The sequence below is a fragment of the Peromyscus leucopus genome, chromosome 6 (genome assembly GCF_004664715.2).
Source record: "Peromyscus leucopus breed LL Stock chromosome 6, UCI_PerLeu_2.1, whole genome shotgun sequence".
NCBI classification, from domain to species: Eukaryota; Metazoa; Chordata; class Mammalia; order Rodentia; family Cricetidae; genus Peromyscus; species Peromyscus leucopus.
The window spans coordinates 79,270,023-79,414,201 of NC_051068.1; the positions used below are offsets into that span (position 1 = coordinate 79,270,023).

At 45.8% G+C, this 144,179-nt stretch overlaps 1 protein-coding gene across 1 annotated transcript; it reads right to left on the minus strand.

Annotated features, from left to right (window-relative positions):
* Nucleotides 1-25,346: 25,346 nt before the first annotated feature.
* On the minus strand, nt 25,347-74,944 carry Cttnbp2nl (CTTNBP2 N-terminal like). The gene is made up of 6 exons (XM_028889919.2): nt 74,891-74,944; nt 59,268-59,389; nt 54,767-54,874; nt 35,368-35,598; nt 31,083-31,190; nt 25,347-29,645 (listed from the first exon to the last, which is right to left on the minus strand). The coding sequence occupies exons 3-6, from the start codon at nt 54,863-54,865 to the stop codon at nt 28,164-28,166; spliced, it is 1,920 nt and encodes a 639-aa protein (XP_028745752.1). The 5' UTR covers nt 54,866-54,874; nt 59,268-59,389; nt 74,891-74,944; the 3' UTR covers nt 25,347-28,163.
* Between the last annotated feature and the right edge of the window lie 69,235 nt (nt 74,945-144,179).

The following is a 144,179-nucleotide window of genomic DNA, read 5'->3' on the forward strand; positions in this document are numbered from 1 at the left end:
TGTGAGCCTGAATGGCTTTTACTTTGTTGCTGGCCTTTGGATGGAAGTAGAGATGAGCTAAGGGGAGTTGGGCGTGGGTGAACAGCTCTGAGTCCACCCCTGGCTTATCTTCCAGAAAAGCCCCCTTTCCCTGGGCCCTGGTTGGCGATGACCTTCTCTTTCCTGGTGGGTGGGAGGTGGTGTGGATGGTAATGAGCAGAGAGAGAAAGGCCAAGAAGGGGCTGGGGGGTGGGCTGGATGAAAGTCAAGGAATTCCTGAGCTTGCTACTTACACAAGGGGCCCCCAGATGCCTTTCCTGAGATTTCTTTGCAGACTAAGGCAGGTCTCGTTTGAATTGAAGCCAGGTTCAGAGCAGCCCTGGTGTCCACCTCCTGCCCCGCTAACCACTGCACCCTGCAGGTATCTGGGCACACAGAGGAGCCTGAGGGGAACCCGGGGACTTTAAAGGGGGATGCTGTGGGAGCTAGGCTTATTCCACAGCCTCGCTGGCCTCTGTTCGGTATTTATGAGCTTCCAGGCAAGACATGGAACGTGTCTCAAAGAGGCTAGGCCAGTCAGGCTTTGGGGGGCCATGGGAGGAAGGAACACCCAGCCCCAGATCAGGGGGCTGGGTGGCACAGCATCCCTATCCTCCCAGTTAGAAAGTGGCTAACCAGAGCAAACATGTCCCCAGAAGACCAAGAAGGGAGGGAATTAAGGGAGAAGGGACAGAGGAAAGGAGGACAAGGGAAATGGGACCTTGGGGGTAGGCTGGGTGGCCTGGAGTCTCAGCACTTGAGACTGGAGCCAGGCAGTGGGCGGGCTGAGGGCCATCCTGGGCAGGTGGCCCAGGTTCTGGGAGAGAACAGTGGATGTGCTACTGAGATCCTGGACGGTCACTGACCAGCCTCTCCTCAGAGGAAGGTTCCCATTTTGCTTTCAACCCCTTTCCCAAAGTGCCTGTATCCCTCCTGTAAGCTGGGCACCAAACTCTCTCTCTTGCTCTCTGCCTGCCCTGGGTCCCAGAGGGATCTGGATGTTCGATTTGCTCTCAGTGAGCTAAAATCTGCAGTGACTGTCACCTCCCCACATCGCCTCCCTCAGTTCTCACGCTGTCCTGCATCTCTTTTCTAGGGTGCTGCGCTCTTGGGCCTGCATGTCTTTGTCCAGTCCTCTCCCCCCACTCCCGCCCCCTGCTAGGTCTGTTTCCCTGTCTTCTTTCGCCTGTCTTTTCTTCCTTTTTCTCTTCTTTCCTCCTCCTCCTCCTCCTTGATTTCTTGAGACCGGGTTTCTCTGTGCGACAGTCCTGGCTGTCCTGGAACTCGATCTGTAGCCCAGGCTGGCCTTGAACTCACAGAGATCTGCCTGCCTCTGCCTCCCGAGTGCTGGGACTAAGGGTGTGCGTCAACATGCCTGGTGTGTCTGTCTTTTCTTTCTGTTCACATACTTTGTCTCTCTTTCTCGACCCTGTCACCTGACTGTCTCTGGGTTGCCCTCTGTCTGTTGTCTCCCCCCAACCCTGTGGTGTGTGTGTGTGTGTGTGTGTGTGTGTGTGTGTGCATGCACTTGAGCACACATACAACTGTGGGCCTTGTCTTTCTCTTTTTTCTTCTCTCTCTCCCTCATCTGTTTTTCCATGTCTTTTAAAAACCAAACAATCACAATCAGCCGGGCGGCGGCGGCGGTGCATGCCTTTAATCCCAGCACTAGGGAGGCAAAGGCAGGCAGATCTCTGTGAGTTCAAGGCCAGCCTGGGCTACAAAGTAAGTTCCAGGAAAGGTGCAGAGCTACACAGAGAAACCCTGTCTCGAAAAACAAAAACAAAACAAAACCAAAAACCAAACAATCAAACAAACAAAACTCTGGCTTTCCAAATCCCTCTGGGTACCTACCTACCTACCTGCCTCTGTACGTTCTCTGACTTTGTTTCTCTTTCATCTACCCTCTGTTCCTCTTCAGCTCCTGCAATACGCGGGCCAGAAAAGATCAAAGACCACTTTCTCCTTTCAACACAGTAGTTGCGCACTAAGACTGCAGTCCCTTTCCCATCTGGGGCCTCAGTTTCTCCACTGCTGGGACAAGGAGAGTGGATGGAGACCTGGTTTCTTCTGTGGAGCGTCCTCTGTCTCCATCTCTTCTTTCTTGTCGCACACCCCATCCTGTTATGCCCAAGGCCTCTGCCTCTCTGCTTCCTAAATCTGACTCTGAAGCCTAGTGTTTCAGGGACACCAGTGGGGAGAGGTCTCTGCGATTGTCAGCCAGCAAGGCCTTCAAAGGAAGATTCTTCACTTCTCCACCCCCTTAAACACCCGTGGAGACAGGGTCCCTTTCTGGGGCCATGTCTGGGATACAAACCAGATTAGGTCATCTCTCTAATCCTCTTTGTGCTGGGGTCTCTGCCAGGCAGGGACACCCACATCGCAGTGAGTGAGTGAGTGAGTGTGTGTGTGTGTGTGTGTGTGTGTGTGTGTGTGTGTGTGTGTGTGTAAATTCTTGGAGAGGCAAGACACACAAAGTTCTCTCCTCTAGTACCCTCTCCTGCCTGTAAAGGTCAAATCGGCAACCCTCCCTGTGTGAAAAACGTCTGAGGCTTGAGCCAAGCTAGCCTGCCACCTCCACTCCAGTATCTGTTGCAGCCTCTCCAGGACTGAATTAGGCATTTCAGTCATCCCCCTGTTCCTGAACAGCCCGGTTTAACGCATCCACCCCTCTTTAACGCATATCCCACAGCCTAATTGTGTGCATTCTGCAGTCGTCTTAGAAGGACTTGTCAATTCCTCCTTGAGAAGCCCTGAACTTCCAGAAGGACATAGGGAACGTGGGGAGGGGAGGGGAAATCGGGCTGGCCTTCGGCTTTGCACTCCAAATTGGAAGCCCCCAGCCTGTCCCTGGAGTTTCCTTGGAGAGATCTCTCTGAGCTGATAAGATCAAAGCATTCCCTCTGCCAAATCATTACCTTATTTTCGAGGCAATTACTGAACTTATTGTATCAATTAGCCAGGCCTCCAGCTGCAGCTTTTTCTTGCTGGCTTTTGGTGCGCTGGCAAAGGGGTCTGCCCAGCCCAGAAAGCCGCGACTGAGAGACAGAAGGGCGGGGTCTGGGCCGGGATGGGCGGCGCAGGGCAGGAGGGCGCAGAGGGGAGTGGAGCCCGCCGACCACTCTGGCCGCGATCGCTCCGTGCCGGGCGCCACACCGCGCGGACGTGGCCCGGAGAGACGCTCCAGACCCTGGGGTGAGGCAGGCCGCCGGGGCAGGGGCTAGAAGGGGGCAAGGCTGGGCGAGCACAGACGCCCAGCCCTCTGCGACGTGCGCGGCAGGCTGGACGGCACCCCGTGGGCAGGGCGCCCCACCGTGGTGGTTTCTGGAAGGACAAGGAGGACTGAACTTGGGGATCCCTGGGATTCAGATGGGGTGGACGTGGAAAAAGGAGAGTGAGAGTGTGGTGCTCAGGGATTCCGCCAGGACGCACCTGGAGCCAGATTGGGTAAGGGATCTCTGGAGGTTCTCGGATTTGGGGTCTTAGAAACACAAACATTACGAGATTCTCCCAAAGAGCTTTTGTTTATATGGGTTATATTCACCCATGTTAGATTAGCACGAACACTGGGACCAACTGTTAAGTTCCTGATGGATGAGGCTAGACCACGAGCAACAAAATAAAAACAGTTCTGGATAGTAAGCCAAAGAATAAAACAAATATCCTTGGGTCTGAACTAATATAAATAAACAACTGAACAAATAAATAAGTCAACGGGGAAAGGACAGATCTCCCATGTAGAAAGACTTCCAAATAATTTATGTAGACATTGCACCTTCAACGACAGGGAGTATAATTCTAATCCTTAGTTGTGGGCTGTGCATTCTGACATCTTTCCATAAATACAAGACAGCTGTGAAGTGTGGCCGGGGAAGGGAATTTTACCACGAAGGAAACTGAACAAATACTTCAGCGGGGTATCAGGCTCAACATGACTAGTGTCAGGGCGATAGTTTTTGCCCGGTGACAAAAATAACACTTGTCACTATAGAGCAACAGGACCACATTTGTTGCTGGAAGATGGTAAAACGGCCCAGTGACTTGGGGAGGCAGTTTAGAAACTTCACAGGAAACGTTATATAGTCCTACTAGGCAATTCAAGCAATCGCACTCATTGGGACGTACACACATACACACGCACGCGCACGCACGCACGCACACAAACAACAACCAACAGACCAAACAAAAAACCCTGTACACAGATGTTGATAGCCACTTTCTGAGTAACTGACAAGATTGGGAAGCAACTAACTAACATGCGCTTCAGGGATGAACGGATACAAGAGCGGTGCATGCGGAGAATGGAATGTTTTTTAGTGATAAAAGAAAATGAGCTACGAACACAGACATGGAGGAGCCTCCAATGTATATTACTAGCAGAAAGAAATGGATAAGAAGGGTTGTGATTCCAACTGTGCATTTCTGACAAAAGGTAAAACTACAGAAACAATAGTGTCAGGATTTCCTCCTCTGTGGCCTCTTCCATAATCCTAGTGTCATGAGAAATCATGAGAAAAATATCAGACAAATTCCATTCCAGGAATTTTTTTTTTTTTTTTTGAGACAGATTCTTGTGCGGTCCAGGCTGGCCTTGAACTCTCAACCCTTCTGCCTCAGCCTCCCACGTGCTAGGGTTATTGGTGTGCAACATTACACCCTGCTCACAATACATTCTCTTCTGTTTCCTTTTGTAATATTGCTGGGGATATTATTTCCAGGTTGGAGCCTGGAAAAGAATGAGGATCTTAGGAGGAAATAGAGGAAATCTGGTTATGAAAACATTCTTTTTGATTTCTTTGAAATTAGCAAGTTAGTAAGACTGCTCGACAAGTAAAGGTGTCTGCCACCAACCCATATGGTAGAGGGAGAGAACTGACTCTCAAAAGTTGTTCTTTGACTGCTACATGCATACCATGGCACAGGTGCAAAACACACACACATACACACAGAGAATGGATAGATACATTAGACAGATAGATTAATAGATAGAGAGATAGAGATAGATAGATAGATAGATAGTGATAACAAAAGTAACAATAATAAGCCTGCCTTGAAGCTGGTGTGTGGTGTATGCCTTCAATTCCAGCACTCTGGAGGCAGAGACAAGTGGAGTATTGTGAGTTCAAGGCCAGTCTGGTCTACATAGTGAGTTCCAGGACAGCCAGGGTACTGCAGAGAGACCCTATCTCAAAAGAACAAAAAATAAAAAATAAGAACAAACCTGTTTTGATGTTGATTTCCTATAATCCTAGCACTGGAGAGGTAGAGGTGGGAGGGTCAGGTATTCACAGTCATCCTCAGCTACACAGTGATTTCAAGTCCAGCTGGGTTATATGACATCCTGTACCAAAAAACAAACAAAAAATTTAGCAATGATAAACTCATTAATATTAATGTCCTATTGTTATAGAAAATAAATATAATTTATAAAACAAGAGTAAGTTATCACTATTCATTTTTGTAGTTGCCATAATTTCCCAGTTGTCCAAATATCATAATTTACTATTCTATTGATGAATGTCTAGGTTTACCATCGATATTGATATTGCATAATATGTCTTTGGGGAAATAATTTAATGGATTTCTAGAAATGATTCTGTTAGGTCCAAGGGCATGCATATCCTAAATTTTGGTACCTATTACGAAACGATTCTCTGAAATGATTGTACCACTTTGCACTTTTCATTAGCCTATATGCCCATCACTTGTTGAATGGACAATGAAAATTACCCTTTCAGCTGTTAAAAGCCATTTCAGGGTCACAGCAGAACTGAGCACATATATAAATGTTAGAAGCTAGGATCAAAAGAAGGAGGAGGAGGGGGGAGAAGAGGAAGAGGAGGAAAAGGAGGAGAAGAAGAAGAGGAGGAGGAGAAGGAGGAGGAGAGGGAGAAGAGGAGAAGAAGAGAAGAGAAGGAGGAGGAAGAGGAGGAGGATGAACAGCAGCAGCAGCTAGGATCAACATACTAGAGAGGATGGGAGACCCTTTTCTTTCTGAGCCTGGGGAAGCTCACTTAACATAGCATCTCCTGTTCCACCCATTTCCCTGAAGCTTTCAGTTTTCTTTACTGCAGATGTTGATGGAGATGATAAGACAACCACGAAAAATTCATACCGATGATGACTTTAAAATGAAGACCTGCTTTCAACTACATCCTCCTCAGGAAAATCAAATGGAATCTTTTCCTTGTTTTTTGAAAAAAGAAAAAGAAAGGAAGTTCATTTATTCATTTTGTTTCTTGACAGCAAAACCAAACGTCAAGGAAGCTTCTGTCCACGGCCAGAGTCTGTGTGTATTGGTTGGTGGTCCTGTCCCCTGTGGTCAGGCTCTGCATCAGTTTTACAGTGTAAATACTTGTACCACCTTAATGATAAGGAGGCACTTAGTGGACTCCTTAAAGTTCCATTTGCTAATGATTAATGCACTGTTTGCGCTGGCCACTCTTCCATGCACAGAGCTTGACAACTGAGCACAGTCAGGCATCTGTATTAAAGTATTTAAAAATGGGAAAACAAAGTCGAAGAGTATTCGGATAGGGTCAGCTTGTTGGTATAAATCGTCAATAGCCCACTTTCCTGAAAACAAACATATTAAAAACGTGTTTCCCTCAGGATGGTGTGCAGAAAAAGGAGGAAAGGATAAACCAGTATGTGGGTTTAGTGCTGCACTGGACCACAGTGAGAGACTGTCAGGCTCTCATCAGTCACACACGGCTTTAATAAGAAGTTTCCATCAAGGGAGCATCTGCAGACTCTGGTTTTGACGCTTTTCAAAGCATCCCTCAGGGTTGGCTGAGCAGGCTGTGGCTGTGGACTTCAGCAGAACCGTCAACGCTGCTGCACAAGAAATTACATCCATTCCGAGTTGTAAATGCTAATCTTTCCCCCCAATAAAAAGACCATTAACTTAAAAAAAAAAAAAAGCGTCATGGTTTAAACCATCGAGGGCTGCCACTGCAGAGCTTGGGATTGCCACAGCCTCTTGCCAGGCTGATGCTGTAGCGGCAGGCACTTCCGAGTCTAATAAACCACAAGGACCCCTGGCCTGTGGAAGGGGAGGGAGGAAAGACTCATGATCCAAGAGGTCTCTACATCCACTGGGAGGCAGAACAGATACATCTCTTCTTTTTCTTTTCTTTCTTCCTTTCTTCCTTCCTTCCCTCCTTCCTTCCTTCCTTCCTTTCTTTCTTTTTCTTTTTCTTTCTTTCTTTTTTTTTTTTTGGTTTTTCGAGGACAGGGTTTCTCTGTGTAGCTTTGCGCCTTTCCTGGATCTTGCTCTGTAGCCCAGGCTGGCCTCGAACTCACAGAGATCCACCTGGCTCTGCCTCCTGAGTGCTGGGATTAAAGGCATGAGCCACCACCGCCCAGCCAGTTTTTAATTTTTTAAGTGTTTTTTGAGACAGGGTTTTTCTGTATAGCTCTGGCTGTCCTGGAACTCATTCTGTAGATCAGGCTGGCCTGGAACTCACAGAGATCCACCTGCCTGTCTCCCGAGTGCAGAAATTAAAGGTGTGTACCACCACCCAGCTGGTTTTTAATTTTTAAAAAATTATTTTTGTTTTAACTTACATGTATGTGGGTGTGTGTGCCCATGAGACCCTAAGAGGACCTTAGATCCCTGAGAGGACAGCTGTGAGCTGATGATGGACATGGGTGCTAGGAACTGAACTCTGGTTCTCTGGGAGAGAGCAGTATGTGCCGTTAACCACTGGACTATCTTCTCTCCAGCCCCCAGTTTTTACTTTTTATTTTATGTGTATTAGTGTTTTGTTTACATGTATGGAAGTGTGGGTACCATGTGTGTGTGTGCCCATGGAGGGCAGAGGAGGACACTGGATTCCCTAGAACTAGAGATAGTTGTGAGCTGCCATGTGGGTTCTGGGAATCAAACCCAGGTCCTCTGGAAGAGTGGTATATGCTTTTAACCACTGAGCCATCTCTCCAGGCCCCCAAGGACAACTTGCAGGAGTGGGTGTTCTCTTTTTACCATGTAGATCCAAGGATTGAACTCAGATCATCAGGCTTAGCTGCAGGCTACCTTTACCTACTGCACCATCTACTAGCCCAACTACTGGCTTTATATGATGGTTTTTGTACCCAATCCTCAGCCTAACAGGCAATATGGAAAGCATCATAATTCCTCATTTAAAAATACATGACAGAGGTGGTGGCATGCCTTTAATTCCAGCAGCCAGGTATAGATGGATTTTTCTTTGGGCTACCAGCTAACAACAAAACAAAACATGGAGACTTATTATTAATTATAAAAGCTCAGCCCAGGCCGGGCGGTGGTGGCGCACGCCTTTAATCCCAGCACTCGGGAGGCAGAGGCAGGCGGATCTCTGTGAGTTCGAGGCCAGCCTGGGCTACCAAGTGAGCTCCAGGAAAGGCGCAAAACTACGCAGAGAAACCCTGTCTCGAAAAACCAAAAAAAAAAAAAAAAAGCTCAGCCCATAGTTTAGGCTTGTCTCATGAGCTCTTATAACTTAAAATAACCCATTTCTATTCATCTACATGTTGCCGTGTACCTCTCCTCCTGAATGTCTTGCATTTGGCTGGCAACTCCCAGAGCTTTCTCTGTCCAGAAGTCCCTCGTATATCTCCTGCCTATCTATTGTCCATTTAGTTTTTTATTAAAACAATCACAGTGACATATCTTTACACAGTGTAATCAAATCTCACTCACAACCTTTGGGAAGCAAAGGTAGGCAGATCTCTGTGAATCCAAGCCAGCCTGGTCTACAGAGCAAGTTCCAAGACAGCCAAAGATACACAAAGAAACCCTATCTCAGCTAGAGAGATGGCTCAGGTGTTAAGAGCACTGGCTGCTCTTCCAGAGGTCCTGAGTTCAATCCCCAGCAACCACATGGTGGCTCACAAACATCTATAATGGGATCTAATACCCTCTTCTGGTGTGTAGGCATACATGCAGACAGAGCACTCATACATTAATTTATTTATATGTATGTGTGTGTGTGTGTGTGTGAAAGAAACCCTGTCTTGAAAAACCAAATAACCAAATAAATTAATAAATAGCATGACAGAAAAGAAGAATGAATTTAAAAAAAAAACCATGACAGAGCCAATAGTAACAAAAACAGCACATTTACTGACACAAAAACAGGCACATAGACCACTGTAATGAAACCCAGAACCAAGACTTGGACCGTCTGATTTGTGGCAGTTACCAACGACAGTCGAAGAAGCGTCTTTGACAAAAGGGACGGTAAGAAAAGTGGACAACCACATGTCAAAGTCGACACTGAATCTATGCCTCTCACACTGTAAAATCAACTAAGAGTGGATCAAAGGCATTAATATAAAACACGAAGCTTTGGAACTGGTAGAGGAAAGTGCGGAGAGGCACTTCAAGATCTAGGCAGTGACTCTGAACACCACACCAATAGCTCAGGAAGTCAGAGCAAAGGCTGACTCACAGAGCTGTGTCAGATTAAAAAGCCTCCGAAAGCACAGAAGAACAAACGCTCTCTAGAGTAAAGAGAAGCCTGCAGGATGGGAAAGAATCTGCTAAATATTTAGTCCACAGTGGATTAGTACCACTGTGGATTAGTGAGATGCTCAGCAGGTAAAAGCACTGATGACCTAAGTTTGATTTCTTGAACCTACAGTGGAGGAAAAGAACTCATCCTTGAAGGCGTTCTCTGGTCTTCACATGTGCACCATGACAGCCATACAACTGCGCGCGCGTGTGTGTACACACACATAATAATAAATAAATATAACAAGTTGTTTTTTTAAATCAAACATATATCCAGGCATTTGTGGTGCATGCCTTTAATCCCAGCACTTGGGGGGCAGAAACACGAGGGTCCCTGAGTTTAGGGCCAGCCTGATCTAAAGAGTGAGTTCTAGGGCAGCCAGGGCCACACAGAGAAACCCTGCCTCATAACACCAAAAACAAATGAACAAACAAACAAAGCACATATAAAGAACTCAGAAAAGTTAAACAACAAAAGAGCAAATCACCCAGTCAATAAGAGGGCAAATAAATCAGACAGTTCTCCAGAGAAGCACAAATGGCCAGTAAGCACATGAAAATACTTTCAATATTTGGAGCCATCTGGAAAATACAAAACAAAACTAATACAGGACGTGGCTGTAGCTCGGTTTAGTGTTTGCCTAGCAGGTGCCCGCCCTGGGTTCAATCCCCAGCACTGTAAAAGGCAACAACAACAAAAGAATCCATTCCCCACTCCTAAACCCTATATTGATATTTCATCCTACCCGGTCCCAAAGGCCGTCATCAAACAAAGAACAAGGGCTGGAGAGACAGCTCAGTGGTTAGGGCACCGACTGTTTTTGCAGAGGACTGGGTTCAGTTCTCCTCACCCGCATAGCAGCTCACAACTGCCTGTAACTCCAGTTCCAGGGGATCCAATGCATTCTTTTGTCCTCTGTGGGCATCAGACACACAAGTGGTGCACAGTATACATGCAGGCAAACCGCTCATGCACATAAAATAAATCTCAAAGACTTTTTTTTTTTTAAAAAAAAAGAAAGCAAACAATAAATGTCAGCCAGGATGCAAGGTGTGTGTGAGGGGTGAGGAGTCCCATTATCGCTGGTGAGATGTCAATCAGGCCAGCCACGATACCAGTGATCATGGAGGTGCCTCCAATGATGAAAACTGGGGCTTCCATATGATCCCTCCCTACCTCTTCTGTGTACATACCATCAAGAAATAAAAGATAGCTCTCTGCAGAGATACCTATACACCCACGTTTATCGTACAATATTCTAGATAGCCAACTTATGGATTAGCTTTGGTATCCATCAACAGATTAATAACTAAATAAAATGTGATATATATAATACACAATAATGTTTAACTCAAATACAAAGAAGAGGGAAATCTTGTCTTTTTTAAATGAAATTCATGAAACTGGAGATCATATTAGCTGCATAAGCCAGGCTTTTTCTAAATATTGGTGGGTGTCGCAAAAGTTGAAAAGTGTGCCAGTTAGTTTATGTCAACTTGACACAAAGTAGGGTGCCCTGGGAAGAGGGAACCTCAGCTGAGAAAATGTCTCCATCAGACTGTCTTTAGGTGAACGCCTGTGGGGCATTTTCTTAATTAATGATTGATGTGGGAGGGTCCAGCCCACTGTGAGTGATGCCACCCCGGGCAGATGGTCCTAAAAAACAAATGAACCAAAACAAAGCAAAACACCACGCTGAGCAAACTGTGGAGAACAAACCAGTATCCAGTATTTAGTTTGCACATATATGTGTGCCTGGTGCCTGACAAGATCAGAAGAAAGCACTGGATCCCCTGCAGTTACAGGTAGTTGTGAGCCGCCATGTGGACGCTGGGAACTGAACCTGGTCCTCTGGAAGAGCAGCCAGTGCTCTTAACCGCTGAGCCCTCTCTCCGGCTTTCATTCTATTTTTTAAGACAGAGTCTGTGAGTGAGCCTGGAACTCACCTGTTCTAGTCAGCAAGAGGATTTACCATGGAGGCTGGAGAGATGGCTCAGAGGTTAAGAGTTCACATGCCCTTGCAGAGGATCTGAGTTCAGTTCCCAGCACCCACGATGTCTAGCTCATAACTTACTTCTAACTCCTCTAGAGGATCTGACACTCTTGTGGACCCCGGGGGCACTTTTACACACAGTCACATGCATATATACATGTAATTAAAAATAAAAAGACAACAATAAACTTTAAAAAAGAAAAACTTTACCATGAATGGATTTGGCTTCTGTCAAATGTTTTTTTCTGTACCTCATTCATTCATTCATTCATTTGGTTTTTCAAGGCAGTTTCTCTGTGTTACAGCTCTGGCTGTCCTGGAACTCACTCTGTAGACCAGGCTGGCCTCAAACACACAAAGATCCACCTGCCTCTGCTTCCTGAGTGCCAGCCACCACTGCCTGATAACTTTTTTTTTTTTTTTTTTTTGGTTTTTCTTGACACAGGGTTTCTCTGTGTAGCTTTGCACCTTTCCTGGAACTCACTCTGTAGCCCAGGCTGGCCTGGAGGTGGAGGTCTTAGTATGTTGTCGAGGCTGCTGTGGAGCTCCTGGGCTCATTCTTCCTGCTTCCGCTTTCCAAGGAGCTGAGAGTGTAGGCATGCACTGCTGCACAGAGCTTCTGTATCTGCTGACACAATGGGGCTGTGTTTTTGTCTTGAGCGTGTGTGTGTGTGTGTGTGTGTGTGTGTGTGTGTGTGTGTGTGTGTGTGTGATTTGTTTTATGAGCATTGGTGTGAAGGTGCCAGATCCCTTGGAACTGAGTTATAGATTACAGTTGTGAGCTGCCATGTGGGTGCTGAGAACTGAACCACTTTTTAAACTACTGAGCCATCTCTCCAGCCCCCAACCATTGTTTTTGTTTGTTTTTTCGAGACAGAGTTTCTCCGTGTAATAGCCCTGGCTGCTCTGGAACTGCTCTGTAGACCAGGCTGACCTTGAACTCACAGAGATCCCCCTGCCTCTGCCTCCTAAGTGCTGGGATTGAAGGTGTGCGACACCATTGCCTGGCTGTGTGTGAATTTGTAAAAATTTTTCAACTAGTTTAAGAGGTAGCAGGTTTCCTTAGGCTCTTTGGTACTTCCTTGGTGTGGCTGACCTCTCTACTTCTCACCCCCACATCTCTGCTCCCTCCCTCACCTGCGTGTTTCCACCCTCAACACTTCCCATGCGACTTCCATATCACACATGTTCTTCTGTAGCCCACACACCTTAAACTCCGCGTCACAGTCCCATTCTAGTTTTCTGTCCTCTACACATAGTCCCTCCCACATAAAGGCACACACATAAAACTTAGACGCTGGCATCTGCATGAGAGAGAATATTCAGAGTTTGTCTTTGTGAGCCTGACCACTCAGTGTGACATTTTCCAGTTTCATCCATTTCTCTGCAACTTTCCATTTCCATCTTTATGGCTGAATAAAATTCATATATATATATATATATATATATATATATATATATATATATATAGTCTTAGTTAGGGTTTCTGTTGCTGTAATAAAACACCATAACTAAAAGCAACTAAGGGGGCAAGGAGCTTATTCTGTCTTACAACTCTGAAGTTACACTTTGATACATGAAGGAAAGTCAGGCAAGAATCTGGAGGCTGGAACTGAAGTGGAAACCACAGAAGAGTGCTGCTTACTGGTGTGCTCGGCCTGTTTCCTTATACAACTCAGGGCCACCTGCCCAGCACTGCCCAGGGGCGGCAGGGTCCTCCCACATTAACCCCCGTTAACCAAGAAAATGCCTTACAGACTTGCCTACGGGCCAATCTGGAGCCGTTTTCTTAATGGAAGTTCCTCTTTCCAACTAACTTTAGCTTGTGTCAAGTTGGAAAAAAATAAAACCCAACCAGGATATAGATGTAACATATTTGTATTATCCATTCACCAACTGATGGACATCGAGGCTGGGTCCATATCCTAGCTATTGTGAATAGAAGAGCATGGATGGGCAAGCGTCTCTGTGGTAGGATACGGAGTTCTTTGGGTGTATGCCCAGGAACAGAATCGCTAGGTCTTAGCGGTAGTTCTAGTTTTAGCATTCTGAGAAACCTCCACAAGGATTTCCATGGTAGTTACAGCAGTTCACATTCACACCGGCAGTGAAGGAAGGTCCCCTCTGCTCCAGTCCTGGCCAGCACTCTTGTCTTGTTGCTAATCATTGTGACTGGGGTGGCACAGAACCTCAATGTAGTTTTAGTTGGCATTTCCCTGCTGACTAAGGATGTTGAACCATTTTAAAAACATTCATTGGTCATTTGTAATTTTTTTTTTTTTGAGAATTTGTTCTTCAATCAGGGATTGCAATATTTAGGTTTTTTTTTTAAGTATTCATTTGTATGTTTCTGTGTGAGTGTATGGGCATGTGAGTATACAGGTACACACCTGTGTGAGTATACAGGTACACACCTGTGTGAGTATACAGGTACACACCTGTGTGAGTATACAGGTACACACCTGCGTGCATTCAGGAAGGTCAGAGGACGGCACTGGCGTCCTCCTCTTTCACTCTCCGCCTATTCCTTTGAGGCAGGGTCTCTCCCTGATCCTGGGGCTCACGCTCAGGTAGGCTGGGAGCCACCAAGTCCCGGTGGTTCCCCTGTCTCTGAGCGCGGGTTACAGGCTTTTGTGTCGGAGCCTGGCTTGTGATGTGGCTGTCATGATCGCAGAGCAAGGGCTGTGAACTGCTGAGTCAGCGTGCTGGCTCTTTGGTTTTGTTTTCTTTGAGTTCAGTATACGTTCTACACATTAACCCGTGACAGCTATATAGTCGGCGAAGGTTGTCTCCTGATCTCTGTATCCATCAGCTAGTTCGTTGGCTGAACAGAGCTTTTTAATTTCATGAGTTGACGGTTGGCCTTATTTCCAGAGTGACTGACTAGGTCCTCTTCAGGGAGTCAGCACCTATGCCTGTGTCTTTGAGTGTTTTTTCTACCTTCTCCTCAGTTTCTGACTTGTAGGTCTTATGTGAAGGTCTTTAATCTAGAGGGATTTTTTTTTAAATTGGGCAAAGTGAAAGGTAAGGATCTAGTTTGACTCTTCTACGTATAAATATCCAGTTTCCCCAGCACCACCTTTAAAGACGCTGCTGTCTTTCTTCGGTGTGTGTTTGTCAAAAATCAAGCACCTGTAGCTGGGTGGGTTAATATCTGGGCTTTAGCCGATTCTGTTGATATATGTGTCTAATTTTGTGCCAGTATCATGATGTTTTTATTTGTTTGTTTTTTGGTTTTTCAAGACAGGGTTTCTCTATGTAGACCTGGTTGTCCTGGAACTCACTCTATAGACCAGGTTGGCTTCAGACTCACAGAGATCCACCTGCCTCTGCCTCCCAAGTGCTGGGATTAAAGGTGCGCGCTGCCGCCGCCGCCGCCGCCGCCGCCGCCACCACCACCACCACCTGGCTCTCTCTTTTTTTTTTTTTAATTTTTGAGAAAGGGTCTCATTGTGTATTCCTAGGAGGCCTGGGACTTGCTTTGTAAACCAGGTTTGGGCTGTCATACCTATAGTCTAAATAACACTGTATTTTATGTTTGTCTCACTCACCACCAGGATCTAAAAGCCCCAAAGGATGTAAGTTATTTATTCTTCCAAGTGCCTCTGCCAGTGCCTGGCACCTAGTAGCAACTGTGGCATGGATATCGGCTCGGATGGGTTTTTCTGTGTGTCTTCCAGAGTGCTGGCATTTGCCTGGCTTCTGAAAACTGGGCGTGGTGTTTTATGCTTTGTAACCCCAGCTCTTGGGAGGTGACACGGAAGGATCATTGCAAGGTCCAGGCCCGATTGGGCTACAGAGTGAGAACCTGTCTCATAAAACAAAAATTAGGCATGGTAGCACATGCCTGTAACCCCAGTTTGTAACCCCACATTTGGGAGCCTGCCACAGGAGGACTGTTATGCCTTTGAGTCCCGCTTGGGCTACAGAGCGAGAGCTAGGCTCCCAAAGAAACAAGCAATAAACAGAGTTAGGAATTCAGCGGTAGTGGTTAGTTCAGCCCCTAGCAGCAGAAACAAAACAAAATAAAACTCTCACTTCGCTGAGAGTTCTGTGTTAACACAGCACTCTGAGGCATCATGCAGTGTAACTGAGCGTCTAAGGCGTGGGTCACTATCCTAACACTCGGTGAGGGCTCACTGGGGCCAGGAACTAGCGTGCGCCACTACACCTACCTAGTTTCAATTCCTAAACATGCTCCTTTAAGACACAAAGCTTGCCAAAGCCCCTGGTGTAGGTGGGCCCTTATTCCCAGTTACTTGGAAGGCTGAGGCCAGAGGATCACAATTTCAAGGCCCAAACTTAATGAGAGTCTGTCTCGAATTTCAAAGTATATAAAACGCTTACACTTACAGGGTGAGTGTGAGATCCTAGGTTTAATCTCCAGCACTGCAAATACAAACTGTATTTGCAGTTTGTATACAGCAATCCTGCGAGGTGGTTCTATCATTACCACCCCTTCTATCCTCCAATTATTATTATTATTTTTAGGAACTGCTACCTAGCAACGGCGAGGGATTGGTCCCCAAGGAGGCTGTCGACTAAAGGGCACGGCTCTGGCTGCGGGCGGCTCTGATGTAGCGCCCCCTCCTGGCCGTTGCTCTGGGTGGCTGAGGTCGGTGACCAGGTTGCTCGCGGCCGGCACACCAGGGGGCGCAAGCAATTCAGCTTTTGGGAACAGGGTGAGGCTGCCAGGCCGGAGGAGCCCGCCTGAGCCCGGGAGTGGCGTCAGAATCAGCGTCCTCCAATCCAGACGAGTAAACTCGTCCTCCCTGCCCTGCAACTCCGATGGACAAGGAAATATAACCTACCGAGTGAGTAGCTGCTGTGTGCTAGGCAGAAAACCCCCACGGGAAAGAGTGCAAGGTACCCGACTCATGCCACGATAAGCTAGCCCAGGCTGTCACTTACCAGGCTCCCACAGAGAATGAGAACACTGTTGCTCTCAATGTCCCTTTTGGTCCAAATTCCTTTTGCCCTCCCTGGCTGTATACAGTATAGCGATGGATTGGCCGTGCAAACCAAGATCCCTCTCCCTCCTGTTTGTATTTACCCTTTCTTAAATTTCTAAGCCAGTGGTTCTCAACCTTTCTAATAGCTCACGTTGTGGTGACCCCCACCATAAAATTACTTTTGTTGCTACTTCATAACTGCAGTTTTGCTTCTGTTCTGAATCGTAATGTAAAGCTTTTGGAGACAGAGGTTTGTCGAGGGGGTAGTGACCCACAGGTTGAGAACAACCTCTGAGTCTTCTGATCCTGCTCCCCTTCCTCTGTGACTCTTGGATAGACCCCACCCGACCTATCTGAGACACCTACTGCGTCTTGACCTGGGTTACTTTGAGATGTCACTTCTGTGAGACTAACATCCCACTACTAAAATGTAAATTGTAGCTCTTAGCATTTAATAACCATGTGCTAAATAATCGAGAGGCAGACACAAAGTGGTGTGTGTGTGTGTGTGTGTGTGTGTGTGTTTCTAGCTCTAGCTCAGGGCTACACAAGAGCCAGTAACAACACACACCTGGGTTTCATCTGTATTTATTTACTTTAGACAGTATCTTGCTTTGTAGCCCAGGCTGACCTTCAACTTGGGATCACAGACATATTCCAGCATACCAACACATCCCCATTGGATATGCAAATGAGGATGCACTAATGTACCCTTTCTGTTTTGTTCTGCGTCCTGTAGGTCTACAGTCTGTGGGATTGCCCACTCCCAGCAAGCAAGCGTGAGGAATGTGGGCTGGTGTGGGTGCTGGGGGAACGTGAGGAGGCCAGGGGCAGGGAGCAGAGTTTTCCCATGGTGAGAATAAGGCCCACATAGAGGATGAGGGAGGGAGAGATGCCAAGATCTGAGTTATAGCAGAAGGAAGCTGAGCCCTGAATGGGAGCCTTGTGTGTGGCCCTGTGGTGCTGACTCACCAGGCTGAGGAGAGCGAAAACATGCTAGGGATGAAGAAGGGCCTGTGTGTGCCCTGCCACCACCTCCAAACCACCCTGCCACCCCAGGTCCCCTTTGGTCAGGGGCTTCCTGAGGACACCATCTGCTCTGAGGTACAAACAGTCCTGGAAGGCTGTGATAGAGATGGGACAGGCAGGGAGGGAACAGAACGATATTAGGAGATGGGGGTGAATGCAAAAGGCTGTCTGAGGGAAAGCTTCAGACCGAGTTCAGAGGGAGAAAGGGGGCCAGGAGGTGTCCCTTCCTTCCGCACAGGGAGGTGTGGCAAGTCAGAGATTGAGCAGGGAGGGGGACAGATGCTTATAGTCTCTGTGGCTTCCTGGCTCTCCCGAGGAGCAAGCCTGCCTTGTGAGTAAGTACTTCCCAGGCCTGAGGCCAGACAGAGAGGCCCAGCCTGGGAGCCAAAGCCATACCATGCTTCTCATTCCTACCCCTCCTTGGCTGTCAAACCTGTTCAGAGACAGGACAGGATTCTTGTGGCAATCTGGGTGGTGGGCAGCCTGAGGCTGAGGCAGCCCTGGTAAGCAAGATCAAGGCCAAGCATTGTGGAGAAGCAGGGGAGAGGGGAGAGGGAGGTCCTTCGGGAGTAGCTAGAGCCAGGCTGGGGAACCGATGGTTCCCAGGTCAGCCCAAAGCTGAGGCAGAAGTGGGGGCGGGGGGTGGGACTGCAGACTGTGTGGGCGCTGCCATGGACTGGCTGTGTGCACCTGACCTTTCTAGGACTCATTCCCATTTTTCATACAAGAGACCTACAACAGAGGTTCCTAAGTCTCTCTCCTGATTCCACTGAGTGGACAAATTGCCCTTGCCTTTCTCCTCATTAAAACCCAGTTTTCTTGTGTCCTGTTCTCAGCTGGAGAGCTTACAAGAAAAAGAGCCACGGACTCAGACTTCAGAATATGACCGACAATCAGCAATGTCCTAACTCCCCACATACACGGCTGATTTTGCATGTTTCTTGGTGCTGGGGATTTACTATCCCAGGGATTTCTTAGAGCTGAATGTGTTCTATCTTCGAGTTTCAGCCCTCTGACCTCTTTGGAAACGGTGGTGTGGCCAGTGGAAGGAAGGTAGCCTTGAAAACCAAATGGGTATGGGTTTGCATCCCACTGTAGGGATACGGATGCAGCTCAGGGGTGGAACAAGCACCTAGCATGTTGGTCCCTGGCACCACCCAGCACAACACAGCACTCAGCACGCAATGGTTAGTAGCGATTCTCAACCAGGAGTAATTCCACCCCTACGCCCACGCCCAAGACCTTGACTTGCAGCTGTGGCTTTCCATCTCAGCCCGGCTCTGCTGGAGGACCTCTGGGCAATGAATTTGTTTCTTGGTCACTGTATCTGTTAGGTAGGGTGATCCCTTTCATTAGCTACATAGATTAAAGGAAGTCACATAGTGGGCTACTCGACATTCTCAAAACTGTGTTCCCTGCCTGACAGGGCTTAATCGGAACCAGAAGGAAGATCGTGGGCTTGGCTAGAGATTAGCTGAGATTAGCTGGTTGGAGGCTAACCACATCCAGGAAGTGGAAAGGGAAGTGGAGCAGGGTGGCTAGAGGGAGAAGCGGAGGTGCTCTGTAATGTACCAGAAAGGCCACAGCCTGAGTGTCTTCCACGGTTGCACTGTTTATTGGCTTTTGAATGTGCACGAAGTATAGACTCCAGCGCCTCATAGATGCCAGGCCAAGCACTTTACCACCGAGCTATCTATGCCCCCAGCCCTCATGTGGCTTTAAAGCTACGACGACGACGACGACGACCCTTCTGAGTTCTCCCTATTTGGGACCAGGAGACAATGGTAAACGTGGTCCCATCACTTGGGGAGCTGAAGCAGGGAGATGGCTAGTTTGAGTCGAGTATGCGTGTGTATACGGTATGAATGTACAGAGATTACACACACACACACACAACACACACACACACACACACACACACACACACAGTCTTTGGAATGACCTGGGCATAAGAGAAAAGACCTTGGTCATTTTTTTTTTTGTTTTTTGTTTTCGTTCCCTAGTAAATGCAGCTCCTATGAGGGGCAACAGCCAAGCCAACGTTCCCTGTACTTAGGCACCGGGGTAGGATATTACACTTATTCATCACATCAAGTTAGTACAGTTCCAAGCCCAGCCTGCCAGACTCAGTAGGTGGCTCCCCAGGGTGAGGCCTATCTTAAACATTTCAAGGGGCTGCGTTAAGAATGCTCGCCACTCTTTCAGGTGGATTACAATGACCTGTATCTCCAGCTCTAGGGGACCCAACTCCCTCTATGGGCACCCTCACAGCTTCCCGCCCGTTCCAGTCTCATTGATGTGGACAGTGGCGCAGAAGGACAGGCTTCACTTTCCTGTCTTCCGAGACAATTGCAAGGTCCCAAGAGGGCTCATTTGATTCTTTACAAAGTCCGTTTTTCATTGCTCTTATTTTGCTTAGAGATTTAGAGAGTAAGGAGAGGAATGGGCAAAGAGAACACTTCTGGGCGATGTAGTTTTGCAAACCACAGCCCTTTCTCACCCTACCTTTTGCACAATCCCTACAAGACACTGGACAGTGCTGTGGACTTGAGTCTCTTAAACCAGTCCCAACCCTTGCAGAAACGACACACAGGTGCCTGCCATTCTTCCTCAAGTGAGCCTGGGCTCTTGGGGCCTTTTACCACCATCGGTTCTCATCCTTGGATCAAGGCAGTGAAACCAAAACCAGACACGAGGAGACAGGCAGAACCCCAGTCCACTGCTCTGGAGACAGGAGACACTGCTGGTCTCCTAGTTACCGCCCCCCCACCCCCAACCACAGAGCGTTGCTGGAGGACTGCACTAGAGGGAAGCCCTCCTACGGCAATAACAGTAACCTATGCCTTGTATCTCTTCTGTTAAAGGCAGATGATCACCTGTAGTCCAAACTGGCCTAGAACTCAAGATCTTCTTAGAATCAAGTCAATTTTGTGCGTGTTTCTTTCAGCTAAATCGAGAGTACCCCTGAGGGCGGGTAACAGGTTTAAACTTGTGTCTTTAATAGCTACCTTGGTTTCTGGCTCTCCTTGGATCCTTAAGAAGCCTGTTGTCTGAGGGGAGTTAATTAAGGCCTTTGTTTTTGTTTCCTTTATCTGGAAGTCTGCAGGCGCTGGCTAGGTCTGATAAGACACTCGAGTGGAGCCCAGCAGGGGTTTCTGACCTTGCTCACTCTGAATCACCCAGTTAGAGTCCCATCCTGGCTGACTTAATCAGCAGGGAGGCACCTGGGAACATGTCCGTTTCTTTTGTGAGGAGGGTGAGGGTTGGATTTTGCTGAGACAGAATCTGCCATGTACTCCACACCAGCTTTGAATCTGTGGCAATCCTCCTGCCCCAGTAAGGGTAACAGGCCACCACACCCTCACTTAGGAAGCAGGTACTCCAGGAGCAAAACATTTTGATAACTATTACAAGTGGCTGTTTTGGACTAGGTTCCTCAACCAGGTCCAAGAGCCCAGATTAGCATCTAAAGCACTCCCATTGCAGCTCACCACCAGGCTACCCTTATCTGACCTCCAGGGAAGCCGAGAGCAGCCCCAGCCTCCGTGTGTCTGAGCCTACGGGACTGGCTCTCGGCCTCAGGCAGACTGGATTTTGTTTTGCCTTAGTCCCCCTTACAAGGAAAGTAACTTTGAAATGACCAGTTGTCCCTCTCAACTCTGTAACCCCCCAGTCTTTGCTCAGTTCACTCCAACAACTTATTATTCTATTTTAGGCTCGATTCTACAACCACAAATGAGGCCAATGAAGATCTTTATGTTGTAATTTTCAAGTTTTGGGGGGCATGGTGCCAGGAATCAAATCTAAGAGCTCATGTATAATAAACATACTGCCTTCCACTGAGCTACATCCCCAGGCCTTTTTTTTTTTTTTTTTTAAATTTTTTTTTTTTCCTTTTCTTTCATTCATTCATGTTTGGTTTTTTGAAACAGTTCCTCTTCATAGCCACCTATCCTGGAACTCACTCTGTAGACCAGGCTGGCCTAGAACTCACCGAGATCCACCTGCCTCTGTCTCCCGAGTGCTGGACTAATGGCCACCACCGCCCGGCTTTTTATTTAGTTTATGTGCATTGGTATTTTGTCTGCATATGTCTGTGTGAGGGTGTTGGGTTCCCCTGGAACTGGACTTATGGACAGCTGTGAGTTCCCACGTGGGTGCTAGGAATTGAACTCACATCCTCTGGGAGAGCAGCCAGTGCTCTTAACTGCTAGCCATCATCTCTCCTGCTCCCCTCCGGCCCCTTTTAAGACAGGCTCTTGTTATGTAGCTGTGGTTGACCTGGAACTCACAATGTAGACCAGCCCAGGCCTTTTGAGTTAAACCCAAACTCCTGGGATTGAGCAAGCACTACAATAAGCAGGTTTACTGAGCTATTACAGATGCTGGCAGGAAAATAAAAGAACCAGGGTCTGGGATAAGTTCCCACAGCCAGCAGCAGCAGCAGCACTCCAGAGCAATAGGAATAATCAGACCCAGGGCTGAGGGGATTTTTACAGAGTATTCTTTTCAGTATGTTTTTTTTTTTTTTTTTGTGTGTGTGTGTGTGTGTGTGTGTGTGTGTGTGTGTATGTACACGCATGGGTGTCCTTAGAGGCCGACTGGATCCCTTGGAACTGGAGTTACAGGAAGATCTGGGCCTCTATAGGAGCAGTAAGCACTCCTAATCATTTCTTTTCCAGACAAGTTCTCAAAAAGCCCAGGCTAGCCTCAAACTCCGTCAGTAGCTGAGGTGACCTGGAAGTCTGGATCCTTCTCACCTCCCAAGTGCTGGACCTGCAGGTGTGTGCCTCATGCACAGAGTACTTTTATGAACAGTGCTTCCACTGACCCAGCACTGGCTGTTAAGAGGGTACAGATTATGTGAGGCAGGAACACTTTGTGGGAAGGCAGTCCATAGATGACACAGTTGGTTCTGACTTAACAGGTCCAAAAGTCTATGTAGAACAGGGTGTCAGCGTCCTGGTGGTGACCCATGAGACTTTAACATAGAAAAGAAAGTGTCGAGGCCAGTCTAGTCTACATAGTGAACTCCAGATCAGCTAAGTCTGTGTAGTGAGACCCTGTTTTCAGCCTGTCCAGGTTTCTGAGATTCTTTTTATGTGTATGAGTGTTTTGCCTGCATGTATATAAGCATATGAATGCAGCGCCTGCTCAGGCCAGGAGAGGGCACTGGATCCTTTGGAAATGGAGTTAAAGGTTTGTTAGCCACACCATGGTTGCTTGGAATGGAACCCGAGTCCTTTGCTCTTAGTCACGAGCCATTTCTCCAGCCAGGAGCTCCCAGTTTTAGAGTAACCTCTCCCGCGTCTCTCTGCCCAACGTCCTGCCTACCTGGTCATCGCGTTCACCCTAAGTTTTTCAGTCACAGGTCTGAAATCCTTGTTGTCACTTAGCCTAGCGTCTTTGAACAGACCTCTTGTCCTCAACTACCTCATCAGTTCACTACAGATAACAGGAGCACAGGAGGATCAGCAGAGTGGTAATGCATCACCATGGGGCTCGGTACCCAAACAGGATCAGCAGAGTGGTATGCACGTCAAAGCATCACCATGGGGCTCGGTACCCAAACAGGCTCTCCTCACTCTCAGCATCACTGGCATTCTGACAAGACTTCCAGAAGCTAAGATGTCTTCTTACACACTGGGCAAGTAAGTTTCAAGGGAAGGATATGAAGCATTATATAACCAAAATTCGGTCCTCAGAATTCGGTCCAACAATCATTTTTAGCAGGCTTCCCAGGTTACACACAAGCATAGTAAGATTGAGAAGCCTGTCCCAGCCTGCTTCCTCCTTTCAGTAATGATTTGTCCATTGACAGGTAAACACATAGACGGAAAGACTCAAATTTTCTCAGCTAGTTTCAGTATTAAAATTTAAAAACGACTCCCATGGAATACTGTTCACTGCCTGCCTCCGACTCACTGTTTTGGAAATGTATCTCATCTCACCCCAAAGCTGTGGACGGTACTCAGAGCCTAGCACGTGCAGGCAAGCATGCCACCCGAGTCACCCACCCCTAACCCAGAACCCCGTTCTGAAGCCGGCATCTCAAGACACCGGAAGTTGTGTTTCAAGGACTACCTATTCATCAGAGGCACTCTAAATTCTCTCTCTCTCTCTCTCTCTCTCTCTCTCTCTCTCTCTCTCTCTCTCTCTCACACACACACACACACACACACACACACACACACACACACACACACACACACACGGCAGCAGTCATGGGAAACTGGATATAGCTGGTGTTTGTTGAATGGATCACTAATGAGCTTACTTAAGATATGTAAACATCCACAGTTTGAACATCTTTTGTACATCAAAGGACTTTCAAGTACTTTCGTCTGGCTACAAGTTACAATTGCAGACATGGAGTAGCAGCAAAGGCATGGACTAGTAAACTTGAAGGGAAGCATTAGTCATTTGTGAAACGAGAGGGCAGGACAAGATCAGGCATTAAAGCTGGAACACATGAGTCACTGGTGGCTTCTGGTCTGGTGCCAGTGAAACCATCAACCGAATTTTGCATATAGGCATTCCTATTTTTCTGGGGATACATATATAGGTTTTCTAAGATTTTCAAAGGGCCCAGAGCCCTAAAAGGATTGAAGTTATTAGTAACTAACTGGTCTGGCAAGATATGCCCACGGGTATAATAGTGGCAAAAATGCTACAGCGATAACTACTGCTTTCTGATTGGATTTAAGACCTGTCTCACAGGAGGAAATGCATGCAAGGTACTGTAAATCTGGCCAAGAACCCATGGCTGGGGGGAGGGGAGGGGAGGGACGACGACAACTCATGGACCCAAGGGGTGAACTTACTCTTGTTTTGCTAAGTGGACAGAGTATCAACTTGCTCTCTAAACATGGATCTTCATATACATAGATGAGTGTGGCTTTCAGTCCTTATCAGAGAAGCTCACAGCTGGTGAAAGTACAGAGAATAAATCCAAGTGGAGTGCTCATCCACAAACGGGTCATCTGTATCACACTGTCTCCCAAGGCTCAGGGAACATCAGGAAAGATCCTAAGAGCCAGAGGTCAGGGAGAAGGGGACAAATCTGTTTTCCAGACATGACGTGCCCAGTGCGATCATGAGGTCACAGTAGCTGTGCCTGTCGGCACAAGATCAAGCCAGTCCAGTATGGGCTCATGTTCCTACCCCAGCAGAGTAGCTAATGGTGGCTGATGGCTACTAGAGAGGGAGTGACAGTTTTTCTTAGGGGTGTGGCCTCTGGCAGGTAGACCACACTCCAGTGGATGGCATATATGGATACATGCATACATGGATAGCATAAATTTGAACCAACAGGCCATTAAAAAAAAAGATGGGGGTGAGTGGGGTGGATCTGAGTGTAGTTAGGGGCATGGCCAGGGTAAAGATATCAAAATACATTATATGCATGTATGAGATTCCCTCAAAATACATTATATACATGTATGAGATTCTCAATGACTAAAAATATTATATATTAAAAGTTACTAAGGACTAGATTACTGGGAAATTATTCCCCTAGTTATATGCTTCACAAGAGAACTACTGTCTAATTTTTTGTGAGTTCTTTTTGGTTTTTTGAGACAAGGTTTCTCTGTGTACAGAACCTACTTTGTAGACCAGGCTGGCTTTGAACTCAGAGATCCACTTGCCTCTGTCTCTGTGCTGGGATTAAAGGCATGAGGTGCCATGCTTGGCAATTGTTTGTGAGTTCTAACCTGGATGCATCCATTGAATCGTTTGGTTTTTCAAACAGGATCAAGTGCTCTTTACATCATCCACTCCCCTTCCCAATAAAACAGGCCCCGATTGCACAACACTGTTTGTTTTTATAGACAAGACTTTTTCTCCAGGTAGTATGATTTAATTTGTTTTAATGTAGTCTGCTATAAAAATGAAGACTTCTGCATGGTACATTTGGCTTTACAAATGTTAATAACTAGTTAATGCATGTGTTACACCTTGCACATCATTAGAATCTGTTGACCAATAACAGCTTTTCTGACATGGGTTAATACCCAAATTGTGAATCGTGAAACTTTTACTTGGCATACACACACACACACACACACACACACACACACACACACACACACACACTCTACTGCAAACTTAAATACTAATCTATAATATCTAACTGAATTATTGGATCCATTTCAGGATTGTGCTTATTATCTCAGAAGATAGGCAACTAGCAAAAATACACATTTCTTTTGCATATCCCCACCCCCAAATTACACTGTAAAAAGAAATATTGTTCAGTGCACCTCCTAAGAAATAAACTTCCTTATAGCATTTCTCTCTATATATATCTCTATCTCCAAACAGAGGAAGAGCACAATGCAACTTTTAAGATTACCATTTAAAGCAAGCGAGGTAAGAACGTGCTGGCACTGGAGTCTCTCCTGATTAGAAGGGTCAGTGTCTGACCATCACTGCTCCGTTTCGGCTCTGCAACAGGAATAAAATCGATGCTGGACCACTTTGGGGAGTTTCTCATGCCTCCACTGTTTTTGGCAGACACCCTGGGACATCAGCAGCACTTTCATTTGTCATGCATTTACCTTAATCCTTCAGAAGATAAGCTGTAGAGTCAACAGTGTTCTCTGTTACTGATCTGCCCACCAATTTTCATCACCTGCCTCTCGCCCACTGACTCAATGGGTTAATAAAAATTAACTAAATTTTTGGAAGACTTTTTTCCCCCAGCTCTATGCTTCTCAAGAAAACCAACGTCTACCTCCTTGTGCGTTATCTAACTGGGATGGGTCCACTGAATCCTTTGGTTTTTCAAACACACAATCAAGAGTTCCCTATACCACCTAGTATATTTACCCCTTTCCAGTAAAAGGTTCCAGCAGGTCAGGGGCTTCTGGAGAGATGCTGGCTTACAGAATATATACAAAGACACCAAAGCCTTCCTCTTGCCCACTCTGGAGACAAAACTGTACAACCAGTGTCCCGAGCTGGCCTGTAAAAGAGTTCTGCTTGCCAAGAGGGAGGCTGTTCTGTTCTGCGGACTTGGTCAGCTGGAGCTGGCACAGAGCAGAAGCCTGGAGGCTTCTATACAAAGTCACTATAGGGAAACAGCAGACGTTCTAGGGTGAGGGGTTACAGCTTGGTAGGTTACAAGCTCCAGTCAGTGACAGCCATGTCTGTCTGATCAGCACTGTTTAAAAGCGTTCTGAATCAGTTCCTGGTGTTTTAAAAATGTAAATATTTTGAATGAGAATTTTCTTGTGGAAATTTGAATTACACGAAAGTCTGGAGAACTGATAACCTTGGTCTGGAATTTTTGCATGGCAGCCACTGGGGCTTAAAGGGATGGCTGTCACATGGGGCTGTGACACTGTGGTTTGCTACACCTCCCTCTGCTTCAAACTAGGGGACAGCACTCGAGTGTGCAGTCTCACTCACTCACATGGCCAGCTGAGTTCTGTGGCACCACGGTTAGCTTAGTTGTGCCTTTCTTTCTACAATGCTCACGATTTGGGCTTCATTTGGGATTGCTCCACTTCCTGGTGAAACGGATTCCTCTGCTGACTGGTTCCAAGCCACATGTAGTTGCTTTGGTAGGTAATCTTAACATGCGATTCTACTTATCCTTTATGCTATACTGCAAACTCCAAAGATACAATCACACTAATATTTATGTGCTTCAGTGTGTGAATGTTGAACACATAAAGGGGCATGTATCTGTACAGATCTATGTATACTTCCATTTGGGCAAGAGTTAATTTGGTTCCACAGACACAAGTGCTGGCGGCATGGAGAATAAATGTAACAATCTGTTAAAACCTGTGTAATTCTCACTTACAATATTACAAAGAGTGACTTAAGTTATTGCTTTTTGATTATAGAATAAAGAGCTCATTATGTCATTTCCTATTCAAGTAAAAGCAACCAGAATCAGAAGTTCCCAAAAGTCGATGCTTGAAGGTGGTTTGGAATGGAGATACTCTGTTCAAGAATTGATACAGGAAACTGAGGATGACTTAATTTTTCAAAAGTACAAGAAGATCAGCACCTCAACTACTTAGTGCTCGGGAGGGTTTCTTAAGGGCTTAATGAAGCGCAAAGCTCAGCTTGACAGAGAGTTCACGCCCCTTTAGAAGGATCCACTCCGCTTATGCAAACCTCGGTTCAGAACACAAAGCTGGTATTAAACAGAGAGGATGAAAAGCAGTGTTGGTTTTGACATTCAGATTCAGAGGATCTCATTTTCTGCAATAAATGCTCTGTCTTTGTTTCTGCCGCAGAATCACATTCATGTGGCAGTCTTATTTCAGGCACTTTGAAAGCATGTTCATCTGGAATAAAAAGCTGCATGAACTGATTCTGCCTAATTTGATGTGAGTGCTGAGTAATTCTAGCTCCCAGATTGACAGCAGCAGCTCACCGCCAATTAGCTTTCTCCATCACAACATGCCGGTGACTGCTGAGCTTGAGATGTCTGAGGTCCCCTTCTAGCTTAGTACAAAGAGGTGAGTCATAAAAATCCAAAGTACTCAGTTTCTACTTAAAAAAATACAAAAAGGTAAATACACTGAATGTATTATACAGATGGCTGCAGCTACTATCAAAATAAATAACATGATCTGACTCCACGGTTTAACTCTGAGCTCTTGGACGAAATCTGATGGAATGTCAAATGTGGAGACTCACTCCTAAGGACTAGCTGCTGGTAGGCGAAAGTATCTCAACATCCTTGCCGTTGGCCACCACGGCACTGGGAGAGCAGTTGCTGGCAAGGTCTTCTGTGGCGGTCAAGGAGGATGTCTGGGAATGAGTTTTGGTCACTGGAGTGGCGGCAGATTGGGATGGGGTGAGGCCAGGTTTTTTGGGTGGGATCGGCGGAGGGTTGCCTCTCTCGGCTCTGGGGATGGTTGGGGACTTGATTCCTGGAGACAGGGGGCTCAGAGGGCTGGACACTTTCCCTGGAGTAGGTGAATGGCTGGTGTCACCTCTCGGGTTGGCAGTGTTGGCCAGATTTCGGTAGTCTGTGCCGAAGGGAGAGCTGTTGGGAGAGACAGGCTTGATTGGCCCTTGGTTAGTGAATCTGGAGAGCACCTGTGTGACTGTGTTTCGGGCCAGCTGCTTGGCAGCAGAGTTATCTAAAAGGGTGGGAGACAGGTCCCTGGATGGAGGGCTCTGGAGACCACTGGCTTGCTGATCTTGATCTGCTTGGGACTGAAATCTGTGCCGAGCGGCGTGGAACCGCTGGTTGATTCCTACTTGGTAGGAAGACTGGTAGCCAGGGCTGCTGACGGATGACCCCAGGAGACGCTTGGTTAGAACCGGTGAAGAGCAGGGAGATGATGTCAGGGAGGAGGAGGCAGTGCTGCTGGGAGACAGTGAGCTGCCACTGGAAGGGAGGTGACTTGGCATGGTGACTGGAGTCTCAGTTCCTGCCGGACACCCACCATTCTCCATGGGCTTCTCCTGGGCCGACACCACAGATTTCTCTCGCGGAGGCCCTTGGTTTTCTCTGCTGCTGCCCGAGGTCACCTCCCTGGCAGTTTGTATGTCTGGGTCACAGTGGCCATTGGCTTTTGCATATGAGTAAGGAGGAGTGGTGGGGCCCGGAAGACCAGTGTCTGTCAGCTTGGCTAAGACGCTCCCGTGGCTTCTTTCCGGCTGAATGCTCTCCGTTTGGCAGAGCACAGACACCAGCACGGGGGCCTCTGTGGCGGTACCTCTGGACGTGGTTCCCGGCTCTCTGCACCGCTCGCTGGGGCCGCTGGGCCGCTGCTGGGCCGCCTCCAGGTCTCTCACAAGCTTCTTCAGGCTCTCCATCTCCTCCTTGAGGGCTCTGGTCCGGTTCTCCTCTCGGTTCAGCTTGGCTCTCAGCTGCTCCCTCTCGATATCAAACTCAGACAACTGCTTCTCCACTTGGGCCTCCATCTGCAGGCCTCGCTTCCTCTCAGCTGCCAACTCTTCCTCCAGTTTGCTCACCTGGCTCTTCTCCTTCTCCAGTTTCAGGCTCAGCTCGCCGGCCTTCTGGCCTTCCTCAGTTGCCTTGCTGGTGGCCTTCTTACACTCAAGCACCAGCATGGACGAGAGCTGCTTGTGGCGGGAACGCTCCTCTTCCAACTGGCTAGACAGCTTCTTTTGTTCCTTTTCGAACTTTTTCACTTGGGACTTCTCAAATTCCAACTAGGGGAAAAAAAAAAATGCCACCGCACATGTTGATTAGAGTAGGAACACAAAAGGACGGACCGAAAATTATGATCAAATGCCCTCGCTGCCTGCTCTCTGGTGCACGGTCTTAGGTTTTTAGGTCACGGTGTTTAGGTTAATTAGTATTTTTGAAGTATGAAAACATCCCACACAGAACCCCCACACACTATGATTTAATCTTTTCTTGATGACTTGGGAGGCATTTGAGTTCCTAACTGCCTGAGGGTGAACAGTGGGAATATGATGCACCATTGTGTTTTAGGTATGTGGAGAGAACATCGAATCAGCCAAAACAAATATCAGATCTGGAGATGGATGCCACTGAAAATCAAACCTAAAGTTCCAGCAGTCATCTTCTCTGAACTACAAGAAAAAAAAAAAAAAGAACCAAGCAGCTGCACTGAAATCCTCCTTTTGTTGCTGTTTTCATTAGAGAAGGTCTTACTCTGAGACTCGCTTTGGACCTGAAACCCTCCTTCCAACTGCTAGGATCAGAGGCATGCACCACCACCCTTGGATCCACATAAATGCACTTTGTCTAACACGATCACACGGACTCTGGATGAGAGGGAGCAGGGGGAATGAACCCTTCTAATCAGGGATTTCCAAAACAAGACACATTAATGGATGGGGAAACCAAATCGGTAAGCCATGATCACATTAAAAAAAAAAATTAAAGAGTGTGAGTTCAAGGCTAGGCTGATCTACATAGTGAGACCATGTTGAAATTGAAAACACCACTGCATACTACAGGAATAAAGGGTTGTTTCATGTCCTGCAATCTTTGCTTCAGGCATATGGATTGTGACAGGCCACACTGTTACTGTAGATGGTGCAACAACAACAAAGAGCTTGAAAACCAGAGACGTCTGAAATATGTGCTATGGATGACAGTTCCACCGAGTGATCTGTTTGTTTTTAAAACTGTATGCACTTGTGGGTGTAAGGGAGGGGCTATGTACGTACTATGTGGGTGTATGTGGGGGGCTATGTACGTACTATGTGGGTGTATGTGGGGGGCTATGTATATACTACGTGGGTGTATGTGGGGGGCTATGTATATACTACGTGGGTGTATGTGGGGGGGGCTGAGAGTGCCGGTGTCATTGCAGATGAGGGGAGGGCAGCAGACCCCCCAGAGCTGGAGTTACCGGGAGTTGTGAACCACCTGATGTGGCGGATGTGGGGAACCAAACTTAGGTCCTCTGCAAAAGCAGTGTGCTCTTAACCACTAAGCCATCTCTCCAACCCCGAGTAATCTATGCTTAAAAAGAGAAGACTTTGGAAACAGACATGACAAACACGAACATTCCACCTTCTTTTTGAAGACTTAGGATGTAATTCTGCACACTGACAATGAATAAGAAATGTCACTCCAGGAGAATGCCATCAAGACCTTTGTCCCCGAGTTACCTGTTGTGTCAGTCTCTCCCTCTCCTTCTCCAGCATGTAGGTGACATCATCTCCTTCAGCGGTGTCCTGAGCATGCCTCTGTCGTTCTTCTTCAAGGTCAAGGATCACCTGGAAAGGATTTTAAAACATTTACTTTCAAATATCAAGCAATCCCATTTATACCACCCAACACTTGAGGGTTCCAGATTAAATAAACAAACAAATGAAATCCAGCCGGGGCCGTCAAGGAGCATGCTGTCTAGCAGGGTGAAAGACACGGAAGTTACGTGCTAGAAAACAAGGTATTTACTCTGAAGTATGAGCGCAAGAACGCAAACAGAGGCAAGAGAGCAACCAGTGAGCAGTTCAGAAGGCAGAGGTTTGGGACATCACATGCAGTCTGGTATGACTAGGGACCTGCTGGGGTCAGTGTGTGTGTGTGTGTGTGTGTGTGTGTGTGTGTGTGTGTGTGTGTGTGTGTGTGTGTGGTGTGTGTGTGTGTCCGTGCAAGGATGAGGTGTTCCTCTCAAGGCTGTCACTGGAGGCACCAAGATGGGAATTTGAAATGAAACATCTCAAATGGGACACCCTGTGCCTTCCTTAACTAATCATACATATTTTTGTATAACCAGATAAGATAGGAAAGAAAGAGTCCTACTTCATCCTACGTGCAGAAGGCTCAATTATTGGGATCCTAAGTGGTGATTTTTCACAAAGCTCTTAATGACTTGCCCATTTATCCTGGTGCTGAAGGATCCAAACCAGTTTCAAGGAATTTTGCCCAAACCACACAGAGGTGGCTCAGCCCAGACTGCCAGGTCACAGCACTGTCAGCCACCTCAATGACCATTTCTCATAACTTTGTCTCATCAAAATTTTTAGGAATGAAGGAAGAAAAATTTCAATGACACGAAACCCTACTTTAAAATTAAAAATGAAAAACCAAGATTATATGGTGGCACATGCTATAATCTCAGTATTCAGAAGGCAGAGACAGGAGGATCGCTATGACTGTGAAGTCAGCCTGGTCTATAGAGTGAGTTCCAAGGCAGCTAGAGCTGTAGAGGGAGATCTGGCCTCAAAAATAAATAATTTAAAATTAAAATGAAAACATAGTAGCTTTTGAGCTTAAAAAAATCTAGTTTTTAAATTTAATAGAAAGGCTTTTGGTTAAATCTTTTTGGTAGCCATGTTTTACGTATTTTCTCTTTTGAGAGCCTTTTAAAATTACAGAAAGGAATAAAAAAAGTCTCAGAGGTGAGAGACTTTAGTCAGGGAGAAAGTTTTTTAAAATATTTATTTATTTAATTAATTAATTAATTAATTTATTTATTTATTTGTGTGTGAGAAAGTGTGTGTGTGCGTGTGTGTGCGTGCATGTGTATACCATGTGAGTGTGGCTGCCCACGGAGGCCAGGAGCACTGGAGTCTACGGAGCTGGAGTTACAGGTGGGCGTGAGTAACTGAACTTGGGCCCTTTGGAAGAAGCACCAGTGTTCTTCACTGCTCAGCCATTTCTCCAGGCCCAGACAAGAAGTTTTAATAACATTCTGAAGTGGGAAAGTCTGGGGAGAGGCAATCTTCATTAAGGAGGAGGGAGCCATTTTACCCCGCAGGCTCCCAAAGAACTGGAACCCGGCAAGTAGCAGGTGCTTCAGGGAGTCTGGTTCAGAGTCTGAATCTTCAGAAGATTAGATAAGACTCTTCCCTAAACTAGGTATGGGAAGCACATAAGGCCAGTGCTTGGGAGGTAGAGATGAAAGGTCATCTTCACCTAAGGGGCGAGTTCAAGCTTAGTAGGAACTACATGAACCCACAAGTCCATGGTTGAAAATAACAAAGACAGGGCTACCTTTGAGTGCTGGGGGCTGGGCAAGGGGAAGATGTGATCAAGGAACGCTCCTCCATCACAAGCAGCCTAACAACCTCATCTGCTGTCCAGCTCTCCCGAGAGGCGAAGGGGTTAGTTAAGAGCCATGCCGCAGCGGAGCGGAGGGCAGACACTGGGAATCCTCAGCAGATTCGGACTACAAGCTTACTCTTACTATAGACTTCTAGGTACTAACCGATTCCTGGCAAAATTAGTGCCCTACATGGGTAACACACCCAAGAGCAGATGGGTACTTTGTTGGGCATGGTGATACACACCTTCCACATAGCAAAGGTCATCCTTGGTGATACAGTGAGAGCTTGAGGCCAGCCTAGGCTACATGAGAACCTGTCTCAAGAAACCAGGCAAACAAAACAGGTAAATTACTTGGCTTCAAAACTTAATGCTACTTACAACATTTTACACTCAAACAGTATACTAAGGAATTTTCAGTAAATTTTAACATTCTCCTCTCTCCAGTCCCTAGACACACAAACTGTTCTACACTTTCCATGACACCTTTGCTACTCAGCACAGCTCAATTACTTCCTGTATGAAGTGGGAATAATATGAAGTGGGAATAATAAGGCCTGCCCACCACTCAAGGATCTGGTGATGATCTTCTTAGTTCACATGAAAGTCCCAACTTATGCCATATTTCAACACACCGCCAGGAATGTTCTAGATGACATATTCTAAGTTAGTCTTAGGCAACTTTTGGAATTTGACTAATAGTAGAAAAAATACATCTTCTATAAAAATGCATACACTTCTGATATTTTATGTATTTCTGGGGCCTTCTGGGACATCTGTGGCCTACCCATGACTAAGAACCTGTCTATGGTGATAATAGTGTTCCCCAATATATCATGCACCCTAATAAATTTATCTGGGGTCACAGAACAGTACAGCCACTACACAGACATAGAGGCCAGAAAATGGTGGTACTCACACCTTTAATCCTGGCCTTCTGGAGGCAGAGATCCATCCGGATCTCTGTGAGTTCAAAGCCACACTGGAAACAGCCAGGCATGGCTGTTTAATCCCAGGAAGTGATGGCTGAAAGCAGAAAGGTATATAAGGCGTGGAAACCAGAACTAGAGCTGGTTAAGCTTTTAGGCTTTTAGCAGCAGTTCAGCTGAGATTCATTCTGGATGAGGACTCAGAGGCTTCCAATTTGAGGAAACAGGATCAGTTGAGGAACTGGCAAGATGAGGTGGCTGTGGCCTGTTCTGCTTCTCTGATCTGCCAGCATTCACCCTAATACCCAGCTCCAGGTTTGATTTTATTAATAAGACCCTTTAAGATTCGTGCTACATTGGCCGGGCGGTGGTGGCGCACGCCTTTAATCCCAGCACTCGGGAGGCAGAGGCAGGCGGATCTCTGTGAGTTCGAGGCCAGCCTGGGCTACCAAGTGAGCTCCAGGAAAGGCGCAAAGCTACACAGAGAAACCCTGTCTCGAAAAACCAAAAAAAAAAAAAAAAAAAAAAAGATTCGTGCTACACCTGCCCTTTGGACTCAAGGAAGAGAAACAAAGGCTGATGGGCAAGAAGACCCAGCCTGGGGCACCTTAGCAGATATGGTTTTAGCCAAGAGCTCTGGTGGAGTAACCATGGGAACAAACTCATTTCTAGGTTTGCAGTTGCCGACCTCGTTTCTGGTTAAAATGTCTCCTACAAAATGTTGATGCCTAGCTTGTAGGTCCAAATCTAAACTGGTAGTTTTTTTTTTTTTTTAAATGCAGATTCTTGCCAACCATCATCTGCAGGCCAAAACTGAGCAGTAAACGACAAGCTGAGGAACGAATACACACACAGCCGAATTCTAAGATGAAGAGTGCAGGGAGCACAGGCTTGCCCTTCCTATTTAGGAGCTGTCAGACGGAACCAGGGTGCCTGCCTCCTACCCCTATCCCAGTACAGGAGAAGCTTCAAAGCGAGCCGTCCTCGGAGCTGTGTGTGGTTCCTGAGCATGCAATGAAACACGAAACTAGAATGAATGTAAACAATCTCCATGCTTGCATGGTTATAATCAGGTGGATTTATATTCTCTCTCTTCCCTAAATACCTGGCAATCTCTTATTTATCACTTAAGTAAGCAAACAGAGAACACTCTGTTCGACTACAAGCTTGGTTAAACACTAGCTGGTTGCCAAAGTTCGGAAGATTGAGATCTAGGGGGAAAAATGCACCAAGTGTTCCGGAGTGACGATACCAAGAAGGGATGTCTTCTTCAGCGATGTCGGGCCCAATCCCTGAACTGAGCCTGTGTGACCAGTCTGTACTCCTTCGTGCTCCCCGACCCTCTGTAACTGAGGACCTTTGGATACCTATGAAGTCCCCTCCCCCTCAGATTCCCGTGAGCACTGGTGGCTGACGGGGCAGGAGGCGTTCTTCCGGGTTTCCGACGCGCACACCTGTCCACGGGCGAGCCTACCTTGCGGTGCCTGCTCTCGGCTGCAGCCAGCTGGGACAGCATGCGCTCCTGCATGTTCTTGCATTGCTTCATGACCACCTTAAGGATGGAGAGGGGGTTTGTGCACACTGGCTGCTTCTCGCTATCATTTTTTTCCTTCAGTGTTTCAAAATCTCTCTGGAGAGCCATTAGAGGGTCACTGATGTTATATTTTCCATAGCGTTCTTCAATGAAAGTATCTCTGTGTTGGGCCTGAGAATGAGGGGGGAAAAAGAACAAAACAAAACCATTAAAGCAAAGAATGTGCTACACCCAGTAGTTACAAATTAAATGTGGTAGCGTTAGTGTAAATCTCACTACAAATCAGGTGGATCCACGAAAAGACAGGCAACTTCAGAAGGTGGAACAGTGTGATAATACGAACAAGCAAATGATTACAGGGAGCTGATCTGGTATTAGACATTGTCCAAAGCAGGTAGGGCCATATTAACTTGGGGACTTTTACAGCCCTATAAAGTAGGGCTAACCATCCCCATTTTGCAGATGAGCAAACCATTACAAAGAGGCTGGTTACTCAGCTAGCCAGGGGTCAGAATTGGGACTTAAGCCCAGCTAGTCTGGCTCCAAGGTCTCTGTCCTGAAGCACCAGGCTCACTGCCTCTGCATGTATCTATGTTACCCTCAGGTTTATCTCATCTTTCTTCTGCTAAAATATTAAGCATGATGACTTTATGAGTTAAATATACTTAGAGACAAACAAGGTGCCAGCAGGTAGGCAAAGGATGCAAGTATTGACGTGGGGAATCCAGGACTTCTTATGATCTGTACAGAGAACTTGACTCCACTGTTGATGGGACAAGAAGGGGGAGGCACGCACAACCATAGCCCAAGACAGAAATCCCTTCTGCCTGCTGCCAAATTCTACCCTCTTCAATCTCTGATCTGTCTCCACTTTCCTTAGTCTTTTCTGTTCCCCTCGGTGGCAGGCAGAAATCGAAGATCAACCAATGCTTGGAAGATACTTCAGTTTCCTTCCTGTGTTACCTCCTCTTGGGACAGCTTTAAGAATTACATGGTATAAGCAACAAGTACTACATGTAGGTAAACAGAGTGGCATTAGCAGTTTCTACAGAGGCTGGGCATGGTGGCACACACTCTGAACCCCAGCACTCAGGAGGCAAAGCCAGCATGAGCAACATCCTGAGACCCTGTCTCAAAAGCAATGGACAATAGAAGCAACACCAAGCAAACTGTTGAGAAACCAGCGGCTGGGTGTGGTGGCGCAGCCTGAAACCCGGGCATCCCAGGCTGAGATGGGGAGATCCTGAACTGGAGGTCAGTTTGAGACAGCGAGACCCTGTCCAGAACAGACAAGCTGTACTGTCACATGCCTGGAGTAGTGTGATGTATTTACACAGTAGAAGCAGAAATTTATTTAAATTGAAAATATTCTTTCTTTTTTAAAATTCCTGTGTGTACTGGTATATGGAGTCCTTAGCTGGGGAGGAGGCTGGCCTTGAATTCTGGCTGGATTTACAAGCATGAGCCATCACACCAGGCCCCAAATTAAAGTTCTCCCCACCTTCTTTCCTTTTCTTTATTCTTTTTCTTTCCTCTTACCCTGAGGATTTAACCTAGAGTCTCCTATAGCTCCTGCCCTGGTCACACTTCCTCTAGTAACCATGGCTGCAGCAGCATTAGTGTGATAAATGGATGACTACTGTCACTGAGATTGGTTTTGGAGTGCAAAAGAAATAGGAGAAGCTGGAGTTTAAAAAAAAATATTTGAATGACCTTTTCTTTTCCAAACACCATGGAGAAAATGGGATGAGAGAAGCTCCAGCTTCTCCTCTGGCCATGGAACAACTGGCGACCTTGACTTCAGTTCTGCTGAGAAGCTGTCTGTCAGGTCTGAGTATGTAGTTAACTAATCCTAAAAACATGACTTTAAAACCCACATAGTGATTATCCCGTATAATTAATAAGCATCAGAGTCCCCAGTAATAGGAGTTTCTCTGGTGAGGCCTCGGCCTGAGAACAGCTGTTAGGCTGTCTGCTTTCTCTCGGAGAATTCAGAGTAATTCCATAGTCACCTGCACAGTAATTACAATCCACACAGATGGCTTCACTTGTAAACGAAAAGGAGCTGTGGACGGAATTCTAAAATGCTCTAGTCACACAGCAATTCTACCAAACATAAAAATGGTCAAATTGAAGGCATTATTTATGATAACAAACACTGAGAAAATGGGAGGAGAAAAAAATATTTTTCAGCCAACTTATGGGCTACATGTTTAACTGTAAATAACAGTAAGAAGCAAAACCAAATGCTAAAACTAAAATAATGAAAATAACTTTTATGGGACATGTGCTGGTTATCTGCTGCTGTATAACAAACAGCCCCCAAACTCAGCAGCTTAGATACCGCTCATTTTATCTCCCATGGCATCTGATGGTTAGGAATCTAGGACGAGGGGTCAGCTGGCTGGTTCTAGATCAGGATCTTAAGAGGTTCTAATCACCTGACGCCATGGCGTAAGTGCCAGCTTCCCACAGTGTACGGCATGCAGGTGGATCAAGACCAACCTTGGAACATTTCCAGATGGGACCACATAAGGTATGAGTATCAGGAGGAGTGCTTACTCTCCAGTGAGCTGTGACCCCTCAGAGGCTGGCCACAGGCAGGGGACGAGATATGCGGCCACTAACATTACATTTCAGGGTAAAATTTGAAGGCCCAAACTGTCAACATTGAGTTTTAATGATATTTCAGCTATTAAGAATGTACCTGAGTGCCTGGGTGTGATCTTGGGTTTGAGTTTTGGAGAAATTTAGTAATAAAGCTAAAAATCAATCAATGTTCTGTTTTAGCATTTTTGCTTTAAGTGACAATATAAACTTTTGGTGAACAGAAATTCCTACATTGTCAGAAAACACCCTGGCCTTTAATTTCAGAAAAGGAAAATAATTGGCTTGCTAGACAGACTGGATGACAGAGGTGTTATCAACAGACAGAACACACCAGCCACCTATTACTCATTTATTTTCACTTCACAGGCTGGAGGAAACACATCACTAGAGAAAGCTTAAAATAACATCAGAGAACAGCCCCGGAGCCTGCCATACTTAGCCTCCAACGTCCCAGCTGTGTTATCACTGACTTCAAAGAGAAAGAAAGAGCCAGGCATTCAGACTAAAGCAGGCACACTCGGAGTTTCACGCCGGCCTGAGCCACAAAGGCAGATTTTGTTCCAAGCACCCCTGCCCCCAAACCCAAGAAATAAAAGCAGTTTCCTCCTCCACCTTCCTAGTATGATGTGTGCAATGGCATAGGAGTATGCGTAGTCCAGTCTCTGGCAGGAAGTCAGTCCCTATATTCTTTGGACAAGAAGTGGTTCCCAAATCTAAAGAGTTAGTCTGGGATAGCTCAGTCGGCAGAGTGCTGGACTAGCAGGCTTCAAATGAAGCCCCAGGTTCCATCCCCAGCACAGCATGAAGCTGGGTGTGGTAGAGCATGTCTGCAGTCCCGTACTTAGGAAGTGAAGGTGCTGGATCAGAAATTCAAGGTCATGTCCAGCTAAATAGCAAGTCTGGGACCAGCCTGGGCTACATGTGACCTGGCCTCAAAATAAAGCCAAACAAGCTTAGTGACCTCAATTTGATTCTTAGGACCCACACAGAAGGAGAGCCGACTCCTGCAAGTCATCCTCTGGCCTCTACAGGAATGCTGTGGCATGTGCCACCCCCACCCCCTCTAAAACAAGTATTTCAACTGCTTTTGAAGTAGGATGGACTTCAAACATCCCCTCAAAGCAATCTTCAGACACAGATATTTATAAAGGCATTATTTACATAAGATAGACGACTATTTATTATTATTTGACTCAAGTGTTCTAAACTCGATTCAGGACTGAGAGTGGATTTAATCTAAGTAGCTCTAAGTGTAGCTGCAAAGAGCAGTGTCAACACCCAAATTCTAAAGTCTGGGAAAAGTTTTGATGAAACCAAAGGAAACCTGGAGTATGTCTGTCCTGACGTCAGATCCCTTCCCTCCAGGAATGAGGCTGACGTGAGTTCTATGTACTTTCTGACCTGGACCCATATGCTCACCTTTTTGATGTGGGGAAGAAAATGTGTATGGGAGTTCACCAGAAAAGAAAGAACAGATAAAGGGTAAATACTCCCAAACATAAATTAAGGATTTCAAGGTACACTGAAAAAAATACTTTTATCTTTCCCACAAGTTTTATCTTCTCTCACTGAACAAGTTAGAGATTTCTCATTTATTCCCACTGCCACAAGCCCACAGCCTCCCCCCTGACTACCTCTCATTAGAATGGGGCACAGTGCTGTTCATGGAACCCAGGACCTCCTAGACAACCACCAACTACAACTCCAGTTCTTCACCTTCCTGCCAGGCGATCACACATCCCTTAAAACGCAGTGAAAGTCAATGGCTGCTTAATATCACACATTAAAAACACACTGACCGCGGACCGGAGGAGTAAATCCAAATGGCCAAGCAGCTTGAGTCAGGTCTCAGTGCAGGGCTGGAGAGACAACTCTGGGTAACAGTACTTCTGTGCAAGCATGACGACCTGGGGGTGGCCTCCCATGGCCCTGTAACCCCGGCACTGGGGGTGCTAGTGGGTGGAGGCAGGGGTCTCAGAAGCTTGCTGACTGCCAGCTAACCTAGGTTCAGGGGAGATCCTGTCCTGGGGAATAAGGTGGAGAGTGCTAGAAAGACACCTGGTGTACCCACTCCCTGGTCCCCACATGTGTGCAGACACCACATAAACATATACACCCTGTTACCCACATCCCTGTTAGATCACAGAACATTCTTAATCTCAGCAGAAGTTATCCCATGCCCCTTTCCAGCCAGCGGTCTCCCTCCTCCCAGGGACAACCCCTGTTCTGAATTCTTTTACCACTTTAGTTTAGTCTGTTCTACAGCTCCATCTAAACAGCTGCACATACTACAGTCTTTTGTATCTGGCCTTTTCTGTTCTCAGTATATGAAGTTCATGCACATCAGTGGCATGTCGGCGATTTGAACTTTTTAATCATGTGTTGTATGTTGTGTGAATATACTGCATTTATTTATTCTCTTGGCTGACACTTGATTCTACTAAGTTGGGTTCGTCTATGAATAAAGCTGCTACAGATAATTGAGTAAGAGCTATTTGTAGATGAAATGCTTTGCTTCTTTTGTAATTATAGCCAGTTCCTTGTCTAGGTCTATGAGGATTTCCAGAGTGGGTCTACCACATCATTCCTCTCATCAGCACCACGGAAGCATTCAGTTCTCACCCTTCCCAGCAGCTGCTACTCTCAGGACATATTCCAGCAGCAGCTACAGTAGGATCTCACTGTCCTGACTGGCATCTATTGAATAGATAGATACGTGTGATTGCTTGTTCATAGGCCAAACAGAGCTTGGGTAGAGGTCGAAGGGCAACCTGCAGGAGTCAGTTTTCTCTATCTTTCTACCATGTGGGTCCCAAGGTCGTCAGGATTGACGATAAGCACCTTTATTCACTGAGCCATTTTGCTGGACCCTCAAAGTCATTTTAACAGCGGCAGCAGGAACAACAGGGATGCCCAACATCCAAATGCTCAGTATCTGAAAGCAGCGTGCCGAGTTTCCATATCTCCAACCTAATCCTAACAACATTTCTCTTTTTTCTTCGCTTGAGTCAGGCCTGGCAACGTGGCTGAGGGTGGTCTAGAACGTGAGAACCTCCTGCCTTGGCCTTGGGTATGTGTATGTGTCTTTGTATGCACACATGAGTGCATGTTCCAGGAGTGCTGGGACTACAGGTGTGCACCACCATGTCCAGCACAATCTTCCTCTTAATTAGCCGTCACTAACTACTGTCTCCGTCTCTTTTAGAAGAGGTGAAACAGTAGCATACAGCTGTCTCAGTCACGAAGCTAATGTGTAGTGAGTAAGAAGAGGAAGCAGCACTGACCATGTTGCCTGGTACACTGACGTTCCCCAGACCCTAGCAGGAAGGGGTTTCACTGATTAGGCCCTAACTGGTGAGACTGGGGGAGCCGAAAGTTTGCACAGCACAGAGCAAAGGCTGGGCGCATCTCCGCCCCTCCTCCCTGCTAAAAACCAGAGGAGAAACCACTGCAGAGCACTGGGAGTAAGCAGTGAGGGTGATTTCAAGGACTTTCCTCCCGAGTCAGACCAGAAGTGGGTGTCCCCTACGTCACGAGGCAAATCTACTTTGTAGTAAGCCTCAGCCGTAAATGACACTGAACAGAAGACAATTTAAGGTAAAAGAAATAGACAAATTCTAATACAAAAGGCATTATGATTTTATTTTAAACCAACAAATGTTACAAAAGCCTGCAAACTAAAGGAGGTTTGGTTGTAGATCAAATATATAATATAGAAAAGAAAGAAACAAAAAACAGATAACCAAAATATTCTGGAGTCTGGGGACAGTTCCCAGAACACAAGCTTTGCATGCATTTATTGAGGCCGTCATGTCTGCTGGGCAGCGCATATGCTGTGCAGTGGCAGAGGAAGGGAATTCGAGCATGGGACGCGCGGTTCTCAGTCTCCAAGGAGATGAGGGCAGACACAACGTCAGCAAGGGGCAGCAGCCTCTGCCTGCTCAATGTTTGCTAAACAGCATCACTCGTGTTTAGAGGAACACCAGCTACGGTTTATTTGATCAGAATTTTCTAAGACACAGACTTTAAACTCATAAGGAATAGGAAGGAAAGGCCCACCCTGGAAGTGGGTGGGTTCTGCAGATAAATGGGACAATCAGGGACTTAATGAATCACAGGAAATATGGTAAGGTGGTGGTGGTGGGGAGGTACATGACCCCAAACTCCCTCTGGAGTGTTACACAGTGGGACTAACCCACAGACTCTGTGACACCTTAAGTTAACCCTATAAGCCTGAGAGCCTTTCTACTAGAGATGTACTTGGGCTCTTTTACTCACTGTGTACTGAAAAGTACAGGGCTCAGGGAGCGCAGGTTCTTACAGCCAAGGCCAACACTGACAACCTGAGTTTGGTCCTTGGGACCTACACAGTGGAAGAGAAGAACCAACTCCCAGACGTTGTCCTCTCCTCTGACCTCCTCACACCTTGCTGGCCAGGCTGCGTGAGTACACGTATGTGATTAGGAGTATTAGTTTATCCTCTAACTGCTGCCAGGCTGCGTGAGTACACGTATGTGATTAGGTATTAGTTTATCCTCTGACTCCTCACATCTGTGCTGGCCAGGCTGCGTGAGTACACGCATGTGATTAGGAGTATTAGTTTATCCTCTGACCTCCTCACATCTGTGCTGGCCAGGCTGCGTGAGTACACGTATGTGATTAGGAGTATTAGTTTATCCTCTGACCTCCTCACATCTGTGCTGGCCAGCTGGTGAGTTCATGTGATTAGGAGTATTAGTTTATCCTCTGACCTCCTCACATCTGTGCTGGCAGCTGCGTGAGTAACGTATGTGATTAGGAGTATTAGTTTATCCTCTGACCTCCTCACATCCGTGCTGGCCAGGCTGCGTGAGTACACGTATGTGATTAGGAGTATTAGTTTATCCTCTGACCTCCTCACATCCGTGCTGGCCAGGCTGCGTGAGTACATGCATGTGATTAGGAGTATTAGTTCAGACGAATTCCATTAAAGCCAGGTGTGGTGGCACACACCTTTAATCCCAGCACTCAGGGGCCAGTGGTTTTCTGAGTTCCAGACCAGCCAATGCTACATAGTGAAGCCCGGCTTCAAAACAAATAAATAAAAATCACATTCCACTCATTTCACAGGTGCACAGGTCAGTCCGCCCTTCTCAGAGTCACCCAGCTAGAAGAGGACTCCTCCTCGGTCACAGGTAGTGAGCTCCTTTTTCAGTGCTGGTGACTAAGTGTACGACGCGTATGCCACCACTGAGCTACCCCCACACGTGAGTTCCTTTTAAATATGTAAGTCTGAAGCTAAGGTTTTTTTATAAATGATTGATTTTTATTGTTGGGTATGTGTATGTGTCTTTGTATGCACACATGAGTGCATGTTCCAGGAGGCAAATGATCCTCTGAAACTGGAGTTGCAGGCAGCTGTGAGCTGAGTGCTGTGGGTGTTGAGAATTGAACTGGAGTCCTCTGGAAGAGCATATGTGTGCATCTTAATGGCTGAGCCATCTCTCCAGTCTGAAGTCAGCTTGTACTAACTTTTTGTTTTAGATTTATTAGTCTGTATATGCATAAATTAAAATAAGTTTAATAAAAAATTTAAAGGATGGTTAATTTGGAAAACAGAGAAAAGGAAGATGGTGAACATTTTTTCTAAAAGTCATAAAAACAAAAAAACCAAAACGAAAAACCTTGAAAAACAAAGCTGGGCATGGTGATGCATGTCTTTAATCCCAGCACTGGGGAGGCAGACACAGATGGATCTCTGTGAGTTTGAGGCTAGTCTGGTCTACAAATTGAGTTCCAGGACAGCCAGAGCTACAAAGTGAGACCCTGTCTCAAACAGCACCCCCCCACACCACCACCATGACCCCCCCCCAGACAAAGTAGAACAAATCCCCAATAAAAATGAAGCCCACAGGAGAAATAGGGTAGGAAATGCATTCTGAAAGAAGTGTAATTCTGACAGATGCTCATAAAAGCCTTCAGTGGGACAGTCTGGGAAATATACTTTCTATTCAGTATCTAGGAGGTATGGACCAGCAACACTGCACTGTTTAATACTTAAGGCTTGAGTAATCTCAGTGGGAGAGAGACAGCCTGCCTAGCATTTGTGAGGTCTTGGGTTCGATCTCACAGTGGGGTGGGGGTAAAGAGAAAGGACCTGAAGGCTTTTGATTTTCTTCTGATACGAAGATCTCACTGTTACCCAGTTGGGGAATGCAGATAATTACACCTGACCTTGACTAGAAAGGATACCAAGACAAAACATTCATTGAAAATTAATATGGGGGTGGGGGTGGGTGGAGAGAGGGCTCAGCCCTAAGGTCACTGGATGCTCTTCAGAAATACCTGAGCTCTACTGCCAGCACTGAATGGCAGCTCTTTCTAACTCCAGTTCCGGGGGTTATACCTTCTCCTGGCTTCCCTGATAATGCATGCATGTGGTGCACAGACATCTATGTAGGCAAAACACCCATGTACATAAAATAAAACTACCTGTTATTTTAAAAATTAAAATAGGAAAATTGGTTTTATTACATGAATACATGTGGACAGAGGGGCACAGCCAGTTTTTTGCTTTCCTTTATACAAATATGAAAGCAAGCACAAAGCCATGACTTCCTGTCTGAAGAACAAGCTGTTCCCAGAGATGTAAATAATGTGACTGGATGAGTTATAAGAGCGAGAGTTAGGAAACTACTTTATTAGTTAAGTCTCTCTTCTAAAAGCATTAATAACTGGCATCTATTCTCGAGAACTGACACTAGTCAAGTAAGACTCAGTGGGTCTGAACTCATTCTTCATGTGACAAATACCTGTGAGTGCTTTAGAGGTTCTGGACACTGGGCGGCGCAGTTGGAAGAGATTAAATTCCAGCTCTCATGCCATGGAAGGGGGGGATTCACACACAAAATAGAAAGATCCTTATGTGCAATACTTATCAGAATTAACAAATTTCCACACTGCTATAATACTCAGTGAGAACAACCAGAAAAGAGAAATCACATAAATGTATTCAGCATTTTAAAAAATGTACTGGCATGCTCAGTGGTCAAGAGTGCTTGCTATCAGTTCCCAGCACACACACACACACACACACAGGTAACGCACTTGTAACTCCACTTCCAAGACAAACACGGACAAACACAATAAATAAATGTAATTTTATAAAATAAACGAACAACCCCTCCCTCAAACACAACCAACCATCAAAATAAAACAAAACCACCCTCAGAAAGTCTAAAGGGCAAAACACACCACTATTACAATACAGTCATGAAATGTTCTACAGCAGATTCTGAACACATACCATGGAAATCACAGAAAATAATTTTAAACATTTAAGAAGAATGTAGAAGAAAAAACCGATGCGGGGCTGAGCAGGATTAAGACAAGACTGTCAACGACACCAGTGAAAGAGAAGTTTAAAAAGGCTGGAGAGATGGCTCAGTGGTTAAGAGCACTGGCTGCTCTTCCTTCCCAGTCCCATATGGTGGCTCACAACTGTGATGGTACTGTGTTCCCCAATACATTGTGCATCCTAATAAACTTATCTGGGGTCAGAGAACAGAACAGCCACTAGATATAGAGGCCAGAAAATGGTGGCACACACCTTTAATCCTATCACTTGGGAGGCAGAGATCCATCTGGATCTCTGTGAGTTCAAGGCCACACTGGAAACAGACAGGCATGGTGACTCACGCCTTTAATCCCAGGAAGTGATGGCAGAAAGAAGAAAGGCATATAAGGCGTGAGGACCAGGAACTAGAGCTGGTTAAGCTTTTAGGCTTTGAGCAGCAGTTCAACTGAGATTCATTTTGGATGAGGACACAGAGGCTTCCAGTCTAAGGAAACAGGATCAGCTGAGGAATTGGCGAGGTGAGGAAGCTGTGGCTTGTTCTGCTTCTCTGATCTTGCAGCATTCACCCCAATACCTGGCTCCAGGTTTGAATTCATTAATAAGACCTTTTAAGATTCCTGCTATACACAACTGTCTGTAACTCCAGTTCCAGGGGAATCCAGTGCTCTCTTCTGGCCTACACCAGCACTAGGAATGCACACACCACATATACTCAGCAAAACACCCATATACATAAATGGCCTATAGCCTTAGGAATTGGAAAGCTGAGAGAGGTGGTCTGCTGTGTCTGATGCCTGCCAGCTACACACAGCAACACCCTATCTCAAGAAACCACCAGCACCAAAAGTGAGGTACTCAGGTAATCTAATTAGAAGCCATTAGGAGATGGAGGTTCAGGGGTAGAGTGTTTGCCTCACGTATTAGCTAGGTTCTGGGTCCAATCCTCAGCACAGAGAGGGGACATTAGAAGTTACGTGTACTTTCAGCAGGTGAAATTTAAGTCAAGCAATACAGGTAAAAAGTAATGAGAGATGCAAGAGTCGGGAGACAGAGTACAAATGATACTGAAATACCCGAGTGTTTTAACGACACAGAAATACTCGTGTGTAAATGGCACTGAGATACCCCAGTGTGCAAATGGCACTGAGATACCCGAGTGCACCAGAGGAGACGGAGGACAGCAGGTGGCCCAGAGCAAAGACAGTTGCAAAGAGCCTTGTTTTAAGAAAGAACAGAATGCAGAAATTGGTTCAAATGGCCCTTGAGTCTGGGGCAGGAAGCAACGTCAGGAAAGAAACTGGAGCACTAAGAGAAGGGAGGAAGTAAGGGATGAGTAAGCCGTGAAGAAAGGGAAGAGAAGGGCTGGGCAAGATGTCCAGCTGGTGGAGTGCGTGCCCAGTATGCAGGCAGCCGAGCTCAAGGCCCAGCACCCTGTAACTGGGTATGGTAGTGCACCTCTATATCCCAGCACTCCTAAAACTTTAACTGTATACATAAACTGAAGTCCTTTTCCTGACTGCAACCCAATCTACTGGTCTCCAAAAGTCTGTGAGTTCTCCTCCTGGGCTACCTCATCTATCTTTCTCTCTGAAAGTCTTCCTGAGTTCTCCTGGATCACTGCTAAGCAACCACAATGTTTAGGTTTGTGTATGTTTAAAGCCTACTGATGTAGCTATCTGCAAGGCCAGCTGTGTCTTTCCAATCACCGTCTTAAGAGATCTAAGTCAGTGCATAACTTACTTTCCCCTCTTAACAATATTACAAGTCAGGCATGTGGGCACATGCCTAAAATGACAGCCCTGGAGAGGCTGAGGCAGGGAGATTGCTAGGAACTGATGCCAGATTGGGGGTATGGGCTACACAGTGGACTCAAGGCCAGCTTGGCATGCACAGTGAGAACCCTACACCCAGGAATAATCCACAGTGAGGGGCACCAGGTTATGCAGCTTTACTTTATTGGTTTACAGTTTCAAGGTGCTATGTTAAACAGTGGGTGCATAATGAAAGAACAGGACCCCCCTCCTCCAGACAGAATTTCTCTATGTAGCCTAGGCTGTCCTGGAACTGAGAGATCTGCTTGCCTCAACCTCCCAAATGCTGGGACCAAAGTGTGGGCCACTACCCATCGAAAGATCAGTATTGTAGGAGAGATTTTTCTTTTCTTTCTTTTTTAAGAAAAGATTTTAATGTTTCTATCCACGTGTACAAGTGTGCTCCTGCATGAGCACATGCCACTCCTGTACGGGTGCCTGAAGTGTCCAGAAGAGGGTGTTGGACCTCTGGGGCTGGACTTAAGAGCGGCTGCTGAGCTGCCTGATGTTGGTGCAGGGAGCCTATTCCAGGTCCTCTGGAAGAGCAGCAAGGACTCTTAACCTAAGTCATCTCTTTAGCCCCTATGAAAAGTTTCCAGCTTTGGTTTTTAAGAACATTTCTTTATTTATTACTGTGTATATGGGTGTGAGTGTGGAGGTCAGGGCAACTTTGTGGAGTTGGTTTTTCTTCCCTTTACTGGTTCGAGACTTGAATCAGGCAGACTTGTGTCACTGGGGAGCAAGCACCTTTACCTGCTGAGAGTCATCTCCCGGTTTTCCATTTAATAAAATTCCCAATGCATTCTGTAAGCGTCTCCTTTCCACACAGACTGGCAGCAGGCAGATAAGATGGCTTTCTCCTGTCCTAATTATTTCTACAACGGGCTGAATCAACACACTACATGACAGACCACAGTTTTTATTTTAAACTAAAACTTCCATACTTCTCCTTGCTTCTCTCTATAGGAGCAGCTAGAAATAACCTCTGATTAAACCTGACTCACGAGGCCAACACATGCCAGGAGACACAATGACAGGAAGTCAAAATAACAGGAATAAGCTGCTTCCTTTTTTATCTGTCTTAGTTTCAGGCTGAATGACTGCAATACGCTCCTCCCCGGCTGCCCGAGAGGAGAACTGTTCTGGAAGGAAGTGACACTTCACAAGCAGAACCCCATCCCTTCCTCCCGGCACAGCCCCCAGCCCCCATACACAGATCCCAGAGTCCCCAGGACAGTGTGTGCCGGATGAGAAAGGTCGCTGTTTTTCTGGCACCTGTAATTACTGCTCACACACTTCACGGCATGAATGACATGTAACAGAAAGCCGTCCAGCCAACAGCTGACACTACATAATTACTTTTAAGAGCAGGCTGTTATAGACGAGGGTCAATGTTTTCATGAATAAAAGTCAGGTACTGATCACTTAAGAACACAAGCTTCTTGTTCTGAACACCCAGTTTCTGAACATTCATCGATATAAACGGCCTTTCCCCTTCTTTTGGCTTTCTGCCAGGGCACCCCATTGGTCCTTCTCGCTCACTGACTCAGCCTTCCCTGGGTGGGTGGTACAGGACTCCCACCACCTTCACGGAAGCAAGCCAAGGGAGAATGGGGAAGCTTGGGAGTTTCCACCAGTTAACAACCTCTTTTTCTATGTTCATGGTTCTACGTTTTCATATACTGCATTGTGGACAGGGTTCCATGACACACAAAGACTATTTCCCTTACTAGTTTGAAGGTATCCACTCTGATTACATTATAGTTTTCTTGCCCAGACCCCACTGTGAGATGCTAGGCTGTTTCTAGCACTCCCACTGCTATGAATTCTGCTCTACAAACAGCCTTACCTGCAACTTTACTCTGGAGGTTGAGGTGGGAGGAGGGTAAACTTCAGACAAATCTGGGCTATACAGTGTCTCAAAGACTAAGGAAGAAACTACCGATGACAGCTAAATACTCAATGGCATTTCAATAAGAAATGAATTAAAACTGAAGCGAGAGCCTGGTGTGGGTGCTGGAACTTGTAGCCAAGGCAGAACTTCCCTGAGTTCCAAGTCAACATGAGCTACGCAAGTGTGTTCCAGGCCAGCCTGGGTTATAGGGTCTCATACAGTAACAATGAAATTGAAATGAATTAGGACACACCTGTTAGAACGGCTAAAATAAAAAAGGGGGCTGTACCAAATGCTGGCGAAGCTGTGGAGCCACTAAAACTCTTAACACATGATGAGGACTATAAAACGGTTTATCACATTGGAAAACTACTTGGATAGTCTCTTAAAAATTAAACATGATACTTGGCATGGCAGCTAATAAAATCCCAGCACTTAAATTTGTGCTCTCTCTCAAAATAAATATATACCTATTATTTAATACAATCTTTCCATTCCTAGGTATTTATCCAAAAGAACTAAAAGCATATATATGTCCACACAAGACCTTGCACAGGTAAATGTTCACAGTGGCTTTATTTATAATAACACAGAGCTAGAAATAATGTAGATACTAAGATGAATGGATAAAACAAACTATGATGTATATATACAGACAGTGGAACATTATTCAGTCATAAAAGAAATCAACTATCAATACATAACAACAGCATGGCTAACAATCATATGCACAGTAACCAGCTGCCCCCTAACTTATCTTTGTACCTATGGTTGGGCATCTCAACTATCATCATCACAGAAGCCTCCTTTTGCAGTAAGTGGCAGTTAAAACAGAGACTAGAGACTGAAATGCTCAGCTGTGGAACATCTGTGGCACACTCCCTTCCCTCCAGGCTCAGAGAGCATGGACAGAGAGGGGCTGCCAAGTCTGTAAGAGTCAGAAGCAGGAGATGTGTGCAGAGAAACGGTCATTGTTAGACATAGCAGGGCACCGTTGCACACATGAACCACAGTGGCAAAGGCTGCATGCTGCTCTTGAAGTCCCACCTCTAGCTGAGACGCTCTTGGCAGCTGACGGCTATTAGGGGACCTGGGGGAAGCCTGTTTTTTCCAGGGATGTGGCCTAGGCTCCAGGAGATGGTCCTGTGCCCATGTACATAGAGGCAGCACTATGTGGACTCAGTGGGCTTGAAAACAAAACACATGGAGTTGAGAGGGAAAAGTGGCAGGGGACAGATAAAGGGGGGACTGGAGGGAAGGGAATCAGGTGGATTTGATCAAAACACGCCACCTGCATATCTAAAACTCTCAGACAATAAAAAATCATGTAGCGTTGAAGAAGTTCACTCTTCCACAACTAAATCTGTATGATTCCATAAAACCATAATGTAACTAACATCTGGGGACAGAAAGCAGACCAGGCATTCAGGAGCAGCGGTAGGAAGGTTAGGCAGGGTGGATTAAAAAGGGCACAAAGAAGATCTTAGGGGTGATGGACACATGTAATTGTGACTGTGGAAATGGTCTCCAGAACACACCCATGACTGCAGCACTCTGGTAGAGACAGACAGATCTTGAGCTCAAGGCCAGCTTGGGCTGAATGGCAAGACTGTCTCAAAACACAAAAATATGGGAGGTGGTTGGGGGGAAGCTGTAATGTACAATCTGTTCCAAGCCACAAGGTTAACCTCAACCTTTGTCAGCTGTTTCAAAAGAAATACATTTGGTTATCAGGGTAGGGATGGAGTAATTCCAAACAAGCACTACTGGTAACAACAGCAAATGCCACTGAAAAGTATAAGCTCACATCTTCCTCAAAGAGGACAGCAGCCCATCAGCACTGTTTGCTTTATGAACATAATTCTGCCCTAAACCAATGAATTTTGTAGCTTAGATTGTAATGACAGTAACTATTGGTAAAGGATCCATACCCTGCCTACCTGTCTAGTCAGTCAGAGTCAGTCAGTCAGTCAGTCTGTCTGTCTCTCTCAATTCAACCAGATGAGAGCCATAATAACATTTGTGCTTGTGTGCACGTGTGTGCTAAAGACTGATGGAAGATGTCTTCCTTTATTGTTTTCCGGGGTATTTGTTTTGTTTTGTTTTTTGAGACAGACTGATTCTATGTGGATCTAGCCAAGTGTGGCTCTGCATCAGAGGAAGACATGGGCACTGAGTATAGAACACATCCAGCACGGAAGAGAAAAAGCAAAGCATGTGCTCTAAATTTGATTGGCGGTCAATTCTGTTTTCCAGGTTTTTAAATGGCTACTGATTGCAGTCCCTTGTCCTCCTCTGCAGCAGGCACTTTCTAGATCTGCATGCAATTACTGAACTGGGGCTTTCCTGCTGAATAGTGTAACTCCACCCCTGGCTTCTGAGCAATGCAATTTTCCTTTTATAATTGAGGGGATTCCTATAGTGTTCTCACTCAGGAAAATAAAAGCTTATGTGACTTTCATGAAGATTGTTTTTTCCTGACACATACTTCTAAATAGAAAATCGTGTTTACATAAGGTTCAATTGGGACCAAATACAGTATAAATGGCCTCTTGAACAAGCAAAGTTCACCTACAGGAAGACTGGTTATTACATCATAGAAACACTGCCTTCTGGTCTTATGCCAAACATGCTTTGGCTGCGACAGAGAAGGGCAAGGTGGCTTTTCTACGGGCAGGAGAAGCACACTGCTTGGAGACTCTAAGAGCTGTAGTGTAATCTAGCACGTGGTAACAATTCCAGCCAGCTTTTACCATCCCAGCTCTATAGTGGGATTCATCTTTACAAACTGTAGAAACAAAACCTGCCAGCATGATCTGATATTCACTGAGAAGCAACAGGTAGCCATACGGTTTTATATAGAGAATAAAAACTTAAAAGTAGAAAAGGAGATTGTCCTTCCCCTTTGAAAGCAAACAGAAAAGACCAATCAAAATTGTTTAAGAAGGACCAAGCTGGGCATTTCTAGAGCACAACTTTGTTCCCAGTACTCGAGAGGCAAAAGATCTTTTTGAGGCCCAAGGTCCAGGTCAACCAGGCTACATAGTTTGACCCTGTATCAAAAGTGGGGATGTGAGGAAGTGGCCTGGAGAGATAAGAGATGGTCCAGTGGTTAACCTTGCAGAGGACCCGAGTTTGGTTCCTAGAACCTACTTCAGGCAGCTCACAACAACCTGTAACTCCAGCTGGAAGGGATCCAATGCCTCTGGCCTCCCAGAGAATTTCTACTTGTTTGTATGTGCTCATGCATATGTGCATGCATATGCGTGCATGCGCGCGCGCGCGCGCGCACACACACACACACACACACACACAAATTAAAAATAAAACAAAAAAAAAAAAAGATAAAAGCCTTTTAACTCACTGAGTATGAATTGGAACTAATAATAAAAAGAAAATCATTGTCAGTTCAGAAATTCCAAGAGGTACCTGTTAAGCAAAATAGCTGTAAGACAATAACATCTGCTATTGTTACAGAACCCTAACAAACAAACAGAAACTATCCGCAAATTAAATGGGATCTCACTTTAATGTAAAGACTCTGATATGAGGCTGGAGAGACGGCTAGGTGGTTAAGAGCAAGGTGGCTCACAACTGTCCGTAACTCCAGTTTCAGGGAACCTGGTTTCCTTCTATGGTTCCCAGGCACCAAGTACACACACAGTGCACATACATACATGAAGGCAAAATACTTACACACATAACTAAAAGTAAACTCAAAACAGCAGCAGCAGAGTCTTGTGAGGACAGTGACTCTACCCCAGCTGTGAACAACTCTGCCTCAGTAGATGTCTGGAGACGCCTGTCTTGTGGCGGATTCAACTGGATGGAGACTGAGCTCAGTTCTATCAACCAACAGGCCACACACAGATTCAGTCTAACACTTGGCCCCGATTCTGAATGCCACCTGCTACCAAAACAACTCCGTTATAGACCTCAGAGCTCCTGTTTCTCTGGTTCCTATCAACTTTTCAGACTGTTCTTATAACACATAGAACTAGACATGTAGAAAAACCGTTAGGAAACATGCACAACAAGCTTCCAAGGCATCCTGTGCAGAGAACAGAGAACAGTTTTTACTAACTCCAAACACGTGCCTTGAAGTACTGTGGCAGTCTTAAGGCAACACATCACAACGACACAGTCATTTTATTTGTTCAACAAATATTTGGTGCTAGGGATGTGGCTTGATCATGTCCCTGAGTTAATCTTCAACAACAAAAATGACTACAGCAAATATTTACCAAGTATCTACATTAGGCTCTGTCAGGCTTCGGGGAGAATGAACAGTGACACACACAGCAGGTGCCGCTCTGTGCCCTCTCGGGCCTGGGAAACCGTCAAAGCGAAATGCAGAGCACACTCCGATTCTTCCCATTCCAGGAGTTCTCTCCCACCCCGCCCAGCTCTGAGGGGATGATGGCAGATGATGCGGGAGGAACACAGAGCAACAACGGGTACTAACAGGGTTAAGATGGGCTCATGCCTTCCTTGGGACTTCTTCTGTTCTCCTCATTATCAGGTAAGGACAAGGAGTGGGAAGGCGTCCTGAGGCCAATCTAACTAGTAAAGTCAGTCTTTTAGTCAGCATCGAGAGAAACAAACTAGCATCGCTCTAAACTTAAGAATTATAGAAACGAAGAGGTTAGATGTTTTAGCTACACTTTGTGGTGAGTCCTCTGTCTTCAGCAGGCTCACCTTTCACCTGCTTTGGTTATTGCTTTGGTTATATCCCAGTGGCTTTGGGAGGGAGTTATCATCTGCCTACATTCAACAGATACTCATAAGTCTCTTATCTAAATGTGTTATGACAGGAAGGGGAAGTTCACTGGACAAGTGTAAAAAATTCCAACTTGAAAGGAGGTGCATCTGCTTGGAATTTTTAAGGCTCTGCAGGGTTCCCACAGATCATCTATCTTCACTAACACACTTCTCCCAACCTCTGCATTGTAACAGATAACAAATTAAGTAACAAAATAACTTTCTTATTTTTGAAACAAGATTTCTCTGTGTAGTCCTGGCTGTTCTAGAACTCACTTTGTAGACCAGGCCGGCCTCAAATGCAAGAGACCTGACTGCCTCTGCCTCCTGAGTGCTGGGACTGGAGGTGGGCACCACCACACTAACACATCTGGCAGAACAAAATAATTTTTAATTGTGTTGGTGGCATAGGTAGTTTTATGGAAGCCTTAATGTCCTGGACATTATACCCTGAACTCTGGTATATGAATACATATATACATCACGAAGTAGATCTCAGCAGGTTCTCAAAGGGGTCAGCACTTAAAAACAGCCAAAACACACTAAAAGTACAAGGTTTTAAGTTTAGAAACCTAGCAGAGACTAAAGGGGCTATTTTGAGGGCAGAAAAGCTTCATCACTCTCCCTTGCTCCCCCTTTGTTTCTTGAGGCAGGGTCTATGCAGCCTTGGCTGATCTATAAATTGCTATGTAGACCAGGCTGGCCTCAAACTCAGAGAGATCCCCCTGTCTCTGCCTCTCAAGCACTGGAATCAAAGGTGTGTGCCACCGCCCTTGACTTAAAAATCTTGACACATAGGTGGGTGCTTAAAGCAACTAACTGTCACTATGTCCCACTGCCATGTCAGGAACTACACCAGTACTCACTTAAAAACACACTAGAGAAGTGACTCACAATGTTGGCTCCCCAGTTAATCTCTCTACGTACCTTCAAGGCTTCGATAACAAGGTCCCTCGCTTCAAGTTCTCCTTCAAGAATACTGAACAGTGTCAGGAGTTCAGGCTTGCTGAGCTTTTCCAGATTCATCCTGAAAGTCTTAAACAAAGACAACAGTCAGTCTCCAGAAGAGGAGGGAGCTTGACCGGAGCAAAGGAAAAGAAGGCAAGGCAGATGTACAGTCCGATACCCTTAGGAGCTGCAATCCAAAACAACACCCAAGTTTTCTGATGCTAATCATAAACTGAGCAGGAAGAGAAAAATAAAATCCACTCTAAATTATTGATTCCATCACCAAGATCAATTATTCATTACCTTTTCCAGGCTGGTTTGCAACCTGGGTCTCAGAAAGGATCAGGAACTAATTTTGTCTGCTAGAAACTGAGGTAGAATGGGTTCCACTGGGCACCATTTCACTAAAGAATTACTGGATCCCACCACAAAGATCCCCAGTTCTAGACAACCAAACTTGAAAAGTGCACACAGACCATTCAGGCATCTCTCATTTGGCTGAAGTAAGGTTTAAGCAAAGGTAATACTTGCTGAGAGCGTAGGAGTAGGGATCACAATGTTTACCCATCCTTCAGTAAAGCAGACCTAAAACCACAGCATATGGAAATAAGCACTCGTTTGTCTTCATATTCTAAAAAGACTTGTTTTCTTTTTAATTATGTATCTGTGTACAGGTTTGTGCATAAGGACAGTGCCCATGGTGGCCAGAAGAGGGCACTGAATTCCCCTGGAGCTGGAGTTACAAGAGGTTGGGAACCACCTGAGGTTGGTGCTTGGAACTAACCTTGGGTCCCCTACAACAGCAGCAAGTGCTCTTAAACACAGAGCCATCTCTCAGCCCCTTAGTTTATTTCTTTTCTGAGACTCTGCTGACCCATGAACATAAAGATCTTTCTATCTTCTAGAGTCTTCAATTATTCTTCAGTGCTCCAACATTTCCCCTGTAGAAATAGTTTACTTCCTGGTTCGGTCTATTCCTAGGCATTTTAGTTTTTACTTATCTTTTGAAGCTACTGTGAACAGGACTGCTTTCCTGAGTCGTTTGTCAGTGGCATACAGGAAGTGTGCTGTTTTTCTATGGATTTTGTATCTACTTTGCTCACCGTGTTTACCAGTTCTAAGAGGCATTTTAGTCAATTTGTTTAACAAGTTCACATTTCTACAAGGATGTGTTAAATGGTGTGGCACCAACTCAATCTACTGTCTCTGAACTGACTCAGGCAGAAGGTGGTTGGTTCCATCACCTGTGAAGGGTCTCCCACCAGTGAATAATGCACAAGACTTTGTAGCTTCCACGGGAGTACAGATACTATTTTCCTTCTACTTTTTATTCCTAAACTGTAACTGTCATACTTGTTCTTCAGAGTGAAGGCAGTATGATGAGTTCATATACTCTCCAGCAGTTCCTCATTCTTCAATTTAAATGTGAGGGACACTCAAAGAAGTTACTGACTCCTTCAGGGCCACCGCACTAAAGTGAAGGAGAACATGAACAGATGTGTACTTCAATGTGGCATCAGAGCATGTTCTAGCATGTAATTTTTTATACAAAGTAATCTTTTACCACATAGTAAAATGTCCTTAGTGTCACCTCAGCTCTAAATGCTAACTTCTAGTTAGTGGATTCCCACCTCTAGTGAGTCCCACAGTAGCATTAAAGATTATGTCCTGTAAGTTACTGTGAAAACAAAACACAAAAGAAAATAATCCCAATTAGAAAACCATCAATAAACTTAATAAAGCTGTCTGTCAGTCCTGCCTTGAGCTATACAGGGCACAACAAAGAACACAGGCCTTTGCAGCCAGTGCCAGGTCTGCATCTTCCTGTCTGAATGCCTGGGAGACTTCCTCTCACAGATGTATTTCAGGAAGATGGGGCTTTAGAAAGCTTGAAGACATCCAGAGCTGTTTCAAGGACTAACTTCCTTCCTTCCTTTTTTTTTTTTTGAGACAGGATCTCACTCTGAAGTCCAGACTAGACTAGCCTTGACCAGCCTCTCTAGTGCTGAGAATGCAAGCATAAACTACCACACCTCAATCGATAACTTTAAGAAAAAAATTTAATCATTTATCTACTTATTTTGTGCAGGTGTGAGTGTGAGGAGGACAATGTGTGTGCCATGGCATACGTGTGGAGGTTAGACCACAACTTTCAGGAGTCCATTCTCTCCTTTAGTTTGGGTTCTAGGGATCGAACTAGGTCATCAGGTTTGGGCATCATCTCATTGGTCCTGTTTGAATAATTATTATTTTTTGACTTATGTACACCTGCATGTATGTGCACCTGAGTGCAGGTGCCATTAAAGGTCAGAAGAGTGCATCAAATCCCCTGCAGCTGGAGTTACATGTAGTTATGAGCCAGCCTACATGATGCTGGGAACTGAACTCAGGTTCCTTGAAAGAGCAACAAGCACTCTTTTTTTTTTTTTTTGCTGACCTTGAGCTCACAGAGACCCGCCTGCCTCTGCCTCCTGAATGTTGGGATTAAAGGTGTGCACCATCACTCAACAAGCACTCAACCCTGTAGTAAGTAATTAATAACTACGAGTCTTTCGTTTTCTTTTTTCTTTTTTTTGGTTTTTCGAGACAGGGTTTCTCTGTGTAGCTTTGCGCCTTTCCTGGATCTCAGTCTGTAGCCCAGGCTGGCCTCGAGTGCTGGGATTAAAGGCGTGCGCCGCCACTGCCCGGCTGATTCTCTAAAGAAGGCATGGGAGGGGCTGGAGTTATGGCTCAGTGGTTAAGAGCACCAACTGCTCTACCAGAGGACCCGGGTTCAATTCCCAGCACCCACATGGCAGCTAACAACTGTCTGTAACTCTAAGATCTGACACCCTCACACAGACATACATGTATACACCAATGCATATAAAATAAAGATAAATTGTTAAAAAAAAAAAAAAAGAAGGCATGGGAAAAGCTGCCCCTCTGCAGTCATGACCGCCCCCAGAGGCCAGCATGGGGGGCAAGGGGAAGCATGGTGAGGAATTCAGCACCGGCTGACTTCCCTCACCGAGATCATGGGGTAGAAGGGATATCCTTTCATGCTCTTCCTCTCTCTTCCCATGATGCTCAACAGAATAATGGGAACATGGGAAAGGCACACCACAAATACCAATGGAGTCGAGTAAATCAACTGGCCATCTAAGCACCAAGGCAAGATGGCAGGAACAGCGCTAAAAATCACTGTTTGTATTATTCTCTTTCTGTCACTATGTTTGGAGTCTTTAAACATTTTTGTTTAGAGGTCTAAAACTATGACTAAAAGCAGCAGCGTCATTCCAGTGAAACACCGTGGGCTACTGAGAATGCAGACTGCCAGTCCTGGGGACAGGACCGGCTAGATGGCCTTGAGAACCCAGATACTTAGCTGCCCTGTTTCTTAACAGGTAAAACAGAACAAATTAGGCTGGGCGGTGGTGGCACACACCTTTAATCCTGGCACTCAGGAGGCAGACGCAGGCGGAGCTGAGTTGGAGGACAGCCAGGTGTACAGAGTGAGTTCCAGGACAACCAGGGCTACACAGAGAAACCTTGTCTTGAAAAACCAACCAAACAACAAAACAAACAAAAAATCCAACACACACAATACCCTAGCTAAATCAGACTGTACCCAAATCAAAGTCTCTGACCTGCTATGATAATATACATCGCCATGAAAGCATAAAAAAAAAAAATTGCTGTCATCTTTAGAGTCACTTAAATTATGAAGCAGTCCAGCCTACACAAGAAAAAAAAACAATCCTATTTTTTTTATTTAATCAATGACATGAAGAACGATACTCCTGGGGCTGGAAAGATAGCTCATTGGGTAAATTGCTTGCTGTGCAAGATAAAGACCCACGTTCAGATCTCCAGCACCCATATAAAGAAGTGGGGTATGGCCAGTGCAGCATGCACCGGTAACCCTAGTCAGTACTGGTGAGGGCGGAGACAGCAGATCCCTACAGCCCACTGACGAGCCAATCTAGCCAAGCAGGGAGCACTAGGTTCAGGGAGACACCCTGTCTCCAAAAAAAAAGGTGAAGAGCAATAGAGGAAGACATCCCACACTGTCCTTTGGTGTCTACATGTCCATACACAGGAGCATGTACTATCACACACATGCACATATAACACACATACACACCGTAGTCTTACCTGTATCTATAAATCACTTCTACCCACAAATTCTAATATCTGGGACATTTTATTAACACATATCAAATCATCTGGCTTATTGTTTCTAATGCAACACAAACAGTGTACAAGATGGGAGAGGAGCCATGGCTGTGAAACTCAGACCAGCATATTCTAGTAAACTTTCTTCATAAATATTAAAACTTAGCAATTCTTTGCTATTCTACACACTGAGACCTAGTCTCAATACACACTATAATACTTCTTACAATAAAATCTTGTCTGCCCTACAGAGACCTCCAGACTGCATTATGATTTAGTGTGGCAGTGGTGTGTTTGTGGGTGGAGCGGGGGTGACACTGACCTGGTAATTGTGGCTGCACTCGAGTCCTCCGGTACAGAGTCTTAGAGGTTTCCTTCAGTGAAAGTTTGAGAAAATTGACAGATATCTAAAACGTCGTCAGCATGGTGGAAAAGCGTCCAACACTGCAAAACAAGAAGAAATTCATTGTCCTTGTGACCACACTGTGAACAATGTGGTGCGCACCATTAGTGTTAACTCGGACCACAGCTGGAAAGGCCTGACAGCAGCAGGTGTTAACGACAAGAGTGTAGCCAGCCCCTCGGCTGAAGCTGAAGAATATATATATAATTATAAATAATATAATAATATATAATAATATGAATAATAATATATGAAGCGCTAGGCCTCTGACTTCCCTTTTGCAAGGGTCATTAGGGAGGGTGGGAGCTGTTGACCCCCCCCCTTCTTTTAAGACAGGGGCTCGCAACAGAGCCTAGAGCAGCCTCACACTCAATGATCCTCTTGCCTCAGCCTCTGAGATCCTGAAATCTCTTCTGACATCCAGTGCCATCTCAAGGACTGACTTCTCAAGGGCACTGGGACACTCAATCTCCCTGAGCTGACAAGTCTGCCAGCATCAGACGCGTGCACAATGCCACAGTTCACTCAGAACATAATCACAACCAAATGTCCCACTGCCAAATCTGTGTAAGGAACCATCTCATCTCACTTCCTGATAACCAAAGAAATCTGGGGGTTGGGGATTTAGCTCAGGGGTAGAGCGCTTGCCTAGCAAGCGCAAGGCCCTGGGTTCGGTCCTCAGCCCTGAAAACAAAACAAAACAAAAAACAAACAAAAAACAAATCTGTGACCATTTCCACTGTTTAAAAGGATGACCAAACACTGCCAACTTCTATTTTCCCACCGTGTCTCCACATTAAATGCTGACTTATAAACAAATGTTTTTGCTTATAGTTCCCCAATAGTATATTAATCTATAGTTAAAACACACACACACACACACACACACACACACACACACACACACACAACATGAAAGAAGTGAAACTGAAAAGGGAAAAAAGGGGGGCACCAGGAAAGGAGTGGGGCAAGAAAAGGGAGAGTAGGAGGACTGGGGGTAGGGATGGGGGGTCAGGGGTAGGGATGGGGGCTGGGGGTAGGGATGCAGGGTCAGGGGTAGGGGGGGTCAGAGGTAGAGATGGGGATAGAGGGTAGAGATGCAGGGTTGGGAGGTAGAGATGGAGGGTCCAGGGTAGGGAAGGGGGTTGATGGAGTAGGGATGGGGGTCCAGGGTAGGGATGGGGTTGATGGAGTAGGGATGGGGGTCCAGGGTAGGGAACGGGGTTGGGGGGTAGGGATGGGAAGTCGGAGGTAGGGATGAGGGTCGGGTAGTCAGGCTCAACAAAACAATATATACATGTATGAAAACCTGAAAAAAATGAAATAGGAAAGCCCAAAAGGGAACAAGGAAAGGGGCCTTTACCTTTATTCAGTTGATTTCAAGTTATTTTCTGAGTCAACAGTTAAAACTCTGACCCTTCCCATTTAGGAAGTCAAGAGTGGAGGACAACAACATGCAGGCAAACCACTAAGTAAGCTAGCCCAGCAATCTCTGTCAGCATACGGGCAGAATTCTACACCCAAGGTTGTCAAAAAGGGTTTTCTTAACCCACACTCATTATCAGAATCATCACTGCCAGGTTTGGGGTATGCCAAGCCATACTGCAGGCTACCGACTCCTCTTTTCCAAGTGAGCTGTTACTTGTCACTGACACCGTCCATTAAGTGACTCTGGAAGACAGGATCATTCCAACCAGATGCCCAGCTTACTCTTTCCAGTAGAACCCTCCGAGACCCAGTCTGCCCCAGAGTTTACACCCAGACACTCTGTCTAAGGAATGCTACAGTCTATAAATCTGAAAGAAAAACCACTTGTGGACAAGTTGTCGGGATATATTCTCACTGCCAGCTGACAGTGTATTAAACTTCAGAGTTTTCTTAATAAAAACACATATAAACACATACAATAAAAATGTTACAAGTATTTCAATGCCCTGGAAAAATAGGCCCGCTTAGACTAAGCATGAACGTTTTTTACATTACGGTATGCGATTTCAAACAAGCTTGCTCAGCATACCATGTAGTCTGTCACAGGTCCCTTGCCACTTCCCCAGAGCTAACAGCAAGAGATTGTGAGTCTTCACTAACCGAACTCCTCTTTTTCCCCTTTTTATCCTTTTGTCTGTCTTCTGAGGCAGTCTTACTACGTAACCCTGGCTGGCCTGGAACTCATTATACAGAGCAGGCTAGTGTTGAACTCAACAGATCTATCCGCCTCTGCCTCCCAAGTGCACGCAGCCCTCTTTTCTTTTTGAAACAGGCTGACTTTGAATTTGCTCTCTTGTCTCAACTCTTCAAGGAGTGAAAGTAAGGTGTGTCTACCATGTCTGGCCTAAATGTGACAACAATCAGAGGAGTTACGGGTATCAGGGAGGAGGGGGTGTATAAGCACACATGGGCTACACTCCCTCGTCCACACCCCCAAGCAGCACCTCCTTAACTGCTGATTTTGCCTGTGGTCTGCTCGCTCTGTTCCCAACCTTCCCGTCCTGGTTCTGGTTCTGACCGGGCTTCCTGCTTCTTCTCCACGAAGCCTGTGCCCTGGAACTGAACTAACTCTGTAGGACAACAGGCATGGCTGCCCTTTCACCAGGTGGTAGAAAAAGAACACACCCCAAACGGCTTCTACAGCCATGTAAGTAATAGGGCAGGGTGGGGCGGGGCGGGGCGGGTGGAACAGGTAAAATGTCTGCGCCTAGTATCTGGGTGTGCTGTATGGGAAGGTTTACTTTCTAAGTAGTTAGTAATAAGGAACATGGATTTAAAAAAAAAAAACCAAGCAACATTTTAGATGAGTCTTAGTTCTTGACAGGGTAACCTCAAAAACAAAACACTAGAAAAATCTAAAAAAAAAAAAATCAACTCAAATTTTTAAAAATTCAGTTTATATACCTGGGCATGGCTGTGCATACCCATTATCCTACAAACCCAGTATACACCTGGGCATGGCTGTGCATACCCATTGTCCTACAAACCCAGTATACTCCAGGGCATGGTTATGCATGCCCCTTATCCCAGCGCTTGGGAGATGGGAGGCAGGAAGATAAAAAATTCAAGGCCAGCCTGGACATAAATCCATAGTGGATCAAGACCTGCCTGGTTATATGAGACTTTTCTAAAAACCCAAACCAAACCAGACCAAACCAAATGAATGAAAACCAATATACATGAGACATTAAGAAAAAAACAACATGAAACACTGCTTAAAGCTACTAAGCCTAAATACGACACAGACGCACTGTTACAAAATGATCAGAGCCCTCAGATGCAGATGACATACTAGACTCTCTCCAAGGGTTAAAATCTCTCCACCCCGGCACTTCTGGGTTCAGAAGGGCTAGTCGTCCGTCCATCTGGGAAAAGACAGTGACAGTGCTCCAAATGCTCCCACCCTCTTTTGTCCTTTTTTTTAAAGGATCCAGCCAGGAAAGGAGGCCATGTCAACAAGCTTTAACAAAATGATTTTCTGATGTTTTAAAAAGCGGTTTTTAGCCAAGAAAGCGAGTGCACACCTGAGTGTGACCCCAGAATTTGGGAGACTAAGGCAGAGGGAGCTCAGCAGAGGCTGGCTGTACCACACAGTAATACCTAGGGGGAGTCTCTTTTTACTACTACTATTAATCATAAAATCAAGGTACAAAATATAATTTCATCTTATAATATTAAGTAATAGTAACTTAATTAACCATACTTTAAATCAAGCTTTTCTCAGCTGAAGATATTACAAGACTATTTCCAATCCTATAATATATGAGCCCTCACCCCAAATTCATGTTGAATCTTTTTTTTTTTTTTTTTAAATTAACCACCACAACATTTGAACTGTATTTTTTTTTTTTTTCTTTTCAAGACAGGGTTTCTCTGTATAACAGTCCTGGCTGTCCTGGAACTCACTCTGTAGCTCAGGCTGGCCTCAAACTCACAGAGATCCGCCTGCCTCTGCCTCCCAAGTGCTGGGATTAAAGGCGTGCGCCACCAACGCCCTTCATGCTGAATCTTAATTCCTAGCATTTCAGAACATGACTGCATCTGAAGACATAAGGCATGCCCCCTCCCCGCCTTCTCTTTTGGCAGTACTGAGGACTGAACCCAGAGCCTTGAACTTGTCAGGCAAGTGCTCTACCACTGAGCTAACTCCCAGCCCCAGAGACTCTAAAGAGGCAACTAAGTTCAAAGGAGGTCAACACACAACGGAGACTTTGGAGTTCCCAGTCCTAAATGAGATGTCTATCAAACCTCTCCCGCAAGGCTCAGGGATCTGTGTGAAAGAGGAGCTGGAAAGACGGTAAGAGCCAGAGGTGGTGAATGATTCCAAAGAAGCAGAGTCATCCAGATCCAACAGAACCGACAGAGAAGTAATGAAAGACTATGAGAGCACCCTCAAGACCTGCGCAGCTTCAAAGAGGACAAACTTTCAGCATGAAGAAAGGGAAGTGGACACAAGGTCCCATTCCTAACCTTTTGAGCTGTTTGCCATTGATACCTGATGGGGAAAAGGTGTATCAGTTTTCTCTAATGGAGAGTCACTGGCTATAATAGCCACACTCCAGGGCAAGTCCAGGAGCAGTTGGCCAATACAAAATGGACTTCATGGTTTGTTTTTGTGTGTGTGCGCGCGCGCTTTATTTTTGTTTTGATTTTCAGAGTTTTGTTTCGTTTAGAAAGGAGAATGAACATGAAGTTGCATGGTAGGGAGGTGGGGGGAGGCTCTGGGAATTGGGGGAGGGGGAACAATAAGATCAAAATATATTGTATGAAAAAAAATCTTAATTAAAAAAAGGTCAATATTAGCCGGGCGTTGGTGGCGCACGCCTTTAATCCCAGCACTCGGGAGGCAGAGTCAGGTGGATCGCTGTGAGTTCGAGGCCAGCCTGGGCTTCAGAGTGAGTTCTAGGAAAGCGCAAAGCTACACAGAGAAACCCTGTCTCAAACCAAAAAAAAAAAAAAAAAAAAAAAAAAAAAAAAAAAAAAAAAAAAAAGGGTCAATATAGAGCCGGGCGGTGGTGGCGCGCGCCTTTAATCCCAGCACTCAGGAGGCAGAGGCAGGCGGATCTCTGTGAGTTTGAGGCCAGCCTGGGCTACCAAGTGAGTTCCAGGAAAGGCGCAAAGCTACACAGAGAAACCCTGTCTCGGAAAATCAAAAAAAAAAAAAAACAAAAACAACAACACACACAAACAAACACACACACACACACACACACACACAAAAGGTCAATATAATCCTTAATCCAGTAAGACTGGTATCCTTATGAAAGAAAATTAGAATAAAGACCCATCAGGGAAAGGTGCAAGGCCAGAAAGCACCCAGATCAGAACAGTGGTCTAAACTTTTAGCCAGTATGTGAGAAAACACGTTCTTTTTATTTAAACCAACCAGTCTGCAGTGACACAATAGAACAATACACCAGCCACTTTTTGTTTGTTTGTTTCCTAGGTCCTGGTTGGCCTGGAACTTGTTAATGCAGAGTAGGCTGTCTTCTAACTTGCTGCCTCTGCTTCCCAATGCTGGGGTTACAGATGTGTGCCACTGGGCCCGGCTCCCTTTCTACTCTGATCCGAGCCTTCCTCCTACCATGTGAGCACGTACCATAGCACACCCTTTCTCAGACAGCTTCACCCCTTTTCCCAGCCGTGTAATAAACAGCATTACAATAAAAAGAATGGTTTGGGGAAATGTTTTAGAGAGTATACATTTCAGAACCCTCTGAATTATCCCTAAAGACTTCTGAATAACAAACGCCCTTAGGGAGAAGTCATGGTGTTGGGGGAATCAAGACATTTATTTATCTAACACTGAGGGTGTCTCTAGGGACAGAGCTCTGCAGTTATGCTAAAACACAAGGTCAGCATTAAGACACTGGCGTACTCCCTTAAGGCAGATTCAAAGACACCAGACCTTCAAGGCTTATGCTTACTATAAAAAGGCTTACTATGAGCCAGATAGTAGTGGCACACACCTTTGATCCCAGCACTCAGAAGGCAGAGGCAAGAGGTTCCGTGAGAGTTCGAGGCCAGCCTGGTCTACAGAGCAAATTCCAGGACAGGCTCCAAAGGAACAGAGAAACCCTATCTCGAGAGAGGAAAAAAAAAAAGCAAGCAAGCAAGCAAGCAAGCAAACAAACACACAAACAAACAAACAAATGCTTACTATGAACAATGAAAATATTAATCACCACCACCTCAGCATTCTATAGCATAACTTTCAAAGAATTCTAATGAGAAATAATGAAAAAAGATAAGCATTTACTAAGCTAAAAATGAATGTGCCAGATATTTCTAAGTACTTGACAATATATTATCACAATCTTGGCTGACAGATGTCACACACCTCAACAATGATCACTGCAATCCCAGTTAAAATCAGTCAAGCTGAGGCACAATGGTTGAAGAACTTGCTCAGAGTCTCATAGCTAGGATGTGGAAGAAACGGGAAGAAGTCTGACTCCAGTGGTCAAGAAAACCACTGTTAAACCACTGTTCATGGCTGGTCTCACTTTATCAGCCTTAGGTGATGGGATCTCAGAAATCTAATTCAGTCCCTCACTTTACAAACAAGGACTGAGCATACGGCACAGTTAGAGAGAACGGGTCTATCGCTGAGCACTTAAAACTTGCATCTTATTTATTTATTAATTATTTGTTTGTGTGTGTACCATGGCATCTGTGTGGAGTTCAGAAGACAACCTGCTGGAGTTGGTTCTCTACCCACGTGGGTCCCAGGACTGAACTCAGGTCATCAGGCTTGGGAGCAAATGTCCTCACCCACTGAGCCATCTTGCTGGACCCACTTACTCATTTCTAAAATCTGGTCTACCTTGCTGTTTCGGACACCACCATTAAGCTTCGCTTGGCTTGGTTCTGAGGGTCTTGTTATGTGTATCTGTGCATGTGTCTCTCTTAATATTTCCCTTACATGTTGTCAGCAAGATTCCATGTGTACTGAAGAACAGCTCTCCGTAAACAAGCATCTCTCCCTCTCTATGAGGACACCAAGACAGAGCTATTAAAAAACAGGTTTTCTAATTAGGCATGACAGTGCATACCTGTAATCCCAGCACTCAGGAGGCTGAGAAAGAAGATTCTACGAGTTCAAGGCAAAGCCAGGACTACATGGTAAGACCCAATTTCAAAAAAAAAACCCCAAAAAACAAAAAACAAAAATCCAGGTCTGTCTACCTGGGTATCTGTTCACACCCTTCACTATTCTTACCGACATAAGACCACACAGAAGAATGACACAGTTTCAGCTTATGGAATGGCTGTGAATGAGAAGTAGTAACATTAACAAAACATTTTTCATTGAAATTTTAACAAAAGAAATATACCCATAAACATCAGATTATGAGAAGTCTTATTTCTGTACTTGCTAGTTTAAATGAAAGCACAACAAGATTTCAGCCTAACGTGTCTATTTTAACTACCAGAGTCCCCCAGAACTCTGTTCTTCTGACAAAACCAGAACAAGGGAACAGTGTTGTGTGGGTTGATTTCATTTTCAGTAAAAAGTTTTCATGGGTCACAGTTCTTAAGGCTGCCTGAAAGGAAAACCCCTTCAGCGGCTGAGTAGATGAAGTCACCGGCTCCACAGGGATTGCAAAGACACCCCGCCAGTCTGGAGGACTAACCACCACGGCCAAGGTGTCTGTGTCTTCACCATGCTCACAGGCTCTTTTCCTGAACTGCAAAAACCTCCACACAAGCCTCTAACAGAAGTACAGTTTTAACAGGTTGTTGCCAGATGAACATGATCAGCAAACAACAATGTCTTCTGCTCCAGGTCCTTCGGGGGGGAAATCATTCTCATGGGTGACAGTGTGTTCTATTGGAAAGTGCATGGACTTTGGAGCCTGACAACTAACTGGGTTTTCCAGCTGCCTCGGGTCCATTTAACACCTGAGCTGTAGGTCTTCATACACAAAATAGGATGACATATATTCTAGCAGGAGGCTGTGGGGACTCAGTGAGCTAGTTAGTGCCTGTGACTGATCAGTTCTCACTCTGCATCACTGAAGGGCATCCATTCAAGTCCACCTACAAGGACGAGACGTTATCTTTTATTTATTTATTTTTCCAATGGAGCATCATTTACGCCTCTAATTTACAAATCAAAATAAATTTATTTCTTTTTTGACCCAACTCAGAAGGTTGACCTGATCCAAGGAGGAGATGGCATCTCCAGTTCCCAAAAATGTCAGTTTAGGGGTATGTTCCACACATGTCCAAGCCAATGATGGTAGCTGCCCAGTACTTGGGAACAGAGAAGGACACTCTTCTGCCTACACCAGTCCTTTGTGCCTTTGGCAATGTACACGAAAGCAAAAGTGTGTCTCTGCTGCTAGTGAATTTTTACGGCTTTTAATCAAGTTACAACTTGTAATGACTGAGAAATGGGGTTGCTAAAAATATCACAGCTAATTTTGCCATTAGATGTGTAATAGAAGTGAACCCAGCTCTGAACTCAGGAGCAGTTATCCCATTCTATTTTATTAATTCATCCATTTACACATCTGCTCAGTGTTTCACAAGATTCTGAACTCTGTAGACAGCTGTTCTGTCTGGTAGAAAAAGGAGGAGGAAGTGGGAGGGACTTACTTACAGTAACTTGGAGACTGATTCCATTTAGGGGATTCATGGGGAAATAATCCCAACCCAGCAGAGGTTTAGAGACCAATGACAATGCGGTCAATAGAAACAGGGATGTTAGAACGGGAACTGGTTTTAGTGGGGAAATGATGACTGGGATATGAGACATGCTGAGTAAGAACCCAGCAGCCCCCAAGAGGAACCTGTGGGAGTCAGTTGGTATGCTAAGGGCTTAGGAGGTGGACTCTCTTAAAGAAATTCATGTTGGTGTCTTTAATCTAAAGACAAGGGGTAAAGCTGACACACAGGACCAGATTTGTACCCTCACACACTAAGCCAGTTAAAAACAGACTATAGCCTGGCCTGGTGGCCCAGACCCAGGATCCCAGCCACCCGGAAGTCTGAGACAGGAGGATCTCAATGTCAGGGACTGTCTGGACTACAGAATGAGTTCAAGCTTGGGCAGTCATTTGGTGAGATCCAGTCTCAATTTTAAAAAAAGGAAGAACGAAAAAAGAGGGGTGGGGACATAGCTCAGGCGCAGAGTGTTTGCCTAGCATGTGCGAGGCCCTTTTCCTGGGCTGGGGTAAAGAAGAACTGGACGGGCTCTGCCTTCAGTCCCGCAGCACCTGCAGACACAAAGGACTAGCTAGGAGAACCTAACAGAGTCCGGCCTCCCTCACGCCCTTGTTAGCGCTTTCCTACCACTTCCTGCCATCTTTTCTATACCCTTCTTTCCTTCCGATCTTCAATTCCTATCGATCGCCACCCCCCCAAACCCCAACCCCCAACCCCCGTGTGTGTGTGTGTGTGTGTGTGTGTGTGTGTGTGTGTGTGTGATATGTTTGGATGTGTGCAGATGTGCCAACAGTCAGCAACAGGTCTCTCCTAAATTGCTCTCCACCCTATTTTTTGAGACAGTCCGTCAGTGAACCTGGAACTTCCTGATTGGCAAGGCTGACTGGTCACAAGCCCCAGGGATCCTCCGGTCTCTGCTTCCCCAGTGTTGAGCTCACAGGTCTGCAGCTGCACTGGCTGTCTGCGAGGGTGCTGCAGATCAGAACGCTGGTCTTCAAGCTTATGCAATCAAGCACCTAACTGACTGAGCCAACTCCCAGCCCCTTATGCCTTGTTCAAGCAATTTGGCCTCCCTTTCCTTTCTGCCCTTCCCCCACCTCCCAGGCTCCACACAAAGTCCCATGCTTTTAAATGCCCACAAGGGCTCAGAGGCAGTCTTTTTTTTTTTTTTTGGTCTGTAAACTTCATCATCTTGTGCTCACTAATTTTTCTTTCTAGTTTCTATTAAATTTACTGACAATCTTTGTGGCTCTAACAGTTAAGATTACCTTTAACAACAGAAAGGCACATTTGGATGGGAAGCTCTGGCTCTGCACTCGACACACCAAGTTTGGATGTCCTTTTGAAGGTGGGGCCATAGTACTGCAGTCTTTACTTCAAGGATGTCTGAAGTCCTGTCTTCAATGCCCAAGCCCCTGCCCTTGCCATCCTCCACACCCATTCTCAATTACCCATCCCTATTTTCTTCCCATCCATTCTTGGTTGTTCCTAAAATCTACCCTTATTTTTGGATTAACAGGGGAGGTAGCTTTCAAAAATAAGGAAAAAATGCTTTAAGTCAAAATGACCATTGAAAATCTCTTAAATCTTATAGAAGATACAACCCATACAGTAAGCACAGCACCCACAAAACCATCCATAAAAGATGCAGGATGGGAGCATTTAAGAAGCAGAGTGGACAACTGGTGACTAGAACCTCCTGCCTTCCTTACACATGGGGAGGGGTATCTGCATGACACGGTGACATCTCCTGGGAAGGGATATCTGCATGACATGATGGCATGACCTCAAAAAAAAAAAAAAAAAAAAAACACTTGCGGGGCTGGAGAGATGGCTCAGAGGTTAAGAGCACTGACTGCTCTTCCAGAGGTCCTGAGTTCAATTCCCTGCACCCGCATGGTAGCTCACAACCATCTGTAATGAGATCTGGCACCCTCTTCTGTATACATAATAAATAAATAAATCTTTAAAAAAAAAAAAACCAAAAAATCACTTGCTCAGATTATAACCTGTGTAAACTGTTTTCCTCAATTTAGGAACCTTAGCTATTTAGATTTATTTTATCTTATAATGTGTTTGAGTGTTTTGCCTGCAAGTACTTATATGCACCACCTGTGTGCCAGGTTCCAGCAGAGGTCAGAAGAGGGTGTTGGATTCTCTGGGACAGGAGCTAAGGATGGTTGTGAGCCTCCATGTGGGTGCTGGGACTGAAGCTGGGTCCTCTGTAAGAGTGCTCTTAACCACTGAGAATCTCTCCAGCCCAAACTATAGCTATTTACAGACAAATTTAAAACAAAACCAATCAATCAATACTATTTCACTTCTGCTTAAGTAGACTATTTTGTGTCTTTTTCCTTCTTTCTCTCTTTCTTTTTGGACTGAGGTGGTCTCAAAGGAGAGCCTCTCACCTCAGCCTCCAGAGTAGAATGGGGTGTGCACGTTGATTTCTTTCATGCACATGCCAAGTGTTAATGACAACAGTAGTCTCTCTCAATGACTGTCTCCTATATGAGGTACCTTAGTAGGTTCACACAATCTTATAACTTGATGTGTGAACAGTCACTGAGAGGGCTTTGAACTAAAAGTTGGAACCTGATTTTCAGTTATCAACTGAAACATTCAGGAATTAAAAATAGCCTTATAGCTGAGGGGCCCCCAGCTGGATCAGGCCCTCTGAATAGGTGAGACAGTTGATTGGCTTGATCAGTTTGGGAGGCAACTGGGCAGTGGGACCGAGTCCTGTGCTCATTGCATGAGTTGGCTGTTTGAAACCTGGAGCTTATGCAGGGACACTTGGCTCAGTCTGGGAGGAAGGGACTGGACCTCCCTGGACTGAGTCTACCAGGCTGATCGCAGTCCTCGGGGGAGGACTTGTCCTGGAAGAGGTAGGAATGGAGGGTAGGCTGGGGGTAAGGGGAGGGGGTGGGAGGGAGGAGAATAGGGGAACCCATGGCTGATATGTAGAACTGAATGGTATTGTAAAATAATATATATATATTTATAAGTAAGCTGGCAAGCCACTCCTGGGGGGCCAACCCCACAGACCACTTTTCGCAAACAATTTTTGGATCTAGAAATAATCTCTTCACCTCATAGCACTAAACATCAATTCAATGGCAGCCTCTAAAAAACACCACGGAAAGCCAGGAATCCAAGTTCTGGTTAGCAAACTGATGGGCAGTACTCTCAGTGGGGTTCTGACTTGGCACGAATCCATAACAGACTCGGGAGGGATACGGTGCTCACCAAGAGCAGTCTGAATGATGACTGTTGGAAACCCAAGGTGCCCTGTGCCCGGTAACACGTTCAGTGGTTAAGGTAAGGCACAGACATTGAGGGTGGAGGTATAGCTCAGGGGGAAGGTTTGAAGTCCAAGCCCCAGCACAGCGTTATGAGAAACGCACAAAAATCCATAAAAAATCTACAACAAACAAACAAAACAACACAACTTAGAGGAGACCAGTTATCTTTTGGGTTTCTATTAATATAATAAAACAAGGCAACCAAAAGCAACTTGGGGAGGAAAGAGTTTACGTCATCTTACAACTCTCAGACTACAATCCATGGCCGAGGAAAATCAGGGCAGGAACTCAAGGCAGGAACCTGGACGGAGGTGCTGAGGCACAGACCACACAGGAATGTTGCTTACTGGCTTGCTCGGCTTGCTTTCTTAGAGCACTCAGGCCACCACCCCAGCTCAGGGGTGGCACCACCCACAGTGAGCTGGGCCCTCTCACATCCATCATCAATCAAGAAAATGTCCTGCCGGGCGGTGGTGGCACACACCTTTAATCCCAGCACTCGGGAGCTAGAGGCAGGCGGATCTCTGTGAGTTCGAGGCCAGCCTGGTCTACAGAGTGAGATCCAGGACAGGCACCAAAACTACACAGAGAAACCTTGTCTTGAGAAGAAAAAAAAAAAAAAAAAAAAAGAAAAGAAAATGTCCCACAGGCCAATCCAGTGAGAGCCTTTTCTCAACGGTGGTTCCCTCTTCCCTCTTGCTTTGTGAAGGTGACATAAACTCACCAGCACGCTGGTGTCAAACCAAATACTCGGAGACTAAAAATAAAAAAATAACCAACAGTTCCTAGTGTGCTCTCCAGAACTCGCTTCATCCCCATTAGGTCAGATTCTTATACACATGTAACTTTAAGATGACTACACTGATCATGTTCGTAAGGCTGGCTGAAATTTCATGACAGAAAAAAAAATAGAGTACCTAACCAGATATTTTCTCATAGGAAAGTCAGTATTTTAGTCACTTCAGATATTGCAACTGCCTATTATATCAGATAAGGAAAAATCAAATTTTTCATGAAGACAAGATATGCCATATTTTATCAGTTATCTGTCTAGTCTGATCCTTAAGTGAGAGCTTTAAACTGAATTTAGTGTTCACATTAGGCACTGTGGAATAATTTAATGAAATCTACTAAACATACGCGCACACACTGTCTGTACATAACACTCTCCTCCATCTCACATGACCAAGAAGACACTGAAAAAAGGCTAGCGGAAAGAGTTCCACCAGAGTTGAACATAGCAGTACATGCTGTAATTCCAACACCAGGAGGTGGAAGCCACCCTGGGTTATACAGACACATAGCTTTCAGAAACATGGTGAGACCCAGGGCCCCACTCTCAAACTTAGAGGACCAAACCAAACCAAACCACTCTCAAGATCCAAAGGTACATTAAACAGGTCTTTTTTTATTGTGCCAAAACACCAACGGACATTATTTTCTTTTCCCTCTCTGTTTATCAAGACCCTGGCAATCATCGCTCATCTGGTTTCCTGAAGTCTTCTACCTTAGTTTATTTTCTGTTCTCTACTCACGTAATAAGATATATCTTTTGGGGATTTCCTGTTCTGCCTCTAGATTTTTTTTTTTTCTTTTGCTGCTTTTGCTGGGATAATGTATCTCTCCCTCCTACAGCAATAAACTTTTGTGTTTGCTGGAGAGAGCCTGAGCACAGTTTCTTCTTTGTGTTTCCTTTCACTAGATATCTGGAAACAATCACGGGGCAGATCTGCAAGCCCCCAGAGTGGCTTGGAAACCGTGGAACCTGACTATTCAAACATAATTACCTTCAGGAAGTCTACTCGGGAAGGTTAGAGACAAGAGCCACGCCAGCCACCCTCTGGGACTGCAGCTCCGCATCTCCCAGCTACCAGCTAAAAATAACCAGTAGTAAAATGGAACTAGAGATTGCAATTTTAAAACGCTAACAATATGGGAAAAATTAACAGGTGGTACTGCTGCTACCCACAGATGATTCCTGGAGATTCCATGACATTAACATCAGGCCGAAGTCATGTGAATTGATGACTGGAGCAAATCTTCACAGGTACCCTACAGAGACACTTGGGTAGTTTTAATGAGAACAGAATTTACCAGGCCTTTATTTACTCCTCTCTCTGAAATTTAAAACTACCTTTTATTTTAATGCTCTAAATTTTGGCTGATGATGCTAGCATGATAGAAACAATCACATGTATATTCATTCCCCCCCTTTTGTTTTTTGTTTTTTCGAGACAGGGTTTCTCTGTGTAGCTTTGTGCCTTTCCTGGAACTCACTTTGTAGCCCAGGCTGGCCTGGAACTCACAGAGATCCACCTGCCTCTGCCTCCCGAGTGCTGGGATTAAAGGTGCGTGCCACCACCGCCCGCATATTCATTCCCTTTAAGGGTAAAAATCCCCTATAAAAGAAGGGCTAGAGAGTACTCAAAGGCCACAGGACCAGATTAATCATAAACCTAGCCAACTGAGCCTGAATTTTGTTCAAATACTTCCTGTCTTTTGTTTCAACCTGCCATACACCTTCAAGGTTAACTGCAGTCTCCCTGAGCAACGGACCAGCCCACTCCAAACTGGGAGATGGGAATTCTTAGTGCAAAGCCATTTATTGACTCCTTGACACCGTTTCATTTGAAATTATGCTATTATTCACTGACTGTCAAACAACACACACTGCATTTCTACCCACACAAGGCCAACTCTGCTGATAGCTAACACACCCACCTTGCTATGAAATATGCGGATGCTTCCCTATGAAGTTGTCAGGGAAGAAACCCGGTGAAAACCAAAACCGAAAGGCAACTCAAACCTAAAAAGCCCCTAAAAGCTGGCTTCTCCCACAAGAAATGGGGTGAAGAAGGTTAAAAAGGGCGAAGGGAAGGAGGTAATTGTATGATTTCTCCTGCCACATTCTAAAAAGGTCCCGAAGCCGGGCAGCTCTCCACACTCGGCTAGAGAACACAGCATCCGAGGGGCTGCAGGAGCAACGCTGAGCATCAGAGGCTGGGGGATGGGAAGGACTAAAGAGGGGGCAAGGCCGCTTTGGAAATGTCTGTCTGGATCCACTTTTTTTTTTTTTTTTTTCTCTTTTGCTTCGCCCATCCCTCATAGAGAAAACGCCTGTTTTTTGTTGTTTTTTTTTTTTTTTTTTTAAATCTTACGCAGAACACTAGTTCTGATCCCACCCTTGCGAGGAAGGACAGGTGTGAGACGGAAGGACTGAATTCATGGGGGTCCAATATAGGGGTGTGGAGCAGCAGCCTAGAAGACGGCACCCACCACTCCCTCTCCGAAGCCGGGTCTGGCTGGGCACGAGGCACCCTGGTGTGAACCGGGTCAGGAGGGGACCCCTGCTGAGGGGCGGATGCTAGCGAGAGACAATGAACAGCCGCGAGGACCCCCGAGGATGCCGCGGCGCCTCCTCGGGGAATCCCGGGAGCTGGAGGCGGCGGCCCCGCCCCCTAGGGGACCAGCCCTACCGCGACAGGGACGACTGCTGGAAGCCACCCACGCTCCGGCCAGAAGGCTCTCTCCGGGACCCGGCCCCCCAGCACTGCCGAACCCCGAGCCCGCGCTCCGTACCTGGCCTCCGCTCTCCGGGATCCTTCCCCGCCGCCGCCTCCGCCGCCCGCTCCCCATCCCCAGCCTCCCAGGACCCGCCCCCTCATCCGTCGGCGGCAGCGACTGGCAGAGGCTTCGGCCAATCGAAGCTTCTCCTTCGCGGCCCTGCCACCAATTCGCGCCGGCCGGAGGCGGGGCTTCTCCAAAGTCATCCCAGCTCCTCCCGGGGCCCCAAGATCCCTTTTGTTTGGGAGAGCCAGGCAGGGATTGAGCTCGCGTCACTTCCGGGAGGAAGTACCCTCCTCAGACCGGCTGGAGTCTGGTCTCGCTCTCTTCCCGGCCAAGGTTCTGCAACTTTCCACCTCCTGGGAGCCTGAGGGGCAGGGCCCTTGTGGTGGCCTAATTGGGATTTTATCCAAAATGTGAATAAATCAAGTGAGTTTTAGCGTCTGCTTTAGAATTACTTATTGAAAACCCGGTAACGTGGCTTCTTTGCTCTCACTTTTTTCCTCCTGCACCGGCCTCAGGGTGTGGTGTTGGAAGCAAGGATGCAAAGATAAAGACATTAGGTGCACAAAAGGATTCTAGCTATGGAGCCTCTGGGGTGGAACAAACCGGATAGCACCCGGTAGAGGAGGGCATAAGCCCTGCCGACCTCCCTCTCAGGCCGAAGTCTAATAATTGCAAACTTGTGTGTCGTTTTCCCACGCTATGCTTGCTATTTGGGTATATGGGACGCTCTTTGTATGTTTGGGCCCCCGTCATACCGTGGGCAATGGCGTTGTCACGAAGCTGAAACAAAGAGCAGTTGGATGAGAGGGAATGGCTAGCCTTGTGAACACGTGAATGCAGATCTTAGTGATAGCAAAGCCTAGGAACAGGACCAGATAACCTGCAGGGAAGAGAATGTACCCTACCTGAGATCAGAGTCTTTGTTTTCTTTTTCCGTAGGCTGCACTTCAGCTCGCAAGTGATTGAGCTGGATTAATAACCACATTGTTTTAAAGGACGTGTAACAAGTACATACAAGAAGCCGAGTATTTGCCAGCGGTGGTGGCGCACGCCTTTAATCCCAGCGCTAGGGAGCCAGAGGCAGGCAGATCTCTGTGAGTTCAAGGACAGCCTGGTCTACAAAGTGAGTTCCAGGACAGGCTCCAAAGCTACACAGAAACCCTGTCTCAAAAGCCAAAAATAGATAGATAGATAGATAGATAGATAGATAGATAGATAGATAAGTGGAGTATTTAAATGCACAAGTAATGTATAACTCTGAGTACATTATTCCTAGTCTTCACAGTTAATTATTAGCAAGAGGAATATTAGAGACTTAGTACACCCTAGCCAGCAGTTCTCAGTCTGTGGGATGTAACCCCTTTGACAAACTTCTATCTTCAAAAATATTCACATTATGATTCATAACAGTAGCAAAATTACAGTTATGGCCAGAAGGCAGTGGTGCATGCCTTTAATTCCAGGACTTGGGAGGCAGAGCCAGGTGGATCTCTGTGAGTTCGAGGCCAGCTTGGTCTGCAGAACAAGATCCAGGACAGACACCAAAACTACACGGAGAAACCCTAACTCAAAAAAAAAAAAAAAATTACACTTATGAAGTAGCAATGAAAATAATTGTATGGGGGTCACCACAACATGAGGAACTGTATTAAAGGGTCTCATTAGGAATGTTGAGAACCACTGCCTAGGCAAACAGTCCTCAAGACAGGTACAGTTTACAGTCTGTTAGAGAGATGCCAGCCTGTGCAATCATGGTTGTAGAGGAAATAAAAAGATATTTCTCATCATCACAGCTATATTCCTCCATATAGTCTTTGTGCCAACACTGTGTGAGAAGTCGGTCTTACCCTGTAAGGTGGACATCACTGTGACCAATTTATGATGAGAAGATAGTAAAAAAAACAAAAAACAAAAACAAAAAACCCAAGAGAACCAGAGGAAAGTATTAGAGTTAGTAAATGGTAAAGAAAAATTACAAGAATAAGAAACTCTAAACCTGTGCCATAGTCTGCTATCCAGTTCTCAGGGGTAGACCTGTCCAGGGGACATGAATAGTGATTAATACAGCATCAGAGTTGCCAGGCAGTGGTGGCGCACACCTTTAATCCCAGTACTCAGGAGGCAGAGCCAGGCGGATCTCTGTGAGTTCGAGGCCAGTCTGGTCTACAGAGCAAGATCCAGGGCAGGCACCAAAAACAACACAGAGAAACCCTGCCTCGAAAAAACAAACAAACAAACAAACAAAAAACCCAACCCAAACCAAACCAACCAAACAAACAAAGACAGCACCAGAGGAAAGGCGTCAGCTCCATACCTCCCCTCGCCATTACAGGCTTGGGAAGGTCAGGGAGACGGCATGTGGAGATGCTCCAGTGCAGCCCAGGTGCTTTTGGAACAGTGACGCAGGCGTGAAGAATTTCACAAGGACCTCATGCTCTGTGTTCAGAAAGACAATCCGGTTGGATAGGGTGGTGCACACTTGTAATCCCATCCTCTGGGAGGTGGAGGCAGAGGAGAATTAGGAATTCAGGATCCTTCTGGGCTCCACAGTGAGTTGTAGAACCACCCTGGGCTGTAGGAGACCTCTCAGAGCGGAACCCAATGTCTGAAGTAGTTTAAAGACACGGTATTAGGTACAGGAACAGTACCACGAGCTTGAAAAGAATCCATTTCCTCTTTCTTCCTTTTGCTTTGCCTGTGGGTATGCATGGAGGAAGTGTCTCATTGCCAGACAATGAGGCAGACGTGGGACAACAGGCTATTTTTCTGCTTGATTCTGACTCACTCTGAGATTTGCTCCAATGAATCAGCTCTCCCAGCCTCCCTCTCCCTCCCTTTGTAGTTATTAATCCACCACCACCCATTCTACTCCAAAGCTGACCTAATGGAAACTACCACGTGACCCACATCCTTTAGAGCCTTGAGCAGCACCTCTGACTGGCTGCCGCGTTCCTTTAAGCCCATTCCCGAGCAAGTGTAGAAGAGTTCAGCAAGGATGAGATCACCCCTGCCTTGTAAGATTCGGAGTCCCGAGAGTGTTTAGATGGCTCTCAATTTGTCACCCTGAGGTGGTGAACCGGCATGGTGAACCGGCAGGGCTTCTGAGCCTCAGATAACCTTCAGCCTTCAACTGAAGGCTTCAACAGGGGCAGTGAGTTCTGGAACCTTGGGTTTCCATGTATAAAACTTGTAAATCAATTCAGGGTCTCGGTATATAGAGGGAGAAAACAGGCTCATGATGTCTTGAATAGGCATAACCCAATACACCACGATGTGGTCTCATGTTTTATTATCTTGTTGATTAATATTTATTAAATGGTTCCTGTGTGTCCGGCAGCAACTTTATGTTGCTTATGTGCTAAAAGATTGCACTTGGGGTCAAGGTTTTTTTCCTACAGTGGCCAACTCTGTAGGCAGATGTTCCAGGGGTTTGTTGCTGGGTTGGGAGGCAATGGTAGAGCAAAAGAGGTTAGACTGGAAACGAAAACAAGCCAGGCTCTGATGCGGCGGCTCTGTCACAAGCTGTTGGAACACATCACCAGGGACTGGGTGGCTGAGGACAACAGAACACATTCTCCCCTGTCTGGAGGCTAGAGGTCTGCAATCACGCTGTCGACAGGCTGTGTGCTTCTGGGGGCTGGGAAGACAACCCATCGATGACTATGTGTGGCTCCAGGCAGTCCTTGGCACTCCTCGGCTAGAGTTGCATCATCCAGTCTCTGTTTCCATCACCACCTGGCGGCCTTCCCTTTGTCTCCTGTTTCTATGTGTCCTCTTTAGGAAAGACACTAGACATGGGATTTAGAGACTGCTCTACTGTGACTTTTTTTTTTCCCCAGAGTCTCCCCATATAGGTCACGCAGGCTTGGAAATCATAAATAGGTGGATCTATAAACATGTACCACTATGCTTTGCCTATCTTCATCTTAATTCATGACATTTGCAAAGACCCCATTTCCAAACTATTCCACATTCTGAAATTCTGGGTAGACAGTGATTTTTAGAGGACCAACTCAGAACAAATCTAGTCGACGAAGTAATCTCTCCACTTAATTCTAACTCCACTTTGGTAAATAGCATGAAAGAAATAGATGGATTATTAAATATCATTACAGGCTGTGATTATAAAAACCATTACTATATCCTGCATTGATTAACTATTAAACTATGTGCCAGGCACTGTGGAGTTCCTTTCCAAAAAGCATCTGTGTCAATACCCTTGGAAGAATATTAATATTCCCATTTTGCAGATTTGGAAATTGAGCACAGATAGGTCCAAAACTGAAGAATCTTGTGATAAATATAGAAGCATACCCTCTTAATTACTAGGTTGTATCATCTCTCCACCATGTTCAGTGGGTTAGGGAAATAGAGAGTGCAGCAATGTCCTTTTGATTTGTGGGGCTGGCAAGATTGCTCAGTGGGCAGAGTTGCCAAGCCTGGGGACCCAAGTTTGCTTCTTGGAACTCACATGGTGGAAGGAAAGAAAGAACTTCCACATATTGTCTCTTAACTTCTACATGCAAATCATGGCAATGCACACACACACACACACACACACACACACACACACACGTAAACCCAATGGCACTTTTTGATTTTTGGCACCTGGAGAGATGGTTCAGCAGTTAAGAACACGGACTACTTTTAGGATTCCATTCCCAGCACCCACATGGTAGCTCACAACTCCAGTTCCAGGAGAACTGACACCCTTTTCTGGCCTCCCAGGAGACCAGGGATACACATGCTGTACGGACATCCACGCAGGTAAAATATTCATGCACATAAAACATAAAATAAAAATAAAAATTTTAAAATGATTTATGGAATACTTGGAGCCGAGTAGGTTTCCTGCAGTTATGTGTGTGGTTTGAACTAATTTTAAAACAGGGGGAGGGGGTTGGGGTATAGCTCAGTGATAGAACACCTGCCTAGCACAGGCAAGGGCCTGGGTTAGATCCCCAGACAGCATGTGGGCCGTTACCCGAATCTCAGTTTTCTCACTTTTAAAATGAGATGATCGCCTCTGCCCCAAACACCTGCCTGTGAATATCCAGTAAGAAGACACACGTGAAAGCAGTCCATCAATCGCACACGTGATTTTGTAAACCACCTGGAGACTTTTCTGAACCTCTTTCTCCTTGTGGGTCCCAAGCTCTACCTAGGACTCTGTAATATTTTGTAGTAAGTAGTCTTTTAGCAGTGACCCAGAGCCTGTGGGGAGATGCTGGGCGAGCTAGATGAAGAGGCTGGAGTAATGTCCTACCCACTCGAGAGGCTCTCTAGCCTGGTGCTCGGCCGAAGCCGAAGGGAAGGTGTTTCATCCCTATTCCCGCATTCCGCTCGCGTCTTTTGTCTCCGCGAAGTTCTTTCTGGGCAACTCTTTTATTTTTGGTTGTGAACCTAGCCCTTAACGGCCGAGCCATCTCTCCAGCCCTCTGAGCAACTCTTAATCCTTCTCTTGTTGCTTGGACCTGAGCGGCAGGGAACCAGGAGAGTGCTGAGATTTTTGGGCGTGGCCCTCGCCGCTTTCCCGAGCTTATTGCTCCCCCTCGTGGTCACCGCTGAGGTCTGCAACTGTCTGCTATCGTGCCTGGCGGTCTCCACGCTGGGCTGATAGCTTCTCCTTTTTTGGGTGTAGGCAGAAAGCCCATCCGGTAGAGGGGATTCTAAAGACCTGCAGGCAGTTCAAAAAACCAACTCCAACAACAGATTATTTGGTTTTTAGCTGAACTTGGGGCCAGTGTGGTTATGTTAGAGGCGCAAAACCCTTATCCTGGATTGTGGTGGAGGTACGTCTCAGAGGAGGAAGGAAAAAAAAACCCAACAAAAAACAAATATCGGGTGCCTGCTGTCTATCAGACACTGGGCCAGTCCTTTTGCATAAACACCTTGTAATCTTCACGTATGTAATCCTCATAACCACCCTGAGAGGTAATTATTAGTACTTCCAGCCGTTCGAGAGAAGAAGCAAGCTCAGAGAGGCTTCTTGGCTCAAGGTCACGTGGTAACAACGCAACTCCACACGCCAGTTACTGTCTATTTCACACCGCGTACATTGCGTTGGTTCTTATCACAGCAAAGCTTTAAAGTCCATTTAAGGTAACAGATTTCAATACTTTGCCTGGAGTCACAGAGCAGGGCCCTCCAGGCTTCCTCTATTGCCTCACAGTGCTGTTGGGGATAGAAGTGGGTCCCTAGGCAAGGCCAGTGGGACTCAGAGGGTTTTTGCATTACTTATTAAGGTCCTTTCTGAGGACCAGAGATCTGGGGTCGTGTGTTTCCTCAGCTCTCCAGACCTGAGGTAGGACGGCAATGGAAAGGTTGAGGCAGAAGTCCCTGGAACCCTGAGAACTCACTACAACATCGATGTCAGGGAGAGCACCCAGAGGACTCTGATGAAACCCACATCTTCCCCTCAGGGTGATGTGCCAGGGTGCAGAATTCGAAGCTCACAGGGCCTGAAAGAAATGAGAGGGGAAATTCCTGGAAATGGAGAAATTACAGGGTTCGCAAACCATCCGGAGAGATTCCCAAGAATCTGGATTATTTTTAGCTCCCCCTCTCACCCTCCAAACGCTCATTAGTCATAGTCTCTTGAATAATGCTTCGCGTCTCTGAGTGAGTCACACATTTCCCTTTTCACTGTCATCTTTGAAATTGTTAAACGACTGTTATCACCACACATTCTGAGCAATGAGCTGGTAAACCCTCTCTCTCTCTCTCTCTCTCTCTCTCTCTCTCTCTCTCTCTCTCTGTGTGTGTGTGTGTGTGTGTGTTCATTTCTTTTCACAGGGTCTCACTATAGCCTTAGCTGACCTAGAACTCGCTGTATAGACCAGGCTGGTCTCAGACTCACAGAGATCAGCCTGCTTCTGCCTCCCAAGTACTGAGATTAAAGGAATGCGCACCCCCACTTACTATTTCTAAATGTACATTTTGTACAGTCAGACAGGTGGGAGAAGGTATTAGTTGACTGTAATTTTGTTTTGCTTTGAGAAAGAATCTCTCTTCATAGCTCTGGCTGTATTAGAACTCATTATGTAGATCAGGCTGGCTTCACACTCAACAGACATCCTCCTGCCTCTGCCTCCTGACTAAAGGCGTGTATTACCACACCTGGCTGACTATATTTTTCCTATTAATTGCTCCTTTGTTATGTATGTATGTGGTGGTTGTTGTTGTTGGTGGTGTGTGTGTGTGTCTAGTCTGCCCGAGTCCCAGGGAGCCTTTGGTTTCTCTCTCCTCGGCAGAGGAATGTATTGCAAACCACCACGCTGGAACTCAGGTCCTCAAGCTTGCAAGGCCAGTGCTTTACCTTCGAGGCTATCTTCCTGGCCCTTTCTTGCCTTTCCGCCTTTGCTTTTCTTCTTCCCACGCCTAGGCTAAATCCCTTTCTGTCCCTTGTGGGCGATGGCCTTACCCAGGGGTTAAAAGATGGTCCAAAGGCTGGTCTTCCTTTCCTTTCCTCTTTATTCCCCTCTTCTCCACACATGGCCTGACATTAAGCAGAAAATCACTTCCATGCTAGGGCCAGGGACAGAGCTGCTCCACAGTTTTGATTTGATGAAAGCCAATTAGGCATTTCCTCCAGTTTGTTATTTCAGCTGAAGCACAACACAGTTGGCTGAATGGGTCCTTGTTGCTCACAAAAGGGAGACATATTTGTAGGGAGAGTAATGGGCCGGTGATGGCTGTTGGCCGTACCATCATTTCTAGGCAATTTCCTGGTAAGTGCCCTTTGGAGCAAGCACATGCTGGAAGCATCTATGCCCTCAATTCCTGCTTCACTGCTCCTGCTGGGCCCTCCGGGGACCCCATCTGTCCTGAACAGAGTGACCAGGATTTCTGTTTCTTTGGAAAGAGTTTGTATGTTACATGTCCCCCTTTCTTCTGGCCACTGTGTCCTCCTCTTGTCCCCCTGTCACTCTTAAAGCGATTATTTAATGCCTATTCCCACTACAGCCAATCCCCGCTCCCCCACCCCCGTTTGGGACCCGGAGCACCCAGGACCCTAAGTTAGACTTGTGTAATTTGCTGACCCCAAGAAGTCTTGCTTTCTTGCAGTCACACGTTCCAAATAAAATAACTCAAATCACTATCTTACACCGTAATCGGGACTCGTGCTTCCCAAAGAAAATAACTGAAATCATTATCTTACATCATAATCAGACCTCCTCCAGATGGAAGGGACAGAAAGCTCCAGCCAAACTGGCCAAAAGGAAAAAAGGTTTTTATTGGCTCACGCGATGGAAAAGTCTGTGAAATCTGACTTCAGATGTGGCTTGATCTAGCTTCTCAAACATTCACCAAGGTCGAGTTTTTCTTTGTGTAGTTTGCAACTCTGTCTCCTGTGTGTTGGTTCTGTTCTCAGTCATCCTTTCTTCCTCCACAGGCACTGGGCACCTCGGATCTCATCTCATGACCTGCCACATTCAGTGGGAAGGGTGACCCACTCTTTCCCAGGAGACGGAGAACAATCTCACTGCATCTTTGACTGGGTTTAGTCCGTGTGCTCATTCTTTTTGTTTGTTTGTTTGCTTGTTTGTTTCAGATAGAGTTTCACTATGTAGCCCAGGCTGGCCTGGAACTTGAATGTAGCCCAGGCTTATCTTTAACTCACAATTCTCCTGCTTCCATTTCCTAAGTGCTGGGATTACAGGCATGTCTTGTGCCTGGCATCTATATATTCATGCTTGTACTGGTGATTGTGGCCTGAAGATGGGCGGCTTTCATGGTTTGGTATATGTCGTGGCCTCCACCAGGAGATGTGGACTGAGAGCAGTGAAAAGCTACAACCTCAAATGAAAATAAAGATAATTATCTATAATCATAACTGGCTATCGTCTATGTCTCCATGTGCCTACCTGTTGCCTGCCTATCTATCATCTCCCTATCGATCATCTCGATTTGTCACTAGGGAAAGCGAGACTGGATGTTTTGAAAAGCAGATTACAGGTGTCTGCCATACATCTGAGGGTTTGCTTTGCGCTTGTTCTCATGTCCGTTCGAGGTTCAGTCTGCTACCCAGAAGTCACCCGACTCCTCGCCTTGTCTTGGCTCTGCCTTGGCTGGGATTTTCCTTGCTGCAGATCACCGTTGTTGACATTCAGGCTCCTTGTCCTTGTCCTCTGTTGCCCAGAGACCCATTAACAAGAGACTTATGTGTAGCTGACTTTCATGGAGGGTTTGGGGGCCCCAAATGGAACGGGAATGGGGGACACCGTGTTGCCGGATCTCCTATCCCAGCCCTCCCCATTCTCTGAGTGGCTGTCATCATTGAACTCATTATCTAAAAGATGTCCTAAAGACTGGAAGTTCTTAAAGTTGAGGGCGTATACTAGTTTCTTTTCTCCTAACGGACAGAAGCCACTAAAGGAAGGAAGGTTTTGTTTCGGTTCCTGGTTTGAGAATGCAGTGCATCACGGTGGGGAAGGCATGCGGGCAGGATCATGACATAATAGTTAGGGAATGGAGAATGCTGGTGTCTTTCTACTTTTCCCCTTTTATTCAGTCCAGACCCCTAGCCCAAGGGGCGTTGCCACCTGCGTTCAGGACGAGTCTTCCTTCCTCATCTTAGCACCTCTGGAAAGCACTTTAAAAATCACACCTAGAGCTGTGTCTCCTAGGTGGTTCCAAATCCAGTCAAGTTGACAATGAAGACCAATCAGCACACTTCTATCCCTTGTCAGCTTCCCATCCAAACACATCACTTTTACCAGTGTCGTTCCATCCTAATCTCTATGGTCATAGTTATCTCAGTGCAAGTGGATTTAGCACATTTATACAAAATCTTAGCAGTTCTAACATTGTTCAAAAAGCCTCCAACTCAGTCTCTTCCAGCAATCTCACTACTGTAAGCTCCCATTAAATAAAATCAAAACAAACCAAAGTATATACTTCCAATATACGGTAGCACAGAAATAAATATTCCTATCCCCAAGGGCAAGAATGGAGACACAATAATGAAAGCCAAGCAGGGCAAACACTGAATCTTACACTTCCATATTTGGCATCTGGAGCTCATGATGGAATCATCTAGGCCCCAACGGCCTTGATTATCCTACCCTCCAGCTCTGCCACCTATAATACTCTTAAGCCTATTCTACTCCATGTCTGAAGCTTTCCCTGTCAATCATCTCATTGTCCTGGCAGCTCCAGTATTCTGGGGTCTCCATCGCAACTTAGGCTTCTCTTTCGAAGCTTCATGCCATCGTTGGTCAGGGCATCCTTGCGGGGAATCTGATCTGCCACACAGGGCCTGGCCTCACCAACTTTCTTAGACCTTGCCTTGGTTTAAGCTCTCACAAGTCCTTAATTATTGCATTTTGCATACCTGCAAAACCACATGGACAACACTGCTAAGTTCTGCTGCCAGCTCGTGAAGTCTGGCCGCCCGCCACCTGTAGTGCCAGAGCTGTAGCGCCTTATACGTGCCTCGATGTCTAACCCTGAGAAAACGCTTCCCTCTTCACTGGCGTTCTCAGTCCAGGCTCTCTCTTTTGGGATGGATTTGTATTTCATTCGAGGGTGGGGCCTTCCCTTTCTCATTATTCAGATGAACAGCAGGGGGTTTCTCTTAATTTTCCCCACTCAAGCCTTGTCTGCAACTTTAAACTTACTCACGTGCGTTTCCTCTTCAAACTGTACACTTTTCTTTCTTTGTTTAAAAAAGTTTTATTTATTTATTTTTATGTGCATGGGTGTTTTGCCTACATGCATGCCTGTGCGCCACATGTGTGTCTGGTGCCACTGGAGGCTAGGAGAGGGCACCAGATCCCTAAGACTGGAGTTACAGATGGTTGTGAGCTGCCACAAGGGTGCTGGGAATGGAACCCGGGACCTTTAGAAGAGCCACCAATTCTCTTAACCACCGAGAATCTCTCTAGCTCACAAACTGCATGCTTTTTATGTATTTCTGCTCTCTTATTGTATATCTCACTAAGAGCTGTAAGCAATGACCATGCCCCTGCCTGGATGCTCTGCCATCTTCAAGTTTCCTCCATCAACACTTAGTCCGTTAACTTTCAGTTGAGACTCATACACATTTTCAGCACATGGACTAAAGCAGCAAGAACTCTGTGTCCTCAACTCCCCATGTATAACACAGATAGTCTTTAGCCCAGTTCCCAGTAGTCTTTATTCCCCTCTGAAACCGTGTGAGTACAGTCCTTGCTGTATGCTTCCTGTGGGCGTTCTGGTCTCCCAAATCTCTGCCAGAACACCTCATTAAGTCCTGCTTACAGTATTCTAGGGCCTCTCTAGACCACAGCTCCAAACCTTCCACACTCCTTTCACAAACCATTTTTTTTTTTTTTTTGGTTTTTCAAGACAGGGTTTCCCTGTGTAGCTTTGCGCCTTTCCTGGAACTCACTTGGTAGCCCAGCTGGCCTTGAACTCACAGAGATCCACCTGGCTCTGCCTCCCGAGTGCTGGGATTAAAGGCATGCGCCACCACCGCCCGGTCACAAACGATTTCTAAAAGCCTATGAACCACATGGTCAGATTTATCACAGTGACAGCCACACTCCATGGTACTAATTTTCTGTATTAGTTACTTTTCTCATTGGTGGGACAAAATACCTAACAAAAACAACATAAGGAAGGAAGAGCATTTAAGAAATTTTTTGATTTTATGTGTCTGTTTTGCCTGTATGTATGTATGAATGTGCATCACATGAATGCTTGGTATCCATGGAAGCCAGAAGAGGGCATCAGATCCCCTGGAATTGGAGTTATCAGCAGTTGTGAGCCACCATGTGGCTACTGGGAATCGAACTCAGATCCTCTGGAAGAGCTGCCAATGCTCTTAACCACTGAGCCATCTCTCCAGCTCCCTTTCTCCTTTTTTTTTCTTTTTTATTCAGTGTGGGTCCCCAGGCCACAGTATGGCACTGCTCATATTTAGGGTGTGTATTCCCTTCTCAGTTAAGCCCCGGGGAAATACTGCACAGACACATCCAGAGGTGATTCTAAATCCAGACAAGTTGACAGTGATGATTAACCATCAGACCTCCAGAAGTGCAAGAACACTGAAGTCAGGTTGCCTCAGTTCAAATCCTGGCTCAGACACTGACTGTCTGGGAGGCCTTGGGCGAGCTACTAAAAAAAATCTTCATCCCTTGGTTTTGCTGTTTTAAAAATATTTCTTACCTCATAGGATTGCTTTGCAGATTAAGTAGGTTTATGCTTTTAATCTTGGAATAAAGCAAGTGCTATATGAACAAAATAACATATTCTGCTTTATGACTAAAATGAATACTTTTGAGAGTGAACCGATGCTATTAACAAAGTCAGGAGAACAGGTGTAAGCCAGGGCTGCCCTCGGAAAAGAGGACATTTGGTCACACACATATAAAGGGTCGTTAGGTAAATAAGTGTCTTCATCTTTGTTGGTCTTATCCCCCATTTTACTTTCGTGATTAGCAATAAACTCTGCCAGCCGTAAAAGCCTGTGTCTTTATCGTCAGGGGTAATGGAGGAAGAAAGAAAGAACTGGGCAAGAAAGTCCAGTAGGGCGTCAAAACAGGATCTGAAGTGAAGATGCATGCTCAGGCACTGGGTAGACGTGCCTGCCCACATCCCACGGAAGCAGAGCGGCCTGTGTGTTGGACAATGGAAGGCATGTGGCCAGCTGGCGGGTGGTTGGATGTCCAGAGTCTCAGGCCTCCCTGGGGCCTCATCTGGAAAGACTTCCTAGGGAATCTGTGCTGATCCTGTTTGACATTCAGTTCCTGTCGTCTGCTCCCTGGGTTTGCCGCTCTCTCTCAAACTGTTCAGGACCACGTGGTTCCATTTGCTTCCCCAACGGGGAGTGGTTTTTCATTACCTTCAAATAGTTGTTTTTATGAACTGGGATAAACACCTGGTGGGCAGAAGTTTTTTTTTCACATGGTCATTCCAATTTGAATTCCATTATTTCTCCTGCTTACCTGGAGAGGGAGAAAATACACCTTTTAAACACAGTTTTCCTTTTTTTTTCTGGTTTCCCAGAGGGATGCGCCATCATGTAACAGCATCTCTGGAGCTGGACACATCTGTCTGAAATACCAGTCGCCAGCAGCTGTGGTGGTAGCCATGTTGCCAGAGGGGGAGGGGAGTGAGAAAGCTGCTTATGTGCCATTCGGAGATGGGTATCAACTTCGTCCTCACCCCTTCTCCTGGAAAGGGCTGGAGGTGGTAGTGGGGAGAGGAAGGGACAAGAGAACAAGATGGTTTTTTTTTTTTTTCAGTGCTAGGATTAAACTCAGAGCCTGGAGTGTGCTAAGTAAGTGCTCTAGCACTGAGCCATAGCTCAGCTTAATAACACCATGTGTCATGCAGTAGATTTGACTCCATTACACTTAAAAAATGTATTATTGGAACTAGAGCTATGGCTAAGTGGTTAAGAGCACTGGCTGCTCTTTCAGAGGACCCAGACTTGTTCCCAGCACCCACATGGCGGTTCACAACTGTCTGTAATGCCAGTTCCAGGGGACTGAATGCCCTCTTCTTGCCTCAGTGGGTTCCAAGCTTGCAAGTGGTGCATATACTTACGCCCAGACAAATAAAAACAAAACAGCTTTCCATGTTTTTAGTCAATGTGTTTGATTGTTTCTGTTATTTTCTTGAATATATGAGATGTTGTTTTAATATCTTTTTAAATATCTCTGTCTACTAATTCTACCCATTACATCCATTTTAGGCCAGTTTTCATTGCTTTGTCTCTGTTATGAATTGGTTATATATTTTCCTGTTTATTTGTGTGTACTATAATTCTTGTATCTTAGTTACTGTTCTACTGCTATGGAGAGACACCATGACCAAGGCAGCTTATAAAAGAAAGTATTTGACCAGAGCCTTGCTTATAGTTTCCGAGGGTGAGTCCATTATCACCATGGCAGGAGCATGGTGGCACACAGGCAGGCGTGACTTCAGAGTGGCAGCTGAGGCTTACACCCTGATCTGTAGGCAGGTGGCAGAGAGAGAGACACTGGGCCTGGTGTGGGTCTCTGAAGTCTCAAAGCCCACCCTCAGTGACACACCTTTAACAACTCTATGGCTCTGAATCCTTTTCCTAAACAGTCTACCAGTTGGGAAACCAACATTCAAATATATGAGCAGACGAGGGCCATCCTTGTTAAAAACCACATCTTGGTTGAATTCCAAATACTGTGTGTTTTGACTTGTTGTGTGGATATTTGGTATTTGTTTTTCTTTTTTCATTACATATACAGTGTTCTGCCTGCATATACACCTGCAGGCCAGAAGAATTTACTGTCTTTGGGTACAACCAGAGCGATTTTGGGTCTCTGACTACTATTATTCCACCACTGAGGTAATGACCAGCTTCAGAAAAGGAATGACTTGTGGATTATGAGGTTTTCCATGAAAGTTAGTAGGCCAGCAGACCAGTAGGTGAACCCTGAGGATTTCCTCCTTTACGCCTTTCAAATATAATTTTATTTTAACCTGAGTGCTTTTGAGACAAACCAAAAGACTCTTCCTTAGGTATTTGTCTAGGAGTTATAAATACTGTTAAAATGTTAATGTCATGATAGATCTTTATTGCAAACACTTTATTTTTGTCTTTTAAATATTATTATAACAACACTTTTATTATTATTATTATTACAATATTGTTATATTACTTCTTCCTTCCCTTTCCTCCCTCCAACCTCTCCCACCTCCTCTCCTGCCCACCCCTCCTTAATACCTCTCAAATTTATGGCCTCTTGTCTTTAATTGTTATTGTTTCACACACACACACACACACACACACACACACACACACACACACCCTGCTGTATCCATTTATGTTTGCTTATTTGTATACAATTTTAGGGTGACCACTTGGTATTGGATAACCAGTTAAGGAGCTCATATTTGGGGAGGCTCACCTCCTGTTCATGGCATTCCTTAGTTTCCCACGGTTTCTCCTCTAGATATGGGCCGTTGTGAGATTTCCCCCTTCCACGTCTATTGGTATTATCCTCATTTAGGTAGCCATATTACTGAGGCTTCCCTGCCATTCCCGGGAGGCACAATCTCACAGCAGATTTCCTGGTGCTCTGGCTCTTACAATCTCTCCACGTCCTCCTCTTCCCCAGTGTTCCTTGAGCCTTGATGTGGGGGCTGTGTTGTGGATGTAGCTTTGGGAGTTCAGCACTCCATGGCCAGTTGTTCTCTGCATTTTGACCGGTTGTGTTTTTCGGTAATGGTCTCCATCTGTTGCAAAGAGAAGCTTCTTTAGTGAGGGGTGTGTGGCGATATTTTATTTGTGCTGAAATGTGGTGATATTTTATTTGTATGTTAATAAAGTTTGCCTGGAGATCAGATGCTGTGGATATTGTTCTATATAAATAAAACACTGATGGCCAATGACCAGGCAGGAGGTAGGTGGGACAAGGAGAGAGGAGAATTCTGGGAAGCGGAAGGCTGGGGGAGAGACACTGCAGCCACCGCCAGGAGAAGCAGCATGTAGAGACTCTGGTAAGCCACCAGCCACGTGGCAAGGTATAGATTTATAGAAATGGGTTAATTTAAGATAAAAGAACAGTTAGCAAGAAGCCTGCCACGGCCATACAGTTTATAAGTGATATAAGCGTCTGAGTGATTATTTTATAAGTGGATTGTGGGACTGCGGGGCTTGGGGAACCTGGAGAGAAGCCCTCCAGCTACAAATGGCGCCCAACGGCTCGAGTTTCCACCTTAAACCTGAGAATATTTAATAACCAATTCTAAACAGAGCCAAAACCAGGTTCCTGCTTCTTGTCTCATATGAGCAGCTAGACGCCGCAAAACGCAGGTTTGAACACTGGCTGGTTCCTGGCGAGTGCGTTTGACCGGCAGTATGGCGGGAATGAGGGGTCTGCCAGAGGCACATTATGCTGTGTAGTAGATTTAGTCTTTACTAGTATTTTTTTTAAAAAAAGGTTTCTGGGCTACATGCTGCTTTGATAAAAGCTTAGACCCACTATTTCTGAGACTTGATGACTCCCAGAGCTGGCGGAAAACGTACCACTGCCATGTTGGGAAGCTGAAGTGGGCGGAGCCAGCAGCCACAGCGCTGTTTCAGGCTTAGAAGGATGCAGTTTAAAGCAATAGGCTCACAAAAAGACTGATTCAGATAACATCGTTTACAATGTGTGTAAAATATACGTAGGCTTGAAAGAGACAAAAAATTAATGTAAAAAGACACGTAAAGATGAATATTACACAGACAATCTGGATTGTGTTGTCTTTGGTATTTTTAACTGCAAAAAAACATTTGATCAAAAAAGATGTTGAATTAAACCAATATGTATATTTTAAAGGTAACTTGACTTCAAAATTTGGATTTAAGGATATGTTGCTTTGGAAAAGAGGTTCTGCTTTTGTTTCCACAGAAAGCCAGAGGCTATGGATTTGTTCCAGATTAAGATACATCAGGTTTCACCAGCCAAGACCCCCTGAAAGGACTCCGATGACACCATGGCCCAGATGATCCAACATCCAGAGCGGTTTCAAGGCAACTGGTTCAAACAATACAGCCTCACGGACTACCCCATAGGTCTAAAATTTTCTTTGCATCCCCATAAGATACAGCGCCCCCCTCCAGCAGGAAGTAGTAAGACATGCTACGCCCAAATTCCCAAATATACCAAGCTGGCTTTAGAGGTGGAATTGGCTCACTCCCCTTCTAAACCCAGACATATTGCTTTAAAAAAAAAATGGTTAAGAGATTCTTGTGTCCCAAATCAGAAGAGCCCTCTGGTGTGGGACAGAGAGAAACCAATATTTTTATTTAAAACAGGTTGATTATAAATGTGATCTCTTTCTAAAAAAGAAAAGGGGATATAATATAGATATATAGGAGGATATGGAGATGATAAGATAAAAGGGTAGATTAATGAACCTACTTTTAAAGAACAACTTGTTTAAAATGTTTTACATTGGTATAGATTTTAGTTTATGTTTAAAATGTTTTACATTGGTAAAAATTTTAGTTTATTAATACAAACTTAAAGTTAATTTTGTTATACTGTATATATATATTTCTATTCTTGTTTGAGGTATTATGTTTAACTCATTTAAAATTGTAATGGATGATTAAAAATAGATTAATAATCAGTCATCTATGATAATCATATTTGTAGCCATGTTAGTTAAGTCTTCTAGGTATACATAGATATATTTCAGATAGATAGGTAATCTTCAAACACTTCATAGACCTAGAGAATATGGCATTTAAATAACTTAAAATTCTGTTGATGTGAGACACAATTGCTCCTGGCTGCACCAATTGATCCCGAGAGAATGTTGGGCTTCTAAGACATTTCCATTTGGAAGTTTGTCTTTTTGGCACAAAATGGCCTACTGGGCAAAGAACTGCCCTTGCCTTGACGGCTGACAGTACAAATGCAATGCTGTCCTTTCTGGACAAGCGGGACACAAGGAAAGCGACCACTGTACTCTGCCAAGACAGGGTAAGATGGTCTCTCAGAATTCCTGCTTCTGAAAATGGTCTGTCAGATACTCTAGGCCTGTAGCCAATTTGAATGCACCAACAATGCTGAGAAACATCAGGTGACTGTCCAGGCTGCCAGCTGTCTTGGTCTACTCTTGCAAGATTCCCGAAGTTGCTTGCATCCGTCTACCATTTCTCAGGTACCATTATGTTCCTTCTCAGGTCTTTGATGTGGTTGAAAACTAGATAGTTGTAATTTCCTCAGTTATGATAAAAGATAAGTTAGATATAAAACCTTAAACTCACAAATATAAGATAGATAGGACATCTTCTTTAATATTGTAACTATAATTCTTGCTCGGTAATTGTTTTGTTATATGTAATTTTACCATGTTAAAGTTAAAACCTTCCTTTTTAAAAAAAAGAAAAAAAGGGGAAGTGCTGTGGATATTGTTCTATATAAATAAAACACTGATGGCCAATGACCAGGCAGGAGGTAGGTGGGACAAGGAGAGAGGAGAATTCTGGGAAGCGGAAGGCTGGGGGAGAGACACTGCAGCCACCGCCAGGAGAAGCAGCATGTAGAGACTCTGGTAAGCCACCAGCCACGTGGCAAGGTATAGATTTATAGAAATGGGTTAATTTAAGATAAAAGAACAGTTAGCAAGAAGCCTGCCACGGCCATACAGTTTATAAGTGATATAAGCGTCTGAGTGATTATTTTATAAGTGGATTGTGGGACTGCGGGGCTTGGGGAACCTGGAGAGAAGCCCTCCAGCTACAATCAGAGGTCATAGTGAGCCATAAAACAGAAGTCCAGCGGTGGTAGCACACACCCTTAATCCCAGTACTAGCCATAGAGACCTGGAGGTCTGTACAGACAGGCAGTGACGAGGAAGTGATGTGACTGGGCTTAGAGCCAATGAGAAGGCAGAACAGGAAGGCAATAAAAGTGCAGGATAGGCAGGAAGAAGCTCTCTGGAGAAGCTACAGTGTGGTGGTAAGCTAAGGCTAGTTGTGGCTGTTTGCTATCTCTCTGATCTCTTCGGCTATTACCCCTGTATTTGGCTGTGTGTTTCTTATTTAAAGGACTGTTTAGAAATTAGTCTACACGGGTGGCAGCTGCACTTACTGGGCAAAGCTGGTTTATGAGTAGAAGGAGGGAGGCCTCCAGGGATAGAGATGGCCGCAGGAGAATAGGCACTTCAATTTTTTCTTTTCAAGGCAGGGTTTCTCTCTGTAGCCTAGGCTGTCCTGAAACTTGTCCTGTAGACCAGGCTGGCCTCAGACTCACAGAGATCCTCCTGCCTCTGCCTCCCGAGTGCTAGTATTAAAGGTGTACGTCACTGCCATCTGGCTTAAAATTTTTTTAAAGATTAAATCTACAGGGCTGGAGAGATGGCTCTGGGGTTAAGAGCACTGGCTGCTCTTCCAAAGGACCGGGGTTTAATTCCCAGCACCCACCTGGCAGCTCACAACTGTCTGCAAGTCCAGTTCCAGGGATGTGACAACCTCCACACATGCAGGCAAAACACCAATGCACACAAAATGAAAATAAATAAATAATTTTTAAAAAAGATTAGATCTAGAGACAGGTAGATCTCTGTGAGTTCGTGGCCAGCCTGGGCTACAGAGTGAGTTCCAGGAAAGACTCCAAAGCTACACAGAGAAACCCTGTCTCAAAAAAAAACAAAAGATTAGATCTACACATTTTATGTGAGAGTATCATTCCTATGTGTATGTATGTACCGGGTATACGCTTGGTGTTCACATAAATCATCTGATTCCTTGGAAGTGGAGTTAAGGAGATGATTGTGAATCACCACATGGGTGCTAGGAATCGAACCTGGGTCCTCTGCAAGAGCAACAGGTGCTCTTAACTTCAGAGTGGTCTCTCCAAGCCCCAACAGTAAGCACTTTTTAATGTTTGCTTTTTCTTCAAATGAGAAACACTGAGGTCAGTTGTTTCCACCCTGTGTTTGGCAGCTGGCAGATCCTTCCCTTATGCCCGGCTGCCACGAGTAAGGAGCAGCAACCGGATGGCTGTTTCAAACACTCCACTCTACCTGCAAAGGATCGCTGCAGCGGTGACTCCTGCTTTGGGAACCATCCTCCAGGCAAGACCACTCCAGGCAATTTGCACCAACTTCAGCAGACCTCATTCCAAACAAGACAATCCTGGATGGACACTAGGCGACCTGTTCCCCTGGCAGCTCTTCAACTCAGGGTAGGAGGGGCGCTTCCTCAGTGCCTCAGCAGAAGCTGTTGATTGGTGCAGTGTAAAGCTTCTGATTGGCTAACAAACAAGGCTTGTGTCATGCAAGGCTTGTGATTGGTGGAGCTACAAATGGCGCACAAGTTGGGCTGTGAATGATGAAATTATAGTCTGTTACACAAGCATGCACATGCTCTCCCTCATGCAGTTTTCTCATGTTCCAGCTTAGTCTGGGAGGTTTCTCTCCTGGGCGCTGGCACACCCCCTCCATGTGACACTCCCTGCTCCCCCATGCTGCCGTTCAGGCTTCTTCTGAATGGTCTTTTGGCTACTTTTGGGTAAAAGAGGCTAAGCGTGAAGAATAGACAAAATCCTGGGCTTTCCTAGCAGCAGCAGCAGAGGCCCCTGAAGAATTTCAGAGTCACCAGGGGCTTTGCAGGTAGAATGGAGTGTGTCGAAGCCACAACACCAGTAGGAGGAGGCTAAGAGTCACAGAGAGCTAGCGAGAGCTAAGCGCTCAGATGCCAGAAGCTCTGAGCTGCAGCACCCGAGGTTGCAGACTGAAAATCGTAAAGACTGTACTGAGAAGGAAAGAGATGATGGAGAAGAAGCTGAGGCTGCGGAAGATGAGGGGCTGTGAAGAGCTGAAGGAAGAAGTCGAGGCTATAAGGGTTGCCAGCCCAAGATGCCAGAAGAGTTTGAGAGAGCTGCCGAGAGCTGGGAGTTCCCTATACCTAAAGCTCAGGGCTCTACCAATTGCTGTCAAGTGTCAGCCACCCTAAGCAGCTGCCTCTGCCTTGAGCACCTGGAGCAATAAGCCTCCAGCTTAGAGAGCGTGGGAGCTGTAAACCTCTCATCTTTGAGGCTTAGTGCTTTAAGCCCCTGGATTTGGAAGCTTAGATTCGAGACTCTGGAACTCAGGCCCTTCAACATCTAGAGAGCTGCACCTTGGCTATCTTTGGTATCTGTCTGGATTGGGCAAAAGAACGCCCAGCCAGCTGCATATGAATGTGGGTCAGCATTGATGGAGACTTTCCCCAGATTCCTGGCTATCTCTTTTTTCCCCCATCTTTGAATTCTGACCTGGCCTACATGTCATCTTGAATGGAGGGAGATTTGGGGATTCCTGTCTTAGATAAACACCTGGAAACTTGTTCCTGTCACAGCCTGAAGAAGCTGCAGTGCCCACCCCGGCTGCCTGTCTGAAAATTTTCTTCATGCATTTTGTCTGGAGTTTTAGCTATTTCAGGTCGGAGTGTACATCTAGTTCCTGTTACTCCATCTTGGTCAGGATTAGAAGTCCTGGTGCTATTTTGAATGGTACTAAAGTTTAAAAATTACAGTTATTCATTGATGGGAAAAACAAGTGAGGGCATGTTCACGTGTTCTGTTTCCTCCCCAGGCAGACCTTCACGGCAACCAATCTGATAGAAAGACCAGGGACCCATGCCTTCCATATCTGTGTAGCCTTTTTTAGGGACCCTGGAGTAAGTAGCTCAATTTAACACTCCCTAAAATAAAAACTATGTTAATACACAGCAAAAAAAAAAGAGAGTGATTTTGATATTTGATATTGTATTGCTCAGTCTTGGAGATGTTCCTACAAGCACCATCATGCTGTGAGTACAGAATGTTCCAGTTCTTGCAGTCTCTTTGGGTCTCGTCCCCCCTCTCTGTCTCTTACTGTCTTAGAAACTCTATACAGTGTGGAAGAGAGGTGTAAAGAAAGGGCTTTCTCGCCTTTCTCGATGCTGGGGTGGAGAGCATTCAGTGTCCCACCGTTATGTGTGATGTGACCGGTAGGCTTTCTGTAGGTGCTTTATTGGGTCAAGAAATTCTCTTCTGTCCTGTTTGTTGAGAGCCTTGCCATGAACAGTTGTCAAGTTTTTATCAAATACATTTTCTGCATCTGTTGAGATAATCATATGATTCATTTCCTTTATTCTCCTGATGTAGCAAACCATGGTGATTATTTGACTAAATATTGTGCTCTTGAGAAACTCTATTTAATCATAACAAATTCTTTCAAAAATCATTTTTACATATTGCTTCTTCTAGTTGTTAATGTTTTGTTAGGGATAGTGCATCAATATTCCTGAGAGGTACTGATCTAGTTTTACTTTCGTGTTATGTGTTTGTTAGGTTATAATATCAGTGTAAGACTACTAACCAATTAAATAACCTCTTCCTCAGTTGTGAGAGGTAGAATTCATCAATGAAGCTCTTTGGCTTAGGGATTTCATTGTGGAAATTTTTTCTTTTGGGGGCTGTGGCTTGAATCAAGAGCTTTGTATCTTAAGTATGTGCTTATCCCAGCCTTGTATAAAAGTTTTTTTTTTTAAATAAAAAATTCAATATACTTGGTGGATAAAGGGCTCCTCATATTTTCTATTTTTCCTGTGTCAGCTTTGGTTATTTGTCTTACAGGGAATCTGTGTACTAAGCATCATTTTAAGATCTACTAGTTCTTACTTTCATTCCTGATATTTGCAATTTGTATCCCTCTCCATTAAAAAATAATTTATCCCATGGTCCTACCTCAGCCAGGGTCTGTGTTGATATCTGTGGTTCCTGTTACCACTGAAGGCCGTGAGGATGCCCAGGAAATAGGCCACCACCTGAGGCCATGTTGATGTCCAAGGGCCAGACTGCTGCCAGGACCATAATGACATCTGTGCCTGAGCTGAGGCTGAGTACCATGTCTGGGTCCATGATGGTCCTGCTGCAGCTGGGGTCCTTGTTGATGTCTGTGGTGCCTGTTATCACTGAGTACGTGTTGAAATCTTAGGGCTCTGCTGAGCTAGTCTTGCCCTTTGCCGGTCCTGGGAGATCTGGTCCTGCCCCTCACTGGCTGCTGCAGCGAGAGAGAGCTGATGCCACCGTCCACCGGAGAGGTAGCCCCCAGTGACACCAGCCCTGGGAGATCTGGCCCCAGCCTTCACCACAGACACAGAAGAGCTGAACCTGATCTCATGGGCTCAGGAGAGGTGGCGCTGCCAGGCTGGTCCCAGTGGAGGCCCATACTGACCAACTTAGCTACCACCCAGGCCCACATCCAGTTCTCTGAGTTGTCTCACCCTAACATCTACCCCATCTATAACCTGCTGGAGCATGGGAAGGGACTGGTCCTGTGGAACCAGAGCTGTAGGATCTCCATGACCTGAGGCAACAGCAGGATATTCCAGAGGAGTTTTGGTGAGGGTCCAGCATTGATGGTGTGCACAAAGCCAGAGGCCTTGAATTAGACCAACAAGTCATCACACTAAACAACTGCAAGCAAAGCTGTTTGAACGAAAAGGTATGCTGTGTGTGCGACACACTGCAGCTCCCCGTGCCACTAAGATGAACAAAGAGGTGAGGAGAGGTGGGAAAGATGGAGGAGTGAAGTGGGTTTTATTTTTTAATTAATATTTTATTTAAAAAAATTTTTTTGGGGGAGTGCTCCAAGGGTGAAGGGTGGATATGGAAGGACTGGGAAATGAGTGGGATTGGGGTGCATGATGTGAAATTCCCAAAGAATCAATTAAAAAAATTAAGTTTTAAAAATAATTTATCTAGCTGTGGGTCTCTTAGTTTTTTCTGCTGTGTAGAACCCTACTCTCTTAATGACTTAAGCAGTCAACACCGGCTTTGTGTTTATGGTGGGTGGATTGCCTCTGGTGGCTCTGACTGTGGGTTTGTTTAGATCTAATCTGTGTGAATCATTCTGGACTTGGGCCTTGTAGAAAAGCAGCTACTTGACTGTTAGCTTTCTGCTGCTGAAGGCTGGGGTACGAGGAGGTGATAGCACTTTGTGATTGTCTTACAGCCTCTTTTTGGGACTATATCCTTCAAAAGAATCAAATGAAAAAGGGTAAGGATAAAAATGATTGGGGCTGGGGAGATGGCTCAGAGGTTAAAAATACTGGCTGCTCTTCCAGAGGACCCAGCACTGATTACTAGAGTCGGCATGGTGGCTCCAAACTGTCTGTAACTCCAGTTCCAGGGAATCTGATGCCCTCTTCTGGCCTCTGTGGGTACCAAGCACATGCGTGGCGCACAGATAAAAACATCCATACATGAAATAAAAACTAAAAAATTCAAAGTTAAAAAATATGCTTTGAATTTCATTGAAGAGGTTGGCTATGGAAATTTCCTTGGATATTGGTGGTTAGAGCCCTGCTAGAGCATGAAAAGGGAGAGTAACATAGTAAGACTTTGAACATGCTAAGTAAGCATTCTGTCACTGAGTTATAGCTCTCGCATGGAAGAGGAGGATTTAGGCACAAGCTGAAAGGCTGACTCTGAACAGAGAGTGGGTCATCTTCAGAATGCAAGAGGAAGGAGAAGAACAAAAGAGATGTAGTGTTGAGGGAGCGCTTGGCTTTATCATCATCTTATTATTTTATGTGTACTAGTGTTTTGCTTGCACGTATGTCTGTGTATCATGTGCATCCTGGAACTGGAGTTACGGACGGTTGTGAACTGCTCTGAGGGTGTTGGGGACTGAACATGGGTCCTGTGCAAGGACAGGTGCTCTTAACTGCTGAGCCATCTCTCCAGCCACCACTGGCTTTAATTTTACTCGGCAAGGAAAAGGCTAAGCAGCCTGGAGAGAGACAGGAGAAGCAGGCAGACCAGGCAATGATGAGTGACCAGTTGGTACAAGAGTATAGGTTCTTTCTGTCGGGATTCCGAAGTCCAGGCTTCAGTGCAGGGCAGGCAGTGGTAGAACTGCCTTGGGCGTCAGGGTTTTCTAGGGCTTGTGAGTGGAAGAAAAAGGGAGCCAGAGAACGGAGGATGAGAGTGAGGCATCTTTCAAGATTCTGCTTAAGAGGCTTAGATCCTTTTGTTTGTTTGGGACTGGGTTTCACTAGGTAGTCTGGGCTGGCCTTGAACTCACAGAAATCTGCCTGACTCTGCCTCCTGAGAATTGGAGGTAAAGAATGTGCCACCACGCTCAGCTTTAGATGGGGAAAGGACTGAAGTGCCAGTGGTCGGGGAGGTCAGGAGTGGGAAAGTGGAGGAAAGGGTGTGTGGGTGGCCTTGTTGTCTAAGTTGAGATGCTTATTATGGTTCATATTTGAGAGGTGTGTTTCATTATTGGCCTTTAGAGGAGGAGCGGGGAAGAAGGTGGAAGGTTACCGGAAGAGAGGACGGCACTGAGAGAAGACGAGGTGTCAGGGCTTCAGCAGTTTGTCTCTGGATGATGGTGATATTTGATACCCAGTGATCAAAGGGGATATTATCAGCTGATGTGGGCCAGGGTCAGTAGCAAGGACCAGAAGAGGCAGAGGTGAATCAACGCACCATTCAGCACACAGAGTGCTTTAAGTGAGGTGTTAAGAGAGAGTGTGTGGATCCGGTAGAGGTGCGAGGTGAGCTGGGAGGGTGCTGACCTTGGGCACTCCCTTTGGGGCAGGAAAACAGAACTCAAGAGGGAGAAAGAACAGCTCCCTGAAGAGGGCTTTGAGGATGCCAGTGTCCTTGGGTGGGGAGGTCAGGACTCAGCAATGGGAGGGAGAGGAAGGAGGCGAAGTTCTTGGGGGCTGCTGTTTTCTTTTCTATCAGAAGGAGGTGGCCAAGGCCACAGAAGAGCGCATCCAGAAGCCAAATGGATAAGAAGATGGACAGAAAGATGAGTGGTTCTGCAAAGGTCCGATTGTCCATATCAGTCCGCGGCGGGAGCCGTGTCAACAGAACTGGGCGAAGAACGGAAAAAACTGAGCCTCTTCCCTATGGCTGCTTACATTGATTTTCTGGGTCTTCCCTTCTCCATCTGTTTACTGGGGATGCTTCTGCTTTTATCCCCTTAGTTAGGAAGCTTACAGCAGTTCCCCGTCTAACATCTCAGTTTCTATCCTGCCTAGTGGGCTGTGTGTCATTCTGTCCATTTCACCCAGGCAGGCCAGGGCGGAGGAAGCCTGGACTGTGTCCCCCCTGGTTACAAGTTGGGAGAATCTAAAGTTCCAAGTGTGCAGCATTCACAAAACAGCATAGATAAGACTCAAATAAGATTCAGAAAGTAACTGCGTTGCTTCTCCCAATTCCAGCCTGCGCGGTGGCTCCCAAAGCAGCCCCTTCATGAGCCCTGCAGTGAATCTTGGGGAACTGCAGTCAGAGCAGGCTGTGAATGGCCCAGCTGTGCCAGGCAGCTTCCAGCAGGTGGGAGTGTGGAGTTGTGGAAGGCTGGCAATCTTGAGCAGCAGGGGCTGCTGGGACAATGTAGAGACGAGTTTAGGAGACCAATTCCAGCCACCCCTCACTCTTCAGCTGTTTCTTTTCAGAGCCCTAGTGGTTCAGGGCAAGAGAGGAAGCAACAGGGTGGTGAGAGAGGCCCCTGCCCCTCTCTCCTCTGTCCTCAAGCTTGGAGTCCTAAGGGCCTGATGATAGGGACTGCTTCCTAGTGGACTCTGCACACTGTGGTGTCTGAATCCACACTGTGCACTGAATCCACACTCTGCACACTGTGGTGTCTGAATCTGCACACTATGGTGTCTGCACCAGTGGTCTGTCTGTGAGAACACTCTCATGGACAGACCACTCACTGTGACTGGGGAATCTGTTCTGGCACATTCTCAAGCTTCGGTCCTGAAACAACATATTTGAAAACTCTGGTAGAGTGAATCAGACTCCAAAGATATATGGATTTATTATTAACGATCAATAGTAGTTAAGAGCAAAATGTGTCACCTGGTCTACTTTAGAGGGCAAAGAGGAACTCTAGGGAAGGGATTTGAGAGGGTTTCTAGTTCAAGAATAGGCTTTTTGGACTATGTTTTCACCTCTGTGATGCCATATTTTTATTGTTGTTTTGTGTGTGTGAGAGAGAGAGGGAGAGGGATATCTTTTTTAATTTATTTTTTATTTTTAAATTTTTTATTTTACATATAAACCGCAGTTGGAGGAATCCCTTCCTCCTCTCCTCCTGTTCCCTCTGCCCACCTCCTTTCTACCCCCCCATACACTCCTCAGAAAGGGTAAGGCCTCCCATGGGAGTCAACAAAGCATGGCATAGCAAGATGAGGCAGGACTGAGTCCCCCCCCCCCCCCTGTATCAAGTCTGAGCAAGGCAAACCATCTTGGGGAATAGGTTCCAAAAAGCTAGCTCATGTGCCAGGGACAGATCCTGGTCCCAGTGTTAGGGGCCCCACAAACAGACCAAGCTACACAGCTGTCACCCACATGCAGAGGGCCTGGGTTGGTCCCATGCAGGCTCCCTAACTGTTGGTCTAGAGTCCGTGAGCTCCCATGAGCCTGGGTCAGCTGTCTCTGCAGGTTTCCCCAATCATGATCTTGACCCCCCTTGCTTATATAATTCCTCCTCCCTCTTTTCAACTGGATTCCAGGAGGTTGGTGCAACCATCGACTGTGGATCTCTGCATCTGCTTCCATCAGTTACTGGATGAAGATTCTTTTTATTTTTATTTTTATTTTTTTTTTTTTTTTGTTTTTTGAGACAGGGTTTCTCTGTGCAGTTTTGGTGCCTGTCGTGGATCTCGCTCTGTAGACCAGGCTGGCCTCAAACTCACAGAGATCCACCTGGCTCTGCCTCCTGAGTGCTGGGATTAAAGGTGTGCGCCACCACCGCCCGGCTGGATGAAGATTCTATGATGACAATTAGGGTAGTCACCAATCTGATTACAGCGGAAGGTCAGTTCAGGCACCCTCTCCGCTGTTGCTAGGAGTCTCAGCTGGGGTCATCCATGTGGATTCCTGGGAGTTTCCCTGGCACCAGGTTTTCCCTTAACCCCATATTTATCAAGATATCCCTTTCATTGCTCTCCCTCTCCATCCCTCCCCCATATTGATCATCCCAATCCCTCATGTTCCCATCCCCTCCTCTCTTCCCCTCCCCTCCCTGCACCCCCAGTTTACTCAGGAGATCTCATCTATTTTCCCTTCCCAGGGCAATCCATGTGTCCCTCTTAGGATCCTCCTTGTTACCTAGTTGAGAGAGATCATCTTATAGAGATTTTTAAACACTCAGAAAACACAGAGACTATAAAAACTAGTAAGAATGGACTGGCAAGATGGCTCAGTGGGTAAAGGCATTGCTGCCCAAACAACCTGAGTTCGATTCCCAGAATCCACACAAAGTTGGAAGGAGAGGAATGATTCCACACACAGACTAATAATAAATAATATAAACAGTAATAGCAAATTGCCATTATTAAGTATTTACTATGTTCTAGGTACAGTTTATACTTATTTAACCATCTCAGCATCCTAATAAGATATGCATAGCTTTCTACTTTAACTAGAAATGGACACCCAAGATCTCAGTAATAATAGCAGGATGCTATACATATAATAAGTAATGACAGCAGAATTTGAACCCAGATCTTTTTGGCTGTAATAGCTCACGTCTTTCCCATTTTAATGTGTAGCTTCACACTTTACTAAAACTCTAACATCCTTTCCAAGACTCTTCTTAAGCTGGAAGTAAAAACTACCTGGCTGAGAGGTGGTGGTGGGCACCTTTAATCCCAGCATTTGGGAGGCAGAGGCATGCTGGTCTCCATGAGTTTGAGGGCAGCCTGGTCTACAAAGTGAATTCCAGGACAGCCAGGGCTGTTACACAAAAAAAGCCCTGTCTCAAACAACACCACCACACACACACACACACACACACACACACACACACACACACACACAGAGAGAGAGAGAGAGAGAGAGAGAGAGAGAGAGAGAGAGAGAGAGAGAGAGAACTGCCTGAATTTGGGTGTAGTGGTACATGCCTGTAAACTGAGTCCTCAGGAGGCAGAGACAGGAGAGTTGTGAATTCAAGGACAGCCTGGGCTGCATAGTAAACTCAAGGTGAGTCTGGGCTACATACTGAAATCCTGTTTTAAAACAAAACTAAAAAAACAATAATTGTCCAAGGAACTTGTTTAAAATGCATATTCCAAGGAGCGTCCCATCAATGATCCAGACAGTCCAAATGTCAGCCTTGGGCCCCATGAGTCCCAAGAATGTGGTCAAGTGTGATGGCACACACTTTTAGTCCTAGCATGTGGAAGACAGAGGCGGGTGAATCTCTGGGAGTTCAAGTCCATCCTGGTCTACAAAGCAAGTCAGGCCACACAGAGATAAATAGTAAGACCCTGTCTGAAAAAAATAAATAGTTAAACAGAATTGTGCACTGAATTAAAAGTGATGCTGGAGAGATGGCTGAGCAGTCACAAGCACTTATTGCTCTTGTAGAGGTCCTGGGTTTGATTTCCAGCACCCACATGGTGACTTAATTCCAGTTTCAGGGGATCTCACACTCTTTTCTGAACTCTGAGAGCACACCAGGTGTGTACTCGGCAAAATACTCATAAACATAAAATAAATAAATCTAAAAAAGAAAACATGGCCCAACACACTCGTTGGTAACAACGCCATATTTCAATGTCAAAAGGTTGGACACCCCTCTGTAGCAGGTTTTTCCTTTCTCTCTCTCTCTCTCTCTCTCTCTCTCTCTCTCTCTCTCTCTCTCTCTCTCTCTCCTGTGTCCCCTTTAGTTATACCCATTGTTTAATAAAGTCATGTGATGGGGACTTAGGCTTCTTTGGACACTGACGCATTATATCTTGCCTTGGAAACACTGACAAACACAATTCATTGTGCTAAGCCGGGGACCCTGATTTTTTCCAGCAGAGAATTCTAGCCTGCCGCTCTTCTTTGCTCCAGGGATTTGCTATAATGTTCCTTGTTCTGCTGCTGGTCCAGCCACCATCTTCGGGCACAGTTCACTGCTGGAGAAGCCTCCCCTTGGGGAGGATTTAACCCGGGAAGAGAGAGAAACAGAAACCAAGTGAACCTTGGGGGTTTGATTCACTTAATCAGTACTGATCTGCTGTGCTGCTCACGGGGCTGGCTGTTGGAGGGAGGAGAGCACTGGATAAAGGCCTCCCTCTCATGGAGTTTCAGGCAAGAGTGGGCAGAAAGGGCCTCTTTGATGAGATGGTCTCTGAACAGAGAATTGATGAATTTCTGGGGAAAAGCACAGCACGGAGAGGGAGAGGTCAGTGCAAAGACGCCAGGCGAGAGCCCCCGGGAATGTCCTGGTTGCGGCAAGGCCCGTTCTGACAAAAGGGCTGGAGCAGCATATGCAAGAAGACATGAGGTCTTTGGGAGAGGGTGGACATGGCCCCCTGGACTACTGTGAGAATTTTAGGGTTTGCTCCATGCAAGAGGAGAAGCCAGTGGAGGAGGGATTTGTGCAGAGAAGTGGACATTACCCAGTTGAGATTTTAGCAGGATCGTTCTGAGAGCTAGGTTGAGGATAGATTCCAGGTGTCAAGGGTGCTATCTGAATCCTTTTTTTTTTTTTTAGTTTTTTTGAGACAGGGTTTCTTTGTGTAGCCTTGGCCGTTCTGGAACTCACTCTGTGGACCAGGCTGGTCTTAAACTCAAAGATATCCACCTGCCTCTGCCTCCTAAGTGCTGGGATTAAAGGGATGAACCACTACCACCTGGCTTAAAAGTTTAAATTTTATTTATTTATTTATTTGCTTGTTTGTTTGTTTATTTATTATGTATGGCCTGCCTGCATATATGTCTGGACACCACTTGTGTGCCTGGTGCCCACAGAGACAGAAGAGAGAATCAGATCCAGTGGGACTGGAGTTCCAGGCAGTTGTGAGCTGCTGTGTGGGTGCTGGGGATTGAACCTGAGTCCTCTGGAAGAGCAGCCAGTGCGCTTAACCACCGAGCCACCTCTCCAGCCCTAAATCTTGAGGCAGCTGTCTGTTTGCTTTTCTCTTCAACACTTTTGTCAGATTCTAGCCCCTTTCTCAGTATCTGGTGGCAAGACGCAGTATAGAGGCAGAGGTGTGGCTCCATCAAGCCTCTCTGCTCATAATCATTGCATCATGATCTTCAATAACTGCAAACTGACTGTGGTGCAGATGTGGTTATAGTGGGAAGGAGGGCCATGTTAGTGGTGTCAAGATACCAGGCATGCCGGAGTAATGTCCCCACCACACTAGCAATAAAGCAATCCAAGAACGACATAATAGGAGCAAAATGGCAGGACTTTAAGTCATTTACAGACTCATCCATCCACCCAACTGTGTTTGAGGCCATACCAAGTCCCAAAGTCCCAAAGCGTATCAAGTACACTTCGTGCACCACTGGAGAACTAGAAACCTCAAAAACTGCCTCCAAGACTTAAACTCTGCCCCAGAGGCAACTCTCAAGCTAATTACTGGAATTTATCAATCTATTTTGATGGGTCAGCCATTGAAGTGCTTTTTATGTATTGCCATATTTAATCCTGAAAATTAGCCCCGTCAGTCAGGTGCTATTTTACTTTCAAGATGAGGAAGTTGCGGCTCACAGAGGTAAAAGATAACACGTTCAAGTTCACCTCACTGTAATCAATCTGAGATCTGACCCCAGATAATCTAGTGCCAGGATCAGAATGACTCTGCCTCTGAGGCTGGAGACCCTGAGATAGTTAAACACACGATTCTGGTGCAGCCCCAACAGTATCCACCAGAGCTGTTGGGCACTTTTGACATTATCAAGGGCCAAGGCCCAAAGCCTCTTCAAATTTCCAATCCTGCTAATGCTGCTGTTTGGTATGGTTTCTCCTCATAAAATGCTATAAAGCACAACTAAGATTTTTAAGCGACGCTTCCAGAGTCTTCAGAAGAGATTAATATCATTTACAAAGCTGTTTTCTAGCCAAGGACCACCCCTTTCTTGGACTGTCTCTCGCTCATCTTCCCATCATCAGCTCATAGCTCTTTTGTGGGCAGTTCATTCTTCCTAAAGGAAAGCAACAGAAAGTTTTTATATTGAGTAGAGTCTAACCAAGCTGCTCTCCATGACTTGTTCACACCTTCAAAAGGAGTGCCATCTTGGAAACTCAGTGATCTTTCTGCTCAGTCTCTCTAGTGCTGAGGCTACAGACCTCTGTTGTGTATGAGTGTTTGTGCGTGGATATGTGTGCATGTTGGTGTGTGTGCAGGTGCACAAGTGTGTAAACCAAGTGTGAAGGTGAAAGGTCAACCTTGGGTGCCATTCCCCAGGACCTGTTACCTTGTTTTTGTCTTTGTTTTTTTGTTTTAAATTTATTTTTTAAGATATATTTATTTATTATGTTTACAGTGTTCTATTTGCATGTATTCCTGCATGCCAGAAGAAAGCACCAGATCTCATTACAGATGGTTGTGAGCCACCATGTAGGTGCTGGGAATTGAACTCAGGACCTCTGGAAGAACAGTCAGTGCTCTTAAACTCTGAGCCATCTCTCCAGCCCCTGTTTTAAATTTATTTTATTTTATAATGTGCATTGGTATTTTGTCTACATTCATGTCTGTGTGAGGGTGTTGGGTCCCCTGGAACTGAAGTTACAGACAGTTGTGAGACACCATGTGGTTGCTGGGAATTGAACCCCTGGTCCTCTGGAAGAGCAGCCAGTGCTCTTAACCACTGAGCCATCTCTCCAGCCCCCGATTTTTTGTTTTTTGAGGAGAATCTCTCACTGACCTGAAGCTGGCCAAGTGGACTTAGACTGGGTAGCTCGGTGAATCCCAGGGACCTGCCTGTCTCTTTATCCCCAGTGTTGGGGTTACAGGCATGGGCCACCATGGTTTGTTTTCTGTGTGGGTTCTGGGGATCGAACTCAGGGCCTATGCTTGCTCAGCAAGAACTGTACTGGCTGCTGAGCCATCCCCCCAGCCCCCTATCTATAAGTTTTTGAAGAACCTGCCAAACTATTTTCAGACTGTTTATACTATGAAAGTTTCAGCTGCTCTAACTTCCATCAACACATGTGTGGCCTTTAAAAACTGTAAGCATCCTGTTGGTATGTGCTAGATCCTCATGGTGTGCCAATTTGTATTTCTAATGACTAATTGTATTGATCACCTTCTCCTGAGCTTATTTTGAATTCTATTTTCTTTGTTAAGGTGTTTGTTCAAATCTATCTTACTTTAATGCCCCGGCCAGTGGGGCGACCCACCTGTGGGAGAGAATGAAAGGGACAGGAGACATGAAGGAAGACAGCAAGACAGGGTCCTGATCAAGCTGCAAATTTTATTCTACTCAGCAAGGCTTATATAGCATGGGAGGGGAAGGGGCAGGAAGGAGGGAAGGAGTGCAGAACATGCAGGATGTGCAGCTGAGGTGGGACGTGCAGGTGAAGGGGGACGTGCAGGTCGTGAAGCTGCAGGATGTTGTGCTAGGTGATAAGGTCACTGGTCAGGGCCCATTGTACTGTTGCTATGCTACCTGACCGAGGGATGTTCTTTATCTTTGGGGGCATCTGGTTTAGGGCCTGTGGCTTGTTTTCTGGCCTAGCTAGTACTTTTCCATGGTTCATGTTTGGTTCCTGACACTTTAAAAAAAAGTTGTATGTTTTCTTTCTTATTGTTGAATTTTATGTTTGGTGGATTTTCTAGATATAAGCCTTTATCAAGTATATGCTCAGCAAAGAGTTCTTCCAGTGTGTGGCTTATCTGCTCATTCTCTAGCGGTAGTGCTGGGATTAAAGCTGTGTGCCACCACTGCCTGCCTTTAGTGGTATATCTTTTACAGAGCAAATATTTTGATTTTTGGTGAAGCCCAATTTATTAACTTTACCTTTTATAGATTGTGTTTTTGATGACACATCTAAGATGTATTTGCCACAAAATTTTTCTTTTATATATATTTTTAGATTTATTTATTTATTTATTTTATGTATGAGTGCTCTATGTGTATGTATGCCTTTATGACAGAAGAGGGCATCAGATCCTACTAGAGATGATTGTGAGCCACCATGTGGTTGCTGGAAATTGAATTCAGGATCTCTGTAAGAGCAACCAGTGCTCTTAACCCCTGAGCAGTCTCTCCAGCCCCCCTTTATGTATTTTTAGAAGGGTTTTTTTTTTTTTGTTTGCTTGCTTGTTTTTAGTTTTAGATTTTACATTCAGATCTGTGGTCTATTTTAATTTTTATCATTAATGTAATATATATGATATGGTATGAGGGCCAGAATTAAAATTCACTTTAGTTTTTGCATGATTAACATCCAATTATTTGAACACCTTTTATTGAAAATTCTATCTTTTATTCTTTGTCAAAATCCAGTTACACACACACATACACATACACACACACACACACACACACACACACACACACGCGCACACACACACTTTTATACATGCATATATATGCCACTAATTTTCTTGCTTTTTAAAAACCGGAGACACACGGCCATCTTATAAACCCAATGAACCATATCAACTACTCATTATGAAGCCTTAACCTTAACTTTATAGCTTCAGGCCTTTCTTGGGGTTTGTGGTTAAGTCCACTCACGCATGACATGGGCTGGGCGAAATCTTAGAATCAGGTTGGAATTTTCTCAGAAGGGCAGGGCCCTTTGTCTCATGGGTTACTATTGGTGAGCTGCCTTCTTCTGACTCGAAGGACATGCACTGAGATTTCTGTTTCTGGTTGAATGATCTGTTCTAATTGTCGCACCTGGCTTTTTGCTGGGTCTCATTAGTTTCCTTCTTTGATCTTCTAAACTAAAGGCCTTAATGACTTTAGTGGTCCTGGTCCTTGTCCTGGCGTACGAGTCTGCCTGAAATATGACCCTCTTAGACCAGGATGGGTCTTTTGTCAAAGACCATCAACCTAGTGGGAGGAAATCAGTCAAAGGTCATGTCTTGAGACACCAAATTTGAAGTGGTTTGGTCTCCTTAGAGAAATATAAAATATCTAACTTATTGGCTTAGAATTTTCTATTACGATATAATTCACATACCATAAAATTTACCCTTTAAAAGTGCACATTTCAGTAATTTTTAGTATATTCAGAAAGTTGTGAACACATCACCATTATGTCACTTCAGAACATTTTCATCACCCTGAAGAGAAACCCCAGACCCCCTGAGCAGTCACTCTCCATCCTCCCCCCCCCCAGGTCCCTGACAACCATGTGAACCCACTGTCTGTAGCTAAGGATTGGCCATTCTGGACATTTAATGGAGGTGGAATCATACAGTGTGTGGCCTTTTGTATCTGGCTTCTTCGCTTTACTTTTGAGGTTCACTGTGTTGCATAATGTATAAGAACTCCATTTCTGTCTATGGCTGAATAATACTCTATTGGGGTTGATATGCTGTATTTGGCTTATCAATTGCTGGACATTTGGCTTTTTTCCACTTTTTAATGGTGTGTCTTTGGACCTTGTGTATGAGGATTTTTTTTTTTTTGGCATAGGTTTTCTGTTCTCTTAGATACATACCTGGGAGTAGAGTTGATGGGTCATATGGTAACTGTTATGGTTTGAATCTGCAATGTTTCCCACAGACTTATGCTTGGAATGCTCCTTCCATACCTGGTGATAGTTGCTCTTTTGAAAGGCTATGGACACTGGGGAGGTGAGACCTTCCTGGTTACAGAAGATCAGCAGCAGTAGGCCTTTGAAGGTTACATCTAATTCCTGATTCCTGTGTTGTTTGTTTCCTGGTCTACCATGATGTGAACAGCCTCCATCTCCACCACCCCTGCCAGCTTCAGTGACTTGAAACTGTTCTGCCATGTGGAACACATGGCAGACAGAGTCCTTGGAAACCAGGACCCGCAATACATCTTTCCCCATTGAAGCTGCATGTCAGGTGCTTTTGATCACAGCATCACAGAAGGAAGCAGTATAAAGATTCTATTGTTAACAGTCTAATCAATTGCCTGAACTGTTTCCCAAAGTGGCTACCCTGCTTTATAATTGGTTCCAATTTCCTCTCATGCTTTCTAATGTTTTAATGCCTGTTATTATCATTATTATTTTTTATTTTTTATTTTTTTGTTTTTTGACACAGGGTTTCTCTGTGTAGCTCTGGCTGTCCTGGAACTCACTCTGTAGACCAGGTTGGCCTCAAATTCAGAGATCCGCCTGGCTCTGCCTCCTGAATGCTTGGATTAAAGGCATGCACCACGACTGCCCGGCTATTATTATTTTTAATTTACCATAATTTCTTTACTGACTCTTTGAGAATTTCACATCATGAACTCTAATTCTGCTCACCTCCTGGTCCCTCCATATCCTCCCCTCACCCCCGCAGTGCCCCCCCCAAAAGAGAAAAAAAATCAAACCAGTCCAAAACAAAACGAGCAAACAAATAAACAAAGATAGAAACAAACAAAAGGGAACAAAAACAAAACCCTCTTCGCTCCTCCATCTTCCTCACCTCTCCCACACCTCTTCACGTCTTGGTGGCACTGGGAGGTGCCGTGTGTCACCTTCTGTCCAGTCAGCTTTACTTGCTAATGTTCATTGTGATGAGTCATTGGTCTGGTTCAAGGCCTCTGGTTTCTGGTTCACCATCATCACTGAAACTCCTCTCAGAAACCCGGTGGCCATCCCGAGTCATGGAGATCCTGTGGGTGTTGTTCCACAGGACCAGTCCGTTCACGACCTCCAGCAGGTCCTGGATGAGGTAGATGTTAGGGTTGGTCACGCGCAGGCCAGGCTGTGGGCCTGGGTGGTAGCTGAGCTGGTCAGTCCAGGCCAATAGGCACCCCACTCAGGCGAGGGGTAGAGTCAGCAACCCTACACGCCCGTCCCTCACCTGTGGTGAGGGATGAGGCCATCTCTCCCGAGGGTGGTGGCAGTGGGGGTGGGGCAGCTCTCCCATGAAGGTTGGGCCCTGCTCTATTGCTGCAGTGTGTCCAGCGAAGGGCAGGGACAGTTATCCCAGGGCCAGTAAAGGGTAAGCCCAGCTCATCGTGGCCCTCTGATTTCAACACACACGCTGCCTGTGGCCCTTTGAGGTGACTTAACCTTAGTGATTAGATCACAGACATCAATGCAGACCCCACTGCAGCAGGACCATGGACCCAGATATGGCCCTCAGCAGCAGCTTGGGCCGGACAACATCCTGGCTCCTGTGGAAGCACAGGCTATTCAGATCAGAATGGCTCTGGTGCCCACCTCCTCCCCCTCAACACCGACAAGGGCATAGGTTGGTCCTCAGCGGCAGCCAGGTCTGGATGTCACCGTTGTCCCAGGTGACAGTGCAGGCCACCCAGACCGATATGGCCCTGGCACCAATGAGGCCCTCAGATGTCAACAAGGTCCCAGGTGGCAGCCAAGACCCCCAGAATCTGCATGGCTCCTTGTGGCAACAGGAGCCATGGACATCAACACAGACTCCGGTTGCTATAGGGCCGTGGACCCAGACACAGCCCTCAGCAGCAGCCTGGGCCTGGATGACACCATGGTCCCAGGTAGTAGCTCATGCCACTCAGATCTGCATGGCCCTGGCTTCAGCATGGCCCCCAGTCTCCAACAAAGCCACAAGTTGTGTCCCAGACCCCGGGACTCTGTATTATTATTATTGTTGTTGTTGTTATTGTTATTATTATTATTATTTTATTTTTAAGGCAGAGGCTCATTATATAGCCCTGGCTGACCTGGAACTTGGTATAGACCAGACTTACCTCAAACACAGAGTTCTACCTGCCTCTGTCTCCCAGGTGCTGAGATTGAAAATTAAGCCACTCTGCCTTGTCTTTAAAAAGTGTCTAGTCACACTAATGGTCATGTCATCACGGTTCCTCCTCCTCCCTTCTCCTCCTCCTCCTTTTTATTTATTTACTCATTCACTTTTTCCCGTGTGCATGTGTGTAGAGGTCAGAGGATAACCTGCAGGAGTTGGTTCTCACCTTTCATCATGCATGTGATTTACCACTAAGCTGGATGCCCTGGCACTCACTGTGTTTTGCTTTGCATTTCCACCGTGGTGAATACGGCCGAACATCTTTTCATGTTCCTATCGGCCATTTGTAGATTTTCTTTGGAAACATGTTCAATTTTTTTTGATCATTTTAATCGAGTTTCTCATCCTCTTATTGTTGAATTGTGGGAGCTAATTATATATTGCAGATACTAATTTCTTATCGAATGCATAGTTTGCAGATACGGCTCCCATTCTCAAGGCTGTCTTTTCACTCTCTTGATGGGATCCTTTAAGCACAAAAGGCTTTTCTTTTGATGAAGCTCCCATTATATAGATTCTTTTTTTGTGGCTTATGATCATCTGCTTTCTACAGCCAAATCCAGGTATCAGAAAGCTCCCCCATTAAGCATAGCACATAAGGAAACCCCATGACTCAGTTCTATACTGTTGCAGATTAAGGAATGGGACTGATAAGAGGAAAGGAAGAAAGTTGGGACCACTCTTTACCTGGGACTTAGATTTCTAAGTATGGTGGCCACGTTAGTCACTCATTCAATTAAAATAAAAAGATTGATGTATGTGTATGAGTGTTCCCCTGCATGTCTGTACCCCACCTCTGTGCCTGGTGCCTGAAGGGGTTAGAAGATGGAGTTGGATCCCCTGGAACTAGAGTTACAGATGGTTGATCCGTGATCTGAGAATCGAATCGGGGTCCTCTGGAAAAGCATCCAGTGCTCTTGACTACTGAGCCACCTCTCCAGGCTCATGGTTCAATTTAAAAAAAAATGTTTAACGAAGGAAGCATCTATAGTTTGGGAAAACAACAGTCCACCATGGCTGGGAAGGCATGGCAGTAAGTGGCTCCAGTGAGAGCAAATAGCGGGGACTCTGCCTCCTCATACCTTCGTGAAACAGGAAACAGGGATCCCACAGGAAGTTAGGCAGCGATGTGAAACTTCAACGTCAGCTCTTGTTTCCCCCAGGAAACCTCTGCCTCGGAAAATCCCCACAGCTTTCCAAAATGGTACCACTGGCTGGGAACCAAGTGTTCAGACACATGAACATGCAGGTGACATTTCACTTTCAACCCATTCCATTCTGCCCTTGGCACGCACAGGCTCATTAGCCACTGTCTTGGAGCGTTAGCATCTAATCACCACGGTTAAGTCACTCTTCGGGAACTGCCCTAATTCTTTCCAGGTTAGAAGCTTTGGACCAAGAGAAGCTGCAGCTACGGATGGAGCATGCAGTGAGGAGGAGGAGGAAGAAATGTCATAAAGAGAGAGAATTTTGGAGCCAGACTGTTGGGGGGTCCCAGCCGAGGTCTCTGAGCCGGATGCCGAGTGAGGCAGAATTAGGTGCATACAGGAGCATGGCAGCTACGCTAGGACAGAAGGAAAGCAAGGCATCCAGTTGGCTCTCAGGGGGGATGCAGACCCGTGGAGGTCCCTGCCAGTCAGGTGGTACATGTCAGGCAAAAATCCCTTGACGGGAATTCCTGGTAGGTAGGAAAGGACTACAATCACACGCTACTCTCTTGCTCAGCCACTGGCAGGGGATACCTGTAAGAGAAGTCTGATTGTGTCTCAAAAGCTGAGGTGGCCTCTGAAGAAACTAAAGCCAATGGTTTTAGGAGTAGATCAGTCAATGCTTTGAACCCATAGGAGTACGCAATCACCATGCCTGCCCTACAGACAGACCTGAGGTTCAAATTCCAGCAACACGTGACTTTGGGTGACATCTATGTCTCATTTTCCCTATCTGTAAGATGGAGAAAACATTTCCCTACAGGGAGGTGGGGAGGCTAAGACAAGGGTGGTGTTGGATGTGGTGACTCATGCCTGGAAGCCCAGCACTGGGAGGCTGAGACAGGAGGATTGGGAGTATGAGCTCAGGCTGGACTACAGAGTGAGATCCTGTCTCAAAAATCAAACAAACGGGAGGACAGACAAGGCTGAGCACATTCTCTGTTACAGTGCAGATGCTAGTCAGTGTCCCCTTTGCTAGGTGGGAATAAAGCAAGTGGACACTGTGTTCTCTAACCCAGCTCCCACTCACTCTGCTCTTTTAAGGCTTCAGTTCCTCCCCAGCACCAATGGCAGTTTCCCCATCCTCTGGATGTGTGTCCGTCTCCTGACTTGTTCCTCCCCAGATCTCAGCCTGGAGACTCAGGACCTCCTTGGCTTTTGACCTTCCCAGATGGGCCCACCAGCTCCTCTTCCCATGAGGTGAGGTTAGTGTTTTCTAGAATATACCAGAGAGAGGATAACCAAACTGTATTTCCTACAGCACATCCCACCAAGGATCCTCGTAAGGAGAGACCATTGTGTTCCCTTTCTAAGAGCCTCCTTAAAAGCCTGGGACAGAGTCTCCTGCCTCGTGTGCCCTGGGAAATAGGACAGTGCCTGAATGGCTAAAACAGGGCTGTGTTCTGTGAGTCGTTACTCTTCACCAGGGTGCTGACCATGCTGGGGACGGTCTCCGAGGCCCTGTTACTTCTCACATGTATGTAATTGGGTTTGATTTACTGGATGGTCTCGACTCATTGGGGCGTGAACATGACGAGGTTTTGTTATCCCAGTTAGCTGATGCCTGCCCTTGCTCGATCCACCTGTGTGGTGCCAGGTCTCTTTCCTGCCGAGGAGCAGCTCCCTTTACCATCTGTTTGTTTCTGTAACTTCGCAGGAACTTTCACCTACTACAGTGGTGGTCTTTTTATGCTAATGAAGTCACAATCTTTTACATTAAAAAACTGCATTGCAAGTGTGATCTCAGCTTTTCTCCTTCCCCTTAACACAGGCTGGAGTTGGGCCACAGCTGTATGGAGCAGTGGTTGAGAAACGGCGTTTGCTTTAAAGGCGCCGAATCACCCTCCTTTGTGAGGTCTCAGGGCCCCTGGGCAGAGGGGCAGGATGGGGAATGATAGGCCTCTCATATGATTTACAGGGAGGGGGCAGTGTGCTTTACCCCTTCCTGGTCCAACCTGGCTCTGCTGGAGTTTTTCTCGAGCTCTCTTCCCAAACCAGGACTGCCCCCTCCTCTTCTTACTCATTGTACCTTGTCTTTGGCCTCACCAGTAATTGAGGCTCCCAATGACTCCATCTCTGCCATGTGTATCCAACTCTTAATTTAGAAGCAGACAGGCAAATCTGGGCTCTGGTCACTCTGCTGACTTCTGTGCATCACCCCACGGAGCCCCAGGGTCGGCTGGATGCTCTCCAGCAGCTCTGTGAGATTGGGTGGAAAGGGCACTGTGTCTTCTGCTCAGGCAGATTGCAGCAGCCTTGTCTGTGGCTTCTGGCTGGAAGGCTGTGGTCCTCTGCTTCCCGAACCTACAGGCCTCAGATGAGTACCAGTTTCTATTCAGGAGTGCTTGCTTAGGGGCTGGGAAGACGGCTCAGTGGGTAAAGGCACTTACCACACAAGTGTGAGGACCCACGTTCAAATCCTCACAACTCTCCAGGGTCCATGTAAAGAGTGGCATGGTAGTATCTGTGTGTAGGCCCATTTTCCTTTGTTCAGATGGCGATGGAGGTAGGAGAAGCTTATGGGCCAGCTAGGTTGGCTTTTACACTAGCAAAAGAGAGATAAGGTAGAAGGCGATCTCCTCCAGCCTCCACATGTGCACTGTGGCATGGGCGTACCTGCATTCACACACAAACATGCATGAACACACACACACACACACACACACACACACACACAATTTTGTTGTAAATGTTTTTGCTCGGTATGTGCAAGGTCCTGGGTTCAATCTCTAGTACCATAAAATAAAGAAGGTGATTAAAGCACTGTCTGCAGTCCTGTAGCTCCCTAGGCCAGGAGCGTCAATTATGCTGCTCTCTTTCCCCACAGTGGGGGAGCGGAGTGGAAAGCGCACTGGACTGCATCTCAGACTTACAGGCCTCTGAGGATGCTCTGGGCCTTCACTAGTCTGGATTCCCTCTCCCTTCACTTTGGGTAGCGAGCACCCCCACCAGCTTCTCCATGGGGACAGAGGTCGCCTCCTCTCCGCACTCACACCCTCAAGTCACCTGTTTCTGAGCTGGGTTGGATGCTGGTACATTTGGGGGTGTGGCGTGCTGGTGTTCCCTCAGCCCTGTGTGGTGGTGACTGGTGCCATCTGCTGGTGACTGTCGGTAACTCTGGTGTTGGCTGGCTCTTGGCTCTCATTCCTGCACAATGGGGAGACCTGGGAGGCAAACGAGGCAGTCTGCAGGGGTACCCTGTTTCTTCTGCCCATCATCAAGGTCACGGTGATCACCACCATCATCATCCTTTTGAGACAGGGTCTTACTCTCTAACTGAGGCTGGTCTGGAACTCATTATGTAGCTTGGGTTTGAACTCATGGCAATCCTCCTGCCTCAGTGCTGGAAGTACAGGTACAAACGTGCAGTTTTGTGTCTTCTTTTTAAGACTGTGTTTAGTGTTCTCTTCCTCCTGCAAGCATTCTTCAGGTAAATCCCATCCCTCTGGAATTTTCCTTTACTGTGTGCTCTCAGTTGGCAGTGACTTCCTATCTACTTAGTGTCTTGGCGTGTATCTTAGATAGTTTCTATGCATTATAGGGACAGCTAGTGTTTTCTGAGCTCTTACTGCGTCCCGTCACGTCTGGAGCACATTCTACACTCCATTTCACCCAGTTCTCACACCACAACCCGGTGAGTTAGGGACCATCGTTGTCCCCTTTACAGATGAAAAAACTAAACTAAGACAGAAACACCGCGCCTAAACTTTATAATTAGAAAGCGGCACAAAGAGATGATCTGACTCCTGGGCTCATTCTGTGATAGCTGGGATTTCTGTTGTTTGTTGGTCCATTTGCTACAGACACCCAGGAAGAGGGAACTTCAACTGGAAAAAAAAAAAAACCTAAAAAAAATGCCTTCCATTAGATTGGCTTCTGGGGCATTTTCTTGATTAACGATTTGTGTGGGAAGCCCACTGTGGGCGGTCCCACCCCTGTGGGCGGTCCTGGGTTGTATAAGAAAGCAGGTTGAGAAAATGGAGAGAGAGCCAGCCAGTAAATGGTGTTCCTCCATGGCCTCTGCTTCAGTTCCTGCCTTCTGGTTCCTACCTTGAGTTCCTGCCCTGACTTCCCTTAGGGTTGTATTGTGACCTGGACTGTAAGATGAAGTAATGCTTTTCCTTCCCATGCCGATTTCAGTCAGTGTTTTACCACAGCGCCAGAAGTCAAGCTGGCACAGGCGGCCTGCTTGGCTTTATGCTATACGCTTCTGCCCTTGCCTCCCTCATCCTTCACTGACAGCCCTGTCGGGTCAGAGTGAGGTGCACAGCACAGCAGTCTTTTGTTTGGAATAACAAAATCTTCCCAGCTACGGCTTGTGCAAGAGCTGACGGAGGCCTGGGAGGTCTCCACAGGCTGTATACCATTAGGGTGGTCTTTAGCACCAGACCCTGTGGACAGAACTCACCAATCTCCCCTTTTTAATGTGTTAGAGTTTTCCAGGGAGATTCAGCATCTGACTCTAGATTCCAGGCGAGTCCACCTGAACATTTCTCGCCTGGAAGAGAGTCTATTGTTTGCACAGTACTTTCACTTCCAGCATCTCCTTTAGGTTTTTGCAAGCAGTCTGAGCAGGAAGGTGTGATTATCATTCTCATTTTTGTGTGGAGGAGCCCGAGGGGACAGAGGTGAGCAGCCGAGGCGGCACAGCTTATCTGGGGCTAGAGACACGTCTGCCTCATCCTATCGTGTTGCGGGTGCATCCTCATGTCCTTTACTGAGACCTTCAGGCTCCCGCTCCCTAATCTGTGGTTGTTTCCCCAATGGGCATCTACTTACAAGTCCATACTCCTGGTCTTGTCACTTCCTGCAGCCTCCTCCTTCAGCCCTGGCCTGTCCACTTCTCCCAAGGGCCAGAGACAGCCTTCAGGGTAGGGGGACCTGGCCAAGAAACCTTCTAAATGTGTCTTCTCCAAGCCCTTGGGAAGGGCTGTTCATTTATCATCCACCATGACTGGGGCTGTCTTTATCAGCCCCAGTCATGGTGGATGTTATTTATTGTCAGATAAATGTATTTTCAAATAAAACAGAAAACAAACAAATAAACGCAGTGACAGAACTGTTAAAAAAAAAAAAAACCCTGCCGGCTCGCTCACTTGAAGAAAAGCCTGTGCAACTAATTAACCCGGGCAGGCCTCCGTGGTGTTTGGAAACAAGCTTGGAATTAATATTGCCCTTCTCAGCTGCTGGAGCCAGCTTCTAAATCTTTATTGGGAAGTAGGAAGAGCAAGACACGGCGAGTTAGAGAGACAGCAAAAGGCCGAGAGGAAGGAGATAGAAAGACAGGGGAAGATAAATACAGATCTCCATCTGTCTTCATTTCCATACATACCAGCTCAGCTAGAGTCTGGAAGACAGGCATGCAGGCAGGCCGGCCGGCAGGGCAGGCAGGCGGGCAGGCAGGCGGGCAGGCAGCAAAGTTTCTTTATATGAGGAGAGCCTTTGTCTAGCTCAGAGAACGTTTTGATCCTGTACCACTGAAGTCAGAGCATCAGAGGCTCCAGGACAGGAAGGGCCATGGAAGGGGTCATCTAATTCAGTGGTTTTTAAATTATTTTTAGCAGCAAAGCTTTTTCTTGAAATGAAATCACACACAGAAACATCATGTCTGAAACAGATAAGAGCTGAGCTGTGGCGGTTGGAGCTTCCTGCTCCTCAGGGCCCCCCTGCTTCCTCCACAGGGTTGTCAGGCCAGGAAGGGTGCAGCTGGGATACCAATGTAGCGGCCTCTGCATCATTCCTGGATTCAGGATTAGCCTAGAGTCACCTAGAGTGGGGTGTGGAGGACAGAATATGCCACCTGGCCCTAGAAGTGTGGGTTTCCAGAGAGAATGTGTACTCACTTGCTTCTGAACCTCTTGGGTTCTTGAACTCTGACCATCTTTTCCCCAGGGGCTTTGTTGGCAGAGCTTGGGAGCTGGTGTGCTGGCTTCCAGGCAGAGCTTTCTCAGTGGGGGAATTTCTTCAGTTGACCGCCTGATCCAGACTTTGCCTCAAGACAGTTTTGGAAGTTCAGGAGAGGAGACCCAGATATGGGAATGGACCTCTCTTCTCTCTCAGAGTGTGGACACTAGCTGGAGGTGGTGTGTGTGTGTGTGTGTGTGTGTGTGAACTTCCCTAGATAAACCCTGTAAGGACAACTAGAAGGATGGTGATGCCGAATTGCATACATACGATTTTTCATGTGGAGGAAGGAAAGGCAGTGGCCAGGTCTGGAAACTGTCCACTGAGTGGCGCTGTGGAGATGGTATGATCGCCTCTGGGGGGTGGGCACTTGCTTCTGGAGTTCCTGACCTTGGTACCAAGAGCAGAGGCCTGAGGCTAGTGGAAGACTTTTTGTGGAGTCAGCATGGAGAAGGTGAGTGGGAAGAGCAATCCCAGGCCCTGGGTGGAGTCAGTGTGGATAATGGAGGTTAGAAGGAGTGATCCCAGACCCTGGGTGGAGTCAGTGTGGATAATGGAGGTTAGAAGGAGTGATCCCAGACCCTGGGTGGAGTCAGTGTGGATAATGGAGGTTAGAAGGAGTGATCCCAGACCCTGGGTGGAGTCAGTGTGGATAATGGAGGTTAGAAGGAGTGATCCCAGACCCTGGGTGGAGTCAGTGTGGATAATGGAGGGGAGAAGGAGTGATCCCAGGCCCTGGGTGGAGTCAGTGGGATAATGGAGGGAAGGAGGGGGGGGAGTCAGTGTGGATAATGGAGGGGAGAAGGAGTGATCCCAGGCCCTGGGTTTGGAGTCTTTTTGTTTCTCATTAACCCTGAGTGTCCTTGGCTCAGGTCTAGACAACAAGGGGCCACAAAAGGGAGGAGAAAACACAAATCATGAAGTAACACTTTTTTTTGAAGGAGAAATTATAAATTGCAATTTAATCACATAATCACTTTGACACTCTCAAGCAAGCTAATTTCTTCCCTTGCCTCATTTCATCCACTCGGTGAGATGAATCTTAATGAATAATGTCCTATGAATATTTAATTTTTGATCAATTTGAATTTTCTCTGGCATACCTGCTGGAGATATAAATCAGTTCCTCTTCTACTCAGCAGAGAGAATTTGGACAGCAGCCGGGGTGGATCTCTGCCCAGGGCCACAGAAATGACCAGTGGTGGCTTTGAGGTGCTGATGAGCTAACACCTCACACTGTGAGCTGGACCTCTCTAGACGTGGTCTGTAAGCTGCATTTTCTAATACCACTCTGCGAGCAGATGCCTGAAGCCAGTGGCTGTCGAGGCAGATGAGATGTGTCTGCGATGCCTTGCCACAGGTGCCCCTCTGGTGCCACCCTTTTCCACTAAAGACTGAAGAAGATGCCTTCTGACCCCAAGGTTCTCCTTCCTGGCCTCTGGGACATACGTTATCACAAAGGCAAGTAAATAGAGGGGCGATAGAAGGAAAAGGACCAGTCTCAGCTTCTTCTGTGAGATAATACTTAATAGCTATGCAGTGCACGGCAATTTGCAAAGTGACTTCTCATATATGATTTCTTAGCATGACTTAGAATGTGCCTGCATCTGACTTCTGTTTTCTTAGAAAATGGTGCTGGAAAGAATCCTTTCTTATTCTGCGTTCAAAGGGTAAGTACTGGAGCTTACAGTCTGGGAGAATTGCTAAGCTCAAAACCAGGAAAATAAGTCCAAACTGAGCTGTTCAATATGGTGATATTTTACTTGTACTGAAATGTGGTTTTATTTGTTTGTTAATAAATAAAGTTGCCTGGGGGTCAGATCTGATAGCAAGCCATAGCAGAAGTCTGGCAGTGGTAGCACATGCCCTTAATCCCGATCACATGACAGGCAGATCTCTGTGTGTTCAAGGATACCACCAGCATGGAGACACATGCCTTTAATCTCAATACCAACCATAGACGACCTGGAGGTCTGTATAGATGGGCAGTGAAGATGAGGTCATGTGGTTGGGTTTACAACCAATAAGAAGGCAGAATAGAAAGTCAATAAAAAGCACAAGCACACAGGAAGTAGGTCTTTTGCGGAGAGGTAGGACAGCAGCGGCAGTGAAGGGTAAGGTTTTTAGTCTCAGCTCTTAGCTATTGCTCTGACCTCTTGGCTTTTAACTCTGTATTTGGCTCTGTGATTCTTGTTAACATCTGGACAGCCATCTCCAGAGAGACCCCTGGGCTAGAGAACCCAACTGTGTTGCTCCAGATTCTTCACTTTCATGTTGTGTAGAAAACTGGAAACACCGAAGACAAAGAGAGGATTGCAAAAGTAAGCAGAGAGAACACATTGCCTGCACAGCAATTAGAATTCTAACAACTGCTCGTCTTCCAACAGAAACAGTGGAAGCCAAGAGGACTATGGGATGGCAGCTTTGTACCATGATATGAAAAGTACTATCATGCTAAACTCTCAGCCAGTGGTTCTCAACCTTCCTAATGCTTTGACCCTTTAATACCATTCCTCATGTTGGGATGACCCCCAACCATAAAATTACATTTGTTGCTATTTCATCATTGTAATTTTGCTGCTGTTATGAATCATAATGTAAGTATCTGATATGCAAGATATCTGACATGTGACCCCAAGTGGGGTCTTGACCCACTGGTTGAGAAATAGTGCTCTAACCCCTCAAAAGTGTGTGCAATGTGACAGTGAAATAAAGACGATGAAAATGTTTTAAAATATTAAACAACTGGCTACTAAGAGCACTTAGTAAAGGAACTTATTAAAACGCACTCCAGGAAGGAAGGAAATATCCCCAGAAGACTTAAAGTCCAAGAATAAACAATGAAGAGAACAAATGGCAGATGTTTAAATACTGCATGTCTAAAATGATAGTAAATGAACTTGTAGTTAAATTAAAAATCATTAATTTTAAATGCTTTTATCTAATTTTTTTTGGTGAGATATAAAAACACAAGCATTTTTTCCTCCAATTGAGTTCCCTCCTTCTGGATGATTCCAGCTTGTGTCAAGTTGACATAAAACTAGCCAGCACACTGGAGATTGAACCTTTGGTGTTTTACAAGCTAAGCAAACATCCTACCATTGAGACATAACTGATTTGAGACAGGATCTCACTAACTTTTCCCAGGCTGGCCTTGAACTCGCAATCTTCCTGCTTTAGCTTCCTGAGTAGCTGGGCTTATAGCCATGCAGTAGAAGGTCTGACCTGTAAGGAGAGGTTGAGTACTTGACTGTTTTTTTTTTTTATTTTATTTTATTTTTTTTTATTATGGCCATTCTTCAAAGTGTATCCATCACATATATATTTTTTGTGTTTGATATGATAAAAAGGAAGATTATATGATTTATGATGACCCTTGTGGTAGTGTGTACATCTTTATGTACAAGGTAAGTTCCTGGAAAGACTTTGGAAGAAAGTATGAGTATAAGCTTGTTCACACCCCGAAAAGGGCACACCAACTTACAACTTTCCAAATAGTACATTAAAGGTCCCATCCCTCACACCTTTTCATGGACTTTTTGGAAAATATGTTTTTGTTGAATACAGCAACATGGTGAAGAGATTGGGATGGAATGAACATTCATAAAGTACATGGCATAATAAACCCCACTGTGTAAGGAAGCTGGGACTCGCCGAGCTTGAATGACTTCCCAAGCTCACATGAAGACCCAAACTGGGAAGACGGCTCAGTGGGCAAAGTGCTTGCTACACCCACATGAGGTCATGAGTTCAGATCCTCCCCTCCTCTCCCCCAAAGACCCAGTCCAAGGCCACGTGTGGTAATGCACACGTATAACCCTAGCACTTGTGAGGTGGAAGCAGGAGGCTTGTGAATTCCAGGTCATCCTGAGCTACATAGAGATCCTAATCAGAAAAAAAACAAGCCGGGCGGTGATGGTGGTGCACGCCTTTGATCCCAGCACTCGGGAGGCAGAGCCAGGTGGAACTCTGTGAGTTCAAGGCCAGCCTGGTCTACAGAGTGAGATCCAGAACAGGCTCCAAAGCTACACGGAGAAACTTTGTCTTGAAAAAAACAAACAACCCCCGCCACAAAACCCCAAAAAATTATAACCGACTCACCAAATTTAGTTTAAAAATTGTTGTTGATGTTGTTGTTGTTGTTGTGTGTGTGTGTGTGTGTGTCTGTGTGTGTGTCTGTGTGTGTCTGTGTCTGTGTGTGTGCATGCCATGGCACATTTGGTGAGTTGTTTTTCTCCTACCTTTATTCAGTTCTAGAGACTGAACTTGGTTGCTAGGTATGTATGGTAAGCGCCTTTACCTGCTGAGCCATGCTATTGACTCTAAATTCAATGCAGTTTTCTTGAAAAACGAACCAACAACCCAGTCAGAACTCTATGGTTACTCTACCCGCTGCTGGCTGAACTCTGTAGAGCCTCCATTGGGAAGGTCCTGCACCGATGAAAGTCACCCCTCGGTCGGCCAAGCCAGGAAAGAAGGCAGAGCAAAGTGGAGGAGCTGGAGAGGGTGTGGGAGAGGGTCAGCATTCACACCCTCAGATCTGAGGAGCTGGAGAGGGTCAGCATTCACACCCTCAGATCTGAGGAGCTGGAGAGGGTCAGCATTCACACCCTCAGATCTGAGGAGCTGGAGAGGGTCAGCATTCACACCCTCAGATCTGAGGAGCTGGAGAGGGTGTGGGAGAGGATCAGCATTTATACCCTCAGATCTGAGGAGCTGGAGAGGGTGTGGGAGAGGATCAGCATTTATACCCTCAGATCTGAGGAGCTGGAGAGGGTCAGAGGATAGCATTCACACCCTCAGATCTGAGGAGCATGCCTTCCTTGGCCCTTGTTGCTTAAGCTTCTGATGATAAACTGTGGTGACAAAATGGAGGCCTATCTAATCAGCCTGGCACGTGGATAGTACTCGCTGAAGAGCTGCTGGCCTTTGAATAAACTCTGGTTGTTATTTTCGTCACCAAATATGGGGAGAGAAACATCTCTTTGGCCATGCCCGGCCTCCCTTTCTGCTTGAAGCGCACTGGAGCCAGGGCAGGAGAAGGGACACATTGACCTTCCAAGGTCCCTTCCTGCTGGAAAGACAAGGATTTCTCAGCAGGCAGCGCTGTTGAGAGCAGGGCCTGCCCAGGCTCCCTCTGTGGCGCGCTGGCTTTCTTTTCTCCAAGTGATTAGCACGGAGATTGGCAGGCAGCAGTGGCAATGGAAGTTTAATGTTCTGGAAACCCACAGTCTCTTTCCTTCTTTTCCAAGGTTTTCCCCGGTGAGCCAGGAAAAGGTCTTGCAGTTTAAAAGGCAGGCAGGGATGGGGCCTGGGAGGGTTGCCACCAGAGACAGGGATTTATCACCGTGACACCAAGCCAGGCAGGGCTGCATTTGTAAGGAAGAAGTGGCAGATTAGAGGGGGGTCCTGAGACCCTGCCATGACCCTGAGATGTGATCTGCTTCAAGCCTCCAGGTGTAATGAATGAGTTCAGCTGGTCTTGAGACTATAAGCTGGTACCTCGCACCTGAACTGGGCATGTGTCCTTGAACCCATCAAACTTGCTGTGCTGGGGAGAGCTGACAGGCTGTGTTAGTGCCCAACTCAGTTCTCTGCTGGCTGAATGATGTCTGGGAGCCTCTCCATTCCTCTGTGCCTCAGCTTTCTTCCTCTGGGTAGGAGGCCGTAGTAAGAACCCTCACTGCAGAGCTGAATTACATGGTGCATGTGTATAACTGACTGGCACCAGCGAGGTGGAAGGTGAAATGGTAAAGGCTATGTATCTGGAGCTAAGTTTCTTGGGCTCAAGCCTGATTTTGACAAATTAAAAAAAATTTATTTTTTATTTACGAGTATTTTATTTTTAATTATGAGTATTATTATGTGTGTCAGTGTGAGTGTATGCCACATTTGTGCAGGAGTCCAAAGAGGCCACTGGATCCCGTGGAGTTGGAATTGCAGGCCTCTGTCTGATGTTCATGCAGAGATCCAAATTTGGGTCTTTTGGAAGAGAAGCAGGTGTTCTTATTTTGTCTTTTTTTATTTTTTTTCCAGAGCTGAGGACTGAACCCAGGGCCTTGTGCTTGCTAGGCAAGCGCTCTACCACTGAGCTAACTCCCCGACCCTGAAGCAAGTGTTCTTAAGTGCTGAGCTATTTCCCCAGCCTTCCCTGACCCCTGTCTTCTTTTTGGAGACAGGGTCTTATGTAGCCCAGGCTGATCTCAAACTTGCTTTGTAGCCAAGGATGGTCTTGGATTTTTTTCCCTGAATCTAACTTCCAAGTGCTGGGACGACAGGTGTGAGCCACTGCATTTAGTTGCGTGGTTCTGGGAATCAGTCTAGGGCATCCTGCATGATAGATAAGTATGGTGGTATTCTATTTGTACTGAAATGTGATTTTAATTGTATGTTAATGAATAAAGTTGCCCAGGGGTCAGAGCTATTAGAGCCATAGAAAGAGTGTGGCAGTGGTGGCACACGCCTTTAATCCCATAGATCTCTGTGTGTTCAGGGATACAGCCAGCATTGGAGACATATGCCTTTAAGACCTGGGGGGCTGTACATACAGACAGTGACGAGGCAGTCATGTGTTTGGGTTTACAACCAATGAGAAGGCAGAACAGAAAGATTATTTAAAGACATACACACAGGAAATAGGTCTTTTTCAGAGAGCTAGGACCACCGCAGGAGGAAGGGTGAGATTTTAGCTTTGAGCTCTGACCTCTTGGCTTTCTCTTTTACATTGGTTTTCTGTTTCTTATTTAATAAGACGGTTGGTTACATGTACAGATAAGCACTGGACCAACTGAGATGTAGTTCTAGCCTCCACGACTCTACAACTTTGTAGCTGTGGGTTTAAATCAGTCTTTCTGCACATGTGCGTGCGTATGCATGTGTGTGTGTGTGTGTGTGTGTGTGTGTGTGTGTGTGTGTGTGTGTGTCTAACAATACTTTATAGGAACATCATGATGCTTAAACTAGTGAACATTCATGAAATACTTAAAATCATCCCTGGACATTGGTGTGCATTACACAGACCATTCAAATAAACGGGGAGTCAAAATTAGCCTGCTTCTCTTTTCTTTCTCCTTCTTCTTGCTGCTGTGTTCTTTGCTGATTTGAGACTTAGCTTCTTGATTTGTAATCAGTAGTTCAAGTGTGTGTGTGTGTGTGTGTGTGTGTGTGTGTGTGTGTGTATGTGTGTGAGACCCTTCTTTATGGGGATCCCAACTCCTACTATGTCCTTCTCTTAGGGATTGGAATCTGCTTGCAGAAGCCATGCCTAGGTTAATCTGGTCTAGGTAGATGTTTCTAGAACTGAAGTGCTATCTTTCTGACTCTAATCACTGCTGGTGACACCTGCTGCCTCAACCATGCTCCTTGAGGGTCCAGTGTTACCCCTGCAGCAGCTCCTTGCTTCCCTGGTCTTCTTCCGTTGTTCCCTAGCCAGTTCTGCCAAGGTCCAGGGAGGCCCTAAGGTTAGGCCCATCAGAAGACAACGATCAGTCTTAAAAGCTGGGGCTTCAGACTTCGTCTTGGATGAGCCAAGTGGGCCACAGACTCAAGCGTTTAGTTCAACATTCATTCCATCCAGAGAGTTCTATTGCCAACTATAATCTTTTCTCTCTGGTACAACAATCCATTTTGGAAACATTGGTATTTCGGTTTTGAAAAAGAATAGTGTGTGTGTGTATGTGGTGTGGTGTGGGGGAAGGTGGGGTGCAATTGCTGTGGCGTTTCTGTGGAAGTCAGGGGACAACTTTGTGGAGCCGACTCTGTCCTTCCACCTTTATGTGAGTTCTGGTTTTAGGGAGCAAGCCTTTACCCTCTCAGCCATTTTACCAGTCCTGCTATGCCTGAGTCATCTTATTGTTAAGTAGCTCCAATGAGCAGCAGGCTGTACACGCACTATCTCTAATTTTTAGAGCAACTCCGCATGTTCCTTCCAATGTGTAACTTTTGATGAAAATTTAATACACACGATGTGAAATATACTGCCTTAGCCATGTTCTTTGGGCACTGGGTACTGAACCCATATGCTCCACATGTCCCTAGCCACGTTGTAACCGTTTTCCAGTGTGCAGTTCAGAGATAGTAAGTACAGTCATACTGTTGGGAGCCATTTACTCAACTCTAGAACTCTTTTCACATTACAAAACGCTAACCAGCCTTATCTCAGTTTACACAACACCTTCAAGGTTTATCCTTGGGTGCACACATCAGCCTTCCCTTTCCTTCTAAGGCTGAATTCTCCTCGACTGCATGTATTTACCACATTGTGCTTGCACAATTGCCCACTGGTAGACACTCGGGTTGCACCTATAGTTAGAATGCTGTGAACAGCATTGCTATGAATATGGATATACAAATCACTGAGACCTTGTTTTCAATGGGAGGATAAACTTTATTAATGTCTGACAGGTATGGAGCATGAGGCCCAGGGAAAATAGGTGATTTGCTGAAGGCTGCAGTTAGTAAGTGAGCCAGGCTTGCCTGAATCCAAAGTCAGTGTCAGGCTACCCGCACCAAACTGCATCAAGACTGGGACCTGACTCCCCGTGTCTATTGGTTAGGGTCTGCAAGACTTGCCTTTTTCAGCTACATTTGCCCTTAGCACATTTGAAGAAAGACGTCATACCACTTTTAGGCTTTTTCTTTAGGCTAAATATTCTCAACTGTTCGTAAAATTGTATGGTGCCGTTCTGTTCCCAGGCATCTCAACACCCCAGCCTCCCTTTCCAGGGCACACTTAGTGTTTAATGTCTCTCTGATGCGCTGTGTTCTCTATCACAGACTAGTGCTTTCGATGTTATGAATCTGACTTGGCAGTACACTCTCATGATTTAAGAACATAAGCTTGCTGATATGGAAGTGGAGGCCTGTAATCCCAGCACCCAGGAGGCTGAGTCATGATGAGAATTGGAGGCCAGCCTGAGCTTCATGGTGAGATGTTGTTTCTAATAAAACACACACACACACACACACACACACACACACACACACACATCCAAAATAACCCACCCACTCAACTAACTCTACAATGAAAAATCCTAGCAAACGAAGGACAGGTCTGTCAGTTAGGACAAACTAGGTTCAAATGCTGCCTCTGCCCAAGCTTCTAGTCATGCGATTGTAGCAGATTGTATATTCTAAAGATGGCCACCACAATATGTTCCATTCGGGATGTTCTTCGTGCAGTGTGGCAAAACTCCTTTTACCATTTGCTGGAGTCTATATTCTTTCCCCTGAAACCTGGGCAGACCTTTGAGAAGTGCTGTGTGACTTCTGAGGGTAAGTCACACACATGCTTGCACTTCACTGTGTTTCTCTCGGATGCTGACGTGGCTCACCGTTGCTGCAATGACACAGCACCCGTTATATATAAAGAGGTTTCTTTGACTTACGGTCTTGGTGTGGCTGGAAAGTCTGATACCACGGTGCTGCCATCTGACTGTGTCACATGACTGAGAAGTGGGAAGGGAGCCAACTGTTACAGAGCAGAAGTGGCTAAATGGAGTGGTCTTCCTTTATAACCCACTCTCATAAGTACTTGGTCCTGCAAGAACTACATTAATCCCTTCTGAAGATGATGACCTCTGGGCTAATCATTTTCCACTAGGCCCTACCTTTTAAAGAACAAAATACCATTACTCTGGGGGAATTAAATCTCAACATGAGGTTGGCAGAGATGTAACAGACTTACAGACTTCGGACGTAAACTATAGTTCTTGTACACTGTTAGAACTCAGCCATTATGATGTGAGGAAGCCCCAAAAGACTCAAGTGGGAAGATGTCCCAGTGAAGCTATGTCTGGGTGTTTTGTTGGATAGCTCATCTGAAGTCCTAGTTCATACATAGTGTCAACCTTTAGACATGTAAGAAAAACTGAAAAGAGGCCACAGTGGAGGCATACTTATAATTCCAGCACTGGGGGACCTGAAGGAAGAGGATTAGATGCTCAAGACCAGTCTGTGATACATAGTGCATTCTAGGCTATCCCGGGCTACATAGTAAGACCCTTTCTAATGGAGAAAAAGGCCGTCATCAAGGTAATTGTATGTTGTTAGGAAACCCTTGAGATGCTTGGCTCAGCCCTTAACTGTGAAACCAGTTAATTGCAAAAGCATGAACAATCTCAGGTAAGAATCATTCAGCGGAGTCTCGGCAACCTCTGAATGAAATAGTTGTCTTTAGCTGCTAAGTTTAGGAGGGATTCAATACTCGGCAGAAGGTAATTGGATAATTATTTTAGGCTTTATTAGAGCTCTTCAAGTTTCAGTTTCCTGATCTGTGAAATGAGGCTAGTGAAATCCACCTCACAGGGTCATCATGGACATTAAAAGAAAAGGCCCAGGGCTGGAGGTGTGGCTCAGCTGCTGGAGTGCTCGCCTAGCATGCACAAAGCCCCGGGTTCAGTCCACAGCACCACGTAAATCAAGCCTGGAGCACATGCCTGTAATCCCAGCATTCAGGAGGTGGAGGCAGGATGATTAGAAGTTCAGGGTCATCTTCCACTCCATAGTGAGTTTGAGACCAGCCTAGAACACACGAGACTCGATTTGAAAAAAAAAAAAAAAAGGTCGTATGCATAAGGCACTCAACCTGTGCCTGTCACAACATAATTCTGCAATAATTAAGTGTGATTAATGACTTCATAAGTAGGACAGTAGTGAGATCTGGTTGAGAGCTTAGAATGAGGTAAAGACAGAAGAACAGGAGGCTGAGCTTGCAGTAGAGGCCTCTCTGGGAGTAAGAAGAGGGCCAGGCCAGTCCACAAGTTCCAAATGTCTAGTGGGTTATGACAAGTGTCAGCCAGCACCCAGCTTGAGGGCAATCAGTTCAGTGTGGGGAACCCTTTACTTCTCAGCTTGCAGTGGTATGTATGAATCACTTGTGTTAAGACAGATGTTGTGGGGGCAAAGCCTTGGGTAGACTAGAGTTGATGGCTGGGACAGCATAGGCAGAATACAGAAACCTTTGGCTGTAAAATTCAACAGTGTTGGGAAACAGGATTTGGGCTAATTCACAGCAGGCTCTGAAGGGGAGAGGAATTTGGACAATCATCCCAGGAATTCCAGGTCACTGCTGGAAGTGACAAAGTGGGGAGCCAGGAAGAATGTATAGTCTCACGTACTGTGGTTTTCTGTGGCTTGGTGTCCCTGTATCAGGGGGAAATGGTTTCAGGCTTTTAAAGAACAAGCCTGCTGAAGAGGTGTCTAAATAATTCAGGCAGCTGTTAGCTCTTGAATCTTAAAAAGCAAAACTAATAGCCCATCAAAGTGACTCATCCTTGTAAACCCAGCACCGAGGCAGGAGGGTTGTTCAAGTTAGAGGCTAGCTTGGGATATAATGTGAAATCCTATCTCAAAAAAGCCAAAACAGCCAGGTGGTGGTGGCACACGCCTTTAATCCCAGCACTTGGGAGGCAGAGCCAGGCAGATCTCTGTGAATTTGAGGCCAGCCTGGTCTGCAGAGTGAGATCCAGGGCAGGCACCAAAACTACACAGAGAAATCCTGTCTTGGAAAAAAAGAAAAGCCAAAACAGGGATGGAGAGATGGCTCAGCAGTTGAGAGTACTTGCTGCTCTTCGGGAGGACTGGAAGAGTTTCATTTCACAGTACCTAAGTCAGGTCCCTCACAACTACCAGCTTCAAGGGATCCAACACACTCTTCCAGTTTCCATGGGCAGTCCCCCTCAACAAATAAAAAGAAATCTTAAAAAAGCTGAAATTCCTAACAACTAAATCCCAAGCAAAACTAACTTCCTTTCCCAAAGAAACTTACTACAAATTGTATAATCTCTTCATATGCTCATAGTAGAAAAATAATATAGCATAATCAGAAAAAAAGAGCAAGATAAAAGCTCCCACATTTTATAAGCCATATGTGTAATCTCCATGAACTTTTAGTATTCATATACAGACAATACAGTCTTCCAGGCATGTAAAAGATACCAAAATGCTTGACTTTTTATCCCTTGGTGATATGCCCTGCACATCTTTCTATGTTATGAAATATATAACATAGCTCTGTAGTTCTGAGCTTTTCAGACTGGGGACATTTAACAGTGTGCTGGAGTCATATGAAACAGTAGGGGTGGTTCATCACACTTGGAGCATCAATTTTACTCAGTGCTAAATTGTCTAAAATACTATTGCTATGTTAAAACAAAACTAGATATAATATGGAGTAGAGTACAAAATAATCATGGATTTTTTTTTTTAGGAGATTTGAGGCACCAAAGACATCAAGTTTGCCTCCTTTTTGGTACCATCATTTATTTTATTTTATTTTTTTTTTTTTTTTTATTTTTTTTTTTTGGTTTTTCGAGACAGGGTTTCTCTGTGTAGCTTTGCGCCTTTCCTGGAACTCACTTGGTACCAGGCTGCTCGAACTCACAGAGATCCGCCTGCTCTGCCTCCCGAGTGCTGGGATTAAAGGCGTGCGCCACCACCGCCCGGCTTGGTACCATCATTTAAAAGATGTTTATTAGAATGTATTAATTGTGCAAAGCAAAGTCTTCATTATGACACTTTCATACATGAACACAATATATATTTATTTATTACACATTTAAAAAAGTTTTATTTATTTTGTATGAGTGCTCTATGTGCATGTATAACTTTATGCCAGAAGAGGGCATCAGATCCCACTACAGATTATTGTGAGCCACCATGTGGGTGCTGAGAATTGAACCCTGGGTCCTTTGGAAGAGCAGCCAGTGCTCTTAACCACTGAGCCATCTCTCCAGCCCCCTTAAAATGCTAGCCTAGGCTGGCTTTGAACTGGTCATCCTCTTGCCTCCACCTCCACCTCCTTCAGCAAATCCTACTGGTGTGTGCCACCACAACCGGCAATATATTTCTATCACATGGACTCCATAAGTTCTCTAGTCCTCCTCCCACTCCTGCTGCCCCCTTTCTGTTCTTAACCAGCTCCTTCCTCCTTTCATGTTTCATTTCCTCCTCTGTGACTTAATGAGTTTTATCAGGGTTTGACTACAGGATCATGAGCCCCTTACCAGTGTGTACACCGCCAAAGAAAATGTCTCTCCTTTTTAATTGACCATTTACTGCATACAAATTTTGGGGGAATGTGAGCCCTCCCTCCCTTTAGTAACATTTTTTTTTTTTCTTTTTTTTTGTCTTTTTTTTTTTTTTTTTCCAGAGCTGAGGACCGAACCCAGGGCCTTGCGCTTGCTAGGCAAGCGCTTTACCACTGAGCTAAATCCCCAACTCCTTAGTGACATTTTTAATGGCAGGTAGCTGTTAGCTTCTGGGGTTCAGCTGAGTAGGCTGATGGGCGCTGGAGGAGAGAGAAGAGATAATTTAGGAGCAATCCAGTATTCACAGACATTCCTTGAGGCCCAGAGATGTGGGCATCCTGAAGTCAAGGCTTGGTCTTTGAGCCTAGTGTTGGGGAAGGAGCTGAACTCTAAGCTGGGTCATCTCTGGACTCCTCCTCAGTCTGTTGTCATGGAACAGCTGAGGGCTGAGGAGGGCCGGGGGCAGGGCACTGTGCTGCGCCTTGACAACATACTCAGCACTTACCCAGTCAATCTGGAAGAACTGTGCAAAGAGGGAAATTAGTCTGTCCCAGCCCTGCTATTAGCACACTCTATGGCCACAGGCAGTTCATTTCATGTACTCTGCCCAATGCTGTCATCTATAAACGGGTGATAAAAGTAGCATCTCATTGGGCTGCTGAGGGCATTGAGTAAGTGAAGTACGGTACTTAAAGTAGCACTTGGGACACAGTGTTCACTATGTATAAATTATCATTACACAATCTACCATTGCACAAGCGTCTCGTTCCCCTCTCGTTTCAAACCGAGCTTGTGGCTAATTGAAACTCCTGAGTCTTTTTCATTGGAATTGTTATCAAGCTCATATTTAGTCTCCATGCTGTTATTGGTTTTTAATTGCATGGCTTATTAATGCCCATTGTCTTAATTCTGATCTATTAGTTGAGTGCGTGGTAGTTATCCAATAATTAAGTCCTCTTTCCTGGAGTCAGTTGGGTTTCAGGTTCTAATGTCAAGTATAATTTTACTGTCTCCATTTTACAGATGACAAGGTTCTTTGTGCCAGACATTGGGCCAAGTGTTTTGCATGGATCATCTCAATGAATCCTTAGAATGATCTGAAGCGGCAGGACCGAATTTACATGTATATGGGTGGGAACGGCAGTTCAGAGTGGTTCAGCAAATCATCCAGGCATCTGCTTCCCTTCCAGCCTCCTGCCTTGGGTTTTTACTTTTTCTGTTTCTCCTCTCTTATGGTGGCTGGGTTTAACCAATGAAAATATAGAACATCCAGTTTAAATAGAATTTCAGATAAACAATAAACAAAGGCTCAGCCAGTTCCTGAGGTGGCTCAGCGTCTCTCCTATATCACACTATCCTGAAATATTATGGTTTTGTTCAGGCAGCTGAAAGTAGCATTGCATAGGACAAAGCCAAGGGCAGAGGCAAGTCACAGGAGAACCTCTAGTGGAAGGTCTATGCCTTTCACACCGATCCCGGAATCAATACCCTGTGTCCAGGCTCAGTCAGCTGTTGACATTGGAATCGGAAACTGCTATTGGAAACTGAAGCTTACAGCTTCTTAAGCCACAAAGCAAACCTCCTTCTTTCAGGTCTTTGTGACAAGGCCCGTTCCTTGTCTCCTTGGCTGCAGTCTGGATGCTTGTGGGGTCACATATCCGGAATCAGTTCCAGAAAAAACTCCTTTCCAAGCAGACTGTGAGAAGCTTTATAAAGCATCCTGGGAGTCATCAGCATCTGCCTGTATTTACTCTTGTTGTTGATTGAAGTAGACAGCTGGAGCACCAGGAGCCCAGACTGTAGGCACAGGACTGCCAACAGTCTGACTGTGGGAAGAGAATCAATAGCATCGGCTGAACCAAGAGAAAGCTAGGCTTTTCCTTCCTGCCCCCGGACCCAGACTTGCCAGAGGAGTGCCGGGTCAAAGGAAGATCGGGGAGAGGTTGTTTTTTCTTCTCTGTTCCCCCTTCCCACTGTGCCCCTTCTGTTATTACTCTCGCCCTCTTGCTTATCCTTTTCCTTTCTCTTGCTCTTGCCCTCTCCCCTTCTTCTCCCTCTCCTTCTGCCCTGTTTAGAAAGGAGAGAAGCAGCGGACCGCACGGTGCCATGGAGACGCTCCTGCGGGCCCTAGGGCTGTGCTCAGGGGTCTGTGATAGCAGCGGCATTAATCAGGGTTTCCCGTATAAGAATGAGAAAACAGTGGTGGGCACTCAGATTAATCCTTTGATTTTTCACTGAATGAGAAGAGGGGAAGTTGGGAAGGGGACTCGTGATCCCTGCCCATGTTGCGATGTCCCCATTTGTATTGGTGACCACAAAACTCCATGATTCCCATCTTTACACTACACAGTGGCTGATGGGGTGGAAAATAAGCTTGGTTACCAGCTTCTTTCGGATGACTCATCAGGAGCAGACACTATTAGAGGGGTGACCATGTGCTTCACTGATCTTCACACACTGTTCCATTTTACACGATCTCATGTGGTCAGGCCCGTTTCCCTTCCAGCCTGCTCTCCTATCACATGACCCACTGCGCCCTCCATACTATCTTTTGAAGATGTCACACATGCTCCCACCCTCGGGTCTTCACATTTTCTGTTCCCTCTCTCTTATGCTTGCTGAGTTTAGCCAATGAAAATACAGGGCATCCAGTTAAAATAGGATTTCAGACAAACAGTGATTCTTAGGTTAGATGTGCCCCACACAATTCTCATTTTCCTGGATTTCGGATTTAACTGGGCACCTCCACTTGTCCATCAACTGTGTGCTCGTGCTTCTCACTCACATGTGCATCCCTTCTCTTCCTTCAGGCCTCGGATTACCTCACTATAGCGTTGGCTATTCTTTCCCATTTGTAGTAGCTGCACCATCAACCAACCATCCCACTCCATCTCACTCTTTCTTCTTCTGATCTCCTGCCGTGACTTGATTTGATGTCATTTCTGACCTCATTTGCTCATTCATTGATTGACTTTTTTGTTTCCCCTGACACACAGAAACTCCTGTGGAAGTGAGGCCGGCAGACACAGGAATAGCTTAGCAATGTGGGACTCCATGCGAGTTGGGCAATAAAGACACCTTTTTCCTAATGATGCTCTCAACAAACTGTTGACACCGTGGAACCCACTTCTTCATAGAGCTGCATGTATACATTTCAAACAATATGGAAATAAGTTATTTTCCTTAGTGTTTGTCTTAGTTAGGGTTTCTATTGCTGTGAAGAGACACCATGACCACGGAAACTCTTATAAAGGAAAGTGTTTAATTAGGGCTGGATTATAGTTTCAGAGGTTTAGTCTATTATCATCATGGTGGGACATGGCAGTGTGCAGGCAGACATGGTGGTGGAGAAGGAGCTGAGAGCTCTACATCTTGATCTGTAGGTAGCAGAAGGAGACTGCATGCCACACTGAGTATAGCTTGAGCATAGGAAACCTCAAAGCCTGTACCCACAGTGACACACTCCCTCCAACAAGGCCACCCCTCCTAACAGTGCCTCTATGCAAGCATTCACCACTCTATGGAGCATAGTTACAAGCAACATTCCACTCTCTGGCCCCCATAGACTTGTAGCTATAACATAATGCAAAAGGCATTTACTCCGATTTCAAAAGTCCCCATAGTCTATCACAGTCTCAATGTTTACATGTATAAAGTTTGAAGTTTATTCTGAGATTCATGTAATATTTTAACTGTAATTCCCTATAAAATCGAAATAAAAAAAACAGATCACAGCTTCCAACATATAATGGCACAGGATATATATTACCATTCCAAAATAGAGGAAAGGGAGCATAGTAAGGAAATACAAGACCAAAGCAAGACTGAAAACCAGCGGGGCAAACTCCAAACTCTGCATCATCATATCTGATGTCAAAACACTCTTCAGATCTCAACTCCTTTCATCTTTGTTGATCTCCACACACTTCTTTCTCTTGGGCTGGTTCCCCTCCCTCTTAGCCGCTCTCCTTGGCAGGCATCCTACAGCTCTGGCATCTCCAACATCTTGAGGTCTCCAAGGCAAACCAGGCTTCACCTTCACAGCTTCACACAATGGCCTCTCTGGGTCTCCACACAGGGACACTCCTGCCACACACCTGTCCTCAGTGGCTTTCCTTAGCCACCGAGAGAGATTTCATAACCCCTTTCTTCTATCCTTGATTCTAAAGCCAGAACCAAGAGGCCGAAGTTGCCAAGTTCTGTTGCTTGCTGGGACTGGAACATGGCCCCCGTCATTCAATCACATCTTCACCAGCTTTCTGTTTTTGATGGTTTCCTTCTCTGACCCATCTTGGCTGTCCTAGAACTTGCTCTGTAGATCAGGTTGGCCTCAAACTCAGAGATCCACCAGCTTCAGCCTTCTGAATACTGGGATTAAAGTTAGGCACCTCCATGCCTGGACCTAAGCTGTTCTTTAATTCCTTTTCACAAGTTGGAAGCTTAGCTGGATGGGGTCTTGCCCTGAGGTCTCCACTCCCTTTATTCCAATTAACATCTAGCTCTCTTTTAATCTGTTTATCTCTTGAACATAGGACTTAGCTCCATTCCACTTCCTGGTGCTCCTTTTCTCCTCAATCTGTTCATTTTCAGCTTGCTCCTTTTCATTATAGATTTTCATAAGAGTGAATGCTAATAACCATAGGACAGAGTCAATACTAGGCAGTTATGAGATTTCCTCTGCCAAAGTAATGCAAATGGAACTAATCCAAAACTCTTCATTTTAGCCTCAGGAAGACTTTTCAGACAAGGGTGAAAAGCAGCCACCTTGTTCACCAAAATATCACAAGACTGGTCTCTAGGTCACATAGTAATATTCTTCCCCTCTGAACCCTCTTGAGCCAGACCCCCACAGTTCACACCACACCCAACACCGCTGTCTTCTATGTTTCTGCTACTATGGCCCATTAAGCCCCACTTAAAGCACTCAATTGCTTTTCTAATTCAAACTTCCAAATTCCACATTCCTCTAAACAAATTCATGGTCAGGCCTATCACAGCAGTACCTTAGTTCCAGGTACCAACTTCTGTCTTAGTTAGGGTTTCTATTGTTGTGAAGAGAGACCATGACTGCGGCAACTTTTATGAAGAAAAACATTTTAATGGGAGCTGGCTTACGGTTCAGAGATTTAGTCCATCATCGTCATGGTGGGAAGCATGGCGTCATGGTGCTAGAGAGGTAGCTGAAAGTTCTACATCTGGATCCACTGGGAGCAGGAAGAGACAGACAGTGAGCCACTAGCCTTGGCTTGAGCTTCTAAGACCACAAAGCCCACCCCCTAGTGACACACCTTCTCCAACAAAGCTACAGCTCTTAATAGTGCCACTCCCTATGGGCTTATAGGGGCCAGTTTTATTCAAACCACTACACTGGGTATATTCAGGATTGTGAGATAGGATACCAATTTGGTCTGGAGGGTTTTTGGATGCATGCAAAATAAGGCAAACTGTGACTTTTGAATGAACTGGGGAGAATATTCTATTTACCATTTAATGCTATTAATTGGGTGTACATATGATTAGAATCAGATGCATCATGAGAAAAGACATACTTAACAGAGACATACTAAACCAAGTTTACATAACACAAGCCTGCCACTCACAGCACAATCACCCAAGCTATATCCTAGTAGCCAGCTTCTTCTCTAGGACCCCATAAAAAGAAACCCCAAACAGTACAAGACCTATAAGTACACTTTGGGAATTTGTTACCAAAGTTTGGCTTATACTAATTACTATCTGGCTCTATCTACTCAATGTAATATACAGAGAGTCTTCACTAAATGTTTTGTTGAGCTCCCTGATGAGGAAGAAGTTCCCCCCTTACAAACAGAGCAGAATTGTGTTAAATAACTGAGGAGAACCAGCTGCTTTCTCTATTTGCCTAGCTAATGTGCACGCTTTTTCTAACTCCTTAAGGCCATCAAACTTACCATGCATGGAATTCCTTTGTGTGTTTGTGATCAAACTTGCAAAGCAGTATTCTTCAAGATGCAAGCAAAAATGAAGAGAAGTTAGTTGGAGATCCCTGCAGTGGTCTTTAATACCAATCTATTATATCACCATTAAGAAACTTGGGGGTAGATGCCACAGCATGATGGGAAACATCTGCAGTGATCCTTGTGCTCAGTTTCTAGGCCTTTTCTGATGACGTTTTTCTTAGTAGGTGGGAAACAGATCTTCCTGGCTCATTTGTTTTCACTATCTGATTAATAAATTAATTAATTTGTGATGATGATGATGATGATGATGATAATTTTTTTGATGTCTACTCTCAGACCAGAACAGTTTCCTGGCTCCTTGGTGTTGAATGTCCCTTGGAATCAGTCACCACAGCTTGGGGTTTAGCTTTAGTCAAGAGTTATTAGAAAGCTTACAGATTTCCTCCATGTATAGTCGTCACCTATGTCTAAAGTGAACCTTGAGCTTAATTTTATTACTACCATTATGTTTTGACGTGAACAAAATTCTTTCCTTTGGATTGCAGCCAACAGAGTGTACTGTTTTTAGAAGAATTTTCACTCTAAAGTTAAGAAAACAAACTTAAGAGCAGAGTTCTAAGTTAAGTCTTTAAGACATTGATTTCCTGGTGGGCACAACCTGCAGTCTCCCAACTCACAGATGGGTCAGTTTATAAGTTTTTAATGGGTTCCAGTGAGGCTCTTCATCAGTAAGATGAGGACAGTGATGACCTTGGTCTCACAGACTCCTAATAGGTATATATCCCCAAAAGTGTTGCAAAAATGAGTTACCAGTCAGGGGAACTCTAGAGGCACACAGGCTACTGCCATTGCTCTTGGTTGCCTACCATCACTAGATGATGAGACCCTGTTGCTGAAGACATGATGCACTTTGACTGCAGGACACAGAGGAATTAAATTGGAACTGACCTGAAAACTACCTCCCTGTTGGTTAGTTTTCACAATGCCAGAAAATGCTATGCAGGCTGCTGAGGAAAAAAAATCATCAGTGGTATTACTCAGCAGTAAATCCTGTGTGCTACAAACTGACCTGCCAGGTAAGATGTGCTCACTGGTACAATAGTGGTTTGAAGGTTATGGGTATAGCCAATCGCTTTCCAGTCGGACTGAAGGCTTGCTCCACAGAAAAGAACTCATTCTTGGTACTGTAAACCTGATCAAAGCTCATGGCTCTGGAGGTCATAGGCCTTAAGTGGGGGAACCTACAACTGTTGTTTTGATAATTAGACATGTTGTCAAATTGCCTTCCGAATATTTATGTTTATACTCACAGACTGGTGCTGCTTTCAACTTGTGCAGTGGGCAGAAGCTAATGCAGAGACTGGTCAGAGTGCTGAGAACTGAGTGCTCAGCCCCATGTGGGGGCTGGAGAGATGGCTCAGAGGTTAAGAGCACTGACTGTTCTTCCAGAGGTCCTGAGTTCAATTCCCAGCAACCACATGGTGGCTCACAACCATCTGTAATGAGATCTGGTGCCCTCTTCTGGCCTGCAGTCATACATGCTGTATACATAATAAATAAATAAATTAAAAAAAAAAAAAAGAAAGGGAGAGGTAGATCTTCTCCAGAATCAGGGGCGATTCTTCACCCCTCAGGCTGGGGTGCTGCACTGGGGTCTTCTTTGATCGTACTTGCAGAATCAGGTCTTTACTCAATGGCCTTTGGAGTCTAGCAGGTGGGGTGAGTTCTGATCCTGCTGTTGCCCATTGACTACACTCCCCTAACACTTGCTTCCCTCAACTGCCTGATGAAGAGTGGCAGCGGTCATCTGTAAAGAGCCTAGATCTCCTATTGCACGGCAATGGTTAATGGTACAAACAGCCATGGTCTTCCAGCCTTTCAGGCCTGCAGCATAATGCCCTGGGACTGCAATGACATTCTTCAGTGTCTTCTATCTTCCCAGAGCTCCATCAGAGCCAGGGAGCAGGCAGAGGCTTCTGTAGGTTTCTAGGATTATTTCTGATTTCCTGTCAAGGACTTGTCCATCATTTTTCATGTCTACATCTGGGCAAATACTCCTTTCTGGTCCACCATGCCTCCTTCACTTCCCCTGCCCAGCTATTTCTGACTCCTAGCCCAGGGCAAGCATGATCCACTCTTTGTAACTTTCTCTGACTCTGAGAAAATCAGTTTCCTGCTCATGTGTGTTCTCAAAGCGCTTTGCAGAGACCTGCTGATGTCTAATCAAGCCAACTTACAGCAGTTTGTGTTTCTGTCATTAGACTGTGCACTCTTGGAAATAGAGGATCATGTTTTCTCCCCAGGGCCAGAAATGCAATAGCCTGTGAGCATCTTTATTTCCACAGTTGAGCCCCTTGGTGGCAGGGAAGAAAAAAGATGGCATGGCCAGGACTAGGCTGTGTTTAAGTCTCCATAAGTTTCTCAGTAGCTTGTATCCATGGGAGGAAAAAGCTCTTCATAAGATAAGGAATGGAAGGAGATACACGTTCAAGTCCATTTACTGACTTGTATATGGGGCACAGCTTCTCAGCTTTAGTTTCCTGCTCTGGGGGAAAGTACTTGTCTCATGGTATTATAGCAAAGATAGTACAGGGTCACTCATTTACCACATCCCGGCTCCTTCCCTTCTGGGCACCAGCCTTTCTTGGAGTTGGGTGGGCCTGTAACTAAGTCCTGTCAATAAACATGGGCAGAACTGATATTCCCGCTTCTGTAGAAACCCCTCCTGTGGCCCTCCATGCTATCTCGTTCCCTACCTGAGCACTAGAAGATAAGGCCTTGGGCTCTAGCTGGTAACGGTGGCATCAGAAAGGAGTCTGGGTCCCCTGTCTCCATTTCAGATTTTCCTTTCTGCCAGACTCATCTCTGTCTGCACTGACTTGTGCTGAGAACAAAAAATGCTTTGATTCTGTCAAGCTGCTGAAATTTTGGGGTCATTCTTTGTAGCATTTAGCCTACTTTTGACAGAGTTTAAACAGGTAAAAATTCTTCAGAAACTTCAAAGAGTTACACTAGTGTTACTGGTTATTATTATGGCTTTTATTCTAGAAAACCTTTGGAGAGCACAGTTGGGGACTCTTTTCCAGGCTTTATATAGTCCTCAAATCTTTTCTAGGATGGAGAGACCAAGGGAGACCCTGGGACCATATGCAGTGATCTGACTAAGCCTGCCTCCGTGTAAGTGAAAGGGTCTATGGGTTAAGACAGACCCCCCTCTTCCAGGAGGAAGAGTTCTGATTGGCTGTTCCTTTGTACACAGAGGAGCAGGTCTGTCTCAGAACAGACACTAGGTGGCAGTATGTAACGCAGGGTCTGGGGTTGGGGGACACCTGATGGGCCTGTGGCTGTCTGTCTGAGTATCCTCTATTCGTGGGTTGAGCATTCTGGGGCTAAAGAAAAGGGGGTTGGGTGGGGTGAAATTGAACCAATTGTCAACAGGCCCTGGGAGACCTGGTTGATCCTGTGAATCACTCAGAAGTCTGTTCACTTTATACATGATCGCTTTCAGTGCTCTATCCCAGTTGACTTGTGTGTGTGTGTGTGTGTGTGTGTGTGTGTGTGTGTGTGTGTGTGCGCGCGCGCGCGCGCGCGAGTGTCTATAAGACAGAGGTCAATGTCATGGGCCTTGCTTTCCTCCATTGCTCTCCACTTTATTCTTTGAGACAGAGTCTCTCACTTAACCTGGAGCCCACTGTTTTGGCTATTTTGGCTGCCTAGCAGACCCTGGGGGTTCTCCTGTCTCTGCTTCCCTAATGTTGGGTTATAGGCAGGCATTGCCATACCTTGATTTTTAATCTTCACAGCTATGAGATAGGTATGATTCCTGTTCTTACAGATAAAGAAGCCAAGACCCAGGGAGCAAGAGAAACTTGCCCAGGCCCCACAGCTGGTGAGTAGTAGAGCCCATAACTCAAACCCAGTCTCCCTGACTTAGGAGCGTTGTACCTTGCAGCGTTGCCATCGGATGTGAGGTACACTCCCTCCACTAGAGCTGAGGAAAGGAACCCCCTGGCTCAGCTGGGTTCTCCATGGCTCTGGCTCCTTCACTAGCAGGTCTGTCTATGGAGAGGCATTTGGTCCCCCTGAGTTTGGGAGCAACTCCTTTCCGGTGAGCAGGAAGCCTCAGATCAACAGGGAGAGGCCACCAGGAAAAGAGAGCTGGGGAAGAGGCAGGGTAAGTGTGGAGAGAAAATGTGCTGCTAAAGAAATGAGCACAATGAGAGCAATACTGCAAGAGCTTTGCAAACGGCATCGGGAGGCCGTCAGGAGACCTGGCTGAAGCCCGTCCCAGCGCAGCCAGGAACGGGAACTCTTTCCTCCGTCTTTGACTGTTGGCGTCTGGAGCAAAGGTGCCCAGAGGTCCAGGATGCTTGCCGAGAGGTTCTGGGCTCTTGCTTCCCACACATTTCCACCCTGCTTACGCTCTCTTTGAGTCAGCCATCGAGCCCCGGTTCCACATAAGCTTCCACTTCTCCGCCCTTTCTTCGAACGCCCACAGCTCTCCAAATCTAAGACCCCACCTAGAGCTCCTTTTCCTTTCGGTTTCTGAGTTTGGACTGTTCAGCAAAGGAAAGGGAAGTCGTAAGGGGAGAAGAAGAAAAAGAGGAGGCAGTAACAGCTGAGAGTTAGATCCTGGAAAAAAAGGAACCGGGGAGGAGGGAGACACCACCTCCCCAGAGCTTTCAGCTGGAGTTACATGTGTTCATGGTAAGGGGGAGGTGGCAGACGACCTCTGGGTGTCCGAGTGTCCTCCAGCTCCTGGGAATCTGGGGGTGGGGGTAATGGCTTTGGGGATAGAGCCAGTTCCCTGTTTAACCTGCAAACTGACAACAATGTCAGGGGTTCACAGATGAGGTGCAGGGCTCAGGGTGTAGTCCAGTTGATAGAGTGCTGATCTAATAAACAGGAAGCCTTGGGTTCAATCCCCAGCACCCCACAAAACTGAGCACAGTGGCACAGGCCTGCAGTCTCAGCACCTTGGGATGTGGAAGTAGAGATGGAGGACCAGATGTTCAAGATCATTACTGTTGAAGGCAGTTAAGGTTACAAGAGACCCTGTCTCAAGCACAAAACAAAACTCTTGAGTTACAGATCATTCAAAACCTTGTCACACTCAAAGTCTTCCTGGGGTCATACAGGCCACATCTCAGCAGGTGCCTGCTTTGGGACACGTGAGAGAAGTCATCCCCTGGGTCCAACATGCCTGGCATGGGAGGCTACACTGGATGACACCACATGGGTTTCTGGCAGCCATGCTGGGGCCAGCCAGCCACCTCCCCCAGGAGTCACCTGGCATGACAGTGTTGTTTGCCTCTTGCCAGCTGTCATTCCATTAGTGTTTGTGTCTAACCCAAAAGCAGCAGCAGCAGCAGCTAGCACCGCTTCTCCGTCCCTGCTTGGGAGGGGTAAATGCACTGAAAAGCAAATTGCTTTTCCAGTCACAGGTCTTTGGCTCGGGGAGGCTCCAGGCTGGGGAAGAGAACAGCTGGAGTCCTCCAGGGAGCTTCCCCACACTCAGCCCCAGCTAGCTTTTCCAGAGCCTTTCTGCAGGCCAACCTGCAGGGAAGCAATGAGGATGCAGGCCAGTGGCTTGTGGAGGAGATGCACTTTGCATATTTTCCCCGAGACCTGGAGTGAGTAGGAATTGGTAGCAGTAGGCCCCTGTGACCTGAAGATGTGCCCACACTCGGCCCTAAAGAGGGGAAGATCTTCAGGCGGTCTGTCTCATCAAACCTCCTGACACAACTCTGCTGTCATGGAAAATCAAGATTCTGCATGGTGTTTTGAAGCTAATCTGTCAGGACCACTTGTTTATTTGACTTTCCAAATAAATGTTCTTTTAGCAGAAGGAATGCCTTTAGTCACGCTCCTAATTTTAAGAGGCTCGGCTGAGTCTTTTTTCACTGGCTAAATTATAACAAGACCAGTGAGGTCATTGGCAGTGGATTAATTATAGCGAGGAGGGTGAGACAAGTCCAACCTCCTTTGATGAACACAGCTTAGCTACTTTAAGTGAACAGTTTGCTACTGCAAACATTTTCACACATGTTGTCTCTGACAGCAAACTTCAATGGTCTCTTGGTTATAAACTGGCAGTCCTTAGAA

What these genes read in the sequence shown, in the direction of transcription:
- Cttnbp2nl (XM_028889919.2), bottom strand. Translation starts at nt 54,865, where the DNA reads ATGAATCTGGAAAAGCTCAGCAAGCCTGAACTCCTGACACTGTTCAGT. An exon ending in TTGTTATCGAAGCCTTGAAG is followed by an intron (nt 35,599 to 54,766) that starts GTACGTAGAGAG and finishes CCTCATTCTCAG; the next exon opens with GCCCAACACAGAGATACTTT. An exon ending in GGGAGAGACTGACACAACAG is followed by an intron (nt 29,646 to 31,082) that starts GTAACTCGGGGA and finishes TTTTTCCCCTAG; the next exon opens with TTGGAATTTGAGAAGTCCCA.